Source organism: Cyprinus carpio, chromosome B14 (genome assembly GCF_018340385.1).
Source record: "Cyprinus carpio isolate SPL01 chromosome B14, ASM1834038v1, whole genome shotgun sequence".
NCBI lineage: Eukaryota > Metazoa > Chordata > Actinopteri > Cypriniformes > Cyprinidae > Cyprinus > Cyprinus carpio.
In genome coordinates this window covers 18,002,374-18,135,525 of record NC_056610.1, presented here as the reverse complement: position 1 = coordinate 18,135,525, position 133,152 = coordinate 18,002,374, and the positions used below count along the sequence as shown (strand labels likewise).

At 35.7% G+C, this 133,152-nt stretch overlaps 4 protein-coding genes and 1 pseudogene across 14 annotated transcripts; 1 reads left to right on the top strand and 4 right to left on the bottom strand.

The window, feature by feature from the left end:
* Positions 1-24,284: 24,284 nt before the first annotated feature.
* LOC109081164 (Golgi-associated kinase 1B-like) lies at positions 24,285-28,534 on the bottom strand. Its single transcript, XM_019096163.2, has 4 exons — positions 27,542-28,534; positions 26,507-26,715; positions 26,152-26,378; positions 24,285-25,335 (listed from the first exon to the last, which is right to left on the bottom strand). Exons 1-4 carry the CDS (start codon positions 28,341-28,343, stop codon positions 25,128-25,130), a joined length of 1,446 nt encoding a protein of 481 aa, XP_018951708.1. The 5' UTR covers positions 28,344-28,534; the 3' UTR covers positions 24,285-25,127.
* An 866-nt stretch (positions 28,535-29,400) lies between these two features.
* Positions 29,401-31,131, bottom strand: LOC122139633 (transmembrane protein 144-like). Its single transcript, XM_042738312.1, has 3 exons — positions 31,009-31,131; positions 30,862-30,915; positions 29,401-29,682 (listed from the first exon to the last, which is right to left on the bottom strand). The coding sequence occupies exons 1-3, from the start codon at positions 31,087-31,089 to the stop codon at positions 29,512-29,514; spliced, it is 306 nt and encodes a 101-aa protein (XP_042594246.1). The 5' UTR covers positions 31,090-31,131; the 3' UTR covers positions 29,401-29,511.
* A 1,943-nt stretch (positions 31,132-33,074) lies between these two features.
* Positions 33,075-37,386, bottom strand: LOC122139692 (annotated as a pseudogene).
* A 3,262-nt stretch (positions 37,387-40,648) lies between these two features.
* LOC109081162 (transmembrane protein 144-like) lies at positions 40,649-43,910 on the bottom strand. Of its 7 annotated transcripts, XM_042738307.1 has the most exons (6): positions 43,467-43,910; positions 43,138-43,260; positions 42,954-43,076; positions 42,779-42,878; positions 41,313-41,394; positions 40,649-41,175 (listed from the first exon to the last, which is right to left on the bottom strand). In XM_042738307.1, the coding sequence occupies exons 1-6, from the start codon at positions 43,591-43,593 to the stop codon at positions 41,098-41,100; spliced, it is 633 nt and encodes a 210-aa protein (XP_042594241.1). In that variant the 5' UTR covers positions 43,594-43,910; the 3' UTR covers positions 40,649-41,097. The 7 variants fall into 7 exon arrangements, 6 of the variants coding, with proteins under 6 accessions (XP_042594241.1, XP_042594244.1, XP_042594243.1 ...); XM_042738310.1 differs by lacking the exon at positions 42,779-42,878 and having other exon boundaries at positions 42,941-43,076; XM_042738309.1 differs by having other exon boundaries at positions 40,649-41,980.
* A 51-nt stretch (positions 43,911-43,961) lies between these two features.
* On the top strand, positions 43,962-53,403 carry zgc:77938 (Alcohol dehydrogenase class-3-like). 5 transcript variants are annotated; one of them, XM_042738301.1, is made up of 11 exons: positions 43,962-44,087; positions 44,292-44,378; positions 44,772-44,798; positions 49,673-49,747; positions 49,898-50,048; positions 50,227-50,314; positions 50,438-50,657; positions 50,747-51,007; positions 51,185-51,317; positions 51,502-51,640; positions 51,857-53,403. In XM_042738301.1, exons 2-11 carry the CDS (start codon positions 44,361-44,363, stop codon positions 51,879-51,881), a joined length of 1,137 nt encoding a protein of 378 aa, XP_042594235.1. In that variant the 5' UTR covers positions 43,962-44,087; positions 44,292-44,360; the 3' UTR covers positions 51,882-53,403. The 5 variants fall into 5 exon arrangements, with proteins under 5 accessions (XP_042594235.1, XP_042594237.1, XP_042594239.1 ...); XM_042738302.1 differs by having other exon boundaries at positions 44,059-44,199; XM_042738303.1 differs by lacking the exons at positions 49,673-49,747; positions 49,898-50,048; positions 50,227-50,314; ... (3 more) ...; positions 51,502-51,640; positions 51,857-53,403 and adding exons at positions 45,119-45,266; positions 45,448-45,536; positions 45,631-45,849; ... (2 more) ...; positions 46,616-46,754; positions 47,718-48,138 and having other exon boundaries at positions 44,772-44,873.
* The last annotated feature ends 79,749 nt before the right edge of the window (positions 53,404-133,152 follow it).

Sequence of the window (133,152 nt, the reverse complement as noted above, 5' to 3'; positions counted from 1 at the left end):
TTATAGCAAAATTGGTTACATCACCTTTAAACTACAAATTACCCTTTAGATAAAGTAGTTGGCTACAAGCTACTGACAAAAATACTCAACCACACTGAATCTACTTAAAGTTGCATTATGTAGTACTATTTTAGGCTCAGATAACAGACGGCATGCAGACAGAACACAACAAAATGTATCTGGTACAAACACAGTGTCACATGATGTGCAGTGAATTACAACCAATGAAGTTCAAACATTTAATGAAACATTTAAGCAGAAAATGTAATGTTGCACAAGGAATTTTTAAGTGATACTTTTGATATATACTGTATACACCAAAACAACAGAGTTCAATAGTTGATATTACAATCATTGCATGTTTCCTTACCAATTCCAAGTGAGATTATACTGAAAGAATTTCAACAACTGAATGGAAATGAGCTTGGCGAACCGACAAGAGCATCATGTCTGCAGGTGGGAATCCTCTTTCAATTTCTCCTCAAAGATTTTCCATGATCCTTAGCCCTCTGGGTCTCCTCACCACAGATGCAGCAGGAGACCATGGGAAGATGGGTTTCACATGTCCTCCGAGGCACATCCAGATTAATGCTCTGCTCTCTAATGGAAAAATCAGATTTGTGCTTCTAGGTGTCCCGATTATTCAAATGTTCACAGATTATCTGCATTGGGTTGCATACATCACCTGATCCAATAGGTTTTCTACTTTGATCATAATGTTTGTATTTAACAACATAAGCGCCATCCACCTGTGCCCCAGCCCAGAGATTATGTATATATTTTTTAAAAGTATCAAGGACAAAATCAAAAGAGCAAAGAGGTTATAATCGCTAGTCTATCTGAGTTTTCTGACAGCCTCTCTAGGATGCCACTGAAAAGCATCCCGGGGTAACACTTGACATATGGTGGACATGGTGAGAGAACTTGGTGCCAAAGAAGAACAGAAGGGCAGTCCCCTGGCAGGGAATTAGGCACAGTACCCAGACCAAGAGAGTGATATTACTGAATCTGAGGGTTTCGTACAGCTTGGCATTGCTAGCAGCTTGGCATTTACTCTGGCCAGTGTGAAGGAAGATTTCATCAGCATAACAAAATAAGCCCCTATCACGGGGAAGATCAGTGGTAGGACTAATTTATGCTTCGGCTGTCCCACCCCCAGACAACCATTACAAAAATTGTATGGACAGGGGATGCCTCATATTATTTTTCCAAATTGGCACCTTTGCGAAATGCTCCGTGAATGACTCATGAATTTCAGCCAGCATTAAAATTTTATGCAATTCCTTCACATGCAAACTTAAGATGAGGATGTTCAGCGGTCGCTGCTGCGAGTCATGTGAGCAGCTGCAGGGGTGGAAGCATGTGAGTGTTTTAAGGGGGAGGGCAAACAGTTCGTCGACTTCACTGCAGCCCCACTCATGCCACCACATGTGGCGACTTTCACAGTTGGCTACTCATTTGTTGACGGGCACATTATTAATCCTGATGTCGAATTGATAGCTACCGCTGAGCCTGTTAGCAACAACCATGTGTGTGCTGGTTGCAAAGCTTCCCAGAGAGCGGAAATAAAGAGGCACAATGACCCCTAGGGCCCAAAACAGAGCAGAATGTAATAATAATGAAGTGCAAAAAACTTGTTTGTGCAATCTTTTGTTTGCCAAAAACAAAACAGGCCATCAAAAGCTGAGGTTTGAATTGTTTTGGAGTCACCGCGCATCTTCAGTGTTACAGTGAGGCACAGAGAGATGTGTCTTTGTGCCATATGCAATTTGCATTTGTTTTGCTACAGCACAAAGACAGACAGAATATTAATTTTAAAACATACAATATCTTGGAAAACACCTGAGGAAAAATGAGCTTGAGGAAATCACACAAAAATCTTATAATTAACTAAATACATTTTTTAAAATACAATTATATTGTCAATATGTCCTGAGTGCTGCTGAACTGGTTACACTTGCACATTTGGGCTTTTGATTTATTCACATTTACATTTAAAGCATTTGCTGTTGTCAGTGAGTAACTTACAAAAGTGCTTTAGCATCACATATGTGACCCTGGACCACAAAACCAGTCATAAATAGTGTATTTGTAGCAATAGGCAAAAATGCATTAGATGGGTCAAATTTATTGATTTTTCTTTTATGCCAAAAATAATTAGGTTTTTAAGTATAGATAATGTTCCATGATGATATTTGGTAATTTTTGAACAAGTAATATGTATTGCTACGCACTTAATTTGGACAACTTTAAATGCAATTTTTATTTATTTATTTTTGCCCCCTCAGATTCCAGATATTCAAATAGTTAAAATCCTGGCTTATTTATTCAGCTTTCAGGTGATTTATGAATTTAAATTTCTCTTGTGAGTGTTTTTTATTTAGTCCAGGGTCACATATGAGACTATTTTCAACGGATGGCATGCATAAAATTTGGCCGTTAAGAATGATGTCTGAACAAGAGTCTCCTATACAAATATGAACACATGAAACTAGTATGGTAAAGTTAAAACAGATTTAATACCACCATGTAAAAATAAAAAGTCAATATAATTTTTAGGCGGTGAATGTTTGTCAAATTTGGCAAACTATCAAAGTGAGTCTACAAACTGAAGATTCTGTTGTTCTCACTTGAGTTCATTATTTGGATGTGATGAAGGAAGCAAGTATCACTGCTGGAGTGGTGAACATGTTTAATCTACATTCTGATCCCATATCAATCTGATATTTAGTGTTCAAATACTTTCTCCTGTCTCTGGCTCAATCCTTCACCTTTGACCCTCAACCCTCTGCTACTGTTGTTTGGGCCAGTTCAAAAACATCCTGCACTGTTGAGTTCCTGTACTGTTAAATCTCTAGAGTTCTGTTCCTGCTCTTCTCTTTTTACTCTCTGCACAACCCCACACACCACTCTGTCTGTCTGGGCCCTTGATCTTAGATGGTCTATACAATCATTGCAGCCATTACATGCTCAGCTGGGCAAGGATTGCCTGTGACGAACTGAGCAGGGAGCCAAACATGGAGACCCAGGAGCTCTCTGTTCACCTCCTCTGCTGTGCCTGTTTGTGTATGTGTTTTTATACACTTTATTGATAACTCATTTAATCTTTTCAAATTTTCAATATATATTCAAATCTTTAATCCTTAAAATTTAATATATAGAAACTGCAAGTGCACACTATATTGGGGGGAAAAACTAATATTTACTTGTGGAAATGAGAAAAGAAAATATTGTCTATGAGACTATGAAACATTATTTTACAGTTTTGCAGACAGTGACAAATTACAGCTCAAAGTTACTGATGTAAATGACAGCGTATAAAAATGTAAAAAAAACAAAAAAATCAAACAAAAAAAAAACATATACAGTATATATTTTGAAAATATTTACATGCATTTACAAATCCGATTCCAAAAAAGTTGGGACACTGTACAAATTGTGAGTAAAAAAGGAATGGAATAATTTACAAATCTCATAAACTTATATTTTATTCAAAATAGAATATAGGTAACATATCAAATGTTGAAAGTGAGACATTTTGAAATGTCATGCCAAATATTGGCTCATTTTGGATTTCATGAGAGCTACACATTCCAAAAAAGTTGGGTCAGGTAGCAATAAGAGCCTGGAAAAGTTAAATGTACCTATAAGGAACAGCTGGAGGACCAATTTGCAACTTATTAGGTCAGTTTGCAACATGATTGGGTATAAAAAGAGCCTCTCAGAGTGGCAGCGTCTCTCAGAAGTCAAGATGGCAAGAGGATCACCAACTCCCCCAATGCTGCGGCGAAAAATAGTGGAGCAATATCAGAAAGGAGTTTCTCAGAGAAAAATTGCAAAGAGTTTGAAGTTATCATCATCTACAGTGGATAATATCATCCAAAGATTCAGAGAATCTGGAACAAACAAAAATATAATCAAAACAATCAACCTTTATTTACTACTTTTTTAAATTAATTTTCAATGTAAAAAAGAGTGGCTATAACAGTAAAAAGTAAACACTTGGGAAAAAGCTTTCAACCGCAAATACTAAATGCTAAACTGAAAATATAATCAAATGAGGATGGATGGATACAATACTTAATACATTTAAGTATTTCTTGAGAAAAGAAAACCTTTAGGCTGCTCTCAACAGAAACATATTCACAATCATGCATAGCAGCTGCATGGGAAAGCACTGCTGTGAAGATCAAGTCCTCAGGCACTGTGCTCAAACTGTGTGTGCATTTGTGTATGAGCTGGAGATAGACAAAAAGGGACAGAACACTACAGATGTGTTTTATTTCACCTTGTCATGACCCTGATAAACAGAATGCTGTGAGTATGTATGGTTTCTCTTGTTCTAGGGTAATTTATATGCAACATGTGTCTGTCATAATTAGGAGCACAGAGAGTCCTGTATTCCCATCTGCTGTGGGGAGAGTTACTTTCAGCTGAACTTACTCCTCCCTCTCTCCTCCCTAAATATACAGTTCAGAAGTCAACCAATATGGGGTTTTCAATAGTTAATGTTAAGTAATTACATTTGATTGCCCTCAATCCTGAGTATGTGGTTAAGGCCTGTCTTTTTGCATGCTTCCAAAAGACGCTGGAAGGACATGAATAATGAACATAACATGGATACAGAGTCTTTAAATGACAAGAGAGAGTTGTAAAAGTGTCTGCTTTGGACCTTAGTTAGGGCGGATGCCATATCTAATTTCTCATGGATGAAAACAAGGTTGAGAGGGATAGATGTACACTTTGTTCCATTGGTTGTATGCAGAATCACATATCAACACACATACCTGCAGAGACACATACATTATGAATTACAAGCATATAATGGGAAAAGCTTGAAACAGAAGTTCTCCACGTGTCTAATGCTCAGGGGACGCACACTGAAATTCTCTCTCAGCAGCATGCAACTATGTTTTGCCTTCATTTACTTATAAATTATTAATTTACCTCATAATTCACCCCCCATTCTCTCAGTGCTGAAACATTTCTGAAATGTTCTCTGTGCATGTCATTAAAGCAGAAATTTTAAAAGTCTCTGGGTCTTTCTCATGAAACACAAACAGTGAGTTTTTGAATAAATCGTTCATAAATCCATTTTCATGTGAATTGTTGCACTGAATTGAACATGACAATATATGTAAGAATGGTTTTACAATTTACACATAAATCCAATATGCTTGTGTTTCATGAATAAGACGTGGTTTCTTATGAGGTGGTTTCTCATTTTCAGCTCCCAGAATGTATATGTGAGCACACTCTTTTTTTACTTGCCTGTCCCTATAGTCTCCCTTGAATGCAAAAGGCCATTTTTTTAATTATGAGATGCAAAATAGCTCAAGGCACATTATGGAACTCATATTAGTGTACTGGACCAAAAATAATTTGAATCTAGAGGTATTCAGCAGAACTTTGGCCTATCCTGAAAATGTAGAGACACAATGTGATTAAGGTATAAAGAGGAAAAAGTCCACAGGCAGTACAAAAATGTTATATGATTATATCTCTGCCAATAAGCCAACAATAATTGCTTTAAGAATGTTAGAATTAGAAAATTAGAATTAGAACAAAATAATTTCTTCTTTTTTTGACTTCATTTGTGGAGAGATAATGGCCCTTAGGGATACACACCATAAAACCACACCCTTAAAAAAAAATAATCTTAAAAAAAAAAAAAAAAATAATATTTTGTTAATTTCTTTTTTGTTTGTTAAATACATTCAGTCAGAATTATTTTTCTTTCTCCCATAGAGCATTGATAAACTGATAAGCTTCCATTATCTGTCCTCTTCATCTTTTCTTACTCTTTCCCCCTTCTCTCTTTATCTCTTGCCCCTCTTCCTCTATCCACTCCACATCTTATTTTTTTATTGCATTCCTTATTCTTTTTTATTTCTTTGCCCTGGCTTCTGACAGACGAACCCCTTTATGCACAGCAAAGATGTGATAGTTATAGCAGACACAGCAAACATCAATATGACTTGTTTAGAAAACTTTTGCTCCGAGAGTATCAACCTTACTTAAAATCATTTGAGAAAAACTTTAAAAGATGGCCATTACACCTTTTAGAATGACAATTTGACATTTCACTGTAACACTTATCTCAAGGCAGCATCACTGTGGACATGAGTTTGAGTAGAATTCCCACTGAGTGCGATGATAATCTCAATTTTATCTACAATTTTGCCAAAATTCTTTGTTATTTGGCACCCAATGAGTCAGACACTATATCGATTTGCCCACGCAAATATACATTTATACAGTATGTGGTTCAATGTCGACCGTCAGAGCTCCGCTGCCTCATATCCAGAGACCAGACTGAACTGTGGTTGGTGAGGTATAATGTCTCTGTGGAGGCTACTTTACATTCTGCTGCTCAGATAAATCTTGGCCACCATAGGGCAGGCTCTCTCAGCTGAAACACAAGCTTTTTTCCAATCAGGTCTCTGGGTCTAATTAAAGGATAAAAGCTTGGGAGGCTCAGACAAGTTGAGTGACTATACACTCTCAGAAATAAAGGTACAAAAGCTGTCACTGGGGTGTTACCTTCTCAAAAGGTACATTTTTGTACCTAAAGGGTCCATTTTGGTACCTTAAAGGTACATATTAGTACTTAAAGTGTACATAATAGAACCTAATAGGAACAAGAGTTTGCCTTTTGAAAAGGTACCACCCCAGTGACAGCTTTTGTACCTTTATTTCAAAGCGGTGTCTGTGGAAAATGTATTTTTAACTGTTAATAACAGAATGTACCCCACAGCAGGGGTGGTGAATCAATTTGAGTGTGAAAATAACCATTTTATAGACTGTCTAAGAGCAATATTTGGTCATTATTATTCAAATAAGCAAACTTTTAACTATTAAATTGAAGCCTTTGTTGCATGATTGCACTTTGTAAAAGTGAGAATCCATTTAGTATCAGGTTTATTTGCTAAGTGGGTTTATATGTGGGGAAGCATTCTATATTCCCTCTAACCTCTGCTCTTACCAACTGTACACATCCAATTCTATAATTGCCTTTAATTAACTAGACTCTCATTGCTTAATTGAGCATGGTTGGCAGTGTGGAGGTAATTTAAAAGTAATGGGAATGCATGGCATTTTCTGACATTTAAAACAAATTCTCATGTGCAGCCACTTACAAAACTTGCTTAAATAGCATTATTGCAATACAGTTACAGCAAGCATCATTCTTTTGCCAAAGAAGGTCTTAATTACCTCATTCACAGAGCAAGTCATAGATGGTTAAGCATAGTTAGCATTGTGTAAACATTACCTCTTAAACAAACTGGCTCCCACCGTTCCCATTGATATGACTGAACCCTGTGAGAGGTTATAGAGCACTGCATTTCTGGTCTGGTTACCTTGTGCTGCAGTGTGCATGGCAGGTGGTTTTAGTGAACATGTGACATACATCTCACACAGACGTTCATTATACTATGACCTATGACTATAAAACAAACATTTAATTATATTGCCACTTGCTGCAAAAGAATTGGTTTTTGTTACATATTCATGGTGTGCATGAACATTAGTGTGCAGTGTTACTAAAGGTAGAAACTGTGAGTCCAAAACAGTACCCAAAAACTGTACTCAACTGTACTCAAGTAAAAGTAAAAGCACTTATAGAAATATTTACTCAAGCAAAAGTAAAAGTAATAGTCTGAAAAGTTACTTGAGTAAGAGTAAAAAAGTATTGGATAAAAGAAACTACTCAAGTAGTTAGTTACTATTTACTTTGGATCATATACTGTATATCTATAGTATATTTTTATTTAGATATATATTTGATATTTATGTTTATTTTTTTTGTGTATTTGTGTGTGTGTGTGTGTATATATTATATGTGTATATATATATATATTATATAAATTAATTTTCATCAGCCTTTACTGCAGTCTTCAGTGTCACATAATCATTTAGAAATCATTCCAATATGTTGATTTACTATGAATGATGTTCTTTTTAGCTTTCTATTCATCAAAGAATCCTAAACAAACGGTCACAGGTTCCAAAAAATATTAAGCATTAAAACTGTTTCCAGTGCTGGTAATAATTCAATATATTAGAATTATTTTTTGAAGGATCATGACTCTGAAAACTGGAGTAACAGGTGAAGAAAATTCTGATTTGCACCACTGAATTAAATGATATTTTAAAGTATATTAATTATGTGTTATACATGTATAAATAACCTCTGACACGGAGAAGAGTGAAAACTCCTCACATGAACATAACGAACCAAATGCACATTGACCGATCTCCTTCCGTCTGTTCTGCAAAATGTATAAAAATGTATATTTCTGCAAGCGTAAATACTGTGGAAATATCAATATTAATTGTGTCTAGGCAAAGGCATTCCTCCTGGAACAGAGCTAACGCGGATTTGGAGGGTATTCATTTCATAGTCTGTGACAGCTTATTTAATGTAAAAATTATACATTGTATTTAATGTATAAGTTACACATACAACAAACTGGTAATGTCATAGTGGTATCATATACTGTAATCGAATGATGCCTTTCTAAGTTATACCTGTTGAACTGTAGACAGCACACGCTGTGTTCATTTAATAAAGATCTTCATCGCTAGCAAACAATAGCCTTTGCAGAATTGCTTTTAACTGACTGTAGATCCAAACCACATCTTCAATGCTCTTGATGTTCTTAAACTTTCTGTTACAACTCTGAGTGAACTGCTTCAGACGGCTCAGCACACGCGGAGGGAACTGAACGAATCATACAAACTGATTTGCGAAGCAATTAACTGGTTTGCCAACTGGTTTGATCAAGCTTTTGAACAGAACTGACTCAAAAGAATGAATCATTCGTGAATGGGCATCGCTCATTGCTCAGAGAAAAGTAGACGGCGTGTTTGGAATAAACTGAAGCATTTATATCTTGTATTGCATTAAGATAAAGTAACAAGAGGAGCGTGGCCTACAGTAATGAAGTAAAAGTACAGATTTTTTCACTAAAAATGTACTTAAGTAAGAGTAAAAGTACCCATCTTTAAATATACTCCAAAAGTATTAGTTACCCAAAAAATGTACTCAGGTAGCCTAAATGTAACGAAGTAAATGTAACTCGTTACTACCCACCTCTGGTGTTTACATGCACAACAATGCACAGATAATTACCAAATACATTTTTGTTCATTCTATACCCAACAAATATAAGCAATCCAGTATTGGCATCTATTGGGAATGCAAATGGCATTCCCTTAAGTAAATGGATTTAGTATCTTGTGTAAATCTGTGAAATTTTACCACTTGACAAAATAGTGTTTTGAATTTTTAATGTTCATTTTATGGGTGACTAATTAACGACTAAAACAGTTGGTTCCTGATAGACCACTTCAAAATTTGCACAGCTGCTTTGAGTGTCTGATGAGGTCACAGATGGGCTCCCTGACTTATCAGTGAGCTCATCACTGAACTAATGAGTTCAATATAATGAGCCCAACTAATGACTCAACAAATCTGAGATCCTGAAATATATGCAAATCAAAGTAGGCAAAATGATGTAATGAATTTAACAGATTTTCTCATTTGTTGTCATCATTAATAATTACTGTTGGTATGTAAATGTAAATTACTATCACTTGTACTTACATACCTGATAACACACACACACACACACACACACACACACACACACACACACACACACACACACACACACACACACACACACACTTAACTAATAATTATTAAAAAGTAAAAATGACTTTTTATTAAAAATAATTCAATACAGAATAGAATGTTGTATATTCACAAATTAAGATGCCTTATGTAACCTCCCAGGCCAAAATATATATGACATCAATTGCTTATTACACGCCATCATATTGCATTGGACTTATTATACTGAAAGTTTCAGTCAGGCTGTTTAACACTTATGTTAAGCAGTTTCCACCTTGTAAAATACATACGAATTGGTCATGAGATAGTGTTGGTTTCCACATATAGTTTAACAGTGATGTACAAAACAGAGGCAGGTGATGAAAATAAAGTTATAGTAACTGTCACTGCTGTTATTTTGGAGAAAATAAGGCCCAGCATCATTTGTTTGCACACATTGATATGATATTTTGTTGTCTAATGCAACATAACTCACGTACAGTATATGGAGAAAGTAAGTAAATTATGTCAGAGATTTACACATGCATACATTTAGGTATTTATTCATTATTTTTCTTTGATTAAATGCATCCAAAGGCCTCTTGTCTGCATTTTTTCTCAATGTATTTATAGTTTGCTAATACCGCCCAAACTCTTCCCTTAGAATATGATGTTCCTGTTTGACAAACACTATTGACACACACATTTATTGTAATACTGACAATGTATAAAAAATAATGCCACAAGCAATTATGTGCAATTTATATTTGATCTTATGTTTAACTGAATTAGCAATATCTCATATCGAAGTCATTAAAATGAATGAACGCTCACGCTGTCATACAAGATTTTACATTTCTCAGAATGCAAAGGACATTGCACAAGGCCAAAAAGAAAGCTGTTATCATGATGACATATACTGCTATGAACATCAAAGTTGAAATTCAATATGTGCTTTAAGAATGAGTCTGAACCAATTCTTAGTGACTGCAAATAATATCAACACTCCAAAGCTCTTAACTGAGATCTAGAATATTTATAGTGTCATACTTCAGGGATGACCAAATACTGATAGAAAACACCAACAGTATATCCTTCATTCTAGATTTAATATAACAAAAACATCAACTAGATTTAATACAACAAAGCCATGCAAGATTTACTGAGTTTTTCACAATCCACATTAGAAAGCTGTCTAGGGACTACTATTATTTTGTTGTACAGCAGTAATTTTGTCTTGCACCTTTGGCACTTTCTGTAAGATCAGTACTAACAGAAGCTCACTAATGAAAAACTGGCTTTAAATTATGGGTTGGAAAAATAAATTTGGATTATGGGCCTAAAGTACTAGATGGATTTGTGGATGTGTGAAGAACAAAGGCAATTTAAACACAAAGGGAAATAGACATTAATAATAAAAAAACAAAGTAGAAGAATTAATTTAAAAAATAATAATAATAATAATCTTTGTGCTAATGCTGCAGCTGTAATTGCCTAAAAATCCTTCTTTTTTATGATTCATGCTTTTGTGTAAAACAGAAATACAAAAAAGTCTATTTTTGCAAGACTAAATATTTTAAATTATGCTACATACAGTATGCAGCCTCAACCCTCAGTATTCTAGTTCAGAGTGTGGTATCCAGGGTGGCCTGGGATGTAATTTATTTCACAAGGCCAGTTCTAAATCACATTCAGAATATTGTAGGCATCTGGCAGGAGCTCCTCAGAGGGCCATTAAACAGGTTTAATTGAATTTCTGTCGCCAGTTTTGACTAGACCAAAGAGCAATGGGAATAGCATATTTATTTCACTCCTTGTTGACTGGAGTATCTTACAATCTTACGAATCACAAACAACCAGATCTCAGGTTTTGCCATTTAGAAATGTCTGTATCGACTTATTATGTATGAAATATGCTATATATAGCCATTCGGTGCATGTGACATGCCTGGCTTATTATGAAGTATATATTTTTGCAGGTTTAATTAAAAGAAACATATATTTATGAGTATTAAAATGAAATACTGAAACATGCACATACATTGACAACCCAAAAAACATTTTGACAGCCAAGCTTAAAATATATGAAAGTGGTTGCAAAACATCAATGATGTGCAAACACATCTTTCAAGAAATTTATTTGACAAAATGGAGTTTGTTAGGTTTAGTATGAAAGAATAAAAGATACTGTGTTCAAAATGAAGAAAAAAAAGTATTTTGAATAATTACTGGTTGTCAAATGTAAATGTAACATATCCATAGGTAATGTGATGAACTACACCTGTTAGAACACCTGTGGAAACTCATATACATCAACTAAAATTCACGTCACTGCAAAAACAGGGGATAAAACGCAGTTACTTCTGAGAAAAAAAACGTCTGCAGATGCCATATGATATTTTGACATTTCCATGTATTTATAGCTTGCTAATAGCTCCCAAAGTCTCCCCCTTAGAATATGAAGTCCCTGTATAACAAAAAGTAAAGTGAATGCTATCACATGTGCTATGATGATGCATGGTGATCCATCACAGGGATAATGAAGGAACCTGATAAAAAAGCACTTTGCTCTGCCTCATTTGTTTGATGAGAGAAAAAGAACATCTCCTGTGTCATATGCAGTTGTTTCAGTTGTGAAATTAGGCCACAGCGTTTATGCTGTTCATTGTCATTTCATCTGGTCAATTTTCATCAGTTTATTGTCATTTAGTCATGGCTGACCTAAACACACACACACATTTACTGTGTCACACACACTCACACACACACACGCACACGCACACACACACACACACACACACACACACACGCACACACACACACACACACACACACACACACACACACACACACACACACACACATCTCTGTCACATTCTGCTATATGAATGTGTATGTATAAGCTTTTGTGGAGGTGAATGTGTTATTTAGGCTTTGTGGAAATCAGATTGAACTGCCTGAACCCAAAGTAGCATAAACATCTAATATGATAGGCTATACATTTTATGATTTGGGCCATTCACATACATTTATTGATCTCCATGAATTAAGGGAATGGGGAGGTTATACCAGCATGGACTGAAGCCACTTCAAAGAGTAAAATTAATTGGGACAAATCTAAAAATTGTGTCCAAACATGAATCTGAAATCATGTATTCTCTGCTGCTCCCTTCTTCGATTTTTCCTTTTACAATTGCATGGCATCTGCATCAGCAACTTTCAGATCATTCACAAAACATTTCTCTGGCTAAACATTAAAAACATAACAGGCTTTAAACTACACTCACTTGGTTCACAACATGCAACAATGGCCAATCACATTACGCCACAGCTAGGCAATGAAAGTTTTATGTATCCCAGAGCTCTTAATGTTATGGCCAAGAAGCATGCACTGTTTCTGACAAAATAACTTTCTCTAATAAATGGAACAGTCACATATAAAATTAAACACACTCTATGCATTCTTGCAATTCTGTATTACAATTTTTAATGAGTTGTTTAACTGAAGAGAAGCACTGCCCCCCAATGGCCATCTAAAAGACTGTAATGTGACAGCACAAGGCCTTGATAACCAAGCTGGCTGTCGTTCCATACAAAGAAATATAATAATAAAGAAATTACAACAATTTGTTACTTTCTCACCGCCATGTCGTTCAAAAAAAAAATGGACAAAAAAATGTCCTCAGGCAGCTTTGTCCTGCATAGAGAATTATGAGGCAGTCACTTCTGTCAAATTTTATGATGCCTCTGGCTGTCAACAAAACTCAGATAGGCAGTCACTTGCAAGCGTCACTGAACAGCGTCTGTTAGGACTTGCGTTCATTTGTAGAAATATTGAAATCTTTATACATTTACTTAACATTTTCTAGTTTCTATTCATTTTTCAATTCATTATGTGATCTGATGAGCTTCCAGCTAGCTTTGTCTGCCCTCATGAAAATTAAACATGGTTTTACTACAAATTAAACCAAAAAACCCATGGTTACCATAGTTAAACCATGGTAACCACAAAAATAACTATGGTTTTGCTACACTAACCATAGTTTAACCTTGGTATTTAAACTTGTCTATAAAAATGGTAGCCTAATCAATATGTCAAAAAAGCATATACTACACTTTTACTACAATAAAACTTTCAGATAATAAGCATGTTATTTTGATAGTATAAGATTTGTATGCGATTTTCATGAGATTTTGGCCATTTTCATATCAATAAAGGGTGTTTACATGAGAAATGCTAAGTTGTTTTAGCGATTAGCCTGATATTATTTATAACAAAAAGTCGATGGTGGTTTAAATTGAGTTGTTAGTGCATTAGAAATATTATAGATTGTCTTATGTTAGCTGTAATGCATGCTACCCTGCAGTGATTATATTCATGGTGTATTCTGTCAAAGGAAATCTTGTAAGGTTGAAAATGTTTTGTTTTGCTTTCTAGAAAGACTGTTTATAATAAATGTAATTTGGTTCTGCAGTGAGCACTACCTGAAGCAATGTGGGCCAGGAAGCATTGGACTATAAGAAGTGGATGAAGAGATTTGTAAAAATGAAAAACGAAAATGTTGTGCCTCTGGTTGTAACCTGTGTAGTTGAAGAATCGCTTTAATGCAATGTTTAATGACATTTTGTTTATGTTGAAATACACTGTCATCATTCAGGCATTATGCTGTGTTTAATTAATTTAATGTTAACTTTTTGTAGAATATATTTTACCTTGACAATTATCATTTTCTTTAATTATCTAATTATTAGAACACCAAAATGCCATGGTGTGTGCATGTGATCAGGATGGTACCACCTCCCCCTCATTTTGAGACCAGAATAGAAAATCTATAACTGGTGAGCAATAATCCAAATTCAACTCCAAACACATAATAGTCTGTGTCAGAACAGAAATTTAAGTCGTTGTTCATTGAAGCTCTTCCCTTCGCTGTTGCCATTAGCATTCTATTAAAAAAATATTGCCGCTCAAGTTTGCCGGCAAACACCACCGGCCCCCTGCATGCCACGTGACCAGTCACGACATATTTAAAAATGTCAATGCAAATGTTATTTGATAACAACAGCAGAGAAGAACATTATCAGTCAATAAGAAATTCAGGTTCAGTCTGTTATTTATACATACCTATATACTGCAGAAGATATTGAAAGTATTCAAGGAAAAAAGGCATGGGAAGAGATGTTTCAAGAAAGACAGTCTTGCCATGGTTTTGAGAGAGAAGCAACTAAATATTCATCTCCAGTTGGCTCTTCACTGACTGTGATTGTAGAGGCTCATTCATGTGAAGAGTGATTCCAACCAAAAGTTGACTTTTATGTAGCACAGAATGTTATTGCATCTGTCGGCAGTGTGACTCATTTAGCACATCCACACTGGTTAAAAGGTCCTATTTCTCAGAAGAAGGAGCAAGGTACTATAATGAAGTGTTATCTCTGACTCATCTTAAATAAGAGTTTTTGCAAATTTCAAAGAACTTTAGACTAATTTGTCCTGTCTTGCAGCCTTGTTTGTCATAGGCCTACGTTATTAGTCATTATTGATGACGTTTTATAGTCTTTATTTTAAACACAGCTCTTGGGTCTGACACATCCTCAGCAATGTTTACATCCCCCTCTTAGAGAGATCCTAGGGTCTAAAAATAGACTGCCTACCCTCCATTTATACTATAAATACTGATAAATGTGTTTGACTTGTATTGTGCTTGCTACTCATGGCCAAGAGTACCTCGGGACATCTTATAGTAGCCTATATCATCAAAGCTTTTTTCCTCTGAAATGTTGTTCGTGTTCTCTTCCTTCCCTTGAGAAGTACAAAAAGTAACTTCCAGTTGTTTATGACAACAGGTATAAGCAACTGAAGACCGATAGCTAGTTGATTGTAAATTTAAAGGTGCAGTGTGTAATATTTAGGAGGATCTATTGACAGAAATGCAATATAACATACATAACTATGTTTTGAGAGGTGTATAAAGACCTTACTTAATGAACCGTTATGTTTTCATTACCTTAGATTGAGCAATTTATATCTACATACACCGCGGGTCCCTTTACATGGAAGTCGCCATCATGCTTGTACAGTAGCCCTAAACGGACAAACTGCTCTACAGAGTGCGTTTCGTCACTTTGTTGTTCTTGCGTAAAAACACTGACACGATGATGAACAAGTTCATAAATATTTGAAATAACGCCGATTTATTGAATAATTAAGTAAATATAATTCCTTAATTTACCTTTGTAAAGAAATCTCATTGCTCTCTGCTGTCTTTTTACCGACGACATCTTGGTCCTGAATCGGCTACCGTAGCATCTCTGAAGCGAGGGGTGAGCGGGGGACTAAGCCGTTGGTTGCAATTCGCAACCTCACCGCTAGATGCCGCTAAAATCTACACACTGCACCTTTAAGTAAAATTATTTGTACTGATTGAATAATTAAGTAAATATAATTATTTAATTTATCTTTGTAAAGAAATCTCATTGCTCTCTGCTGTCTTTTTACCGACGACATCTTGGTCCACCGACGACAGTCTTGGTCAGACTTGGTCCACCTTAGAGTTCCTTTTTTTTTTTTTTTTTTTTTTTTTTTTTTTTTTAATCAAATCGTCTGACTTTCATGCAATCAATCATCATAACGTTTTTAATCTGCTGTCTAGAATTTTACAGATAATGATAAAACCCTACATTTTTACAGCCAGTGCTTTAGCAGAGTTGTAGGGTGATGGTCCACAGAGACGCTCAGTCACAGCTCCTCTAAGCTGACATAAAAGTGTGATATTTCTTTATTTCCCCAGATAAAAACTCTCTCACAAGGACACATGGAGTTTGGCTCTAAAGGTCCACTGCTCTCAGCAAGCCTTTTTAGCAATTGTCACTTTGTCACTATCAGAGGAGAGTGCAGACCTCTGAGGTTCAAGCTCACAAATATGCTCTCCAAGTGGAGCGGCCCTCAAATCATATGTCAAACAATGAGATAAAAAAAAAAAAAAAAAAACTGAGTGAAACATGAATAGGAGCATTTATTTTCAGTTATGAGGCTCTGACAAGCAGTGTTTGCACACAGTCAGACACTATGTTTGAGCAGCTGGTAAGTGATTTCCAGTCTGTAGATTAGTTCAATTTTAATTTTCTGTCCTCAGGAAGTTGTTTCTTGTGCATGCTAGATATCTGCTTTGGTGGCCAGCTGATGCTGATGCACAGAGCTCTCAACATCCCATAGTAAGGCGGTGCAAATTCCTCCTCACTAAGATGATCCACACATCATGTGATGGCATCATTTCAAAAGCTCATTCGGTTCTGTTATTTTGTAGGAGAGAGTACAAAAGAGTGAGAGAAACATTGGTAAAAGACAGACAAACATGAGTCAGACAAGCCTACTTAATAATACCCAGATATGTATGTACAATAAAAACCATGCAAATAAAATATATACCTCTCTTGAACAGCAGATGGAAGTAGAGGTAAAATTTGGATAATTTTTGTCTCTCATCTAAAGTTGAATTTGGATTTTGAATTGCAGTACCACTCACATATATAATTTTTACTGAGAGTGTTCTAGCTTATATTTAACGTTTAAAATGAGTCAGTGTCTGCTACACTGTAATGCACATCCTGTTTCTCTTGCCTGACCGCATATTTTTAACCCCTTTGCTTCAAAGCCACTATAGGGTGTAGCCATTATTAGGGCAAACATTTATAGACACAGACAAAACAGACAGCCACTCAGAAATGTAAAATAAGATGGATGTATCAATGCTGCATATGAGAGAATTTTTTAAAAAAGTAAAACATTCATACTATTTTTAAGAGGACCCCATCCCCCAAAGTATTGTTTAATTAAGAATCTAGAAGTTTTTTTTTTTTTTTTAAATCTATGTCTACAGTTGCTAATGGAGATTTAGCTTTTCCTGGCATGCAAACTACAGCGGAAGAGAGTGAAAGGTTAAGCTAGAATAAATAAACTGAGGACTGCTGCTCCAGTTCCTCTTGCCCTCGGATGACGTTGAGCAGCAGGAATGAGGCTTTTGCCTCCCTGTCTCTTGTCCATCCTGCCACATTAGCTGGCCGTCTGCTCCGAGCTGCCCATTCCTGTTTGTCTTCCTGCTCAAGTCATTTCCCAGAAGGTTTTTCCATAATGTTGGAAAAGGGGGTGCTACTTAGTTTGTAATGTACTCTTCAGCACTTAACTATTCTCTTTAACTTTCATCAGCTATGTTCTCAATTTTAAGCATAGAAATTGTATTACATTTGAAACACTTAATAATAATCTGTTGCTCATCAGTTTCAAATTAATCTAGGTTACTTTTAGACTTCCAACAGCATTTTATATTTGTCATAATGTCCAGCAGCTGTCTTAAGTCTTGATTTACACGCCATTTCTGTCCCATTTGAGGTACTGTAGCATAGGTTACAGCTCCCAAATAGATATCCTACAAACATAACCCGCCCTCTCCTTTATGAGCTAGTACTTCAACTCATAAATTAACTGACTCAACAATAAATAAGGTGTTACGTGCATCTACACCACTCATTTCACAACTATCAAATGGTAGTTGTATCATCAAGTATGATAACCAGGAGCTTGAACATTCATGTTTGAATAAATATCTTCATCTTTGAATACAGACATGTGGTAAAACTCAACATAGTTATTATTATATGACAGCTACAGTAGCACTAGTCATTGTTTTAAGTCCAAGTATAGGAGCTGAAAATCTCCAATCACATATGTTTGTTGGCTAGAGTAGAACTTCAAGACCTGAAAACATTTGGAAAGGGCAAAAGTAAGTTTGGTGATGTTTTAAAAACCTCATTTCACCGCTGAAGACTTATTTTGAGCTGTAATGGCTTCTAAAGTTAACTTTTGTGTCACGCCTATATTTAGTGAAATGACATATGGGCTCCTCCTAACTGTGTATAAGTCTAACTGCAGCTCAGATGATTCAGATGCCGATGTGAGGCCGATTCTCTGGCCGGCTGGACATGTGAACAAGTGCCGTGTGCTGGGTCCCCTAATCTAGTTCTCATGTAGGGTTAACCCCTAGCACATGGGGACAGAGACAGCTTTAGTGAGACATGCCAGTGACTATTCGCTCTCTAACACACACACATACACAAACACACTCTCATGCACAAAAACATGCACACATCATAATCTCACAGGCATAGCTTATTTTACTCTTTGTTCTATGTGAATTCCTGTCAGGCAGACAATAGGAGCTATGGTAGTGTGGCTGAGAATTTAAGAGTGAGAGAGAAACCTTAAAGGGATAGTTCATAAGTTATAGTGTTTTTATTTTTTGTTTTGTTTTTTGTCTCTCTCTCTGTGGAACATTATATATATATAATATATATAGTTAGTTCAAAGTGGTTACAACTGTGAAGCTGAGGAAAAAAAAACAAAACACCATAAACATCATAAAAGTCCAAACAATCACATGCTACATATATTCCAAGTCTTAAGTGTGTGATTAAAAGTCAAAAATTTCAAATCAAACGCACTCTTATAAACAAGTGTTCCAAAAGGGTTTTTCATAGTGACGCCAGAGAAGAACCATTTTTGGTTTCCCAAAGAACCCTTCTGAGAAATGTTCTTAAAATAACCACTTTTCTTACTGTAAGGAACATTTCAATCATCTAAAGAACTTATTTCCAAATATATATATATATATATATATATATATATATTTTTTTTTTTTTTTTTTTTTTTGCAACGAAAAGGTTCCATGGATGTTAAAGGGATAGTTCGGCCAAAATGAAAATTCTGTCATTAATTACTCATCCTTCATGTCGTTCCAAACTCATAAGACCTTCTTTCATCTTTGGAACACAAATTAAGATACTGTATATTTTTGATGAAATCTGAGAGCTCTCTGACCCTCCATAGACAGCAAGGGTACTACCACAGTCAAGGCACAAAAATGTAAGGGCATTGTTAAAATTGTCCATGTGACATCAGTGATCCAACCATAATTTTATGATGCTTTGAGAATACTATGTGCTCAAAAAAAAAAAAAAAAAAAAAAAAAAAAAAAAAAAAAAAAAAAAAAACTCTACTCAATTCTTCTCCCAGGAGTTACCATCTTCCTTCATTATGGAGAGTACCACAACGCATGTGTATGCTTTCCTCTGCACGTAAACAAGGCACAGCGCATGCTCTGTCAGCAGCCCCACATGCATGCGTCATGGTAGTTTAATGTACATAATGGCGCAAATAAAAGCGCACAAAGGAAATATCAAAATAGTTCTTTTAATTATCCACAGAAGAGAAAGGGCACAACCAAACACAAATCCAAATCAAACATCAATAGCGGACAAAGGAATAAAGGAGAATACAGACTTTAAATAGTGAATGTAATCAGTGGGGAACAGGTGTGGGGCTAATTAATTAACCAAGCAAGAAAAGGAACATGACCAAATAAGGAAACTAAGTAAGAACAGAAGTCCATGATTGTGACAGGCGCTAGGGTGATGCAGATGGGAAGAATTGTTGAATAAAGTTGTTATTTTTGTTGTCTATGCTGGACATACTACGTTTCTGTGCCTTGACCATGGTAGTACCCTTGCTGTCTATGGAGGGTCAGAGAGCTCTCGGATTTCATCAAAAATATCTTAATTTGCGTTCCAAAGATGAACGAAGGTCTTACGCGTTTGGAACAGCATGAAGGATGAGTAATTAATGACCGAATTTTTATTTTTGGGTGAACTATCCCTTTAAAGCTTCTTCATAGGCCATACATGCCAATAAAGAATGCTTATTTTTAAGAATTTATGGTGCCAGGTGTGTCACATCAATAATATTTGTCTCAAGATGTGTGGTAACCATTTAAGTTTGACGTCATTAACATCCAAGCACTATATTTGATTTGATAGCTGTGACAAAATTTGCAGTAAATTATTATTTATGATTCATTTTCTGTCTGTTTGGAGCTTAGCATGCTGTACATGTTTACTATGAACTGTTGTTTCATGAAGAAGAACTGCATGAAGTTCCATGAAAAAAAAAAAAGAAAAGAAAATTGGGTTGGAACAACGTGAAGTTAAACAATTATGACCATATGTTAATTTGTGGTGAACTGTTCTTTTAAGATCAAGTCGATGTGTTTACTTACACCCAAATGAACTTTCATATGAGTTTCTGTGGTCAGGGAAGAGTTAAATGGCTTGCATCCTACTGTTAGATCTGACAGCTGCACACAGTCCCCAAAGAGAGATTATTTTTGACAAACTGAATGGAACAACTGAAGGAAACCTGGCTATCTGCCTCAGGCGTGTTGTGCTGTTTTAACACGCATGATAGCATCTTTCGAAACTAAAAACCCATGACCAACATGCATCTCAGCAAACATCAACAGTGGCACAACTGAAAACCTCCTTTATCTCATCACAAAGTGCATTTTCAGGCTATAACATGCTCTGATATTTGATTTAATCTCCTTTTTTTTTTAGCCCATCTGTTTTATTCATTTCATTTTTGGCTACACATAGACCATGTTAATGTTGAGCAAGACTCATATTCCAGATGGGAAACTGAGGGGGGATAATGTGCCCATGTTATGTCTAGAACTGCCTGTTTTTGTGCTGAGGTATGAGCTCTCATCGCTGCTTGTGTTCTATCTGATGCTTTCTACCCGTCAAACTCTTACTGTACATCTGTCTGCCAACCAGGTGAGATGTTGCTGGGGTGGTGTTGTCATAGCAACAATGAAAAGGAGGAAGAAAAAAGTTGAGCAGAAATGGAGCAGGTCATCTGGTGCAGACAAATGAAAGGAGGATTTTAGGACAAAAATGTGAGACGTCAGTATGGAAACAGTTGTGAGTTGATACGAATGACAAGCAATGTAATTAAAAACAAAATGTTTTGGGTATTAGAGTTACAAGAATTAAAGAAACAACATGGAAATGTCTTCTAAATTAATGTTTAGCTGTCTTTTATAAGTCTGGTTAAGGTCACAAGCTATGGGGGAAAATGGTGGTAATATCCTAGCAAAAGAAGTGATCAGAGAAACTGGTATAAAAGCTTCCTTGTTAGGATATGAAATGAGGGGAAGAAAAAATGGAAATGGTCCCTCAATGACATACACAGGGTGGCAAGCAACTTGGCATGTTCTTAAACTCGTCTGAGAAACAGACAGGAAGTGATTTGATTGGAATCATTGTGTCAACTGAAAGGAATTCCATTGCCCTTCAAACATTGAAATAAAATGAGGTCATATGTAAAATCAGTTCTCAAAAGATGCTTCTTTCCATTCCTATTATGGTATGCTGCATTTGATACGATGCAAACATCACTTCCCTGTGGATTTACAGTGAAAATTATTATTTTTTAATTCTGTACTACTATTTCTATCGAACATTCTATTGAGAAAACATCTGCAAGATGGAAAATTGCATTGTTTCAGTAGGGATGGCGAACATTGCCACTTGAGTGTTTCACAAGTGTTTGCATATCATCCAGATGAGCAGAGGTGATGACATTCCAAATGACCTGGCTTTGTCTGGCAAAGTGTGCGGCAAGACACAGCAAGTCTACTGTGCAGAGCAGAACATCTGAAATGCATTCTGGGTAGCACTGCCAAACTTTAATTATTTTCACACTTATGAAAGAACCCTTGAGCTTATGTCTGTGGGTAAGTATGTGTGTGTATTTTTTTAAAAGGGGTCACATTAGGCTCTGAGAATTAGGCAAATTAGAAAGGGAACAGCAAAGAAAGAAGACAGCTGAACTCAGCTGCACTCAAACTGAATGATTCTTAGCATGAAAATGAACGTAATAGCTGTTCAGGGGCTACAGTAAATACAGAACCAAATACTTTTAAAGTGATGAGTAAAATTTGATGACAAACTTTAAAGTTGGCTTGAAAAAAATGTGAAGATGTTTTAAAAGCTTGAAGTAGTTTTAAAGTTTAAAGTGTGAATGTTTGAAGACAATAAAGTCTATCAGAAAAACTGACAGACTGACAGATAGATAGAGATTAACACATTTATATCATGCTGTTAACGATTTTTACACAATAACTAGCATGTTGATAACGTTATTAACACACTGCTAGAATTATTTAACATCTTGCTAACACGATTTAACAAATTGTTAGCGTGATTTAACATGTTGCTAGCATGATTTAAAACTGTTAACATGCTGTTCTATCATGACAACTCTCGGAAGATATTACCATGGTAATAGAGAAGACATTGTCTTTGGTCTTGTATTTGGTCTTGGCAGAATGGATCTGCTATGCAGCTGCTGGAGGATTGCTGCTGCTGTTGGTTATTGCTGTTGTTGTAGATTATTGCTGCTGCTGGAAGCAAGTAGAGGAACTTGCTACTGCTGATGCATTCGGCAATACGGTGCTGTGAGTATTTAAGACATACTGCACAAAATAACCCATAGCAGATCTATACAGTTGGAGCACTGGGACAGTTGGTGGGTTTCAGAGGAACTCTGAATGCGCGCAGCAAAATGCTCAAGTGGATACTAACCAGCCATTTAAATGTAAAGCAGCAATTTCATTGGCTATGTTTGCAACATGAACCAATCAGCTTGTGCCAAGTCGTTTAATGCTGTGTATATCATCAGTTAGACTCATTAACCTGCGCCATCCAGAGTTTCGTGAAATAACTAGGTTTTTATCATGATTTGACGTTGTTAGTATGTTGCTAGCATGATTAGCATGTTCCTAACATGATTTAACATTGATATTGATAGCATCCTGTTAACATAATTTTGTTGTTAGCATGATTTAAACATGTTGTTAGCATGATTTAGTGCTTTGCTAGCACATTGCTAGCATGATTAGCATGTTTATAGCATGGTTATCATGTTGCTAGCATATTGTTAACATGTTTAACATGATTAACATGATTACATGTTATTAACATGTTAAGCAGGATTATCATGTTGCTAGAATGTTTCTAGCATGCTATTAGCATGATTTAAAACATTGTTAACATGCAGTTAACATGATTTAACATTTTAACATTAGCATTTTTCTAGCATGATTTGCATGTTGTTTGCATGTTTTCTAACATGTTAGCATGTCTTAGCATGATTAGCATGTTTTAGCATGATTAGTATGTTGCGAACAAGATAGATAGATAGATAGATAGATACTGTAGATAGAATGGAAGCTATATGCTTTATTATACAAAAGCCTCAGTAAAAGTCTATGAGTGACAAAAGGTTTGACCCTCTCAATGAAAGCCTATGGGATTTTTGTGGTTTTGATAGAAACCGGATCAATTAAAAAAAGATATAGCAACTAACTTCAGAACAGTCTTTAGGTCTGACCTGGCTTTGGTGGTTATAGCTCTAGGAGGAGATAATGACAAATATTAAGGCTCAGAATAATAAGAAGCAGCAGCAGCAGCTTAAATGGCACAGCTAACTGTAGATTAAATTGTTTTAATGCATGACGTGGAGGCCAAGTACCCCTGACGCCAAGCCGATTAATATACAATAGTTATAAAACTGACTTGGAACTACCTGTGCATTAAACAGTTTTAATGCATTCCTGCCAGCCAATCAGAATCGAGTGTTCAGACAGACCATGGTATAAAGTACTTTTCAAACCATTTCAAAGATTATAAGATTTTCTCAAAATTTACAAACAGTGGTGCTAAAAATTCATGTAATATTGAAATGATTTTGCGATGAACTGATATGTAACACTTATATTGGTATACGTTTATTTTTTACAAACGCAAACAACAGTAAAAAAATAAACACTTCAGAGAGCACAATGAATACTGCTATTCATATGAAAGAAGATTCATATCATCTTCACAGTGATCAATACAAGTGCAACATTAATAGATTTAACAATGATGCTGGAACATTCATCACAAACACCATCATCACAGAAGAAACGTGCAGATTATAGCAGAAATGTTCTTATAAAGCTGTATTGCAGATTGAAATTAATAACTTCATATTGAGCGGAACATGCATTGATAATAAAATTGGAATTAAAAGTGCTTCGGTATTGTTTGTGGAATAGCACTTACTCTATGACATAAAACTAAAATAGGTGTCGTGAGAAATTGCACTGCTCTCTGTGACAACCTTTCAGCTCTGTAAACACCAAAACAGACTAGCTGTGGGACATCGATGTGAAGCTAAACAAAAGATTCAGTTTGAGCATCAGATTGCTTACTGCAGGTTTGCTGACATGTCATTACTGGGCGGGATTTTGGACAGAAGAGGCAGTTGAATTCAGAAGCTAAGGCTGGTAGAAGTCCACGAAACATCATATCACTTACAGTGCCTTTAACTTGTGGAATGTTAGTGGTGCCAAAAATTAGCCCTGTAACTATCATTTCTTCTCCTCTTAAATGGGAGTAGCACTTACAACACCACAAAGTGCTGTTAATTTCTGTAGTGCATTGAATTTTGACTGAAAGAGCTTCAATTCAGCAGGTCTTCATTGGCACACTAATCTGTTGAAAACATCAACGTTCATTGGAAACCAAAAGGTTGGTGGCTTGTCTTACACATTGAAAGCTGAAGCTCCATCTGTCAAGAGTTCATAGGTACTACTTTAATCCCATGAGCATTAATGTACGTGAGCAAGACTTTGGCTCTTCTCTCAATTACGTCAATCAGTTTTTCAATGCCTTGACGGCCACCCTGACTGTCCCAGTACTGCTGGTCGAGAAACAGCGATTGCAGGAGCTTTTCCCTGAGACGCTGAGACCTCAACACTGACACAGGCTGATCTGGTAGTCTGAAAGGGAAAAAAAATATGAAAGAAATATGGTAATGCACTCCAAAATTATTAAAACAAACTAAGCTATCCACATCAAAATAATAATGATAATAAATAAATAAAAAAAAATTTTTTTTTCCATTTTCCATTTTCACAAACCCCTCAAACTAAATTGTTTTACTAACTTCCCTATTATGCAATACCCAGCTGTAATGCAGATAATGTGCAAGCAGTGATACTCAAACACAGCAATGGCCCATAATTTCTTTTGATTTATGTTACTGCACAAGTGAGCTTGCGTTCCCAGAGATATCACATTAGCAGCATTGCCAGCAGAATCCCTTAGCTCAGACAGCACGTGTCAGATTGTTGGCGTATGTATTTGCTTACGTCTTCAGTGCTGTTGTTGAGGTGTTGGCTTACTGAAAGCCCAAACTTGTGGCCTCACTGAAATGAATTCATTTGCAGTCTTAGTTACAGCAATTACAAACCACCTCAGATTGTCCAGTCCAGAAGACGCCCAAAATTATATTTTATTTAAAACCATTATAATGTCTATTTAAACCTGATAACCTGTGGTGACTTGTAAGTTAATCAAACAAACTGTAAGGATACATTTCTTTGAGGAAATAAGTTTGAAATTTCAATTAACTAAATCTTTAGCAATGCATTTTAATTGAAATTGAATACAGTTATGTGTGAACGATCTGTTTTTAAATAGAACATTTGCGCAGTATCTCTACAAAATCTTTGTGATTTTTGACACTTACAATATTATCATGATATCCAAATGAAAAATCAAGTTGTCATATTTGATCTCCAACTCTTACTCACTCTTTGATTCCCTCTAGTAGCCTGAAGTTCAGATTCCCCTCGTCTCGGTCAAAGTAGCCCTTATTGTTGAAGAAAACCAGGTGTTGTGGGTCATGTTTACGGTGGACTATGTGTCTCAGCTCTATGCCGTCCTTGTCTTTACATTCTTCATGGTGACCAAGCTCAACACAGGTGTCCTCTGGGCGAGGCTTGAATCCACAGCAGTTTTTATCTAGGCGTTCATAAATCTGAGAAGAAACAGTCTTTTTGCTTTAAAGATTTAAGGTAAAATAAAATGTTTCAGTTGTTTTTCTGAACAAATGTTGCTTAATCAACAAAGTTGCAATGCAGAAAGACACTGATAAAAGTGGAGTACCTGCAGGAGGAAATCAAAGACTACCAGCTTGCTCCATTCGTGGTGGTGGATGCTGGTGCAGCTCCACTCTGGTTTAGGTATGACACCCCGATGCCAGCACTTGTGTTTGAGGGAGGTTTGATATGAGCTCCAGTTCAACTTTTCAGAAGGTTGATCTACTACTGGGCTTAAAGAAGGGTCCCACAAAACCACTGGACAAGGCTGACCGTCTGAAACCAGATTAATACGTATACATTAAGTCAGCATCAGTCATACTTGCTTTGTCAATAGCTCATGGCAGCTTTTGGTTACACTGAAAAGGCTCCCAAATACAGAAACCCCAGTCTATAAAATCTGCACAGATTTAATTGCATTATATGGCAAATTAATAAAGCTTTCCTCAGACGTGGCTTCACTTTTTTAGCTATTTTGCAATGACTTTAAATCAAAATATGATTTAAAAAAAAAAGTAAATACCACTTGGTTTGATATTTTTAATCTAATGTACAGTAATTATACACCTTCCCTCGGTTTCACAGACAAGGCTTAATCCTATAGTCCCAGACTAAAATGCAATTCTGAGCTGTTTCAACTGAAAGAAAATTGAACTGACTGATCTTAAAATATATCAGTGCCTTTGTTTTGTCTCGATGCACATCAGATGCACATAGTGTGTTTTTTGTTGTTTGTTTGTTTGTTTTTCTAAGGCATGTTAATAAAAATTACTTAAACGTCCTAATTGAACTATGGCCTAATCCTGGTTTAGTCTAAGCCCTGTCTGTGAAACCGGGCCTTTAAATATGATGTAGGCTGTTTCTAAATACTTTTTTGGTATACTATATTCTTTACTAACTTAGTCCAAGAATAAATAAAATGCAGTGTCTGCTACTAAAATTATTAAATAAATACAATAAAACAAAATAAATATAAATAAAATACAATATAAATTATATAAACAGTGATAAATACATTTTAGTTAATTTTTTTTATTTTGTTTGTTTTATTTACAACTTTGGAAAAAAAAAAAAGGTTTTATACAGTGAACGCTACATGTACCTCCTAGAGAGTGGAATCGTCTGCTGACAGCTGGCAAAGTTCTGTTCAGTCCCAAGACCCTGTCCAGATGAAAGGCGAACACCTCACTCATGTCCAAGGGTCGCTTGACAATACCGCAACATTTACGACACTCATCAACATCGTTCGTGCCATTTGTCGCACTTTTAAATAAAATTAAAGAAGAGAAGCCCCGTGGTGCCACTTCATCGATTTGCGTAATTTTACAATCGGCTAGAAAGCGCATTGCAGTAATATCATCACTGCTGAACCATGGAGGAGCTTTTTCACTGTATATCCTTATAGTTGAATAACCAGTGCCACTGCCATCAAGCTCAGAATATCCCAGTCGTTTGTTAAGGGTGCTTGTATTGTGCCCCGCGTCCTTCGCCTTGCCCTGCGTGCCACTCTGCTGTCTCACTTTAACTTTCTTTCTCCGGAGTTTGGGTCGCACTGTGCCCCTGATGATGGCCGGTTTGTGCCGCTTAGATTTGAGTGTTATATATACCACATTAGACCTGGTCGGGCTCACAGACTCATTCACCTCCCCATCAGCGGGGTCCTGGTCATTTTTACTCTGAGAATAAACACTATTTCCAGTCCACAGATCAGGACGTTTGTCCTGGCGAGTAGACGTGCGGCTAACATGAACGGTGAAAAACAAATAAACAAAACACACTACAGCTATAATCAAATACTTCCGAAAGGCAGAATATTTCCAAAAGTTGCAGACTTTCAAAAACGATACTGACAAATAAATCAAAGAGAACCAGACATTTCCAGGGCGACTCGAATGCGTATCCATTGGTACGAGTGTCTGCGCATGATTAAGTCGATTTTCTTTTGGAATAGCGTTCGTTTCGTTCACATATTGAGCTCCAGATGGTCCACTCAGCGCAACCGCTCCAGCATGAGTGAGACAACTGCCCCGATGCCGGATCAGCTGAGATAACAGTCCCAAACTAACAATGTCGCCTGTCCTTACGCCACATCTGCATGCGCAAGAGACTAGAACGCTGTCATTACAAACCACAGTCACATTTTCCATACATATATATATATATATATATATACATATATATATATATATATATATATATATATATATATATATCTATATCTATATATATATATAAATAAGGCTGGTTTATGTTATGTATTTTTATTTTCTTAGTGAGGGTGAGCTTATCAAGTACCACTCTTGCTGGAAAACATAAGTTTCAGAAGGGTTTATGGCAGTTCTGACCAACAAAACCTTCGGCAACTAGCTTGGTCCAGCTGGGAGACCCTCTCCTTAATTCAGCAAACCATCTTGGGCTGATTTATTTTATTCTCCATTTTAACAACAACTGCTGATAAACTACAAAACAGGAAAGCTCATTAACCAGGTCTGTCAGGAAGACCTTAAAAATGAATTACAATAGCATATTCCGCCAGGAAGAAGTTGCTTGTGCACACCTGCCTGTAAACAATGTTGTTTTGACATGTTCTGTACTTGAATTTACTGGTGTCAATCAGTAAAGCAATAAGATGTAATAATAATGGGCTCCAGTAAAGACAACAGGATACAGGAACAACAGTGTAAACTATGTAGTCATTTATGTACACATCAGGAATGCATTGTTTTGAACTGTAGCACTTCAGACTGGACTCTAAATTATATAGACCTATCTTTATAAGTGCTTGTCCAACCTTTGTCAGTCTGTCTTCTGAGGGTGTTATTGGAGAGATAATAAACTCATGAAAATTCATCAGTCAAAAAAATAAATAAATAATAATTCTTGGACACAAATGAAAATCTTCAGATTCAGTTGAGAAAATACAACTAATATAAACACAAAGCTATATACACAGCCTATAGCCAGAAAGGGGAAACCATTTAATTCAAATATGTGTGAACTTACACAACACCTAGAATTAATTCTGATAGCAATTAAAATGCTAGAGCAGAAACGTGGAAATCACATCAAGGGCTACAAAGCAACTGCAGAGGCCTTATGCAAGTTTGGCTTAAAACCTGATCCACCATTGCCATCTTGTGGTAACATAACATAAAGACTCAAATCTTTGAATAGGGGGTTAACAGGGAGCCAGCCAGAACAACACAAGTAGCCAAAGCAAAGAGCAGCAAGTTCCCAATTTCCCTGAGGAAATATATCAGTTTGTTAGAACAGCCTAAGGAGAAATCGACTCTAATTAATTTCTTTATTATTACGAGTAATGAATCAAAAAAAAAAAAAGTTTCGTTATTGTGTCATTCACTTTCACGGACTTTTAAATGAAATGTTCCCACCTGGTGGAATGACCTGCCCAACTCAATCCGAGCAGCTGAGTCCTTAGCCATCTTCAAAAATCGGCATAAAACACATATCTTCCATCTTTATTTGACCCTCTAACTCTAGCACTCAATATTCGAATTCTATTCTTAAACAAACAAACAAAAAAAAAAAAAACTTGTCCCTTTTTTGACTTTGCACTCTATTAATTTACTAACTGTTTCGTTTCTTAAAAAAAAAAAAACCTAACACTAGCTTTTCTAATCTTTTGGTTTTCTTTTTATTATATAATAATAATAATAATAATAATAATAATAATAATAATAATAATAATAATAATAAAACTTGCTACCAGTGGCGGCTCCTGGGTTTTAAAATAGAGGAGGCACACTAATTGTATTGGTCTGGGATCCCTGGTTTCTTTTCTCAACACTTCTCAGCGCTGAAAGGGAACACTCGATGCTTATTGGCTATTTTTTTCCCCCAACTGAGGCACGAGAGCTCAACTCTCCCCTCCCCTTCTCTGTCACCTAGCGGTTGTAATTAGGCTACATCAGCAGATTCGGCACATTCGCGATAGAAAAGTGGCGCTTTCCAACTTCAGTAACATGTCATGGTATTACAGCTGTGAAATTACAAACACGAAAATAAATACACATTATGAGACATCAACTGAAATGAATTTTAATTTTATTAACTTTAAATAATCCTCCTTTCATTTTCACCTCAAAATTTTGGTGAGCCGCCACTGCTTGCTACGTGTACTGCGTTAAGATAACTGAGACTTGATATAGCACTTGCATATAATTGCTGTTTTGTTGATTGCTTCCATTGTCCTCATTTGTAAGCCGCTTTGGATAAAAGCGTCTGCTAAATGACTAAATGTAAATGTAAAAACAATATCCGTTTCAATACATTGTGTTCTCTGAGGTTAAATAAACAAACAAACTGTACACACTCAAGTTCAGTTGAAAAAGTGTCAAGCTAGGTCGTATCAAAATGCCATCTGAAACACTGAATGAATACAAATAGCTGTATGTTACCTACTTTGACCTCTTTAAATACCACACTTCCCCACAGAGCAGCTACTAAGCCATAACCCTAAAAGCAAAGTAGAACACACTATCATTACATACGATTTGCAATGCAAGGTGAATGAGGGCATGAAAGATTTTTTTTTTTCATGATACTTACAGCATTAATTATAGGGAATGTGATCACTGCACTAAGGTAGTAATTTGCCATAAGCCAGGCATATGTGGCTGATCCCCACATCAGACCACTCAAAAAACCTGCACGGAAGATCTTACTTAAACACAGGAACTCAATGTCTGAATGTACACTGTACATACATACACACACATACATACATATACACATACATTGATCCCCACATCAGACCACTCATATATATATATATATGATATATATATATATATATATATTATTATATATATATGTGTGTGTGTAGATGTGGTGTCTATAGTCACAACTGTGAGATGTTACTACAAGCAACATGGGTCCTTTCATCCAGTTAAAATAAAGACGATGCAATAGAAAGCACATTAATTTATCAGGTAAGATGCTCTCGGGGATGCATCCGATGCCTGTTCTTCATGGACTGCACAGTAAGCAAAAGAAAATACACTGTGGGCTTGTGAGGGAAAATTGCCACTGTCCTGGGCAAAGCCAGTCAGTCAGTTTCTGTAAATGGGACCTCGTGCGAAAAAAAAGAAAAATGTATATATATGTATCCATATGTATTAATATATATATAAAGGTATAGATATAATATAGATATAGAGAATAGAATATTATATATATTCTATGTAGTAGGTATGTATGTGGTTGTTAATAATATATATGTCTAATATATATATTTATTATTAATTATACTGTATAGTATATGTATGATATATTAATCTGTATCTTCTTTATATATATATATTATGTATATATATATATATAATGGTATATATCTATATATAATATTATGTTATATATCTGTTATTAATCATCTAGGTGTACTTATATAGAATATGTGATGTATATTATATACTATATCATATATACATATAATATATTATATATTGTATAGATCTATATATGGTGTGTATTATATATATATATATCTACTATATCTATATAATAATGTGTATATATATCATGTAATACGTACTATACTCTAATTATATATGTGTGTATATAGGTATATATATCTCTATCTATACATATATATATATATAGATAATCTATATATACTGATACACATACATGTAATAGTATATATATACGTTGTAATAATATAGATATATATTATATATTTACTATATATATATATATAGTATACATATATACCACTAGATATATCATGTATGTATTATAAGTATGTATGATAATAGCTATATATATATATAATATATATATACTAGGCCCATAAGTGTTTTTATTTTAACATATCTCATTAAGCGGTAGTACACCGGCATGTCCACTTTTAATCTAACAATATACACATACCATTCTGACTGGAAACCAGTGAACATACCTGGATTGGTTGGGGCATGGACTTTAATAAAAGAAAAACAGGCAACAAAAGCAGAACAGAACCCGTAGGACACTGAAAATACAGAGCCAAAACTGCAGGCCACTGTAAAAACAAGAGGATCATTATGGCCAATTCCAATGCAGATTGATCGTTATCATCACCATATTTTACAATACACGACTCTACAAAAACTAGGATCAACACTGACATACCATAGATGTACATTCAAAACGGTAATATAAACAAAATGCCATTGATTACCAACCCCACACCCAAACAAAGCAAGTGCAGATATTTTAGAACAGAAGCCATCAAACCTCAGACTTTCCAGTACAGTGTTTGATGGAAAGAAATATGAGAGAAAACTGCAAAAAGAATGGAACTTAGGGCCTACAAAACCTTCCAATACTCTCTTGCTCTTTGGTAAAATTGGTCCACCATGAATCACTGGGGTTTGTGCTCGGTTGGATTCAACTCTCTGAAGACAGTCCGTTGTGAATGCCATGCATGCACAAAATCTCAGCAAAGATTTGTGTATCCAAGACATAATACACAAAACATTTTTTTTTTTTTTTTTTTTTTTTTTTTTTTGATTTTTCTGCCATAAAACAATCATAATAGCTCTTAATGAGGAAAAAGCCCTAACAAACTCTTACCCTATCATCAATCAACAAAGGCCATGGATAGGCAGAATGTGGCGTTTATGAAAATCACTTTAGCACAAGAAGAATATGATGGCAACTGAAAACAAGAGAATGATTGTGTTGCACACAAAAAACTGTACCACAAGGGTTCTCTCTCACAATAAATAAAAGGTAAGGATGTTTTTATTCCATATCCCCATAAAAATCAGATGGAAACTGTGCATCCAATACCAAAATGACTTCATGTCTAGGAGGCGATTTATCATGCCTTAAACATAGTATATTCCATTTTCAATTTCAGAGAAACTTTTTAGGCGAGTTAAAGACTATGACTCTAGCATGGTCACTCCGTGTATCGCTCAGTCCTCAAAAATGATCTTTGTGAGGGGGGGTAACTCCTAAGTGAACTAGAAAACATTTTAAGGATGGAAACTCTTGTCACCCATAATTAAATCAGTGTGCCTGCAGCATTTTTCTTTCCATGGCCGGTGGGTTTTGGCGATCCTTTGGAGGACGACAAATAGTTATTAAATAAAAATAAAATTTCAGCCTTCATTAACCAAAGCAAATATCCTTTTAATGGTCTGCCTTCAAATACTATTTGCAACACACTACTGGCTTAAGGATATCACATGCCTACTATATAATGACGTTAGCAGACAACAGGCCAGCTCTCAAAATAACTTGTGTATTGGTTTGTGGTACATTCCTCTGGCTTCAAGACCAAAACCAGCCAAACCTTGAAAGGAATTAATTAGAGGTAACTTCCACCGCTTGCTTTAATTAAAAACATTAATAACGACTTTAAACAATAAGGTCCCATTATCTTACACCAACAATGAGAAGTTACATTATTAATCTTTGGTTAAAGTTAATGACAATACAACTGTTTATTGTTAGTTTATTCGTTTAGCTCAGGTCAATAATAATACAAATATTAGCATGTACACCTTTTATTTTTTTAATCATGCCTGTTTACTCATGTTGGAATTTACATGAGATTTAATAAATACTTAAGAAAGCACTTTTTTGAGTCAAGAACCATGTTAACAAAGTAGTTAAACTAAATAGTTAACAAATGGAACCTTCAAATATAAGTATTACGGTCTTAAAACCCTATTTTTAAAACGTCTTTCTGCGTCTAAATTTCAGAAAAGGGCATGCAAAATCAAACATTCAGATCACAGAACTTGTTTTACTGATATTAAAGATGAGCTCACGTTAAAAGAAGCACAAACAATGTTTAAAAATATGTCAAAGATCCCCCCGGTCATCTTAAGCTGCTTAACATTGCATTTTTAGCAATTGATGTAAGCTGCATTAAAGGAAAAAAAAAAAATTGGTGCGGGTTCTCAGATTTTCTCAGCAAAAGTTCTCAGTTTGGCTCGTGGTCACCATGTGGACGGCTTACCCACTCAAATGGCAATAAACTAGCCTGGGGCCAGCATGGAAATCCATGTTCCAAAGTTTTACATCAGGAAATTCAGTTCGTACACGAGGTGTTAAGCCCGCTTCTGGGCAAACATCCGAAGGCTTAACCATGAGCTTGTCCATACAATTGCAATCCATTGGAATCCCAAAGCAAAATATCCACAATTCCACAGAGCCAATAATACTAGTCACAACTGGGACTGCTGTTATAGTTACTGAGAGGTTAAATCTGTTTACAACATAAAAAAGGTATATATAAAACACAGGTTTCTCACTAACAAATAGGATTTACCAGTCGGCCCAAAGTGCTCCTCCAAGCATAGCAGCAGGATCGGGCTATGGGGGTGCGAACAATGGTCCGTAACCAGTCCAACAAACCAGATAATATAGCTGAACAGGAAATCCACCGAAAAAAAAATTCCTGTAAACGACAACAGATTTTCGTCAAAAGGTCATTCAAATGTAGGCTTGAAGCATAAAAGTTAAACTCACCATCTCCAGTATTAACTGTTTTAACAGGAACAAAATAACTTCCGTACAAAAGCACTGCAATCACCAGCCAAAAGCATAAGTTGTGTCTGTACTACTTTGTTGGCTTTTTTTTTCATAGAGGACAAGGCGCTAGGTATAAAACACTTAAGGTTGACACACACTGTTCTGTATGTTTCAAAAAGCTAAAAACCTTCAGCAATAGAGCGACTGTTATTTTTCTAAGCACACTGCAATTGCCAAGCCCAAACACCCAGAGGTGACGCAGTTCAACAATAATCAATCAACATATTTCACTTTGTTGTTAATATTTAAGATTTAAATATATGTACCGTCACTGACATGTGCTACGCCTCTTACAACAAAAAGCACAATTACAGCTAGTAAAGCCATCAGTCGGCCTATTTATTTGGGGCCTTATTTAGAAATAGCACTACATTTTGTTATTGTGGCAAATGCATGACGCATTGAGGCGGTTGTGTGAAACCAGGGTCTTAATTGGCCCCACTACTTCCACTACTAACCATCAGGGTGTTGTAGGGTAGGCCTACTACTTTTATTTAGGAGCTCATTCCACCATTTACTGTCATTAGAGTTTATTACCTACATAAATTGAATGGTGACTTAAGCTAATCTGGCAAGCTCTCCTTTTGTGTTCCAGAGAAGAAATCTACGGGTTTGTAAAAGGGTATAAAAATATACATACTAATATTTTGGGGTGAGTATTGCTTGAAATTGAACGCAGTTTCCAACAGCTCCACTAGATGGAGATTGCGTTCCGCTGTTTTGATTCCGCCGCCTTTGCGCAATAAGGAGGCGTAGCCAATCACATGATGTTGGCCACATCCCAAATTCTGAATATGCAAAGCAGAAAAGAAGTCCAACAACACTGCTCTTTAGCACAACCCCGATTAGCTTAACCACTGACGTGAGTTAAGATATATATTATGTATTTCCTGTATTGAAACCGTTCCTTTTGAATGGAAATGTTGAAATGTGATGTAAAGGTAATAGAAGCCTACACCTAGACTGACTGAGTAATTACTGGAAGTAGTAGACCGTGAAAATTTCTTGACATTAATTACCCTTTTTTTGTAAAGTCATCAGACTATTTCTGCTTTTGTTTCAGCATTTTAACTGTCATAAATGTTCTATCTCTGCAAGACCACAGTCCACTGTCTCAAAAAGTGTGTCGTTGCCAGGAAACTGGGGGAAGTAAGGACATAACAGGAAATGTATTGTTGTAGCATAAAAAAAGTCCCTAATGCTCACCATCGATGCATTTATTTGACAACAACACAGTAAAAACGTATTGGGAAATAATATTACCATTTGTAAACACAGCATGATACTTAAGAAATCCTGCTATATGTGGATTTGGTGCTCAAGAAAATACATTTTTATTTTCAGTGTTCAAAACTGCACTGTTGTGTTGCATAATATATCAAGGAAACCGTGATGCATTTAGGATTCTTTTGATCAATAGAAATACAGCATTTATTTAAAATTAGGGAAATCTTTCATAAAATTATATAAACAGTGATAAATACATTTTAGGTACATTGTTTGTTTTATTTACAACTTTGGAAAAAAAAAAAGGTTTTATACAGTGAACGCTACATGTACCTCCTAGAGAGTGGAATCGTCTGCTGGACAGCTGGCAAAGTATCTGTTCAGTCCCAAGACCCTGTCCAGATGAAAGGCGAACACCTCACTCTGTCCAAGGGGTCGCTTGACAATACCGCAACATTTACGACACTCATCAACATCGTTCGTGCCATTTGTCGCACTTTTAAATAAAATTAAAGAAGAGAAGCCCCGAGGTGCCACTTCATACGATTTGCGTAATTTTTACAATCGGCTAGAAAAGCGCATTGCAGTAATATCATCACTGCTGAACCATGGAGGAGCTTTTTTTTTTTTTTTTCAATGTAATATCCTTATAGTTGAATAACCAGTGTCACTGCCATCAAGCTCATGAATATCCCAGTCGTTTTGTTAAGGGTGCTTGTAGTTGTGCCCCGCGTTCCTTCGCCTTGCCCTGCGTGCCACTCTGCTCGTCTCAACTTTAACTTTCTTTCTCCGGAGTTTGGGGTCGCACGTGCCCCTGATGATGGCCAGGTTTGTGCCGCTTAGATTTGAGTGTTATATTACCACATTAGACCTGGTCGGGCTCACAGACTCATTCACCTCCCCATCAGCGGGGTCCTGGTCATTTTACTCCTGAGAATAAACACTATTTCCAGTCGGGGGACCACAGATCAGGACGTTTGTCATGGCGAGTGGACGTGCGACTAACATGAAACGGTGAAAAACAAATAAAAACAAACACACTACAGCTATCAAATCAAATACTTCCGAAAGGCAGAATATTTCCAAAAGTTGCAGACTTTCAAAAACGATACCTGACAAATAAATCAAAGAGAACCAGACATTTCCAGGGCGACTCGAATGCGTATCCATTGGTAACGAGTGTCCTGCGCATGATTAAGTCGATTTTCTTTTGGAATAGCGTTCGTTTCGTTCACATATTGAGCTCCAGATGGTCCGCTCAGCGCAACCGCTCAGCATCACAATGAGTGAGCCCCAACTGCCCGATGCCGGATCCAGCTGAGATAAAGATCCCAAACTAACAATGTCGCCTGTCCTTACGCCACATCTGCATGCGCAAGAGACTAGAACGCTGTCATTACAAACCACAGTCCCACATTTTCCATACATATACATATATATATATATACATATTAGCTATACATATATATATATATATATATATTATATATACTATATAGATATAGATACATAGGCATGGTTTATGGTTATGTATTTTTATTTCTTAGTGAGGTGTGAGCTTATCAAGTACCACTCTTGCTGGAAAACATAAGTTTCAGAAGGGTTTATGGCAGTTCTGACCAACAAAACCTTCGGCAACTAGCTTGGTCCAGCTGGGAGACCCTCTCCTTAATTCAGCAAACCATCTTGGGCTGATTTATTTTATTCTCCATTTTAACAACAACTGCTGATAAACTACAAAACAGGAAAGCTCATTAACCAGGTCTGTCAGGAAGACCTTAAAAATGAATTACAAATAGACATATTCCACCAGGAAGAAGTTGCTTGTGCACACCTGCCTGTAAACAATGTTGTTTTGACATGTTCTGTACTTGAATTTACTGGTGTCAATCAGTAAAGCAATCAAGATGTAATAAATAATGGGCTCCAGTAAAGACAACAGGATACAGGAACAACAGTGTACAACACTATGTAGTCATTTATGTACACATCAGGAATGCATTGTTTTTGAACTGTAGCACTTCAGACTGGACTCTAAATTATATAGACCTATCTTTATAAGTGCTTGTCCAACCTTTGTCAGTCTGTCTTCTGAGGGTCTTATTGGAGAGATAATAAACTCATGAAAATTCATCAGTCAAAAAAATAAATAAATAATAATTCTTGGACACAAATGAAAATCTTCAGATTCAGTTGAGAAAATACAACAAATATAAACACAAAGCTATATACATAGCCTATAGCCAGAAAGGGGAAACCATTTAATTCAAATATGTGTGAACTTACACAACACCTAGAATTAATCTTATGATAGCAATTCAAATGCTAGAGCAGAAACGTGGAAAATCACATCAAGGGCTACAAAGCAACTGCAGAGGCCTTATGCAAGTTTGGCTTACAAACCTGATCCACCATTGCCATCTTGTGGTAACATAACATAAAGACTCAAATCTTTGAATAGGGGGTTAACAGGGAGCCAGCCAGAACAACACAAGAAGCCAAAGCAAAGAGCAGCAAGTTCCCAATTCCCTGAGGAAATAAAATCAGTTTGTTAGAACAGCCTAAGGAGAAATCGACTCTAATTAATTTCTTTATTATTACGAGTAATGAATCAAAAAAAAAAAAAAGTTTCGTTATTGTGTCATTCACTTTCACGGACTTTTAAATTGAATGTTCCCACCTGGTGGAATGACCTGCCCAACTCAATCCGAGCAGCTGAGTCCTTAGCCATCTTCAAAAATCGGCATAAAAACACATATCTTCCATCTTTATTTGACCCTCTAACTCTAGCACTCAATATTCGAATTCTATTCTTAAACAAACAAACAAAAAAAAAAACTTGTCCCTTTTTTGACTTGCACTCTATTAATTTACTAACTGTTTCGTTTCTTAAAAAAAAAACTAACACTAGCTTTTCTAATCTTTTGGTTTTCTTTTTATTATATAATAATAATAATAATAATAATAATAATAATAATAATAATAATAATAATAATAATAATAAAACTTGCAACCAGTGGTGGCTCCTGGGTTTTAAAATAGAGGAGGCACACTAATTGTATTGGTCTGGGATCCCTGGTTTCTTTTCTCAACACTTCTCAGCGCTGAAAGGGAACACTCGATGCTTATTGGCTATTTTTTTCCCCCAACTGAGGCACGAGAGCTCAACTCTCCCCTCCCCTTCTCTGTCACCTAGCGGTTGTAATTACATCAGCAGATTCGGCACATTCGCGATAGAAAAGCGGCGCTTTCCAACTTCAGTAACATGTCATGGTATTACAGCTGTGAAATTACAAACAAAAATAAATACACATTATGAGACATCAACTGAAATGAATTTTGAATTTTATTAACCTTAAATAATCCTCCTTTCATTTTCACCTCAAAATTTTGGTGAGCCGCCACTGCTTGCTACGTGTACTGCGTTAAGATAACTGAGACTTGATATAGCACTTGCATATAATTGCTGTTTTGTTGATTGCTTCCATTGTCCTCATTTGTAAGCCGCTTTGGATAAAAGCGTCTGCTAAATGTCTTTTGTTGATTGCTTCCATTGTCCTCATTTGTAAGCCGCTTTGGATAAAAGCGTCTGCTAAATGCAAATGTATAGGGTATACACATTTAAGTTCAGTTGAAAAAGTGTCAAGCTAGGTCGTATCAAAATGCCATCTGAAACACTGAATGAATACAAATAGCTGTATGTTACCTACTTTGACCTCTTTAAATACCACACTTCCCACAGAGCAGCAGGCTACTAAGCCATAACCCTAAAAGCAAAGTAGAACACACTATCATTACATACGATTTGCAATGCAAAGGTGAATGAGGGCATGAAAGATTTTTTTTTGATGATACTTACAGCATTAATTATAGGGAATGTGATCACTGCACTAAGGTAGTAATTTGCCATAAGGCGGCATATGTGGCTGATCCCCACATCAGACCACTCAAAAAACCTGCACGGAAGATCTTACTTAAACACAGGAACTCAATGTCTGAATGTACACTGTACAATACATACACACACATACATACATATACACATACATACATAAATATATATATATATATATATATATATATATATATATATATATATATATAATATATATATAGTCACAACTGTGATGATGTTACAAGGCAACATTGTCCTTTCATCCAAGTTAAAATAAAGACGATGCAATAGAAAGCACATTAATTATCAGGTAAGATGGCTCTGGGATGAATCCGAGGCCTGTTCTTCATGACTGCACATTAAGCAAGAAAATACACTGTGCTGCTGAGGAAAATTCCACTGTAATGGGCAAAGCAGTAGTCAATTTCTGTAATGGACAGCAAAAAAAAAAAAAAAAAAAAAAAAAAAATTATATATATATATATATATATATATATATATATATATATATATATATAGCCCAATAAGTGTTTTTTTTAACATATCTCATTAAGCTGTAGTACAACGGCATGTCACTTTTAATTTAACAAATACACATACCATTCTGACTGGAACCAGTGAACATACTTGAATTGGTTGTGGCATGGACTTTAATAAAGAAAACAGGTAAAAAAGCAGAACCATAAAGGCCACCTGAAATTACAGCCAAAATGCAGCCACTGTAACAAGAGGATATTATGCAATTCCATAGATTTGATCTTTATCATCCAGATATTTTACAATACTAGAATCTAAAACTGAACATACCATAGATGTAAATTCAAAACGGTAATATAAAAAAAATGCATTGATTAAAAAACAAACAAACAAACAAGTGCAATATTTTAGCACAGAAGCCATCAAACTCAGACTTTCCAGTACAGTGTTGATGGAATAGAAATATGAGGAAAACTGCAAAAAGAATGGAACTTAGGGCCTACAAATACTTACAATACTCTCTTGCTCTTTGGTAAAATTGTGTCCACCAATGAATCACTGGGGTTTGTGCTGTCTGGATTCAACCTCTGAAGACAGACGTGTGAATGCATGCATGCACAAAATCTCAGCAAAGATTTGTGTATCCAAGACATAATACACAAAACATTATTCTGCATAAACAATCATAATAGCTCTTAATGAGGAAAAGCCCTAACAAACCTACCCTATCATCAATCAACAAAGGCATGGATTCGGCAGATGTGCGTTTCTGAACATCACTTCTCACAAAGAAGAATATGATGGCACTGAAACAAAGACATGATTGTGTTGCACAAAAACTGTACCACAGGGTTCTCTCTCACAATAAATAAAAGGTAAGGATGTTTTTATTCCATATCCCATAAAATCAGATGGAACTGTGGATCCAATACAAAATGACTTCAGGTCTTAGGAGGAGATTTATCCTGCCTTACATAGTATATTACATTTTCAATTTCAGAGAAACTTTTAGGCGAGTAAAGACAGTGGCTCTTTGATCTCAAAATGATCTTTGTGAGGTGTAACTCCTAAGTGAACTAGAAACATTTTCAGGATGGAACTATTGTCTAACCATATTAAATCAGTGTGCCTGCAGCATTTTCTTTCCATGGCCGTGGGTTTTGGCCATCCTTTTGAGGACACAATATTTATTAAATAAAAATAAAATCTCAGCCTTCATTAACCAAAGAAATATCCCTTTAATGGTCTGCCTTCAAATACTATGCACACAACTAATGCTTAAGGATATCACATTGCCTACTCTCTCATTAGCTTAGCAGACAAAGGCCAGCTCCAAAATAATTGTGTATTGGTTTGGATACTTCCTCTGGATTCAGACCAAACCAGCCAAACCTTGAAAGGAATTAATTAAGAGGTAAATTCACCTCTGCCTTTAATTAAAAACATGAATAACACTTTACAATAAGGTCCCATTATATTAACCAACAATGAGAAGTTACATTATTAATCTTTGTTAAAGTTAATGAAAATACAACTGTTTATTGTTAGTTTATGTTAGCTCAGGTCCAATAATAATAAATATTAGCATGTACAACTTTTATTTTTTTAATCATGCTGTTTAATCATGTTGGAATTTACATTAAGATTAATAAATACTTAAGAAGCACTTTTTTGTTGTCAGACCATGTTAATAAAAGTAGTTAAACTAATGTTAACAAATGGAACCTCAATCTAAAGTATTACGTCTTAAAATAATATTTTTAAAACGTGCACTAAAGCAGTGCAACATAACACTTCTGAGAAAAAAGTGAGTCTAAATATTTATGAGTCTAAATTTAAAAAAGGCATGCAAATAAACATTCAGATCACAGAACTTGTTACTTGATATTACAGATGAGCTCACGTTAAAAGAAGCACAAATAATGTTAAAAAATCTGTCAATGATCTGTCATCTTAGCTGATTAACATTGCATTTTTAGCAATGATTTAAGCTGCATCAAGAAAATGTTCTCAGTATTTTCTCAGCAAATGTTCTCAGTTTGCTCGTGTCACCAGTGGACGGCTTAACCAACTCAAATGGCATAAACTAGCCTGGGCCAGCATGGAAATCCATGTTCCAAAGTTTTATATCAGGAAATTCAATTCGTCCCCTAGTTTAAGCCCCTTCTGTCAAACATCAGTCCGGCTTACCTTGAGCTTGTCCATCCAATTAGCAATCCACTGGATCCCCAAAGCAAAATTCCAAGTCCAAGGCCAATAAACTTCACAACTGGGACTGCTGTTATATTTCCTGAGAGGTAAATCTGTTACAAATAACACTGGTATATATCAAACACAGGTTTATTCACTCACACATATGATTTACCAGTGGCCCAAAGTGCTCCTCCAAGCATAGCAGCAGGATGGGCTCTGGAGGGGCGAAACAATGTGTCCGTAACCAGTCCAACAAACCATATAGCTGAACAGCAAATCCACTGAAAAAACATTCCTGTAAAGACAGGAAAGAGGTCGTTAAAGTTTATTCTTGTGTAGTCTTGGTTCATAATCACCATCTCCAGTATTAACTGTTTTAACAGGAACAAAATAACTTCCGTACAAAAGCACTGCAATCACACAGGCCACAAAGCCATAAGTGGCGTCTGTACTACTGGCTTCATTAGAGGACAAGGGCTCTAGGTATAAAACAAAACTTAAGGTTGACCACACACTTGTTGCATGTATGTTTCAAAAAAGCATAATAACTGTCAGCGATAGAACGACTGTTTATTTTCTAAGCACAGCAATTGCCAAGCCCAAACACCCAGAGGTGACATGGACAACAATAGATCAATCAACATATTTAACTTTGTTGTTAATATTTAACATTTAATATATGTACCTTCAGCTGACAATGTGCTACAGCATCTTACAACAAAAAGCACAATTACAGCTAGTAAAGCCATCAGTGTCCTATTTTGGCCCTTATTTAGGGGATAAGCACTACATTTGTTATTGTGGCAATGCATGAACGCATTGAAGCGGTTTGTTGTAAACCAGGGGTCATTAATTGGCCCCACTATCCTGCCCTACTAACCAATCAGGGTGTTGTGAGGAGCTAGGCCTACTACTTTTTATTTAAAGGAGCCTCAGTCACCATTTACTGTCATTAGAGTTAGTTACCTACATAAAATTAAATGGTGACTTAAGCTAATTCTGGCAAGCTCTCCTTTTGTGTTCCAGAGAAGAAAGTCATACGGGTTTGTAAAAGGGTATAAAAAAGTATAAATAATAATATTTTGGGGTGAGTATTTGCTTGAAATTGAACGCAGTTTCCAAACAGCTCCACTAGATGGAGATTGCGTTCCAGCTTGTTTTGATTCCGCCAGCCTTTGCGCAGAAGGAGGCGGTTAGCCAATCACATGAGGTTTGGCCAGCATCCCAAATTCTGAATATGCAAAGCAGAAAAGAAGTACCAACAACACTGCTCTTTAGCACAACCCCGATTAACCTTAATCACTGAGTGAGTTAAGAGTAATAATATTATGTATTTCCTGTATTGAACGTCCTTTTGAATGGTAAAATGTTGAAATGTGATGTAAGAGGTAATAGTAGCCTACACTAGACTGACTTGAGTAAGTTACTGGAAGTAGTAGACAGTGAAAAATTCTTGACATTAATAACCTTTTTTTGTAAAGTCATCAGACTATTTCTGCTTTTGTTTCAGCATTTTAACTGTCATAAATGTTCTATCTCTGCAAGACCACAGTCACTGTCTCAAAAGTGTGTCGTTGCCATGGAAACTGAGGGGAAGGTAAGGACATAACAGGTAATGTATTGTTGTAGCAGATTAAAAAAGTCCCTAATGCTCACCATCGATGCATTTATTTGACAAAAACACAGTAAAAACAGTATTGTGAAATAATATTACCATTTTAAACAACAGCATGATACTTAAGAAATCCTGCTAATATGTGGATTTGGTGCTCAAGAAAATACATTTTTATTTTCAGTGTTCAAAACTGCACTGTTGTGTTGCATAATATATATATTAAGGAAACCGTGATGCATTTTAGGATTCTTTGATAAATAGAAATAACAGCATTTATTTAAAATAGAAATCTTTCATAACATTATAAAAGTCTTATCTGTCATTTTTTACGAAGGTCTGAATGGAAGTGCATAGGCCTAATAATTTTATTCCTAAGTGATCAAGTGCAAGGCAGCAGTGGCCTGGGAACCAGCGAAAGCACTCTCCATTGAGGAGGTTGAGGTTGCCCCTCCCAAAGCACATGAAGTACGAATTAAGGTAGATCCATAACACTACATTTATCGTATTAGGCTAGATGTAGTATAAATGTAAACCTAAACTTAAAACACCACTTAAAAATAGGCCTGAGAATAACCTTATTTCTTGATATGAACTGTATGCTTTAAAATTGACCATTATTTAAAAAAATATGCTAATTTTATTTCAGTTTTTATTTTTTATTGTGCTTTCAAAGAGTATTATTTTATTTCACTAAGAAGTGTCTTTTCATCGACTCTTTTTAGATAGTAGCATCTGGAGTATGCCACTCAGATTGGGCTTACCTGTACGATGTTGCTAAAATGAAGCCACGGCCTTTTCCTTTGATTCTGGGACATGAAGGGGCTGGGATTGTGGAGAGTGTTGGTCCAGGTGTCACAAAAGTATCTAAAGGTAAACCAAAAATCCATCATAAACACTTCAAGTATTCTTACTTCTAACAAGATATGAAATGTTTCTAAATGATTTCTCAGTTGCTTCATCTTAATCACTTCGTCCTAGATACATGAATTTATAAGTGTGTAGGCATGTCACATGCATTATTTCAGAACACTTTATTTTTCTATATCTGCAGGAGATAAAGTCATTCCTCTGTTCCTGCCACAATGTGGACAGTGTGAACGCTGCCTGAGTCCAAAGACAAACCTCTGCACCAAAAACTGGTTATAATAATAATACAATATTCATTTATAGTAAATACTATGCATTTTTCATCTGCTTTGAATATATGTTAACTAGTTTTCTCTGCCTCCCAGAGGACAAAACTCAACGGGGTGTTATTGCAGATGGCACCAGCAGGATCACCTGCAAGAATCAGCAGATTTATCAGTTTATTGGTATCAGCACCTTCTCTGAATACACTGTTGTGCCAGAGGACAATGTCACCAAGATTCACCCTGATGCTCCACTGGACAAAGTCTGTCTGCTGGGCTGTGGAGTGTCTACAGGATATGGAGCAGCAGTGAACACGGGCAAAGTGTGTGTGATTTCCACTTCCACAAGATAAAAATAACATCCCACTAACTTGTAGCACGTGTTATATTTTTTTGTCATTGTCTCCCCCAGGTAGAATCTGGCTCTACATGTGCGGTGTTTGGTTTGGGAGCTGTTGGACTGGCAGCTGTCATGGGATGCAAGGCTGCTGGTGCTTCCAGGATCATCGCTGTAGACATCAATCCAGACAAGTCTGAGATCGCCAAGACTTTTGGATCAACTGAGTTTGTGAACCCTAAAGACCACAGTAAACCCATTCAGGAGGTGCTGAGGAAACTGACTAATGGTGGTGTTGACTTCTCTCTTGAGTGTGTGGGGAATGTAGGAGTAATGGTAAGTTCCTATAACCAGTGCGTATTGTTATTTAATTAATTGTAAGTTTATTAGTAGAGCTGTAATTTTCAAAGTTGTTCTTACTTAAGTGTCGTTTATATAAGCAAGTCAAGTTGCCACGAAGAACAAAGTAATTTACTGTATATGCTCTGAGGTTAATTGATCTAATTAAGTCTCCTCTGACCAGAGGGCTGCTGTGGAAGCGTGCAGTCCTGCAGGGGGAATCTGTGTGATTGTAGGTTGGATTGAGGTGGAGGAACTTTCTCTGGCACCTCTGGATATCCTACTAGGAAGAACTCTGAAAGGCACTTATTTTGGAGGTAAATGCTTTCCCTGTATTTAGTGTAGTGTGAGCTGTTATGATAGCAAATGTGCAAAATTAATAATTTTTCAGTAATTAACCTGGTGAATGACAGGTTGGAAGAGCGTTGATGCGGTGCCCAGACTTGTTCAAGACTATATGAGCGGGAAGCTTCTGCTGGATGAATTTGTGACACACAGACTGACTCTAGATCAGGTTAACCAGGCCTTTGATCACATGATCAATGGGAGAAGGTCAGTTTTTTGCATCTGTTAATGAACACAGTTATGGAATTGTTATATGATGAAAAACACAAGTAAATGTTGCCTTTCTTAAATGCTTAATAATCTTGTAATAGTCTGTAATGTTCAGCATTATCAAATGTTAATATATAATATAAAAATTAATTCATCTTAAGAATAACTCTAACAGTTCATATGCATGGCTGTAGCCAGGGTTTAAAAATTATTCAGGTCTATTATTGCATCAAAATGTATTAATACTTTACTATAGCTAACAATAGCTACATATTACTATTATAGTTTTCATTAATAACCATTGCTATATAGATGATAAATTTGTTTAAGATAACTCTGTTTTTGATAACGTTGGTAATGTTTCTGAGAGATAATATCATGATATTTTTTTGTATTTGCCTTACCAAATGTGGAAACTTGTTAGAAAAACCTATCCGTGGGCTTTTTTGATTACTGTCAGTTTAAGGGCAGACTATGCAGTGTTGTCAGATATTGCTATTAAAACAAATACAAACCAAGAAATAAATAAAAAATAAACTGAAATTATACATGCAGACACTCATATGTGGAGTGTTAAACAGACAAGTTAGTCATTCAGGGAACAAATTTTATTTTTGAACATGAACAATGTTTATTTGTTGTGTTAAAAAGACAAGTTAGTCATTCAGGTAGCCAGCTACAGGCATGTTCATATGGTATTGCAATATTATATTAAAAATTGTGATGAACCTGAAGTAGTGACAGATCTTTTCTTCTGTATTGTGTGTAACAGATTATTGAAAATATTTTGATTGTTGAGGGGCGGGGTTTAAGAGAACTAAATGATCATACATGAATGAATACATTTATAAAATACATAGGGTGAACTCTCTTTTTATAGTTCCAAATCCCATAGTAAAAAGTCTAGGCACGAACAATTGGCAAAAATGTAATTTGTTCATTTGTTTCTCTATTTCTTAGTATCCGGACAGTGATTGAGATGTGAAATGGAGATGATTCTCAATAACCTTCAAACAACTTAAGTATTTTGGTGGGTTCCTCTACCTCTCTAAAGCCTCACAATGTCAGAAGTTAAATGTCATAATGTACTTTGCAGACTATTGTAAAAGACTGTTTTGCAATATTTACAAAGAAAAGGATTACAAAGAAAAAGACAATGATTATCTGTCTGCTAATCCAAAGGTCCCTTTTCACTGCCTGTATGTATTGGCTAAAGTAAACAGGCACAGTAAATTAAAGGTGCCGATGGAAAGGAGAAGTCACATTCACTGAATAAAGCATTGCTTGTTTTTTTGTCTATTGTCTCAAGGAGAATACAAAGACCATGTCTGTTATGATCTGAAACTGTTCCACACAATAAAGCCAAGTTTGCTGTATTTGATTTGGTTGTATCTCTTCTCTATTAGCAGCAGATGGTAAAGCTTGCACTGAAGGATATCCTTATTTAATCCATTTCTTTTCTCTCAATGTACACTGTACAGCAAATGTATCGCTCCTTTCTGTGTGCCTTGAGACCAACAGTGTTAAATTTCGCCGGCCTATCTTTCATTATTTATTTTAGGCTTACTGTCATTGAATTACCTTCAGTTAAGTGTTGCAAATTTCCATGGGGCTTCAATACATGCTGATCATGATCAAACTTGTTTTGCTTTTGCTGCTGTTGGGAAGAGGAAGGTTGGCCCATAGTTATCTGGGGGTCATCCAATCACATGCAAGCAGGACTTTGTTCAGCTGCTGTATTGGTCAATCAGCCAGTAAAACGTTTAGAATTATCATATAGCAGCTGTGCACTAGTACAAAGTACACTATACCAGCAGATCCTCTCCTGAGCCCTGACAAAACCAGCTCTGCATGTAAGTTATTAATAGCATACAAACATTTGCAAACTGTGAATCTGTGCATGCAGTCATCTGTTTTACTGAATGCGTTCTAAATACTGTGAACTAGTCAAAACTACATTTTAGCTTTGAGGGATGTCACAATCGCCTAAATGTAAATGAATTTGAAAATTCATTAGTCTAGTGTCAGTAAAAATATTAGGAAATGATTTGTACTTGTAGATTTAATGTTTAAGAAATGTGTACTGTTTACAAAAAACTGCATTTGAAACATTAGCATTCTACTATGAAATGTGTTGCATGTGTCGTAATGTAAACTTGAATGAATGTAACATGATATAGTCCACTTGCATACTTCCTTATTGCTACACCACACAGGGGTGAGTAACACATGTGATACCATATATGCAGTGTCATGCCTATGTGCACAAATACAAGTATTAGTGGAACCAAGGCTTTAACTAATGTCTGATATGTTTCATAACAGTTTATTAATTATGATAATCCATCAGAATAGCTTTAAAGTTACACACTTTTCATGAAACCTACTGCTCCCTTTCATTTAACGTCAAGCTAAAGTGGGATGATACTTACAGTAAATTATGCCCTCACAAATATTTTAAATATTGCAATAATGCATGCATATTTATAATTAGCCATGAAATTATCATATTTTAAAACCACAATAAGATATTTGTATGTGACAATAAAAAAACAGCGTTACATACATCATGTGTTAATGCAATGTCAGAAGAGCAAATATTTTTTTGAAACATTTTGAAACAAACTATTCTCCAACCTGTTTTTGGAGACCAATTTATGGAGGAGAAAAAACCTTTTAACACAAGTTTTATCATTTTTATTTTTATTTGTATAATTGTTGTTCATGTCATTTTAGGAGGCAGTTTATAGACAACACTGGAAAGGATTCATTGTAGTGTATGGTTAGCATGGAAACTGAGGGCAAGGTAAGGGGAAAAAGATAGCTAAAATCCTCAAATGTTTTTTTTTATGAAAATAATATTATTATTATTTTTTTTTTTTTTTTATGTGGTGATGTGGTGGGAGGCAGTGGTGTGGGAACCAGGAAAACCATTCTCCATTGAGGAGGTGGAGGTTGCCCCTCCCAAAGCACATGAAGTACGAATTAAGGTACAGTAGGTCCATTACACTTCACTGGCCATGTCTGCATATAATCCATTTACACATAACACGTATATGTAGACTTGCAATATGATGTTGCTTGAATGACTAAGCAGTATTTATATATCAGACTAATGACTATCAGTTGACCTTTGTCAGATAGTAGCATCTGGAGTATGCCACACAGACTGGACTTTCCTCCATGAGGTTGGTAAAACTATGAATCCCCAGCCCTTTCCTGTGATCCTGGGACATGAAGGGGCAGGAGTGGTGGAAAGTGTTGGTCCAGGTGTCACAAAGATGTCCAAAGGTAAACAATAATCCACCATGGAAACTATATATATATATATATATATATATATATGTTCTGAAATCTAAATTTTTTACCTCAATTTACCTTTGCATAAGTATAAAAACATGTACAGTATGACAAGCAAAAAAAAAAAAAAAAAAAATTTCTTGTTTTCCATTCAGCCATTTATCTACAGGAGATAAAGTTATTCCTCTAGTCGTGCCACAGTGTGGACAATGCGAACGCTGTCTGAGTCCAAAGACAAACCTCTGTACAAAAAACTGGTGAGTTAATGTTACTGTGCAATGTTTGTGTGATGTTTTTTTGTTTTTCTGAACTCATAGATTATATTCATGAGGCAGGTGATAAAACCATTTAATTCCATTTAGACCCTCTTTATTTCCTAGGGAGACAAATCAGCAATGTCTTCTTGCAGATGGCACCAGCAGGATCACCTGCAAGAATCAGCAGATTTATCAGTTTATTGGTGTCAGCACCTTCTCTGAATACACTGTTGTGCCAGAGGACAATGTCACCAAGATTCACCCTGATGCTCCACTGGACAAAGTCTGTCTGCTGGGCTGTGGAGTGTCTACAGGATATGGAGCAGCAGTGAACACAGGCAAAGTGTGTGTGATTTCCACTTCCACAAGATAAAAATAACATCCCACTAGCTTGTAGCACGTGTTATATTTTTTTGTCATTGTCTCCCCCAGGTAGAATCTGGCTCTACATGTGCGGTGTTTGGTTTGGGAGCTGTTGGACTGGCAGCTGTCATGGGATGCAAGGCTGCTGGTGCTTCCAGGATCATCGCTGTAGACATCAATCCAGACAAGTCTGAGATCGCCAAGACTTTTGGAGCAACTGAGTTTGTGAACCCTAAAGACCACAGTAAACCCATTCAGGAGGTGCTGAAGAAACTGACTAATGGTGGTGTTGACTTCTCTCTTGAGTGTGTGGGGAATGTAGGAGTAATGGTAAGTTCACAAGTTCACACTTACATATAATTAGATTGAGTATAGTAATGCATATTTGGCGTGCTGTCCAGGGAAGGGTTCCAAGCTCGGGAATGGCCGGAACCCAGAGTACTCCCCCGTAAGTGAGGAGATGGGGCGGTGGAGGGATGCTGATAAACTGTCATATCTTACAAACAGAGAGCCGCTGTGGAAGCATGTACTCCTGCAGGGGGAGTCTGTGTGATGGTGGGCTGGACAAGGATTGGAGAACTTACTCTGGTTTCTGAGGATATTCTACTAGGAAAAACTCTAAAAGGCTCCTATTTTGGCGGTAAAGTATGCCTGATGAATTTAAATATATCTTATGATGATCTACTGTAGCCTATATGTTGCAACACCAGGTTGATGAGATATGGAGAATTATGTCTAATCATTTACAGTCCTCTCTAATTTCACTGTGTATTAGTGGAATACACCTGCAATTTAAAGTAACTTCTCTGTTCTTCCTTTGACAGGTTGGAAGAGTGCTGAGGCAGTGCCCAAGTTGGTACAGGATTATATGAGTGGGAAGCTTCTGCTGGATGAATTTGTGACACACAGACTGACTCTAGATCAGGTTAACCAGGCCTTCGAGCTTATGATCACTGGGAAGAGGTAAATTCTGTGAATCTACTAATGATCTTGTATTGTGCTAAGCATTGCTACAACTGTATGCCTGACATATTTCAGTATTCTGGAATGTCCATATACCACACACATTAGTCAAGAGAAGAAATTCTTTGTTATGGTGTCTAATTATTTCTATATTCATACAGTACATACATATATGCACTTAACCTGTTTCTTTCTTTCTTTCTTTCTCTTTTTCAGTATCCGTACAGTGATCAAGATGTGAGATGAAATAACTGTCTTTATTCAGAAGTGTTTATATTCTGTTCTGACATTACATCAATCAGAGAAGAATCGGTGTTGTCATAAGGCAATGCAATAATGCAATAAAGCTGCATAGGTCTCAGTTCAGATCTCATAGGTCCCAAATCCTATTCAACATAATTGAACATTAATAAACTTGTCATTCATATTCACTATAGCTTAATACGTACTGTACAGACAGAGAAGTTTTATTTTTTAATATGCTTCTTTAAAATGCTTATATTCTCAAGGAACATGTATTGAGGCACAATGTACCCGTTTCATACAATAAGCTTATTCTGATGCATTTGATTTGGTTGTATCTTTTCTTTTTCACCAGTAGATGGCAAGCTTGTACTACAAACTTCCTTGTTCACTTCTTTTGTCTTCTGTATGCCGTCTGCACTGAGACTCCTGAGTTTCTTCACTCTAACCTTTATTATTTCATATCACTGAGGCTCTGCTCAATATCTGCTAAGTGTTCATGTGTTTATGTTCCACATCATTACAGAGCAAACCATGAGCACTCCTGTCTCTTAAATACCATATACCATTATTGCCCTTTGAAACCACTATCCACCGGTTTCCATCTACAATAATATTGTCATCTCAGCCTTCATTGTCTTGTAGTGGGACGTGAGAAGTCTTTAGAAAAATAGAAAGAATTTTGTCATAGGGAGATGGATGGGTGCATGTCACTAGGGGTTGCATGTTGACCTTGGTAATATTATATATTGATTTAATATAGCATGCTCTTGAGGGTTAGAATAGCAGTTGTGGCCTGTCAGAGCCAGAGACAAAAGGCTGGCTGGGGAATGCCTCTCCATGATAAACTGGGATGGCTGTCCAGGAATTTGCTTTATTGTAGTTCCATTCAGATCAAATGAATACTCTTGGCAGATCCCCCTCCCCCGTTCCCATCTTTACGTAAAATGGAAAATGAAGCAAAGTCTCCTGCACGTTTACCCCACCCCTGCCATATTGTGCAATTGACCAGAGATTCAATTTTTTTGTTGCTCTTTCCATTGAAACTGAGAAAGATTGCTGAAAAATGGAGACATCAAAAGATAAAAGACAAGTAGCAACAGGTGCTGTTCACTGAGCTAATTTACAGGACAAATTTATAAAGATCCACATAAATATGCATTTAGAGAGATCCTGCATTTTTTTCTCATTCATTCAAGCTTTTCTCAAAATAAAATAAATACACAAAGATTTATGATTAGTTAATTGGGCCATTCGGGCTGTTTATTTTCAATTAGTTGGCAGATGTGGAGATAAAAAAATAAAATAAAAAAAACTACACATTTCTGTTACTAGTGGAGGATATCATTGTGAAATTTTAAAACCTTATATTTATTGTGATAATTATTTTAGCAGTAATGATGTTGGTTGATTGGTTGGTTGGAATTAGAACAAGCTATGTCTAATTCTTCAATGAATGGTCCTTTTGAATCAGTTTGTTCAAATGAATCTGTCAAAATTAAAACCTTGAATCAGTTGAACCAATTGCTTTCCAAAATGGCTCTTTTTTTCAAACACTTGAATCTCCGCACGCTGAGGACATCTGCTGGTTAATGCAAAAGTATGTTCAATGAAATGTTCAACAAAACATTGCAGGTCTTGTCATATTGTAACAATATGGCAACAAAACATTGCAGGTATAGATTTCAGGGTAGTGTTATACACTGTTACTGTACTGCTGTTTAACATACCGATTTTTCACCTGAGGAAACTTCTGTATGGGGGGAGTTTTTAAAAATTACATGATTTAGAACCTTTATACATTGCACGCCATTATAAAGACTGTACGTTTATCCCTCACATCCTTTCATCTGCATTATATTCAGGTGCCTATGTCTTTATGTCTAACCTGATTAAGGTCTATTGTAGTCTAAAAAAAAGTATATATCTATAATAATATTATTTGATAATATTGTTTACTATAGTAAACACCCTTTACTGGGAACAAGACAATGGTAAGAACTTAACAGAAAAAAATCTATTTAGGCTAACCTAAATCAGTTTTGTGAAGCAGTGTTTCGAATGCACACTTAATTGTCTGAAGCGATGATATGTTTTATCAAAGCAAATAAATGTTTCTTGTTTGTATTTTATGTGAATTAAATGTTTATATTTTATATTTTCAAAAATTCCATGCCAATTTATATGAGTCACATGTCTGTGGTAATGGTGTGACCTTTGAGTAGGCTGCCCTGTGTGTTTTTCAATAACGTGATTGACGTATAAATAGAAGGTAGATTCAACTAAAGCAATGGAGTATCAGATTCTAATGAAGAATAACGATTTGTCCTGTGTGCTTACCATGACAGATATGAGATATATTCCTCTCACATGAGCTTGGTCCAGGCAAATATCAGGCATTTACCCTGCCAAATGTGTAGTCAGCGCCGTGCATCATTCCGACAGACATGACAGCCTCATAAGGAAAATTGACAAACAACAGAAATGCCAGCATAGGCAAATATTGCTGAGCAAATATAGCCTGGAAGAGAAAAAAATGTCAAAGGGGCTGAGTTGCCTTCCTCGATATTTAGATGGGGATCAAAAGATTTCTCCCTTAATTATTATATTTAATGTGTGTGAAGGTGTTCAAATGTGTGTGGGGGTGCACCTGTGTGTCTGAATGTGTGACACTGCTAGTTGGTGGTGCATTAAATCCTAGAGCTAAATAACTCTGGCCACAATGCAGATCTTCCAGTGATCATAAGAACCAATTTTTAAAATTCTTGTGCATGCTTTAACCAATATATTATCTCTATAATTTCAACTGATAGCCTCAAGGATGAAGAACATTTTTGTACAAGAAATTCTGTATAAGATATTCTACCAAATTATGTCAGAAATACACCAGACTCTTTTATTTTAACCAAACTAACATGGATAGTTAGACACATTTCTACCCAGGTGGCTTAGGTGCTGAAAAATATATGACAAACTGGTCAGACCATGTAGGATCTGGGCCATAATCTATAGAGCGTCACTGTGAATGACATTATGCAAACTGAGAGACAAATCCCATGATTAATTTGATCTGAATGTAGAAAAATGCATTTGTAATGCCTTTGAAATGTAAATGTATTTATGTCAGTTTACTTCGTAATTGCAGTGATTTATGTGCACAGATAAATCAAGAATTGTCAAGATGAAGACTTTGCCAGTTGGTATTTCTCTCATGTGGAAATTGAACAAATAAAACGTCATTGTGTCCTGTGCAAGTATGAACAACTGAGTCAAGATTCATTATATATATGACTGTTGTTTCTGTGATGCTGAGGCATACAATTCAGTTCTGGTTGTTTGTAGTATTTGGCATTTCTTTGCTTTGAAAGAGGTCTCCTTTCGTGTGCTACTCAGAGCTCAAAGGGTTTGGTGGAGAACATGAACAAACACAACCTCTGGATTGTCTTAATTAATGGTACACTCAAGCTTCAGTGGCAATGATAATGTTAAAGCAAGTACCTGAGACAGAGAGACAGACAGCACACACACACACACACACACACACACACACACACACACACACACACACACACACACACAGAGAGAGAGAGAGAGAGAGAGAGAGTTCAGAGAAAAAGACAGTGGCCTAGTTCAGACGAACACAAAGCCCAAACTGCCATGGAAGAATGCGTCCCTAAGTCTGGGAAAGACCACCCTGGTAGAGACCCTGCTTTAGCAGTAAATCGGGCCATTAGTGTTAATGCCAGCCAATGCCTCAGACATCCCCAGACTAAAGCTCAACACAGCAAACCCAGATCCAGTGACACAGTCCTGGCTGCTCTAGCAAGGGAAACCCTTTATCAAACGTGCCTGGAAGGGTTAGGAGAGGTCAGCAATACTGAAGTTGCACACCTGCACTGCAGCTGATCTCCTCGTCTGAAGTTGGTTGACATTGGATTAGCATAGCCTGTTGGGAATTTTAAAGGAAGTAAATTATAATTATTTGACTGGTGAAATGAATGTGTACATATCTACTTTATTAAATACAACGATCCTTTTATCCTTTCAGCAACGTATATGACAAAAGCAGTGCTGAGGAAGTTATTTAGACACTATAATGGTAACGTTTTACAATAAGCTTAAATTTGTTAAAAATTATTAATGCATTAGGTGCTGTATCATGCGCTAAAATGAACATTAATGCTATTTATACATACACTACCATTCAAAAGTTTTAAGTCAATATGATTTTTTTAAAAAAGAAATAATACTATTATTCAACAAGGATGCATTAAGTTAAAAATGTATCACTGTTTCCAAAAAAAAAATAAATAAATAAATAAATAAGTAGCACAACTGTTGATGCTAATAAGACTGATAAAAATAAATGTGGAATGATTTCTGAAGGATCATGTGACACTGAAGACTGGAGTAATAGCTGCTGAAAATTCAGCATTTTATTTTATTTTATTTTATTTTATTTTATTTTATTTTATTTTATTTTATTTTATTTTATTTTATAGCCTTAAAAACATTTTACAAAAACATTACCAAACATTTGAAAAGTAGGCCTAGTGTAAATACATTTATACATTTCAAATTGTATAAATGAACATTTAATGTATCATGAACAAACACTATTTCACTATTTAGAAACATAGTAATGAACTTAAGCTAATGAACTAATACCTATAAAGACTTAAAATGCAGCACAAAGAATCAAATAAATAAGTTAACCACCTTATTTCCATAAATTGTCTGAACAACCAATCAGAAATTAGCTTGAAAAACGAACCTATTGCGAAAACAGCTGTCAGCCTTCTAAAAAACTGTAATGAATCTCTTAAGTTACTCCCCAACACTGGTGAAAAAAAAAGGTTTGAGACAATGCTAAGGTTTGTTGTTATGACGGTTTGCTAATACTCACATACAAGATTTGAGGTCATGTTGTGTAATAGCTGTGAAGGGACAAACAACACCCACATACACCACCAAAATGGATGGTTAGCATGTGTGTCTGAGGAGCAATTATGCAATTGCAGTGTTAAGAAACACCGTCAGCCTTGTAAATGGGAGGAAGGGCTTCAACAACCTTGATTCTTTACATGACACAGAGCCTTGCCTAACAAAATTGACATACTCAGATAAATATGTTTGTTGCATCGTACCCAGACACAAATGTTGCACAAAAAGACATGGGTGTGGTGGAGGGATAAATAAAACAGAAATTAACAACACCACTCTCTGTCTGCCTCCCACCCAACAGAGATACAGACAGCACAAGAGACATTTAGAATATATGCTGTCTGTTACCTTCAGCTAAGCCTGGCCTTAGGTTCAGTCTCACTGGCTTAAATCTTACACCATATGCAGCTTGAAGATTTCAAATGGATTTGTCATCTTATCTGATGATCTACACATCCACGGCATGAAGATCTACACTGTTTTATTTTAGTATAGAGCAGCAGACCTGACATAAGATAATGGTTTTTAATGGAAGGTCAACTCATGTTTGAATGAATGGTGCTCAGTGTTACTTTGGCTAAACCTGAAGAAGAGCATTTATTGAATATGATCGTTTGCTTATGGGGGAGGAATATGTGTGTTTAAACGTCATACTGGGAGTGCCTTTGGAGGCTCTATCTATTTAGCAAATATCGAACGTTTCCCCCCTCAGGTGGTCGGAAACCTTTCCCGCTTGTGCTTGCTTACACTTTAAAATCCCTAAGAGCAAATATAAGCAGCAGCAGATTTGCTTAATATCAACTCTGCCACAAAACACACACCCGTGAAATGTCACCACGGTCCCCAGGTACAAAGTCAAAATCTAAAAACGTCAAACAAGCAGGGTGCGAGGCATGTTTAAGTTGGGAAAGCGGGCCTACACGTCCCCTCGGCGCGCACGGAGCTTATCTCATGAGGAGACTAATAACTACGAAAGAACAACATAAAAGAAGAAACAAACAACCTCCTGTTTTAATTGACAATATTTGAGGTTAAGGTAATTGAGGTGGCCCTAGTGTGCACAGCATCAGGAATGAGACACTAAAGGGAGACCTCCTCGGATGGCTGCTAATAAAGAAGCCATAGCTAATCTTTTAAACAAACATTCATACTCAACTAACAAGTCTACTTGCTGTCACATCATACATTATGTATATTTTTCCACCTCACTTTTGACTTTCAGTGCGCTCTTGAGTTGAGTTCAAATCCAAACACATCTCCTTCTCTTCCCTTCTTGAGTAACTTTAATTAGCAGGGGTCTCAGATAGCGCCTCTCACAAGGGGAGATGGGCTAAATTCTCAAAACAAACAGAGCCACACTGGCTTCCCGTTCTGTGTCTTTTCATCTCCTCCTGGCTGGCCCGGGCAGCCAGTGGCACAGAGCAGCAGAAGGGGGCCACACATGGTGTAAGTAAACACTCATAATTGCATTAGATCCCCCCCTGTGAATATGTAATGCCTTCTCAATACCAGAGTGCTAGGGGACAGATCCTTCACTTTTTTCTCAGTACAAAGACCTTCTCCTCGCATGAGAACTTGCCACGCAAATTTGCAAAGAAAATCAGAGATTTAAATGGTCAATTCAGATGGGGTGTGGATTATTTCAGCTTTTTAAAAGAGTGCTGAAAGGAATAGTTCACCTGGGGGTGAACTATCCCTTTAAGTCATTTTAGTAGCTTCGCTAATTAGATGCAAGATCATTAGATGCTAATTAATAGGCCAGAAAGATTCTGAAAATGTTTTAGAAAGAAGATACTTATGCCCAACAAAGCTGCATTTATCTGATCAAAAATACTGTAATATGGTGAAAACTCATTACAACTTAAAAGTAACTGTTTTCTATTTTAATATATTTTAATGTCACATGATCCTTCAGACATCATACTAATATGCTGATTTGATGATCAAGAATCATGTCTTATTTTCAAACTTTTTTTGCTGCTTTATATTTTTGTGGAACTTGTTATGCATATAAATGTAAAAATAACAGCATTTAATTGAAATAGAAATCTTTTGTAATAGAATGTCTCTTCTGATCAATTTAATGCATCATGGCTGAATAAAAGTACTAAATAAAATGTAAATATATATATATATATATATATAAATATATATATATATATATATGAATACAATTTCTTTCATATTTAAAAAAATAATTACATTTTCTTTAATTAAATAAAATGTACTGACTCCAAACTTTTGAACGGTAGACAGGCAGCATTTTTACTTATTTATACTTTTTTAGAAAACTCTTCTTCATAATTCAAACTTACAACAAATCAGCCCTAAAACAAACATAATGTAGGCTTTATGCAAAGGCATAGATGCAGTTTTGTGAGTAAGATCAGAGAAAAACTAAGTAAACACCAATCCAACGCTGAGAGGCCTCATCACAACACAAAGCTGATGAGGGCATGAAAAGCATGGGCTGTATTGTTTGTGCGAGAGTGGTTTAATCTGTGAGACGCTGAGGTTTGTGTCAGAAAAGATAAACATGCCCCATATCCTCTCTGTGATAGGAGCTTTATTGGGTACTCTGGAGCTCAGAGTGGAAAGCCGAGCTTATGTATGTGCCTTTAGGAAAAGCTCAAAACCAGCTTGCATGGCACTAAAAACATGAATTTCCCTTGATTTGGAGACCTCTATGTCTTTTAGCCTCTTTGTTCAAACTGATAAGAAGGGTTATCAACATAAGCTAGCAGATTCAGGTATTTTCAAAAGAGCTGAAGCTACTTTTTTCAATGAATTGGTGTGTAGTGTGACAAAAATTGTTGTTGTTTATGCACGAAAGGGACAATGTTTGGCTGGTTAGCATGACCGTGTCAGGTCTTACCGGTAAAAGTCTTCACATTATGTGGGCTAAAACAACCTTTTTCCATTGACGCCCATTCACACTGTATATTCTGACTAAAAAAATATAAAAAAATCAAGCAGCATACAGCATTGCTCTCATAAATAAATCAATGCAATTAATTATTTGTAGTTAATTTCAAACCAGTAGTTAGACTGTAATTTAACCAATTTAAAATATGTGAAGCTTGACAAAAGTTTCAAATTACACAACTGTTCAAACATCAGTTTTTTTTTTTTTTTTTTTAAGGAAGTTTTGGTGCTCAAGGAACATTATTATTATTATTATTATTATTATTATTATTATTAATGTTGAAAATTGTCATGCTGCTTAATATTTGAATATTAAACTGTGACAGTCTATTTTATGATTCTTTGATGAATAGATTTCAGCATATTATGTGATGTTTTTAGATGCATTACTTTTCAAAAGTGTGGGGTCAGTAAGAGTTTTATTTAAAAAAAAGAAAAAAAAGAAAAAAAGCAACAACTCTAAGAGTTATTTTATTTGTCTTTTTTAAGCAATCTTTAAAAAAAATCATTAACAATAAATCAATCTACAAAAAATAAATCATTTAAAATGACAATGAACATGCATTACACTGACATATCGTTCCATATTACCATGAAATTTAAAATTCATGTGATCACAATCAATGAATCCTGTGCTTTGAGGTGCCTTTCTCTTGTTGGAGCCATATGACTGAGTGCCCCACCCATCCTGTTTGGAGCTCAGGAGGATTTGAGTTTTAATCCAGCCATGCTGGCCCTAAGGGTAACTCCCACCCAGCAGTGCCCCCATATCTGCCCCAACAGGCTCAGAGCTCACCTGGCGAGACCCGGCCTCAAAAACACGCAAGAGGCCTTATGTCAATCAAAAGGATCTGGGACGAGGTCAGAGTTGCATGTCTGGGAAGCTGGTTTTCACAAGATGATGTGTGGTTATGATTGCTGTGAATGTTTACCTTGAGGCCTGTTAAGTTGGCAGAGGCTGAAACCTGTACAAAACTGTTCTTCTGGTTAGACACTGTACATCCGTTACTGTGGCAACACTGAAGAGCTACAGCCTCGTTGGAACGTAGCATTAAGTCGACTGTGTGTGGGCGGCCGGTGGTGAGCATGTCTTATGGAAGGCTTACATAATGGAAGCTCCTCAAGCACCACAGCCTTGGCCCTCAGCCCTAAAGCCACCCACAGAGAGGTGTGCTTAATTGCTGTTGCACTGGGCGTTAATTACCTGAGTCACTGTTTTTTTTTTTCTTTTTTTTTTAAAGAACTCTAACAGAGATGTTTAAAAAATATCACAACTAATTACTGAAATGGCCTTGGACTATACTCCTTCGAATAAGAACAAGGGTAGATAATGACTGATCCCTTATAAAAATAAAAAATAAAAAAATAAAAAAACAGAACAGAAATGGAAGAGATACCTTTCTGATAATACACTGTATTGTGCTATACGGGTTTTCTCTTCCTTTTTTTCTTTCTCTCTTTCTTTCTTTCTTTCTTTCTTTCTTTCTTTCTTTCTTAAAGCATACAGTAAATATACACTACTGATTTTTTTTTTTTTCAAGAAATAAATACTATTATTCAGCAAGGACACATTAATCTGATCAAAGTAAAAACATTTATAATGTTAGAAAATATTTCTTTTTTATATAAATTCTGTTCTTTTGAACTTTCTATCACTCAAAGAATTCTGGAAAAAGGTATTATGCCTTCCACAAAATTTATAAACTACACAACTATCTTCAACTCTGATCATAATAATAAATGTTACTTGAGCAGCAAACCAGCATAATATAATAATTTCTTCAGGACAATATGAAGACTGACAATGAAGACTGGAGTAATGATGCTGAAAATTCAGCTTTGCCATCACAGGAATAAATTATATAGTTAAAAAAAAAAAAATTAAAACAGGAAAATTACATATTTTTTATTTTTATTTAACACAAATATTACTGTTTTTAATACTTTGTATCTGTTCCTTTCAATTATTATTAATATTATTAATTGTTTTTGAATAAATATCGTTTTTTTATGTTTTTGAAAGAAGAGGCTTTACCAATCCCCAAACATTTTGAACAGTAATGTATATAAAAACATATTACAATATGCACATAATAATAACATGCAATATTTTTAAGTTTAAATCTTAGATGCCTAACCATATAGCTTTGCATAATTACAATTTAATAAATAGTCCAATTAGCTCCATATTTTTTGAAAGCATTTCTGTTCTGTTTCTTTGAACTTCTGAAATTCTCTCTAACATTTAAAAGTACTATCTGCACTTAAAATGCAGATAGACTTAAACCTTCACACTCAATTGTTTTCACTTTTCCAAAAGTGTGTGTGTGTGTTACCTAGTTATGTGATCGGTGTTTTTCATTTCTTTACACCACACGGGGGAGCTAATGTGCAGAAAATCAAACAAGCAACCTTTAGAAAGGCCATTCTCATGGAGTAATGATGAAAATGTTGCCTGTGGGATTGAAAGAAAGAGAAATAAAAGAAAAACAATAAGAGGATGCTGCACTTGAAAATATATGTCACACTATATGGTAGACATATACAAGAAGCGAGTGCGTTTGAGCACTGTGAAGGATTCATTCAATTTTCCAAAGCTTAGGACCTCGGAAATCACAGATGGAAAAAAAAAGATTTTTTTTTTGTTGTCCTTATGGGCATATGTGTGCGTGTGTGTGTGAAAACTGAAATATGGTGTGTCATTATTTTACCCTGTTTCAGTTCCAACTTTTGACAGGATAATAATGTCAGCCAAACTACACAGATGGAGTGTAGCACACAAACAATGGGGAAAGTAAATGTCAAACTCCAAAGTGTGAGCAATCAGACTGCTTGACTTTTACAGTAATCTCGAAATGGCCTGTTCTCCCCGTCTGCATGTATAACCTGAGTGCAGCGTTCGGTGGAGGAGTGTCAAAGAGGTCATTTATCATGTTCCAGCAGTCCAGTATTAATGCTTTGAAATTCTGCCACAGCACAGTGAGTTACAGGCTCTGTGAATTATATCTTCATGCTAGAAGTAAAGATATGCTTAAAAATCTTCATCCTGGAAAAAATATTATAAACTTTTATGACACCGAGGCGTGGGTTCAATGAAACCACTATAAATCTCCCATCATTCTGAACCAAAAAACAGCACCATGCCTTCACCAGATGACTCCATCAGGGCTGTGTGTTCATACAGACGAATCCCTGGGTAATTCACACAAGGCCTAAAAGCCGGAAATCTGAGGTTATTTTTTCTTTCATTTTCTGTTTTAGATTTTGTCTTTCCTTTTTTCGCCTGTAGAGGAAGTAAAGGACCAAAGATTCACTTTCAGGCCAATAAAAGTCCTTTGTTGCTGGAATCAATAAGCACACCATGAGTAAAATATAGTTTCAAAGGCTGTAAATAATCACATAGAATTTACTGACGGGTTTCTAATAAAATCTCTGGATGATTAAAATGGTGATTTAAAGCATGTCAGACTGATGACTTAATCAAAACCTAGTAAAGGTTTCTAGCCATTCAAAATGAGTGTAGATAACATTAGACACTTGACAGACTACAAGTGTCCTTTTATTTGTGCTACACCTGCTAGCTTCTCTCAGTCGCTAATGGCAGGCTGACAGATTGACTTCAGCATGAAAAATGCTAAGCAAAGAGACAAGTCTCAGGTTTATGCACTGAGCCAATTCATTAGGAAGGGGAGATGTACAAATCAAAGAAGGTAGGGGTCTTGTATCTTTCTTGACTATTTTAGGTTTACGATGAGAGGTTATTTTAAAGAGCATGAAGTCAGATTGCCACAGTGGAGGAACATGACCTTTCTGTGCACACACTCACGGCCTCCACCTCCCCATGCTTCAGTCTGCCACAAACGCTAACAAATCTTCCTTTGATGCTGGGTGAGTAAAGACACATACCACAGATGTTTGAACACAGGGAATGTTGATGCATATTATAACTGACATGTGATATGAAACATGGATACTGATCATATACAACAATGCAAGGCGATTTGGGACTCCTCATGTTGTCAGTTTATTAATGTGATGGCCCTATAGATGTGCACTCAAAACATCGCCTCATTGAAGAAAAACCCAGGGCTTTAGCTCCGGTAACAGTTCCCCTCTGTCAGATTACAATGCTCTGATTCCAGATCCAAGGTTTATCTTTTGCAAATAACTGTGAAATTGCTTGGCACAAAGTCCTTTCACTCAATAAGCTTTAAATAAGATGTCAAGTGTGGCTTCAGTTGGTGGCTATAGCTAGCTGGTTGGCAGGGCCGGCTGAATTTGAACAGGGATTCCACCGAGGTCTGCTGGCTGGAGACTCTAAACACTCTAAAAATGGATTAGCCCGGACCCTCGGACCCACTAATGCATTCTGGCCACGAACCTTTTCGACATCTCTGCCTCACAACGGCTAGAAGATGGTGGAGCAGTTATAATGTTTTGGTGGAATCTGCACATTATTTGTATTAGTACTTTAAAAAAAATTTCCCAGAGGAATCTCAACAGGCTGTTATCCAGGAAAAAGTTTTGAACCAAAGGTCCAAATAACAGTTACATAACCACATGAGCTGTTACATTTCATTCTGTTCTTTATAGGATTTGTCTGATCAACAAACACAGAAGTAGAAAACCACCTCAATGCAGTGCGGTGCCCTACATCCTATATAATAATCTTGAATTAAAAAAAAAAAAAAAAAAAAAAAAAAAACGACCGGAGAAATAAATTTAAAGTACAAGCTGCTTTAGATAAAGATAACTCACAGCTATGATGATTTTGCAGAATTTCTAAAAAATAAATGTATAGTAAAGCAATAAACAAATTGCAGGCTTATAAATCTGATCAATACTAAAAAAAAACTAAAAAAAAATGTTTTTAATATTTATATTTGCTATTTTACAGTGTCCATTTAAAAATACATGCATAATTTATATTTCTATGAAAATATAGAAATATTAACATTTATTAAAAATAGAAAAAATATAAAATATCAATTTATGTTATTTATAACGTTTCAAGTAGAAGGATTTTGAGAATAGAATGAGATCAAAGGGGAGCAAAGAAAACTATTTTCTAACTGTAGAAGCACCTAAATTTCAGATTTATTATTATTATTATTATTATTATTATTTATTTATTTATTTGTGGCAAAAATTTTAATATTTTACATATTTTGAAAAGCCTATCACGGAATTCCAATGAAACAGCCGCATTCACTCATTCATATTCAGTTTCTCTTTCACACACAAGCTAACCTAAACAAAATAGCACAGAGGATGATCAGTGATCCCTGGTAAGCCACATTCAATCGCTCTTAAATGGGTCTCGCTTCCTAGCAAAGGAATCAGAGAAAACCTTTAAGTCACCAACTAATTCTTGTTTCAGTTGTCTGGCAAAAAAAAAAAAAAAAAAAAAAAAAAAAACTCTTCTGTGCTACAACTTAATACCAGACAGGATCATGCTGAGAGGCAAGAGTGGAATCAGTCTTCAGCACAGAAACCAGACCTGAGCTTTTGCTCTCCATTTTGTTCCGCCCATTCTCTGTTTCTTTCACTCTTTTGTGCTTTGCCAAGTCCTGCAGCAACCAGAACCAAACCTTTTGCAAGCGCACACCCACCCACCTCCTAAAGTCAGGTTACCACACGCATTTGAAGAAAGGAGATGTGGAAAATGACATTTCCTTGAACCACCCAACCCCCTCCCGGCCCGCATATATATACACACACAAACACAAGAACTGCCACACATGACCCCCTCCCCAAATCTCTAATCCAATCAATGAGGCCTTAGCAGTCTAATAAAGTGCTGCTCTCATGGTGGAACTTTATCCCTGCAGCTGTGCCGACCCGTTCTCCGGCCAGACCAGGCTCTCCCTCTTTCCTCTGATCACACATTTCAATATGAATGGAGCCAATAAGGAGGTGGATTAGGGGCTGGTTACTCTGTAAATCCCGGGCCGGCTTTGATGCCCCTGCCGGGTTTGGCCGCCCAGGCCCCCAGTCAAACGGGCAGCCGGCTCTGCCACCTGGCTCAGCCTGCTCGTTCTGTTTGCTCATATGCACTGATTAAACATGGCATGGCTTGCGTGGCTGCACCGGGCACCAGATGGCGCCGTGGTAGCTTTGCCCGAATGAGCAGGTGGAGGCGGGGCAGGCGGTGCTGGCTGACACTGGCACACATGGTGCGGGCACAGACCTCTGCCAACCTAAGGATGGCAGGGAGAACGGCAAACATTCCTGTCCCATAGTAAACTACTGTTCCTGCACATACACGCACACACAAACAGGGGTGTCGTTACTTCCCCGTTCCCACAACATCTGATTCCTAACTCCTTCCATCCTCTTATGGCTCTGTGAGCTTTGTGTGTAACAGAGCTATTGCTGATTAATATTTGTTTTTCCTCTTTTGGGACGGAGCGGGACCCAGCTGATCCTGGGAGACGTCCTAATCCCCACAAGATCCGTGCCAACAAGGGGCATCATTTCGTTCCCAACAGGGGGTCAAGATGTCTGTAATGAGGCAGGCAGGGCAAACCGTCAAGTTTTAGAGCTTAAAAGTGTCGAGGAAAAGAGAAAGTAAAGTTAGGCTAACTTGCAGAGAATTTTTCCACAAATGTTTGGGATTTGAATATGAAACTTGGAGTTCTTGGAGTCTAGTCTTTCAGTCTGATTTTATTTTCATGCTCACCGAGACTAGTGAAAAATGGAACAAAGGAATTACTGTAGGTTGGGATATTGAATTTGACAGCTCTTTCACCCTCTCTCTCTTACACACACATTGTGGCATTATAAACGGAGATGGATATGACCGGTGTAGTTTGTGTATATATGAGAAAAAAAAAGGTTGTGCTGTTTAACGTTTCAGAGGTTGTAAAAACACAGCTGTTTAAAACCACACAAACTCCTTGGTTGTGGTCTATGGTTTATCCACCAAGGAAAAGTGACGTGACATACGTGACATACAGCCAAGTATAGTGATCCATACTCAGAATTCGTTCTCTGCATTTAACCCATCCAAAGTGCACACACACAGCAGTGAACACACATCCGGAGCAGTGGTCAGCCATTTATGCTGCAGTGCCCGGGGAGCAGTTGGGGGATTGGTGCCTTGCTCAAGGGCACCTCAGTCGTGGTATTGCCGGCACGAGACTCGAACCCACAACCTTAGGGTTAGGAGTCAAACTCTCTAACCACTAGGCCAAAACTTTTTGCATATAAAAAGTGTTTTTTCTATGATTTTACAATAAAGTTTAGATGTACATTATAAAATTATTTATATACTATAAACATTATGTAACAAAAATATAATTATATAATATTTTTCATATAAAAAAGATTCACTTAAGAAGGTATTTGTGAGCAAATGGACACCGTGTTGGTAAATAAAACAGACAGCAATGCAATTAATTATGGATGCAGTCTGGTGCAACTTGGTTTGGGTCCAAAAGGCATTGTACAGGTGTTGATTTTAGCAGTACACGGCAGTAAGTATATATTCACGGAAGACTAAACAAATCTGCTTGTTGTTATGATTCTGAAAAAAAAAAAAAGTGGTTTGCAGATGATTTACATCATCCGTCTTTTATATTTTAATAAAAGTATATGTATATTTATATCTAATTATGTTTTTCACAAATTTATTTTTTCCAAACGTGAAAATCTGGATTGTTTCATGGACAGAATTATTGTGCTAATCCTTTGTGAACAGCAAACGCAATACATGACCTTAATATAATTTATGCACTTTAAGAGTACGAGTAGCCAAGCCATTTATAATAATAATGACACTGTTTGGATCATATCATGAAAACACTGCTATTTCACACACACACACACACACACACACACACACACACACACACACACACACACACACACACACACACACACACACACACACACACACACACACACACACACACCCACACACACACACACACCTGTAAATCCAGAATCATATCTTCACTGTGGTGCGCTGCTGATATCGTTGGCTTTTAATGTGCTTATTTATATTTATGGCCGACTTCTCTTGACCCAGTGAAACAAACGTGATGGCAAGGATGACCTGGCTTATTGAATGTGTTACTACAAGTCTAATGTGTGTTTGTGTGTGCGGTGCCTGACACGGAAGGCAGTCTGTGTGGGAGAGGGCCAAATGTTGGAAGCAGCTTTTAGCTCTCCATAAAGTTGTCTAATGAACGGCGCCAAACATCAGGACGGCCACACAAATTACTCTTCTTCCTGCCAAATCCCTCTTTCACAGTTCAGCTTATTTTGTGCTTGTGCTGTTCAGAGATTTCCTTCATGTTTTTTTTTGTTTGTTTTTCCACTGTTGCCTCAAAATGTCATTCATGTAATTTAAGATATTTCATATAAATTATAAGTATAAAGAAAACACATTTGTATCAAATATATTCTTTTTGTTTAATAATTTGCTTGAAAATAAATAAATTAATAAATAAACAATCCCCCACTTCCTCCAAATAAATTTGTTTCCAAAATGTGGTCCAAATATATTTTGGGGCACTGTATTACTCAATACATTATCTGACACCAAAAACAAAATGCTTTTAGTTACTTTTAGTATATTAAGCTATAAAAAGGCAATATAATCATCAACAGCAATAAAAACAAACAAATATTATCAGTTGGCCCCCAAAAAAACCATACCTGAAGCATATCTTTGTACCATAATCACATATGACAGGTTCTTTCACTCCCAGATTTCTTTACTTGATCTGCCATATCTCATGCATTCATAGAGGGTTTTACATACTGTGTAGGCCTATTCCCTTCTTCACTCCATTTGTGTTGTGATAAGAGCAACTTCCTGGATTAGAGAGGTAGCTGTGATGTCTCTCCAGAGAGCCTGTTTGTTTGGGTAAGACAGCTCGTTCATTACAACTCAGGATGGGGGAGGATGGGAAAGCAACCTGTCTCCCAGATACTGCAGGACCCAAGCCAACACTTGCATCAGATATCTGGCTCTTTATAGGATCGTTAGGATGCTGCAATGTGTTACCTTAACTATGACATTATTTCAGCTGTTTTGGCATTTGTTAAGCTGATCTTAAATTTATTGAGCATGAGGGAGAAAATGTGTGAAAACAGAAGATAACATTAAATATTATAGAAAATAAATGTTATTTCCATGTTATTTTAAACAATTGTACTGTACCACATACACGTATTTGTACCACATACTGTATGTTCCATTTCATTTTCTCTTTCACATAATTTGTTAAAACCACTGTCCCAAGGTGATGGCTCAAACTTTTATATAAATTAATATACTAGAAAGAGAGAATTGATATAAATAAATAAATAAAAGTCCTTAAATAAGGAATTTAATTTTATTTGAAGTTGAATGACATAACGATACTACTACTACTATTACTACTAATGTTTAGCTGTTAAGCTTTGCCGTATACTCAAGAATTAGTGTGGTTTGATAAAATTGCAACAAAAGTCAGAAATAAAGAGTGACACATAATGAAACTTTATTTTAATTTAGTCTTTTTTTAAAATTTACATTATGTTTTGCATATTAAATTTTTTAAAACAATTTTTACAATACATTTTAAATGTATAAAATTATTTTCATATACATATGTTTTTCATAGAAAGTAATAATAATTATTATTCTTTTAATAATGTTTCATTTTTTAAGTAATTTTTTGCTTTCCTCAAGAATTAGTGTGGTTTGCTAAATTTTTTTATTTTTTTTAAGTGTGAAAACATATTACAGATTAGAGTTTTAAAAACAAAACATTATTATTATTACAGGTAAATGCTTTAACTTAATTATTTGGAAACATGCAGGGAATTAATTAATGTCTAAAGTATTCCACTTAATGTGAAACGTCTTTACCACATCACTTCCAATCATGTAGGATTACTTTTAGGCCAAAATCATGCAGCCACATAATGAACTGCATTTTAACATTCTACAGGTGCTTCTCAATAAATTAGAATGTCAAGGTAAAGTTAATTTATTTCAGTAATTCAACTCAAATTGTGAAACTCATGTATTAAATAAATTCAATGCACACAGACTGAAGTAGTTTAAGTCTTCGGTTCTTTTAATTGTGATGATTTTGGCTAACATTTAACAAAAACCCACCAATTCACTATCTCAACAAATTATAATATGGTGACATGCCAATCAGCTAATCAACTCAAAAACCTGCAAAGGTTTCCTAAGCCTTCAAAATGGTCTCAGATAATCATTGACACCCTTCACAAGGAGGCTAAGCCACAAAAATCAATTGCCAAAGAAGCTGGCTGTTCACAGAGTGCTGTATCCAAGCATGTTAACAGAAAGTTGAATGGAACGAAAAAGTGTGGAAGAAAAAGATGCACAACCAAGCGAGAAGGAACCGCAGCCTTATGAGGATTGTCCAACAAACTTGATTCAAGAATTTGAGTGAACTTCACAAGGAATGGACTGAGGCTGGGGTCAAGGCATCAAGAGCCACCACACACACAGGAATTTGGCTACAGTTGTCGTATTCCTCTTGTTAAGCCACTCCTGAACCACAGACAACGTCAGAGGCGTCTTACCTGGTCTAAGGAGAAGAAGAACTGGACTGTTGCCCAGTGGTCCAAAGTCCTCTTTTCAGATGAGAGCAAGTTTTTTATTTCATTTGGAAACCAAGGTCCTAGAGTCAGGAGGAAGGGTGGAGAAGCTCATAGCCCAAGTTACTTGAAGTCCAGTGTTAAGTTTCCACAGTCTGTGATGATTTGGGGTGCAATGTCATCTGCTGGTATTGGTCCATTGTGTTTTTTGAAAACCAAAGTCACTGCACCCGTTTACCAAGAAATTTTGGAGCACTTCATGCTTCCTTCTGCTGACGAGCTTTTTGAAGAAGCTGATTTCATTTTCCAGCAGAATTTGGCACCTGTCCATACTGCCAAAAGCACCAAAAGTTGGTTAAATGACCATGGTGTTGGTGTGCTTGACTGGCCAGCAAACTCACCAGACCTGAACCCCATACAGAATCTATGGGGTATTGTCAAGAGAAAAATGAGAAACGAGACCAAAAAATGCAGATGAGCCGAAGGCCACTGTCAAAGAAACCTGGGCTTCCATACCACCTCAGCAGTGCCACAAACTGATTACCTCCACGCCACGCCGAATTGAGGCAGTAATTAAAGCAAAAGGAGCTCCTACCAAGTATTGAGTACATGTACAGTAAATGAACATACTTTCCAAAAGACCAACAATTCACTAAAACATTTTTTTTTTATTGGTCTTATGAAATATTCTAATTTGTTGAGACAAAATCATCACAATTAAAAGAACCAAAGACTTAAACTACTTCAGTCTGTGTGCATTGTATTTATTTAATACATGAGTTTCACAATCTGAGTTGAATTACTGAAATAAATTAACTTTTCGTTGACATTCTAATTTATTGAGAAGCACCTGTACATACACAAACAGAGACCGGGAAAGAAAGAAAAAGGAAGAAATTGAGTAAGGGTGAGGGTTTCATCTTTGCTCTGAATGCCACTTAATCCTTTAAATGCTTGTTATCAGCAAAGAAATTAGAAATCATCCTCTGACAACTCTACAGATGCTTGTGCTCATGTTTGACAGAGTATGACTCAAGCTTGTCTTTTACAAGTAGTTTTTCAATGAAATGTGTAAAATATGTAAAGGTTATCAGCAAAAAGATACTTAGATGGAAGCAAGAACCACAGATAAAACCCAGGGTGGTGAGATGAGGAGGTGTTAAAAAATAACTGACTAACTGTATACACTACAGTCTGCTATTACATACTGTACTTTTGTCACTTTAGCATTTGAAGGGAATCAAAATAGTGCCCCCTTAATCAACTGCACATAGAAAGAGAGAGAAACATGCTTTGCCCTTTGACTTATAAATTACACTAGGCAAAAAAAAAGAAAGCACCTTGCACAATAAGCACTTCTACAGTCCACACAGCCCTTCACAGCACGTATGTCAAACCACAGCCCTTCCTCCAATGTGGCCAATCAGAGACGGGCCCCAGAGGTCACCTGGCTCAACAGGCTAATCCTAAATTTGGTGTGTAGATTAGTGTTCTCAGCCTTGCCGCCACTCACACCCAAGCCTGTTAAATCCCGAGGTAAACTCAGGAGCTGCCATAAGTGGGTAGTGTAGCCATGCAGAGTGGATTTAGCAAAATTGGATAATATTTGTTAGCGTCTTGCCAAAGGTGATTAAGGGAGCGGATAAACAGTAATGGGAGTGATTAGCATTTTTCAGCCACTTTTGTGAAGAGCTTGAGGATCTGCAGACGAGTTTGTAAAGCCTCGATCATTAATTGGATGGAATAGATCCACTGTGACATACCTTGTGGTGCCAGTTTACATAAGTTGCCACATAAACACTGAGAGACAAGTAGAAGTGCATTTTTAACAGGATATATTGCTCCTTAACAGTCCATTTAAATTGTACATCACTTTTGAAAATAAATGCATGACTGGGATAATTCTGATTAGACAAGTTAAAACAGTTCATTCAGATCCTTTAATTTTGATTGGATGTCCCATACTGGGTCTTTTCACTGTTACCACTCCGCTTGCTTGTGCGTTCATGACAGATTGTCAGTCAATGCATTACTTGTGGGATTTTTTATTTATTTATTTTATTTATTTATTTTTAATTACTTTTTAAAGCAGTACATAAGACAAAACATACTTAGACAATACCATAAATACAAAACATGTAGAACACAAAATAAGATGTGCTCATGTCGGTATGTGAGGTGTGTGTGTGTGACAATTGTGTTGAGTATGTGTACAATATATCTCTATTATGTATTTCCTAATACATATAGAACAGACTCTTTGTAGAAGGTCAGAGCAGAATGTTTAAAGAGGAGAAGGAAGGAAAAGGGGGAAAAAATAATAATAATAAAATAAAGAAATAAAAAGAAAGAAAGAAAGAAAGAAAGAAAGAAGGGAAAAAATGTAGTGTAACTATCACTTGTTCACTAACTTACACATTAGAAAGAAAGAAAGAAAGAAAGAAAGAAAGAAAGGGGAATACATATTTAAGTGGATTCAAAATATGTGTGGGATTTTTAGTGACTCTTTCTGTTACTTTGCTATACTTGTAGATGACATCAATGATGTTTATATGTGAGTCAATGAATCATTTATTCAAATTGATCTGTTTAAAAACACTGATTTATTCAAAAATAAAACAAGTGAACGTCTTATTGAGTGAGCCATTGACTCATTCAATCAACCGATTCATTCAAAACACTGATTTAATCTGGAATTAAACATGGTTGAGTCACTGAATCATTTATTCAAACAATACGTTCTATAAATATATATATATATATATATATATATATATATATATATATATATATATATATATATATATATATATATATATATATATATATATATATATATATATATATATATATATAATTAGTCCAACAGCTCAAAAATTATTTTATAATGATAATAAATAATTTGACAAATAAATGTGGGCTAAGACATTACACATAAGCATTTCGGATCTAAAACATTAGTATTACTACAGGCAAATGCTTCAACATATTCCTCACTTTCAATTATATAGGCCTTTTGGTGACCCGAGACAGTATTTATGAGAAAGTCATTGAATCATTAATTTGATTTGTTCAAAAACACGATCCATTCAGGATTAAATCATGTTTGCTTACTGAATCATTCATTCAACTGTTCAAATCATTCAAAAAACATTAGTGCTTTGCATAGAGATGCAACCATTCTGCTGTGGCTGCCTTTGGAAGAGTTAGTGGGACAAAAATAAACAATGTTACTCAGCATTAATGTCTTGTTTATTAAACTGTCTCATTGCTTAATTTTAATGAAGGATCATATTCAGTATAGTGGTTGTTTAGTAGCAATAGATCAAGTGGTCACTGCAGGTGGCAGTGTTAATCTTTTATGGTGCAGGCCGGCAAGAGAGAGACCGAGGAATGAGAGAGAGACAAAGTAAGCTTTAGTTCTGTCTGGATCTCATTACTAGCCTTAGCCCCGCAGGGGAAAATGAATTAAAGTAATGAAAACTAACAATAATAATAACAAAGATTATCTGCGTCATCTTGCTTATCAAAACAGAAGTAATGGAGATTTGCCGGGTTTGAGGGCAGAAACAAACAAGCATCAGCTTCAGTCTGTAAGAACACTATAGATAGAAGAACAGAGGGGCTTGCTTTTCCTTCTCTTGTGGTGATCTGTGGAGGAGGGGACAGGGATCTTTGTTATTCCAGCAAAGTTCATGCCCGAGTCAAACTTGGGCCAGTGGGCCAGTCGCACGCTACAGTCATGAGTGGGGGATATCTGAGGGAAAGGGGCAGGTTACAGAAAGGTGAGGAGCATTGAAGAAGATAAGAAAGCATGTTGGGGAGATATGAAGAAGGGAAGGGGAGGAAAGATCTGTGGTGTTTGGTCATCACTGAACCCTGCAGACTCAAAAGCAGCTTGAGGGTCATGACTTAAGGAATGCTGGGAGGGGAAAATGATCTGACAGGATAGCGACCTTATGCTACCCCAACACGTGTCAACTGTCCCGGAGTGAAAAAAACATATGATCAAAATATCTTTCTATGTGTATAAATTCCCGAGGGTCATGTCCAAAAAATATGGTTTATTTATGTTTATATTGTGTGATTGTATTATTGATTTTTTAATTCATATTTACACTACAATTTAAAAGTTTGGTGACTTTTCCAGTTTTTTTTAGAGACGTCTCTTATGCTGACCAAGGCTGCATTTATCTGATTTAAAATAAAGTAAAACAGCTAAATTGTGAAATATTATTACAATTTAAAATAACTGATTTTTTAAATAACGTATTTCAAAATGTAATTTATTCCTGTGATGGCAAAGCTGAATTTTCAGCAGCCATTACTCTAGTCTTCAGTGTTACAGAAATCAGTCAAATAAGTTTAGTTGATACATTATAAATATTTACTGTAACTTTTTTAGTGACAGTTTAAATAACCCTTCTGAATAAAATTATAAATTAATAAAAGAAAAAAAAAACTATCTTCAAAGACAGCATTCCATAAAATATTACCATATTATATATTTTTTTCCTCTTATGCTGATCAGTCCAATTGATCAACCTGAAACATCCTATATTTGATTAAAACCTTGATTAAAATCTGTCATCTCCCCAAACATATTAAGTCCAGTATAAGAACACTGGAAAGGTGCATGATGAGAATTCATATATGAGATAAAGAGGGAGTCTGTCATACCCCTCTCTGAAATTGTTCCTACCACTTTATCAAATTTCCTCTCTGACTGGACAACATTACACATTACTGTCTATGTCTCACTGGGAAGTTATGAGAGTAACTTGAGTAACCGTTATATGTACTGTATGTGTGTGTGTGTGTGTGTGTGTGTGTGTGTGTGTGTGTGTGTGTGTGATTTGTAGAGAGAAATGTGAAAGCGCAGAAGCAGACGGCACATAGCAGGAAGCAGCAGGGTCAGCTTCAGTGTTTTCACAGACACAGAGACAGCAATGTGTGTGTGGACAGAGAAACAGGAGAGGTTTGGAGAAATTGCTAAAACGCTGATATTAGGTTATGTCCCTGGAGGACAAGACATTCTTTTAAAACATCCTCAGCCAGAGAGGATTACATATACAGAAATATTACTCACACTGTCATCATGCATGCAATGTAAACAATGTATGGCAAAAATTAAAATGAAATGTCCCATTGCTCTAAAATAAACTCACTTCATCTACCCCTCTACCATTTTTCATGCTCTGTAAAAAAGAGGTAAATAATAAAAGTAAATGAATTACAACATATATTCAAAACTGCTTTCAAAGGAAAAATGTGAAATGGAAACACTTTTTTGTCTATAAAAATAAAATTTAACTGAATAATTTTAAATAAATAAAAAATGACGGTTTGCCTATTAATATAATATAATATAATATAATATAATATAATATAATATAATACTATTAATATAATATAATATAATATAATATAATATAATATAAACTCTATCATTATGCATTAACATACCTTGCTATAGATTATCTGTTTGTGGTGATATAAACCCCATTTATCATTCCAAATTAATTATGCCTGGTTTAATTCTGAAAATGAACTAGCAGTAAACTGACATACAATTCAATCTTTTTAAGTCTTATTATTCAGAGCACAGCACTGGCTCATTGCAAATTCTGAGAGCAGATATGCTACTCCAATGCATATTCATATGTTTAACGTACAGACATGCATCCTTAATGCTCCAGCCTCCTGCAGAATGAAGTCAACTCATTAATATTGTGTGCCGTGCATTTCAAAATAACTCAACGATTCTAATTAAGATCTGTGCCCTGAGGAGAATGATGATGTGAAATTTGTTGTTGTTATTATTTATATTATTTTAGCATGAAAACATACAGACATAAACCTATTTGCTAGATTCAGGTTTAAACAACAGTTAAAAGGAGAGGATTTAAAAGATTTGAAAGATTTACTTTAAGAGAAAATCTAATTTTGTAAAGAAAACAAAGTTAAAAAAAAAGTTTTCATAAATTTAAGCTATATAAATCACAAAATAAAATAGGCTGACACTGTAAATATTTACAGTCAAGTATAACCTCTTTGAGATCCATTGGTCTAAATTCAAATAGGCATAAAAATCATGTCAATTGGGTATGTATTATAAATAGTCACAGACATAGTTTACTTCATTTGACCTTTGAAGTCAATATTACAGACAGCTCTTGATTAGTCTCTATGTGAGGACTAAACTGAAGCAGACAAGCAAACAGAAGCCCAACTCATTATAAGATTTAGAATGGTGTAAATTATTGCCAATTATAGGGAAGCACATCATAAACATAAGTCTGCATTCACACTCTAAAATAGTAACCTAAACCCTTTTAGCACACCACTAAAATCCAAACCATCACATGCATCAAAAATCCGCCAACAAAAAACCTGCATCAGCACACAAACAGACAACACAACACCCTGGCAGACTGTTTGCACTAATATACTACGGGACAGAAGTTATTGTGAGAAGGAGTGAGGGCATGGGAAAATGAGATCCATCAGGCCCAGCCTTACCTTCATCTTTATCTCAATGACGTTAAATAAATAACATTAACGGGGCCGGAACCGCAAACGAGAGACAACTAGTATAAATACGGACACATGGCTAGGCAAAGATGCATAGGTAACGTGCCAGGCTTGTTTATTAATTATTAATGATTTTCCCCTTGTCATTTCGAATGGGATGGGAGAGGGAGCAAGAAAGGAGGGGCAGTACACTCCTCAAACAGATTTCCAATTTATTCCTCTGTAGTTTGTCCATCAACCCTCCCTCTGACAACATAATCCCAGCTAATCCGCCGTGTTCACTTTCCGTTGTTGGCTCTCATGCAAAAGTGCGCAGGCAAATCTCGCTACCTGTCAGTCAAAAGCTTGCAAAGAGACAAACACAGTTAGGGAGGCTGCCAGTCGCTGTCCATCGAAACACACACGTGCATCTGACCAACGCTCTCATACACATATTAAAATATCTCATCCGTTCTTAGCCTGCTGTAGGCTTAACCCCTCCATTCCTCTTTGTAATCCACTATAAACAAGCCAACGCTGGAGGACTGAACCAAGTCTAACTGTACGTACTCATATACAGTAACCTTATGAACCAGCGCTGTGGGCGAGAGGGAGGGACCACGGGGCACTGACAGCTCCTAATCCTCACTGAGAAGAGGGGAGGCTGGTGAGGACTGACCCCTCTGTCCCTCCACCTGCCAACTTCAGTTAAGACTTCTCCTGAATTGCTCCCAGCTGGAAATGTTACTCATTTTAGGCTGTCAGGATTTATTTTTGGCATTTAAGTTATCAAATGGCTGTGTAAAATAAACTATATAAAATATAAATCAAAATAAGTAAAATAATAATAATGAATTAATATATACATTTAAAAAATAATTTAAATGAAAACTACTCACATTAAATCCAGTCATGAATTTCAGTACAGCACCTATCAGGTATTTTGATTGTCAAAATCATGAGAGTAGAAATTCCTTCCAAAATCAGCAGACGAAAAGGTTGCTTTCCAAATAGCATATGGAAAGATAAAATCTGGGATAATGGACTTCTTGGAACTGTTCAGGCAATGCAACAATGTGACGTTTTCTTGTTCTTTTCTTGTGGAGGTGTTTTTTTCTGTCTTTTTTAGGGGGATTGTATGTGTGTGCTTTTAGGGGGGTGATGGAGGTTGGGGGGAGAATAGAAGAGGGAGGGAGTAGAAAAGTGTGTTCAAACGCCTTCTCTCATGATAGTATTGTTTCATCACATTAGCGGGATGATGCTGTACTGTAGCTGTGCCGAACATGATTGACTGACTGAAGACAACATGTCTTTGTCAGCAAAATGGAATTTTGGTATCTAAAATAAATATACAAAAAAATAAATAAACATAATAAACATAATAAATATACATAAAATTAGAATAGAGAGTACTAGAGTTAGAGGGTCAAATAAAGATGGAAGAGTTGTGTTTTAAGCCAATTCTTGAAGATGGTCATTCCACCAGGAGGGAACAATTGATGTAAAAGTCAGTGAAAGTGATTTTGTGCCTCTTGTGATGGCACAATAATGCATCATTCACTTGCAGAACACAAGCTTCTAGATGGCACATAAGTCTGAAGTAATGTATTTAGGTAAAGAGGTGCATAGCCAGTGGTGGTTTTGTAGGCAAACATTAATGCTTTGATTTTTATGCAAGCAGTTATTGGTAGCCAATGCAGATTGATAAACAGAGGTGTGACGTGTGTTCTTTTCGGCTCATTAAAAAATTAATCTTGCAGCCGCATAGTTGATGGGCATTCTGGATTAATTTGTGAAAAAGGTTTTGAGTTCTGTCTTGGCAAGGTTAGAACTGGCTGGAAGACCTGCCAAGAGAGCATTCCAATAGTCCATGCCTGGACAGAATGCCATGTAGACAGAGAAGACAAAAGCTTGAACAAGGAGTTGTAAAGACTGTTTCTAAAGACTCAAACCCACTGGAACTGTAAAGACTGTTTCTAAAGAAGGGACCTGATCTTCTGGATGTTGAATAAAGCAAATCTGCAGGACTGGGTAGTTTTAGCAATGTGGTCTAAGAAATTCAGCTGATCATCAATAAGAACTCCATTATTCAGGTCTATTCAGGTGGGGACTTTTTGTTTTTATGAGGAAGTATGTCTGGTTTCTATGAACCTTTAGCTCCTTCTAACTCTCATGTCTTTCCTCTCCTGCCTGCTGTGGGAAAACTCAGAACAAATATGTCCTCCACTTCAGAGCTTGAGATAAAGCTGATCACTAGAGGCGGACGACGAGCGAGTGTTGATCTGTCCTGGGAGGATTGTGGGCAGTGGGACGGTGTGTGAATGGAGAACTGGATCCAGAAGCTTGGGTGAACATTACATATGGCAGATAAAGCCTCTCTAGTGTGTTAACACCCACGCTTGTACCACGGATTGCCCCGTGAAGCCCTCTTTAAGGCCCTGGCATCTATCCCGATAGCATGACCCAAAGCTCTTCATGTTTTTGTACTAGAAAGAAGCAGTTCAGAGGGGAGGGGCTTTCAAAGGAGACATGCTCTTGTCTAAAAATTACTCCTAAGGGTAGAAGGTGTTAGGAAAACCTTCTGGGATTAACAGCCCTGATGTGGGATCCACAGGGATATGCACAATATCAAAAAGGGCAGTCCAAACAGTAGTCACATATTATATTTGAAATGACAGGGATGTACCTGCTGACAGTAGATTAAGAGCCAAATACTCCACTCAGACAGCTGGCAGACATTCAGCTGGGCAAAAGTCAGTTTTGTGCAGAGGAATTCAGTCAAACTCTATACAGGAGAATTCAACATAATGTAGTTCAGCTGGACAAATCATATCTCAGCAAGACTTGTTTGCAACATTTGAGGATTTGGATTTTTCAAAAGATTTATCAGAGTTAAGTTTACTGTATGTGTATTTGAATACACATATAAATAAAAATAAATGAATTAAACATAACATTTTTATAAAAATGATAAACAAACAAATAAATAACATAAAAGCTAAAATAAATAAATAAATAAATAAAAAACTAAACAGAAATAAATACAATTTAAAAATAACAAAACAAACATTCAATCAATAAATAAATATAATTTGAAAATAAAATATGAAATAAAAAAATGAAATGAAAATACAAACAAACAAATAAATAAATACACACACTCATTTGATACAGACCATTCTGGTTCATTCTATCAGTTTAAATGGAAATGTACTTACAGAGATAGTATTTAGGCCAGAATATAATCTTCAACTGCAACATGAGGTTTTCTACAACATCATAAATTATGTGAATAGCTGTTATGAAGCTCAAAAAAAAAGGAAGCCATGAGATCTTAAAACAAAAGAGGGAAGGAGAAAAGAAAAGGTGATAAAAGAGTGAGTGATTGTGATGGTATTTCAGGCAGCAGAAGGCTGCTGTCAACACATGTTTGCCTAGCTTTACATAAATAGGGTAATAAATAGATCGATCACTCGCATCCTAACAGATTCATGTCACTTTAAAGCAATCGGACTTAGAGCAGCAGCACACATTACCTCATTCCTCCAGACTGACCCTCACAAGGGAGTGTTTATCTCTGTGCGAGTGGCCCAATTTCCCATACTATTGTGATTTGGGAAACACAACACAGAAAATATAAAACATTAGCAGTCAACACAATGAAAATAGGCCATGCAATTCACAGAAAAAAAAAATGTTTTCTTAATATCCGAATATATGATTTTAAAATATATTCCAGTCACAGAAGAGCATAACAGTACAAAATTAAGTTTTAAGCAAATACTACCCAGACCAAAGCAATGTATTTACAATAATCACACACACTGAACAAAATAAAACATGGTCAAGTGGCCCTACAAAGGGAAGAAGCCACATCCATATTTAGACCCCAAGTGTCTCCTAACACAGCTGTTATAAAACACAAATTTGTTGGATAATCCTGCAAAGCCTAGGATGGACAGACCAGAGCATTGCTGGTCCCGCCAGTGCTCATAAAATAAATACCAGCAGGAGTGTGAAGGCAGCCCATAGTGGACCGCAGTTATATTTAGGTAAGGACATGAAAGAGGCTGATCCCTTAACAAAATAACAGGCAGAGGCGCTAATCTTCAACCAGGGAGTCAATATTGTTGATGCCAGGTGATGTACGATGCAATGAAGACAAGTTCCTGCCACGCTTTACTTTTTAAATGGAGACTGTTGACTGTTGTCAGAAGGATCTGTCACTCACTTTGAGCCTTTGATAGGGTGTCAATCTGTTTCATATAGAGTGTGTACTATGAAGCCCCTCTGTGCACTTGATCTTCTAAAGCTGTTCCACTATTTTATTTTACAAAATTTGTTCTGCTTCAGGCACAGCTTTAGATGATGGAGCACGTGACAGACAGACAGACAGACAGACAGATAGATAGAGATAACACTTTCAGAATAAATACTTTATTTAATTATTTATTTAAAAAGCATTGATGCCACTTCATAAGCGATTATATAACTTAGGAGCTAGTCATTGTGATATAAAAAAAATAATATATTTTCTTGTCTATCATATTCTTAAAAAAAAAAAAAAAAAAAAAAAAAAAAAAAAAACCCTGGCTACGTGTTCTCTACTAGACTAACTGAGACTTGTCATAGCACTTGTATACCGTTGTTCTCTTGTTGATCTGATTGTTTCTATTGTTCTCATTTGTAAGTCGCTTTGGATAAAAGCGTCTGCTAAATGATTAAATAAATAAAAAAAAATACATATATATAATTTTAGTAATAATTTTAATAATAGCCTAACTTGATGTACTAATATAGACAAGAAATAAACATGAATAAAAAACATGAATACAGTCTTATACATATCATAATAATGGCAAAACACACAAAATTACTAAAACCCTTACCAATTAAAATTAAAATGAAAAAAGTACAGAAATAAAGACATCATTAAAAAAATATAAAAAAAATATTTTTAAGAAAAATAAATAAATAAATAATACATACATACATCCTTTTACTGTTTAATTTGTTTTCTAAATAAATAGAGATACTATAATAGTGTCTCAACCATATTCTAAATGCTGAAAGGGCTAATGGGATGGAAGATAATATTAAGGGCTTAATTTACCAATACATTGACAGGTTTCCATTTTAGAAATAACTGAAATTTCACTATGTTTGCTTTGTTGTGATATTGTGACAAATTCCATATTTACACAGTATTTTACGTAATATATTAAGACACATGATATGGAAAGCAGAAATTATCATGGGGTGAAAAGTTAGGTGTGTGTGGAAAAGAATGTTCAGAAAGACAGAATGAGATGTGTGTTGATAAATAACATGAGTGAGCAGTCATATGTAGGTTCTTTGTGTTGATAAAAGATACACACTGGGCCATGTAATGGTCTAGAAATGTTCACAGTAATGAATGGTGCTTGGGAGAGTGTGGAACCGGAATAGACTTCCTCCTGTAGATGATCAGACACCTCATCCTCACAGCCATGGTCTGCACACACATTTATTTATTTATTTTTTCCATTGTTTAACCTTACAGTCAAATATTCAGAGTGGCGTGTAACTCTAGAGACAGACAGTAGCAAACTATTCCTCCTGAAGTTCCTCATTACAGCTTCTCTGTAAACTTTTACCTCTGTAAACTCAAACCATGAAACCTGTACTTTTATTGTTACAGAACCGGCAAGGTTAAATAGTGCAGTGATTACACTTCTTGTAATAGTCATGTCTATTTGTATAAAGTCTGTGAGGATCCAAAGAGCGGGCCTAGTGTTATTGAGACATAGGGAATAAGGGTGAGAGCGGTAAGACTTCATGAGGACAGCTCAAATTGAAACCAGATGCAGGCAGAACCTAATGCAATGTACTGGATTGAGAAGGAAGGCTGGAAAAGAAGAACCAAGAAAGAAAGAAACACATATTTTAAAAAGAGAACAGCTACTGAGAGAGAGAAAAACAGAAAAAGCCGAAGGAAAAAAATATCTCTTGGCTCAGAAATTAGAGGAATAGTTCACCCAAAAATTCAGACATTATAAACATATCCCAACCTGAATGCTGCTCTTTTTTTCTGTGGAATACAAACAAAGATATTTTGAAGAATCAATAGCCAAAAAAAAAAAAAAAATGTTTTAGAGTGAGAAGAAGCAATGATTTCACTTCCGAGATTATGATATCATAGTAAATGGCTTTTGTCACTTAAAGTTAAGTTGTAAAGGACCAGGATTATTATAGAAGACTAAAACCATTATTTTAAAAAGGGACTTAAAATAAATAAATAAATAAATAAATAAATAAATAAAGTCCTTTTCATTTAGTTTAATTATAAATTAACACTGCAAAAGACTAAACTGGATGGAAAGTAATATTAAGGACCTAACTTACCAAACGAAACATTTTGATAATAGAAAAGAAAAAATATATATATATGAAATATTTCTTAATACATTAACAGTTTATGTTTCATTTTCAGTTAACATGAAAACGACAAATACATTTAATTCTTGCTCATGTCGGTTGGATGTTTATGGCTGATTCATATACATTTGAAAATATTAGCAGGCCATTTGCACGTAGTGTGAATAGACACTCTAATAATAATTTTTTTTTGTATAAACATCTGTTTAATATTTTACATGATAAATTATCACATAAATCATGTTTCTGAAGGTGGCTAATTATTAATATTAATGTAAACTACAATGATGCTGAGGAGTGCTTATGCTCCTTGGTTAGTGAAGTGAGAACAGAAAAGATTATCATGTCCAAACGTTGTGTATGCACATGTGTGGGGGAGAGACGTGTAAGAGGTAAAGGGAATGTACCAGCTCTGTTCATACACTAACAAAAGAGACGTCTGTGTCCATGAATCTAGCTGGGGATGACGCGACAAAAGTGAATGCTATTTTAAAAGTGGCATTGATAATATGTGGAGTTCTGCCACTCTACCTGATAGTGAAGAATAATGATCACTTTTTTCCCTCCTCCTTTCATTAGGCGACTGGTTATTCTCACAGTGGTGCAAGCAAGAAAATATATCAAACATAGCTCCCCTGAGTTTACATGATTATATCATTAGTTATATATGAGAGAATACAAAAGAGTTTTAGGAGTATAGACGTTCAGTAAAGTGAATTTAAGTGTATAATCAGACATTTACATGAGGCCGTGCACTATATATAAACCTAGCACACTGTATAGTGTCGGTTTTAAAATCCACTTATGAAAAAGTCACTTTCCTTCCCACAGCGAGGCATAAAATACATTTGCTGTAATAAACATGTCAGCAACTGCACTAAAATTGAAATGTGTGCTCATTTGTTTCACATGTTCAAAACAATATACTAATTAAAAACATACATTTCATTTTGGCTTACTGTAAAAGGTGTATGGATGGAACATTCTATCTATCTATCTATCTATCTATCTATCTTTCTTTTTATTTATTTTTATAGTTATATGTGTATGTATTTATCTTTCTTAAAAATGTCAAAAACATACAAATATACTAAAACTTTTTACTGGGCGATATATCTAACGATATGATCATGCGCATCTAGTCAGTAAATCTGGTTCCGTGATTAGCGCTAATCGCCATCACCTGCTTTCAAATGGAGCGGCATTTAACAGACAGAGCCGTAGTTCACTGACAAGCTACGCAATATCGCGTTTGATTATCGAAGGCGATTCATCTGGGATAATGAACGCGATATTGCGTAGCTTGTCAGTGATCTACGGCTCTGTCTATTAAATGCCGCTCCATTTGAAAGCAGGTGATGGCGATTTAGCGGGTAATCAAGGAACCAGATTTACTGACTAGATCATGATGAAATATCGTTAGATATATCGCCCAGCCCTATGTCAAAAACATACAAAATTACTAAAACTTTTTATTATGTTTACTGTATTTTAGATCACATAAATGCAGCCTTGCTAAGGATAAGACACTTCTTTAAAAACATTACAAATCTTACCAACCCCAACATTTTTAATAGTAACATACATCTATTTTATAGTTCTTATTTATAATTTGTTTTATATTTAATAAACTTATAAAAGTTAATCTAAAAATTTTCTCAAGTCATACAATGTTTTTAACAACTTGTTGCTATACACACAACAAGCTTTCCATGACTATAAATAAGAGTAACCAAAATCTATAGCCTAAGATTTACACAAGGTCATGACACTTTCCATTACCCTCTTTGTGAACAATAACACACATCATGCGTGAGGTTTAACCCCGACTCATTGGTAGTGGCTGAAATGGCAGCACTAAGCCCACCAAGTACACAGCGACACAAAGAAAAATGTTGCCTGCAAATTCCCTGCCTTGATTCCATCAAGCTTTAGCGTGACCCATCTCACCACCTGGGGTCTTTATTACAGCCACTCACTCAAAGTGCCTGTAGCCTTACAGTCGCCAGCACAAGTGAGTGTGTGTGTGTTTCCATGCATAATCCTGACTAATACACTGCATGCATGGGTGAGGCTCAATGATCAGAGTATTTTACTGGAGTGTGTGTGTGTGCTCTACACCTCTACAGCTCATCAGTCACAGATGCAGACAGCAATGCCGGCTGCCAAGCTCATCACTGGCGCAAACTTGGCACAAAAACACATGGCAATATTATCCACTCATCAGCTTTCCCAATGCCCAAGTTACATACCACTCTCCACATACCATCCTATGCCAATTAGAACAGCTATGCTGGATAAGGAAAAATGAATCCCTGGAGTGTAAGTATAGATTCTGGAGTTCAGAAGTTTAAATGTATACAGGAAAGCACAATAGATAGCCTTTTTCTACAGCACTCCCACAAACACACTGCAATGACTGATCAAGTGTCAGTCAGAAAGTTAAACAGAGGGGATGTGTGTATGTTGGCGTGTACTTAAAATGGGGCCCAAAAGTCTGAGACCAATAGTGAAAACCCTTCTATTTATTATTATTATTATTTAAATACAAATTATAGTATTGGCATAAAGTTTTAAGTGAAAAGATGAAACTGAAAAAAAGGAGTATTTTGTCCCTCTGATCTGTACAAAGGAGTTCATATAATCACTGTCACATTTGTGCTTATTTAATCAGTGACCTAGACATTTCTTATTCATGACAAAACATACTAAATTCATTAATAAATTACAAATATACCTACACCATTACAAGAAATTAACAAATATGCTAATATAATCAATAGCTTTACAGCACAAGGTTTATAGGAACTTCTGTTACTGTCTCTGTGAACACTAACACCTTGTGTTAGTAAGATTTTTTTATTATTATTATTTGAAAGAAATTCAGAGATTAATCATTTTATTCAGAGAAAATGCATTAAAATAAATAAATAAATGTTCATGTGAACTTTCTATTCATCAAAGAATATCCTGGTTTTCATAAAAATATTACTCAGCACAACTGCTTTCAACACTGATAATAAGAAATGTTGCATGAGCAGCAAATCAGCATATCAGTACAATTTCTGAATTATATTTTTAATTTATTAGAATATTTATTAATAATGATTAATTAAATTGTAATATTATTTCACAATATCACTGTTTTCACTGCATTTCGATCAAATGAATAAAATGTGGTAAGCATAAGAGACTTCTTTTAAAACTTCATTTTTTTGGAGGGGGTTTCAGATTTTGAAGCCCAATGTATGTCTGAGAGTGACTGAGCATCTTGGATGGCACACCAAGATTAAATGAACACAGGCAGTGTGCAAATGCTCCATTGTAAGCGTGTGATGTAATGACAGATATCTCTGGAGGCTTGGACACTGTGGGAAGACAAAGATCCATGAGATCGACATCTAACCACATGTTTTCATACCCTCACTTTTTCGGTCATGTAACATAATGGATTTTTCCCTTCATGTCACACCTTTCCTAAAGAAATATGTGATTTCAAATGTTCATTAATGTGGGTTTTTAAACAGTGGGTGTTGACTGACATGTTTTTGCTTTGAAAAACCTATAAATATGGCCATGAATGGATTTACGTTGGCTCTTCTCCATCAGTAATTCCGTAATTCTGTCCAGACACTAACTCCGGCGCTTGTATATGTCTGAGAGGAGCTTACCTTCCTCCCCTTTCTCAGGAAATTGCCACAGAGTTTCTAAAAGCAGTCTTTCTGTCTAGTAGCTTTGAGTTTTAATCCTCTCTAACACACAAACACAGATTTTTGTATTGCCCGCAACACCCGCTGTGGCCTCACAAAGCCGAGCATGTGTGCGACCTGTCCAGTGCTGTCCAACTAGATGGGGTTTTTATTAATTTCACTCAGTTGGTGTGCTGCCTTTGTGCACAGGGGTCACCTGACTGACCACAGGAGATGCAGATGCCTGCTAATGTCGGCCGGAGTCAAGGGTGCAGTCTTAGCATGCCGGTTCTAATTGGCTTCCTTAAGGCCACCGATGGAGACCATCATTGGCTAGCAAATGGCATGGGGCAGGAGGAGCTTGGGAATTTGTGGGTGAAACACAGGATTATGGGATGAAAAATGGCCCGAGAGCTGAAGACTAGAAGAACAGGGATGAGCTTCGCAGCTGATTGAGTATACACAGAGATTCTGAGCATCGAGCTCAGAGAATTAGTTTTGGTCTGTAGCCTTTTGGGTTTTAGGTTTTATTGACGTCATTGGAATCTTTTTTTTTTTTTTTTTTTTGATGCAATGTCTTGTCTTTTAGCTGTTTCTGATATACACATGCACAGTACTAATTGGAATACCAATTCCATATTTAAATTCATGAGTTTTCCATGGAATTGGGATGGGAGAGCTCAACATTACCACTCCACTTACTATAAAGCTTCTATATGCAAGAAACTGGTACCATTAAATGATTCCAGACTTTTTAGTAAACAGTTTATGTTGTTTACCAGTATTCATTTCTCAATATGTATAAATAATGAATGGAGGTCAGAGTTTATGTCAGGGAGTATTACATGAGGGCTACCGGTAATGCCAACCTAATGACTTCACTTATGTGAGTTTAAAATTTGAAAGACTTTGTGGGCAGACTATACAGAACATTTTGGAAGTGGCTTTAAAGTTGTAAGGATGAAGGATAGGGGAATGTCTGTGCTGCTGCTCTTTTTCTTTCTCTCTCTCTCGTACTGATAAGAGGGGCCACATTCCAAGCTTTGACCCCATCTAAGACTGTCCAGCACTGGAATATCAATGGAATACACACACACAGCCTATTTTGGCACCCACACCAACTCACTAATCACTAAGATATAGATAAGAGCAGTTTTCTCTTTCTGTGGTTCACTCTTCTACTCAGTTCTTCTCTGAGAAACACTCAAACATCAATAAATTCATTTTGTATTTACTTAATTTTACAATTTAAACTGCTTGTTCATAAAAATGCACCGCATACCGTTCAAAGGTTTTCTAGTGAACTTCTTATGCTCACCAAGGGTGCATTTATTGATTAAAAATACAGTAAAACAGGAATATTGTGAAATATAATTACAATTTAAAATAACTGTTTTCTATTTTAATATATTTTAAAATGTAAGTAATTCCTGTGATGGCAAAGCTGAATATCATCAGCCATTATTCCAGTTGTGAAAACACATCTTTATTGTAAAGTCTGACAAATATATTCATCATATATATGATATAGTGTATCTCAAAAAAAAAATTTCAGACTGAACTGAGATAGCACATTAACACTGCATTAATAATGACCGCATAATAGTCAAGCTCAAAATACATGTTTGCATTTTTCTGGAAATAAAAATGGATTAAAAAAAAAAAAAATCCATTTATAAAGAGGTTTTAAAAAGTAATTCAATGATTTTACGTTGCATGAATTGAAAATACTGGTGACCACCTCAGGTTTGCCTGAGGTATTTGCTGGGTGTGAGAGGTGTTGTGTTCGGCTTCAACGTGTGGACAGTCTTTGATAAGACTACAGATGTACTGTCTCACCCCTGCTAACTGGACAGGGTCTAAACTGTTAGGAGGCTGACCGATGACATCGTTATCACCACACGACAAGCTTTCTGTCAGGTCTTAGTGTGACTGAATGAAACAGACAGATTCCAGGTTTGTTTTCCAAATATGTCAACCTGACAGCTAACACACACAACACATCCATTTATCACATCCTTACAAAATGTTCAACTTTTTGCACTCTACAAAAGAGCTACATACAAATAAAAAAATATATAATTTACATTTACTAATACAATCAACACTAAACCAACCGCTGAGAGCTTAGATCACTATCATTGTCTCACTACTAGGTTGCATGCCTTTTCAGAAAACTGTATAAATCAAAGCAGCGATCTGGTTCTGGCTGGTAACATACCACATGGAGCCCTGTGAGCCATTTATCTGTCTGTTTCTATGACTCTTACTATGATTCAAGTGCTCCAATACAATCCATTCTACCTAGTTTGCTCATGTCCTATTGGTCAGTTTAGATAAACACTTGCTCTCTTCACTTTTAAATCCCACCCACTGAAACTTGCAGACCACAAAACATAAATGGATATAGTTAAATCTAGATCTAAGCTCTAAAATGTTGAACTTATCTTAGGTTTATGTATCTATCATTTAAAACTTTGGTGTCAGTATAATTTGGGGTATACTCACCTAAGGCTGCATTTAATTGTTAAAAATAGAATAAAATGTAATAATATTGTGAAATGTTATTGCGATGTAAAATACATCTTTTCTATTTAAATATAATTTATTCCTGATGATAGAGCTGGATTTTCCGCAGCTGTCACTCCAGTCTTGAGCGATACAAGATCCTTCAGAAATCATTTTAATATGCTGATTCGCTGCTCATGAAACTTTTTTTTATTATTATTAATTTATTTATTTATTTATTTAGTTTCAGGAAAAAAAGAAAAAAAAAATTAACATTATGAATGCCTCTACTGTCATTTATTTTAATGACCCCAATCTTTTGCGCTGTAGTGTATGAGCAGTGTGTCAAGCATTGGATGAAGCAAAGTGATCCACAGTAGTGCAGTGTGTCAAACAAGCTGCCATTGACCTTGAAGGGGCCTGACTCAGAGCAGTGGGGGGAAAGATAAGATTAGGGAGAGTAATTCCAAAGTTCACACCAGACAAAGTGTGTCTTAGGCTGTAAGTGCAGTAGGTGCCTAATAGGATTTTGAACATAATACTGTATCACCAGCCGCTGAGTATCAGCTTCATTTGATAGCCGTGCTTTAGATTAGCAGTATAACGTGTAGATGAGTGGAACACAAAGTAACTACCAACAATAACAACAACAAAATGACAACAATCATTTTATATATCTTGATCTGGAGAGGGTCATGTACCCATGGTTGGGAATCACTGGCTTAATGAGGAGAAATATGGGATACTAAAATATAATTCAGTTAAATGCATCTGCTAGTTGTTTTGAGACTGGACAGATGCGCATCCACTGCTGTTCTTATCATGTGCAGTTCTCAACAAACACCACTTTTCAGAGTGTTTTGACAACAGGAATTTAAAATGGTCTACTATTTCTATACAACTAGTGGGAAATAATGTTCTTAGGTCAGTCTCTAGTGGTCAGGTGTGCTCTTTACAGCTGACCACTAACAGGACTGAGACACATTCATAACATACCAGCAACCAAATGCCAAAATATTATAGAATTATTTAATAAATAAGACTTGTATATGATCAGTGTACCTTTAAAAATAATAATAAAAAAGAAAATTAAAAATTAAAAGAAAAAATATATAAAAATAAAATTGAATAACATCACTTACATTTTAATGTTTGACAATAGTGTACTTCTCAATATTTTTATTCTAATTATTTATTTATTTTTTATATGAAAAGTACTTTAAACAATTTTAGTCAATAAGGCAGAATAATATAAAAAGCAGTGTTACCAATGTGATGAATGATTTAATTAAAATATATTTTCAGTTACTAGGAGAAGTTTATTTGTCACTTAAAATGTTTATTAGTACTATTAGTACTTGAAATGGGAAATAATTATCCAAATGTATTGCATTTTTCAGGTTAATAAATAATAACATTTAACACTCCACATAAGAAAAAGAAAGAGAGGGGGTCTCATAATAAATGACTTTGAATCTCAGAAACCATATGAGAGTTTCTTCACTTTAGGGCCCCCTCTTGTGGTCATTGTTTGCAAGAACATGGAAAGGAAAATAACCTGTATAGTTTATCATATATGAAATTCTAGACACCTTAAGTCATTAAAATATGATTACATCTACAGGATATAAACAAGATGAACACATGAAGGCAAGAAGAGCAAGTTTTTCATTTATTATCTCTCAGAATCCTGAGAATAAATCAACATTATCTCAAATCCTTATTCACTTTCTGTAAAGAGCCATCCGAGTGACAATCCTGTTACGACATACCTCTTTCTGGACAGCCCATCAAACTGAGATGGAAATAAACACTTTGCTCATGTTTATTTAAACACTTGGTGGTGTTTGCTAAAGGCAAAATAGTGAAAGGAAAAAAGGCAAATATCCTTTTCTCCCAGTTTTTGTTTCTTTCATTCTCCCTTGCTCCTCCCAGTAGTAATGTGTGCCAGACTCTTGGTAAACATCCCATCTAAGCATTCTGGTACCAATAGCCTGTGTCTCTGTTCTTTTCTTTCTCCCTGTGGCTTTTCAGTATGTGGTCCCCTTGCAGTTTATTTGATGCTGACTTTCTTTTGCAAGTGACAGACTCAAACCCATAGAGACCATATAAGCCATTCACAAACTCTCAACAGTCCATTTCAGTAAGCAAAGATACCAACAACTTACTGAAGGAAATGTACCAGTCATCATTCACAAGGGTGTGGCACACCAACCAAAACTGTTCCGACCAGCAACTGGGATGGTGGGCAAAAAGTGCCAAAAAACCATTTTGGTATACTGTGATTTAGAACACAGGTGTTTCCGAGCCATATATTAAATGCAGAGGCCACTGTGTCTACAGAGTGAATTTTGCATAATGAAAAATTCATTGATTTCAGACCAGCCAATGAACTTCATAAAAATCTTCATAAAATCAAGACTGAGCTAAGTAAACAAAACACACTCTCAGCATTAAATAAGAACTCTCCACAATACTCAAAACAACAGAGTTGGAGATAACAACCATCATATTTTAAAGGCAAAATCCAGGCGTATTTTAGAGGAGCACTTATTTATTTATTTGTTGAGTTACGACACATCTTGGGGCCATCAATCACAATGTGCTGTGCACTCACTAACAGAACACAGAGATTTCTGCAGACTTGGTATGTAGACTTGGGCCTGCTGTTCCTAGTCACAACCTGTGATGTAAATCTGTTTAATAAAGAAAGAAAGTAAAGGGAAAAAGACAGAGAAAGAGCAAAACCTCAGGTGATGTTCCTTATAGAAGCCAAAAGTTCAGGGACGCAATATTTCAAATTGTAACAACATGTAAAAGAATATTTCTTTTTTTTTACTAAACATTTCACAGAGGTGCTTAGAAAAATAGAAGAATAAGGCTCATGAGCATTTACACTGAACACAAGGTATATATATATATATTACGTTGCATTCATAAATCATAATAATCATGAAATATTATGATTAACATATTAATATACTATAATAACTGGGTATAATTAACACATACTACATTAAAAAGTTACAAATTAATTTTACAAATATGTGTCACCAGGTAATTTAATTATTTATTTATTTTGCTAAACATGTATCATCATTCTACTGTAGGCTATGTCTCAATTACCATTTAATCAGTTTATAATAAACATATTCCCACTTAGAATACATAATTTATTACATCTTATATATACAAGTAAATTAACGAACTTTTTTCATGATTCTTTTTTAATGAATCCATCACGTCCGTTATAGGCCTACATATTTTGTCTTAATTTTAAGTTAAACAAGTGGAACAGTTTCCTTAATAAAAGCACCCAATTGTTAATTGAAAGGTGTGAATTACACATACTTTCGATCATTTGATTCTTTTTTTTCTTGGAGGCCAGATGATGTGCTTCTCTTACTCATCTCCTCATGTGCAAGTATCTGCTGTGGATGGCAAAGCCCTCCTGCTTGTTTTTCAACGATTAGCTGTTCATCAGAATTACCAGCTCAAATCCAGCAGTTTCACTTCCCGCATTAAAGGGGATGAATATTGATCTGCTAAAGAGGATTTATTTATTTTCATGCTCTATCCAAAGATCAACTGCTACCAGCTTTCGGGGGATCTGCGCGGCTCTTGCGCGGTAAAGCTACTGCACACATGACTTTGGACTTGACATTTGGGTGCTGGAAGGAAACCAAACAGTAAATTCACTGCAATAATCCCAGATAAATGGACTGATCACTGCAGAAGCTTAGATAGTTAAGTGGCCTACACTTAAGTCCAGATACGATGAGAAAAGACTTGACGCAGAGCGATGGAGAGGAAATTCGTGTGACACTGCGCAACGGATGCTCTGCTTTAATGAAATATAACTTCAAATCAGCCGGTGCTTTACTGACACCTGTCCGTTAAGCTGGAACAATATCCCCTGTGACTATTAAGAATTATTTCACAGAGAAATGTGTGATTAAATACAGCAGAGATCCGTTATAAGCCTTCATGACAATACAGACAATTTCCAAGCTTTTGAAAACGGATAGTTTTTCTAAATGCATGCAATCTAAGGGACTAAAATATCTATCAACACACACACATACATACTCTATCTATCTATCTATCTATCTATCTATCTATCTATCTATCTATCTATCTATCTATCTATCTATCTATCTATCTATCTATCTATCTATCTATCTATCTATCTATCTATCTATCTATCCTAGTCAATGTTTTATTTTAAATACCAAAATATGGAACATCATACTTGTTGGTCTTGTGGCAAATTTAATGTGGCAATTACGCGGCACTTGCTGCGCCACATGTGTTGTGTTTATTTAATTACTTATGATGTTCTGGAGAGCACTTCTGTCCGATGTTTCCCCAAGCAATTAAAGCTGGGAGGTTATAGTGTGTGACCATTTGTCCAGCAGAGGGCACATCGCGCCTTCTGAAGGGGTCTCGCACAGCTATCCTGCGTATTTTCATCTCAGTTTTGAGTTAATCAAAAAACAGCCTATTTGACTGTCTGTATAACGAGACAGTACGGTACTAAGTGATCAGGAACTTTGACAACTGTAATTATTATTATGAGTAATCCAAGAGTTAATTTACCGTTATGGATTGGATGATAACATGAGGTCTAAGATTTTCGATTTAAATTTACCATAACCGTATTTGTGTTAATTTGGTATGCATGCAATTTTTTGCACTTTTCATGATTTATAAAAACCTTCACAATAATAATAATAATAAATTATTATTATTATTATTATTATTATTATTATTATTATTATTATTATTATTATTATTATTTTATACATATAATTTAGTTGCACCAAAATTAGTTACATTATTTAAAAAAAGAAAATTTAATGTTTGGGCTGACACAACCATCTGACAATTTCTGACAACATTTAAAACTCCTAAATATTATGATATTCTTGGTTTTAAGAATAAGAAAACTTAATCAATTATTTAACATTTTAATTTACATTTTACATGTATTGCATATATTTATTCAAATACAATTAGAAAATCAATTCTTAAACTAAAGGTTTTTCATTTGTTATTGTTCACCACATTGTAAATCATAGTTCTCATTCCTATGAAGAAGGAAAAAAGGCTATATATTAAAAAAAAAAAAATGTTTTTTTTTTTTTTTTTTTTTTTTTTTTTTTTTTGTTTTTTAAGATGGTATACTCTAGAAATTTGTGACAAAATATCTCAATTCACAGAACCATAATTTGATTTCTGGGAATGGATATTTTGAGAACCGAATTATTTTCATCCTAAAACATCTTGGCTCACTATCCTACAATAAATCTTAATATTGTGCGGCACTGCATTCTGTCTGAAAGTCAGAAATGTGTCAGTGGCTGTTTTAGAGTATAAACTGACCTAGAAAAGACTTTGGCTATTCCCTATTTGTGTTTCCCTATGCCAGAGCTACCAATTTGAAATAAATATATAAATAATTAAAATCAGACAAAAGCCACCAAGCCCGCTTGTGGATAACTATAATCACTGCAAATTATAGCAAAAAGGCATATTACATTTTAAGGATCACTTAATAAAAGCATCTAAAGAAGAGTCAAGTCTAATGTTTACAAATGGCTACGAAGAAGGTGGTGGTCTTGCCGTCTAGGCAAACAAAAGCCACAAATGAAGCAACATTCCAACTCTTGAAACAATGAACAGCTCAAATCTCACCCACACCCTAAAGCTGGGCTTGCCAAGTGTCTGCGAGTCCATTAGAGGCAATTATGGACAATAAGACAGGTAAGCTGTAGACAATATCAGATTAAGAGGACCTAAAGGGCTCTGAATATTTGTGTCTACTCAAGCTCATTTGCTCCTTTTTTCAGACAGTTGACTATATGTTCATTAAACCTTCTGATCATTTCAGACTGAATCAGTTTATCCCTTTGTGGATTTTTAAATTTTTTTTATTGTGTAAAATAAAATCCACTGATCCACTGAGCGAGTGAGCTCCCCGTGCATATTAACGACCACAGCTCCTGTATTTTGCAGACCCACATACTATGTGCCAGGGATTCACCAAAACAACTAAAGCGTGTGCTTCTGAATCCTTTGGCAGGCAGGCACTTAATAGAAGGAAGTAATATTTTTCACTAAAAGCCAAGCAGAACGCCAGCTTGCCACACCACATGTTAGGTGAAATAAATTACCCCTCAGACTACGTGAAACCACTCACTCATGACTGACATTTGCCCCTGGCCAATACTGGCTACAGAAATAGAGCTATAGAGTATTTGAGTGTGACAGTGGAACAGAGCAATTCACAGGTATATGAGATGAGGACGTTATAATGCGGCTTAAACTGACCTAGACTAATCCGCTCCAATCCACCTCAATATGTATGGCTCAGTTTCCTTTGCTCGCACCATTCATTTGATTTCAGAGCGAGCAGCAAGGGAGACATATTACAGTGAAATTGGTTTGACATGACACAGAATGTTAAAATGCTTTTGAAATATTTGGTATTTGAAATATCAGGAGGAATTAGAAGAGTATGAAAAATAATAAAATAAAAATATTATATGTGTGCGTATACACACACACACACACACACACACACACATAAATAGACACATGAACACTATATATGAAGAGTTTATTTACAAAAACAGATAACCCAGTTTTTGACATTTTCAAAAATAATATTTTTTTTGTTATGGTTTTATTGAAAAGAAGAATTCTAAAACTATATTATATAAAACTATAAGAGTATGATTTCTTTTAACTAGATTTCTTAACCATCAGTTCATAAAGTTAAATGAAGGCCGCATTTTCCTCAAGTAAAGAACAGATATGCAACCATGCATGTTATGTCAGCTTCCCACACCAGGAAAATACAACCTTTACTAGGAGACAGTTTAAATAACGGCTGATGAAAGATTAATGAAAAGGTTTTGGTTTTGACGTGAAGGGTAGATCTGCCCACACAGCAAAAAAAAAAAAAAAAAAAAAAAAAAAGCATGATGTCAAGGCTGCAAAGTTTCTTAAGTGTGGAATATATATATATATATATATATAATATATATATATATATATATATATATACACACACAAACAAATTCCAAAATCTAAATTAGTAGATGTAGCTCATAATGAATTTAAAAAAAATTGTAATAAAAGATGCTAGGATTCCTTATTTAACACTGCGCTTAATTCCAATCAAATGAAAAATATACATATACATTTCTCCTAATCTTCTGAAGCCTAATTAGCAAACTAAAGATTCGTCCAAAGGCTTGGTTCTCATTCTCCAGTAATCTTTCAGTTCCTACAAGTAATTGTCTGAGAAAATAATTACTGTGAGGGCTAGTGCATATAGAGACAAGGTGACGCCCAAACCTGCCTCGTACACGCCTCAGTCGTGTAATGAGAGAGAAGAAGAAGAATGAGTCTGTATTAGTATGTGTACGTATGTGGAGTTTGGCAAGCTGATTGGGAAGGCATTTGAAACAATAGGTCTCCCTGGTGGTTTAAGAGTATATCCGTGGATTTGAAGGCTCAGGAGTCTTTAAAGTTGTACGCCAAAGCCATAAAGCTCACCACACCCAAGAGAGAAGAACTACCCTGCCGTCTTTTCTCTTTTCATGCATACACACACGCTCGAACACACTCGTATGTATGTAACCTAAATCACACCTTCTCAGCTAGTTATATTTTGACATATCCAAATCCAGACAATTTTTTTATTATTTTATTTATAATCATATTTACTTGTTCCTTTATGCCATGGGCTATATTGAAATCTGTTGACCTTTTTGTCATGTTTTATTTTTGGATCTTTTGATGTATTATAAAAGAGGATTCGCATGCGTTTGGTAATTTAGGTGTGTGAGTGTATGCATAAGACTGCACGGGATATCTGCAATCGATTAAAGCAGTGCCAAATGTGTATACTGGAGCTGATTTTCGAACCCAAGCCTGCCATTTGTGAGTCGGCCACAGCAAATAGACATCAGGAACGGCGAATTATCCTATCTCTCTGCACTGCCGAGGTGCTGGAACGCATCTGAATAAGCAGCACTGACACCGCAGTCTAAGAAAACATCTGCTGGCACATGTAACACTGGACACACCACTGAGTGTTTTCTATTATCACGTCACATAATCTGACATATCCAGAGACCGTCTCTTTCTGCATCTCACTCCCTTTCTCCCACTCTCATCTGTAGTCTTCCTTTGTCAACATGCTTTCAATTTCATTTCAGTTCCATCTTTTGAAATATGCACTCAGCCACAGGGATTTTAGGTTTCGTGCTAAATCTGACAAATAATGTCTCCGTAGTGCAATATTCCACAGACGATATGCAGAGACGGACCTGACGTACACTGTGATAACTCAGGAGAGTTTGCACAAGCGTAATGAATTTACGAGAGGAGCTTGTTTTATGTGCAGTTTCACTTAGCCGGCCGCTATCAGAGTTTGAAAGAGTTCGGTGTGTAGGAGAACCAAATTTGTTATGGTGGAGCAGATAACTTAGAATGATGTGCCTTTGTGTCTAGGAGATTCTAGACTATGGTAGTACAATATTTGTTGAGGAGGAAACAACATAAACGTCTAATTTTACAAGGCTCTTTCCCTTTCGAGCTAGCCTGGAAGCTGAGGTCTTTAACATGAGCAGAGAGGCAGATGGAAGGAGGCAGGAAAACACACTGCCACAGGTCGACAGGGACGGATAGGACTCCATGGTAACACAGTTGTCACAGGGCTCTTCCGAGGGTCACGCACTTCATCATGGCTACAGATGTGCATACACGCACGTTATAAGTCCCATCTCCCTCCTGTCGACCTCCTCAATCCACTACGAGCTTAGTTTCATTTGCATCCAGGCTGGTCAGGGTAGAGAGAGTTGGTTTAAAGGAGGCTATTTGTTGTGCTCTCGGTTAATACCACGCAGAGCTTTAAATACCCATATCAAATCTTTGCGGCTCAACAGATTCAGTTTTGCAAACCTGTATCGAACAGAGGTTCAATCCGGCAGCTTAGAAGAGTACACTCCTTTAAGTTCTGTGATAAGGTAAAACCAATCGCTGGATTAGAGACTGTCTCAGAATGAGTGAGTGTGTGTGCCTCTGTGTATAAGGCATTATTCCTTTTGTGGTGCTTGTAACGGATCATTTTGCAAATTGATTTAATTCTAAATCGTCTAGCTTTGTATCTTATGTACTTTAAGAAATCTGAATGCGTTGAATTCTTCTCAATGTGACGCATATGAATGGCTGACATGAGAATCAATATTGGGGAGCAAGAAAAAAGGAAAAAGGCAGAGTGCCTTAAAAAGTGGGTATTGGTTTGCCAGTCCTTGAGACGTAGGAATTAATTTCAGTGTGTTTTTGAAGTTGGAGATGGTCAAAATGTTTATTCTGATGGAAGCATTAGACAACAGACCACAACACGAGTCCCACAAGGGTAGCTTTACATGCCATATGGCTGGCTAAAAACCGCAGAAAAGGAGGATTTCATTCATCCGAGGCAAGAATGCCTTGTGGTCCTCGAGCAGCGTTCCAGAGCCAAGCTTTCCTCTGAGCAGTGGGAGGTTTTGACAAAGGAGGAGTGGATATCAAAAGTCCTGACAGGTCCATAAATAAACGTTCAGCTTGAATCAGCTTTGAAATATCGCAGTATGCCGATTATGTTATTGCAGAATTAAACCTATTCAGCCGCAGCACAGTGTGGGACTGCGGTAGTCTGACTGAGCCGCTCCGTCCTCGTCTGTCACAATGTGTCTTCCTGTCCGCTCTCGGGCCAGTTTGTTGGCAACGATAAGACTACTGTGGGGGAAAAGATTCAAGGAGGAACCGTGTGGTTTAAGACTCGCACACCATCACGTGGTAACCATGTTGGTTTTGTCTCACAGAAATAATCATGTGACCGAGAAAAACATGATGCAAAAGAGCAGCAATTTATGCTTCACCTTTCAAGTCAGAGTTTGATCCTGTTCTCAGCGTCATAAGGTTCTCATTACTGCAGAGGTAACCAGTCATTGAAGCAGGTGATGGTTCAGCATCCTTTAATAAGGTCTTGTGACTAGTTCAGGCATCAATATTGCTTTGAACTACGATGCTGCAGCAATGCGGTGGTGGAGATCAGAGGAGAGGCCAGTGGCAGCTCCAGCAGCACGAAGGAGACCTGACGTCAGCTCCTGCATCGACACGGAACTCGGCTTTGATATGCTTATCCGGTGCAATTCCCGATAGCGCGGCCGCATCCCAAGGTGACCCTCCCTGGCTAGGATTCCTCCCATGCCTGCTGCAGTCTGTAGTCACATTCATACCCTTCAATCCTCTCTGCTTCCAAGAGCTTTTATTCTGGCTTATTGATCTCTAAAAGACCCTTAATGTAAGCCTCCATTTTCCACAAAGGCCCTCATCATAATCCCCGTTTGGAAAATGAACAGTGCAATTATTCATGTGATTCGGGACAGAAGCTGAACTAAGGCTTCTTGTGTTTGAGACATCATGTGAGATGCTTTCACACTAAATATTTGGGTGCTCAGCAAAGGCTGAGATTGAACCGAACACAACCGATATATTTAGCATTGTATGAAGTTATCTTCCAAATGTAATTGCCAAAACTTCCACTATGATGCATTGACGCTTGAAACATTGCACTGAAGAAAATAACTGAACCACATTTTAATTTCTGCTTTGAACCATCCAAGTATACATGACACAATTCATAACCAAATACTCAAAGGATTAAAGGAGGAGTTTATAAAAATAAATAACATTCTGGCATAATTTACTCACCCTAATGCTATGTTAAACCTGAGTTTCTTTCTTCTGTGGAAAATAATAGAAGATATTTTGCTTTTTGTCCATAAAATGAAGCCGATGTCTAAACAGTCTTCAAAATACCTTCTTTTGTGTTTTACAGAAACAAAAAAAGCTATACAGGTTTGGAACAACATGAATTTGAATTTTGGGGTGAACTACTCCTTTAAAAACGAGTGCAGAGGTCAACTTTATTCTGATTAAAATATATTCATGCTCACCAAAGCCACATCTTCACATTATCTACAGTAGGTCTGTTAGTACAAATTTGCAACAAAACAGACCAGTACACACTAAAACATTTACACTGCATAAAAAAAGAGAGAAATTATTGCTTCCGAGTGAATCAAACTTTTAAAGTGCATGCACTTATTGTAAATGACTCAGGAGTCCCAAACTATGAAGCCACTCAACCTCAAACTGTCTCTCTCCCAACTGCTGCAGGGATTGAGACAGGTGAAACGCACAGAATTTTCATCTGTCATTTTTGATTGCATCTTCGAGTGGGAGTTGAACAGTATATACCTCAGAGCTTTATATCTCCCAGTGAAAACGATCAAGGCAAGGTCATGTGACTCCAGTCAAGCAAAACAAGTTTATTTAAGAGAAGAATTTTTTAATGTAAAAAGATTGGCACTAACTTGGCTCCTTCATAGCAAGTGGCAATGACTGATTACAGGCCAAATAAATATCAATTAAAGCGCAGTCATGGAGTCTCGCCACCAGACGCCATAATAAATTATAATACAGTTTAATATAGTAAGCCTCTTTTTTTCTGGTTATCTTAAGTTCATGCATCAGTAACTTCATTTTACAAATACTGGACAACTGGAGTTCATCTGACCATCTCTTTGTGCAGTTAAATAGACCTTCTTTATTCCATCACCACTGTTTTGCAAAGTACAGTACACGAAGAAATCTGAGTTTGTGATCACAAATGTTGCAAGTCTAAGAAAAATCAAAGGAGACTTGAGGGAAGAGGGACAGACTTAATAATTTAAAAAGCTGCCATGACAAGATTTGTCGAGACAAATCCAGGCTTGTTTTGTACTTTTAGTGCCATGGCAAAGAACAATAGGTTTTAAAACAACAGTGGTTCAGCACAGGGGGAAAACAGACCTCCCTCAAACTAAATGCATATGGCCTATTGACCAAGCGGCTTTTGGACTTTCTCTAAAAAGCTGTCTTACTCACTGGGTGCCATTAGATGGGTGAGTACTTAATCCATGGATTACCTAAGATAGCATCTCCAGCACTCTGCTCCTGGACTGAAAGCCAAGATTACTGACCACACGTTAGGTCAGTCTTGTGAGTATACTTTAATCTTTCATGCCGCACACACCCTTTAACATACACAATGGCTACAGGAAGCATATGTATCAAACTAATTTGGGATGTTCACTGATGTTTCCTCCTCCTATGCCTGTTCAAGATCATCCACTTATACCCTACACACAGGTGTCTGAAAATAGAATTGCTGGTATTGGTCATTCACGCAGAGTTCACTGATTTCTCATCTAAAGAACTGAAAAGAAATTTCACATTACAATTTTAATAAAATGTTTATTTTAATAAAATGTCATTTGGTATTCTAGACAGACAGACAGACAGATAAAAAAAAACTGTGAAAAAAGAACTATTTCTATAAACATTTATATATATATATATATATATATATATATATATATATATATAATATATATATATATATATATATTATTATTTTTTTTTTTAATAATAATAATAATTGTTTTTCAAATGCTTAATAGTTTAAAAGTCACTACATCTGTGGAGTTGTATCAATGAAAAACATTCCAAACATCAAAGAAGTGGTGACTGTTGACTATCCAGTTCAGGGATAATATTTACGAAATACACATATTGATTTCTGAGGCAGGCCGGTCCGGAGTGTGCCGCTGATGTTGACATGCGGCAGGATGAAGGCGAAACAGTGAAGGCTGTCTGGCTGAATGTTGAGGGACAGACACCTGCACAGGAGCACAGAGCTAAACATTTACAATTTACTTCTGACAAACACAGTGGCCCATCTGCCACACAGCTGCCCAAAGAGGACAGGCAAAAGAAGCCATCAACACGACCAAAGCTTCTGTCTCTGGTCAGATATCCAATCCAGCTATTTAAATAACATTCACACTCTTAATTCATAATCTTAAAAAAATATATAAAAACTAAACTACAGTATATACATATATAACAAAATGATCTATGCGCTTTCCAAAGAAATATCATGAAATTCTGTTTTCATTACTTCTATAACTAAACTGTTACTAAATCCTGCAATATGGGCTGTTTTCAAATTGATACTGTGTTTCAAAGTTAAAGAAAATTTCTTATGTAATTTTGACATCTAGAAATATCTGGGCTTTAAATGAAAGAAATTCATGCAATAACACAGCACAGCTTATGAAAACTAGAGAAATGCTGTATGCATGTGTACTGTATATGTATGTATGGGGTCATCTTCTCATAATATGAATACAATAAATGTCAACATTAACGTGTGACAGATAATATCAACAGTTCCTCGTGGAGAAGAGATAATGGGGTTGAGGCAGTCCCGCAGTAAGGCGGGTGGGGAGGTGCTCACATCCTGCGCAGAACCACGACACGAATCAATCACTGAGGCTCAATTTTACAGTCATCGTCCATCTAATGCCTAAACATAAGCTCGCTGATAGTGACAGTGGGAAGGGAGGAGTGCATCTCGATTATGAGCATACATGCTCTTCTGTAGGAAGACAATAATATTGGCATTAAACACCTTTGATGCCGGCGGCGTTTTTTTAATATATCTTAAATTATGTCAGGAAAAACACTGGGACATCGCACAAAAGCCACACTCAGTGTATAATGCTCTCTCATAAAGCTGCCGAGCTCTCCAACAATATTGACACAAGGTGCAGGGAAGCAAATGTCAGCCGCTATAACATATGAAATACTTAACGTAACCAATTTTCAGCTGTCAATCAAGCCAGGGGAATAATGACGGACGGGGAAGGAATCGATACAGCACAATTGAATTGCAGCACACAGACATGTTTCGTTCTGCGCTATAAAAGACTGTCAAATGTCACAGACCCCAGTTCGGCGGCAGGATGAGACTGATTTATCTGTCTCAGCTGCGCAGGCTAGCACCACGACCAGAAGAGGAGGCACTTCTGATGAGAACGACATGCAGGGGCCAATGAGATGGCATGGACATTGAGGTCTGATGAGGGGTAAGAATCAGATTTACTGCCAGTTCTGCTCCCCTGATGAGGGCCTGATTTGTGTTTGTGAATAATAGCCTCCTCATGCATACTTTTTCTTTTCAAACCATCTGGGCTTAAAAAAACCTCCCTATTTGCCCTGTGTGAGACTTCCACTAACGACGCTTCGGCAAGCTACTGTAACTCCTGCATGCGTCTTTGAGTCTTTGACTGTCACCTCATTTACAATACCAAGCCCTCATCCACACTTAATCAATTAGGCTCCTGCAGTTCAGACAGATCCTAGTAAGGAAACAATCCTAGAAGTTCACTTCAAAAGAAGGAGGCTCTTTTGAAGAAAACTGGCTCATTTTTGAACCAGGGACTGCGCTGACATCTTCAGACACTGATAGAAGTGGTTTTTGGATGAGGTCCAAAGTCGAGCATCTCACCAATATCAGATAACAAGGAGAGTTTTTGCTCTGTAAATGTGATAATTACCAGTACAGAAAAGCTAAACATGAGAGAAGAGGGTGAAGGGTCAAAGTAAAAGTTGTGAATTTCATGAGTTTAATATTCAGATTAATATAATAAAAGCTTTAATAATTTGAGAGTGTCTCTTTGAGCACTTTCCCAGGGGTTGATTTTTATTTTTAATTTTTGCTATATGAAGGTCACATTAAAACCTGGAAGCCTTGGGGTTTTTTTTTCTTTTTTTTTATAATTTATTTTTGCTACTTTTCATATATATATATATATATATATATTTAAAATAATTAAAACTGAACTGTGTGTATTTAGGATTGATGAAATGCTAGTTATGCTATTAACACATTATGATATACCTGTAAGCCTTAGCAAGACAAAAGAGTTTGTAAATGTTTTTCCTAAAATCAAGATGTAATCAAAATGTAGCTCTTTTCCATCACTATTAAAAATAATAAATCACTTGAGATGTGGTGTAAATGTTAATGGATTTTTTTTTTGTCTGGGTCTATAGAAAATATGAATATTAAAATTTAAATTAAACTCATTATATTAATTTATAATGAGTAACTTTAATATAAGAGCACCACTTGCATACAAACTTTACAGTTTATTAATTTCTATATTCTAAAAGTATTTTCCTAAAACCATTTAGGAATAAAAACTATTATTTTCAAAAAAGAACTTTTTGATTTATTTACTGATATTCAAAATCCTCTCTGTAAAAAAAACTTTAAAGGGGTCATATGATGCGATTTCAAATTTTCCTTTCTCTTTGGAGTGTTACAAGCTCTTGGTGAATAAAGAAGATCTGTAAAGTTGCAAAGACTAAAGTCTCAAATCCAAAGAGATATTTTTTATAAAAGTTAAGACTCATCCACGCCCCCCTGAGATGGCTCGTTCTAACACGTCCCCACATCTCTACATCACTATGTGGGAAGATTTGCATAACGCCGCCCAGATGTTCATGCAAAGAATGAAGGAGTACCTTTTATTCTAGTTGTAGTACTGTTGTTGCCGCCGCCATGTCGTATAGATGCTGTGTGTTTCACTGTGAAAGCGAAACTACTTTTGTTCAGCCTTCCAAAAGAGGACAATATCTGCTTCGTCATGCCTGGAGCTGATCCATGCTGGTCGCTGAGGAAATACATCGACTTTGCACTGTGGATCACCGGATCGGCCTTCACCGTGGATGAAGCGGCATCCAGCCCGGGGTCGCCACATGTGGTTGCCGCAAGCACAAGGTACGCTCCTTTGTAGAATCCGCCTCAAGCCGCCCGCCTCTGCTCACTCAAGGCTACGGTGTGTGAGGCTGTTTCGTTGAGAAAGCGAAACTACTTTGTTTTTGCCTTCCAAAAGAAGACAAGACTAGAGATCATGCTTATATCACGTTTATAATGGGTTTTATGTTTATGTCTCGTCACTCCGGACAGACAGGGCATCACAATATATTAAGATGCATAACATTTCCATCACACGCTTGAGGCATTCGGCCAATCACAACGTGCTGGATAGCTGGCCAATCACAGCACACCTCGCTTGTCAGAACGATGATCTTTGTAAAAATCGACGCGTTTCAGAAGGCGGGGCTTAGAGGACAAAAAATAATGTACAGTATGTGGAAAATAATGTGTTTTTTTAACCTTAAACCGCATAAACACATTTCATTACACCAAATACACAAAATAATGTTCTTTTTATCATATGACCCCTTTAATACATCACCAAAATAAAACAAGACTTATGAACCTGGCTTTTACCAATGTTCAGAATTTCTGTTCTGAAAATGCATGCAAATTAGAGCAGATTTAATTAGATATTAGTTCTTTTAGACATAACATTTCATAAAACATTTAATACAAAACAAATGTCTTAATATTCTATTAGTCAGTCTTCTTTACCCTATTCACCAGTGTCGACTTGTCTTAAATAAACTGTGAAAAGTGTTTCTTAAAAGTTCAGTGGGCCAAAAGTGCTTATGATTGAAGAAACACCCTTAAGTGAAAAATGAAATAAACATCCACTGACTGCTGTGGAAAAACTAAGTTCTGTTACATGAGTCCAGCTCAGTTCTTCTGCAACTGATGTATGATGATGTCTATCACAGAGCATGGGATCCTGGGAACTGTAGTTACACAATGCCTGCCAAAAGTAACGTCCTGTCCATTCTTTATGGCTCCACAGCTGTGCTGTAGGTATTGATTACCAGAAGAACACAATGAGCCTTGGATGCATTTTTTACGAAGTGCGGAATTCTGAACTTGAGCGGCTGGCGCCGTGGGGGATGCGACCGCAGGATGGTTCTGCAGCGACATGAAGGTACAATCATAGCTGAACTCATTTCATCCAAACAATGCACATGGTGACTTCTCACACTGTTCTCAAAACTGTAACTGGATATATTTTAACTGGCTTTCTGAGTAGGTGATGTACCCAGGTTGGAAAAAGCTGCCAAAAGCGACTCCCATGGAATAACTGATAACTCTCAGAGAACATTGTTTGGATTCTGATATTGTTAACGTCAGACGGCACTGCAGCTGTGCATGGCAAACTCTATGTTCATAATTTACAAGTGCCCTGGCAAAGATGTGCGGATTGTTACCATGGACACATCAAACCCATAAAAACAGGTGGCCAGAGGTTGATGTTGGATAGAAGACAACAGAGGACAGGCTGCGGAACAAGAGAGCTTGGACGCGACTTAATCCAGCCTAATCTGGGTGGATAATGAAAGTTTTAAAGAGTAACTTTACTTTGTCAAGTTGTTGAACATAGAATTAAGCAATGAAAACCTTGAAACATTACTGATGGAAACATTGTTGCATTGTGTAAGTGCAGAAAAATCAAACGGATCCAAAACAAACATTGGCTGTGTTTGGAATTGCACACTACTATACAATTCTTAGTATTTCTGTATTGTCTGCTGTGCATATATGCAAATTTAATGCACACACCTGAGAACATTGTACAATATTTTATCCCACAATGCAATGCGCTCAACATGACCTTCCATTTCCAGATACAAATAAACTGAAAATATTATCAGCCTTGTTTTTTGATTCAAATCACTCATTATTTAACATTATAACTGCCAAAAGTGAATAAATTCTTACATAAACTACAATTTAAAATTTGTAAAATAAGTGCTTTTTAATAAATTCTAATTGAATTATTTTTAATTATAATTGAATGCTATTTTTAAATGCCCTTTATTTATAGAGACACAGATTTTAATCCTAAAATATGAAAAGCCATAATAAAAATAATAATAATTATGAAGTTTAAAACTATTAATCTAAACAAAAAGTTAAATAATCATAAACTGTTTAAATATTTAAGTTGTAAAATGAAGTAAATACTGTTTGATTTTATATATATATATATATATATATATATATATATATATATATATATATATATATATATATATATATATATATATTTACACACATACATTCATACATACTGTACATACATACATACATACAGTATAGCAGAAACAACCAAAAAAGCAGTTCTAATTTGAAGTATGTCAGAGATCTGGGAAAGCTGTGCACAGCTCAATACGTACAGTAAGTACTTGATCTCCAACTGTGATCTCTGGTTCAAAGGAACTAAATTTACATGTTATGGCTTACATTCCGAAAGCTATAAAATATAATGTCATAAAACTCATAACAGAACTTAAGGCACGTATTGAATAAAAACTTCACTTTCTATTACTAACAATGTTCAGTCAACTGTAGCTATTATGAAGCAAACAGTTATTGTGCAGTTTCCTTGTTTTACAGTTTTTAACAAAGAAGGACGGTGCAAGTGTCAATAAAACATTTAAAAGTAGCATGAGTCTCTAAACTTACGCAATATGACTTCAGTGTTATTCTCTAGCTCTACTCCATTACTATAAATGTATGTCGAGGAAGAATTAGCAGTGAGAAATGAAAATAAATGATCATCAAATGAGCACATTGTCATAGTAACTTCAATGCAAACTGTAATATATATTGCTTACAATATAATTTCAAAAAAATGTCAGGCAATTTTTCATCAAGAATGTGGTTGTTTTGGGTTGTCTGGCATACATAAAAATTATTAGCCACACAGATGGGAAAAATCTGTTAATCTGTCTGGTCACTGTTCTGTGATCAGGTGTGTTGCCAGTATTGCGCCAACCATTTGCTTTAACTTAAATACATCTGGTTTTAATGAGCCTCCACAAGCTGCAGTCTAAAAAGAGAGGTACTGGCAACAAATTTGGGACTTGAATTATTTGTTTTTATTTACCCCATATGGAATAAGTTATTGTAAAGTTTTTTTCTGTTTTGGCTGCCTGGGAAAAGTAAATCTAAAAACACAGATATATAGGGCACAAAGTTTTCAGATGCTTACTCATGCATATTCACTCACGTGCACACACACACTGTGAGTCTGAGCCAAATGGCAGCAAAGCAAGGCTGTTGGATGAGTAATGGGAAAGAACTACAAGGCAAAAGCCTTGATCCCCCCCGCACCCCCTTCACAGGGCCCGAACGCAGACATTCTTAAAAATACATACAGTAGATGTTGACAGATTCAGATAGAGATAAACACATGTAGTGAAGCTGGGGATCTGACAGCCGTAACTGTCACAGTTGCTTCAGTGTTTCTTGTCGCGCACAGGAACTCAAAATCCACACTAAACTTCTCATTGGTTCGCAGCCTGGCTTTCCTTTTCTACTCTAAGCCCCAAACACACTTTGAAAATACTTTCCACGACTCAATTCATGTCAGTTAGCCTGTGCTGCCAGCACCATGCCAAAGTAATTTGTCTGTCTTGGACAGCGATCTGTTTTAATTAAAGAAATACGTCCACACAAACAACACCATCAATAATCCCCCGTTCCCTACCATGACAATGGAATTTCTTCAGATCTTATTTGGTGTCATTGCGGTGGGCATACAACATTAATTAAATCACTTAACTGCCTTTAACTGAGGATGGGTGACACTGTAATTCTTTTCAGCACTGATTCACTTTTTCACTGATGTGAAAGTAGAGGAAGTTATTGTTGATACTAAATCAGTTTTTTTATGCGTGTAAATAATCTGTGTTGACAGGAGAGATTATATCTATATATTAAATGCAGCTGGGAAAAATCTATCTGATAGGTTTCTTACAATATTAAATAAAAAACATAGTATTTTGTAGTAACTATTGCATTGGGTGTAAATAGCACTGGCCACAGAGAAGTCTAGATGTCATCCCAGTCCAGTCTACTGCAGTGCTTTTCAAACAGGTGGTGGATGACTTTATTACTAAACAAAAAAATTTTAAATTATTAGTATTTATAGTAATAATAATATTAATAAATAAATAAATAAATATAATAATAATAATAGTAATAAATTAGTAAATAAATAAAATACCTAAGAATGTAAATTAAATTGAGAATTAAAGATGGAAATATAAAATAAAATAAATAAAATGCACAAAAAATAAATAATAAATAAATTAAAAAAAAGAAAAGAAATAGCCTAAATATGGGGAAATCTGGACTGTCATTAGCTAAGTATGACATTGAATATAGTTAAATTTAAATGTGAAGAACTAAAGAGAGCATTTAGAAACACAGTGAATTTTAACTATCATAACTATATAATTATATTATATAGTTTATAGTTTATAACTATATTATAACTATGTAACTATAGATGATTCACTGTCATAAACTGAATAATTTGTGAAGGTGCTTTAAGTTTGTCTGATTCTTTGTTAGTTTTCAACTTCAAACTAAAAGGGCCTAACATAAAAGTATAATATAATATAATATAATATAATATATATATAATATAATATAATATAATATAATATAATATAATATAATATAATATAATATAATATAATGCAACTTTTTGGACATTTAAATCAAATTTCTTGTATTAAAGTACCGATAATAAATGAATCAACCTATAACAATAATAAAATAAGAGGAAATGTGGAATTTGTGTTATACCATTTGGGTCAGTGCAATTTTTATTTAAAGAAATAACTATTTTTATTCAGCAAATAGGTCTACTGATTAAACTGATGAAAAGTGTAACAAAAATGTGTAACAAAAATGTAACAAAGATTTCAACATATTCAAATGATTTCTGAAGGACACTGAAGAATGGAGTAATGGCTCCTGAAAATTCAGCTTTGCCATCACAGAAATAAATTCAATTTTTACAATATATTCAAATACAAAACAGTTTTTTTTTTTTAAATAGCAATAATTTTAACTTCATAATATTACTGTTTTTACTAGATATTTGATCAAATAAATGCAGCCTTTGCAAGCATATGAGACTTTCAAAAATTGTAGTAAATGTTTTATGTACTTATATATATATTTTATAAATTAATTGTTTTTACTAGATATTTGATCAAATTATTATATATATATATATATATATATAAGTAAATGTTTTATGTACTTATATATATATAAGTAATACTCATCATTTTTTAAAACTTTACAGTTTTAACTTTTTAAGTCTAATCACAGTACATTGAGGTACAGTTATTAAGAATAATGTGGGGTCCACAGCAGGTAATGTAAGTAAAATAAAGAGTGAGAGAGATGGATAGGGAGCAGAGACTGTTGGCAAGCAACTAGACAGAGGACAAAATGAAGATGCAGAATGACTATATAGAAAGCATATACAGAAATAAGCAGACAGAGAGAAAGAAGACAGGGGCTAGGGGTGGGGGGTTGAAGAGATCTTCCTCTCTTCCGTCTATATTTCTTCTCATCCCTCCTTCCAGCCCCCACCCATCCAAACCCAGCCTTGGACAAAGAACACTACTTTCTGCCAAGTCATTTTTCATAAGCTCATGAAATTGTGCCAATCCTCCACCCCCTCCCCTCTTCGCTCTTTCTCGCAGTAGGACTTCTGTGGAACCTATGGGGAATGAACGCACACACACACACACACACACACACACACACACACACACACACACACCACCTGCCCCTCTCCAAAACCACACACTCCTCAAGGGAGTCCTCCCGTACACGCATAGGCTTTTCATCTGAAGCACTGAGACGGGTGGACATATGAATCCATCTTACTCTACAGAATAATCACCCTCTGTGTAAAACTAATGGAGAAAGATGTAATCAGAACCATATTGTTATTTCCTCCGCACAGGGAAAGCGATCACGTGGAACACAATAAGCCACTTTAAAAACCATTTCAAATCGATTAGGTATGACTGAGATTGAATGTGTTAGGTTTTCAGAGTGTGAACTATTTACAAATATTCATTTTTTATATATCCATATTTAGGTTTTCAGAGTGTTATTAGTTTTTTACATATCCATATATATATATATTTTTATTGCTAGTAAATTTCACAAATAATTACAAATAAACTGCAAGTAGGACATTGAGTTAAACTTGAAATGTTGAAGTATAAAGACTGAAATCATATTTTCTTGTAAAACACTCCAGTAATCTTTGGAAAATATTTTTTACAGTGGAGCTCAACAAAGCTCACATTTAAAATCTAGGATTCAAAATCTCATTTAAACTTGGGAACTGGTTCTAATCTTTAGCATTAAGTACTGTATTATTTACCAATAATTTCTGCACTATTTCTGGGACAAATAAGCAAATTCATGACATTCATCTGGTGAAATCATGCTGTTTAAATCACTCTAAAGTCATGCTCGAGAACACGATAATCATGTTTTACACAAACTTAATGCAGCTCAAGTACTGTTGCCATTGAACAAAAGAGAGAGAAAAAAAAAGAAATTCAAAGTTTTCTCTCACATTACGTGTGTGTGTGTGTGTGTGTGTGTGTGTGTGTGTGTGTGTGTGTGTGTGTGTGTGTGTGTGTCTAACATCTAGTCCTAATTTTATAAACAAATATTATAAATGTAAACTGAAATAATATATTAGACTGAAGCATGCAAATAAAAAGTATTTTCACTTGTGGCCTCACACTTTCGGATCAAACTGTAAAAACAAAAGAGGACCAGGAAGAGAATATAATATAATAACATATTTAGTATAGTTTTCTGAATCTATTTATGTTTATAGTCCTATTGCAGTCCTTGTTGTAATACCTGTTGTAATAAAACTTTCCACCGCACATTCGTTCCTACATTCCCTCCTTCGTATGATGTACGAAGCCATTTTGTTTTTAAAAAGTAAAAATGTAAAAAAAAAAAAGAAAAAAAAAAAGTTTTTTGTCCAAATGTGTGTGTGTCAAAATGAATGTTTGTTAGCATTTATATTCCTGTCAGGTGTGTGTCAGAGAGGCTGAGAGGTCAGCGGTGACTAATTCTCTTGCCACTCCCTGATTACGTATGTAATGGAGCACTTATTGGCATGACTCCCTCATCACAGAAAACAAGCCTCCTGAAGAGAAAAATCTATACACATTCCCTCAGAACGGCCTGCACTGAGCCAATAGCGACTGGCCTTGTAAGAAAAAAAAAAAAAAAACGCTACCAGCCTGAAGAGTGAGTCTAATGTGCAATTTAAAATCAATATCTAAAAAAAATAAAAAAAATAAAAACAATGTGATGATATTATCTAAATATCAATAGGAACTCTTGTTTGCTTGTACTTATACATCTGTGTTTGTGTGTGCCTATACGCTCAGGTAAACCTAGATTGTGCGAGCTGAGGGGTAACTCTCGGTGCTTTGACCAGCCGGGATTTGGTCTCAGTCTCTGGACTCAAATAACTCTCCCCTGCTTCTATTTCAATTTTAATACAGCACCAGTCTGTGCAGTACTAGCTTTAATAAAGTAGCGCCGTCTCTGTCAAGCCAGGTGTAGCGCCAATCCCCTCATATTCTACATAAATCCTTCAGAAAGGTGTTGGGGGATAGAGAGAGCGAGGAAGGCCGTGCCTTTTTTGGAGCCGCTGCTGGAATTCGTCTTTTTTCTCCATCCGTTCCTTCTTTTTTGTCTTTTTGCTTACATCCATATATATTTATATTCATTCTTTACATAAATTTAAGGATGTTGTTTTGATCTTTTTTTCTGCTAGTAAGTGCATTGCAGTTTAGTCAAAGTTATGCAATAATAATATACACATTATTATTATTAGTAGTAGTAGTAGTAGTAGTAGTAGTAGTAGTATTAATTGACTTGAATTTTTATTTTGAACCTGCCACTAGGTGTATTATTATAATAATATTTTATTTAACAATAATAATTTTAGGTTACAGTGTAATTATACATTTAAGTACAGAGTAATATTAATTAACTACATGAACTTACTATATGGTTAGGGTTAGGATTAGGGTTTGGCTTAGGGTTACTTGCATGTAATTATGCATTATTAATTGTTATTATAATAGTAAGTACATGTAACATAACAAGGATACCTTAAAATAAAGTGTTGCTTAATTTTATTATATGATATGAAATTAAATACCATTTAACATATATACTGCACATATACATGCACATTACATATGCTGTGTTTTTTATGATATTATGAACTATTATTGTATAGGATCACGTCAGTGTCATTACATAAGAGAATTTGTGTGAGTGAAACAAAAATGAATGACTTGTGTATCGGATTGAAGGTCAAATCAAGTATAATCAGTTTAGAAAATGGTGTGAAAATCCATTTATGAATTATTTACTCAGCATAGATAAATTGTAGTCTAATTCCATTTCGCATACTGCTATTCACAATTCAATTTCTGTATCTAATCTTTAAGTAAAGGCTGGACTGTGTTCAACATTCATTCAACATTCACAATGTTTGGTGTTAATTTAAATGTGAGCTTGCGTTACAATTTACTCTCCCAAGAAGTATATATATATATATATATATATATATATATATATATATATATATATATATATATATATATATATATATATATATATATATATATAGCATTCCACTTTTTCTGATCCTCTCATACTTTTCAAACATTATCAATCAGTTACACACGGCGGATAAAATAAATACGTAAGCATATATCTTGCAGCTAATGATGAGTCTATACATCAAACATGCTCATTCTAGATCAGGGCCAATAGTTATGGAACATATTATCATAAGACATTTGTTCATAGCGTGACAATGCTTGGCCCCAGGCCACTGACATGTTTTATTTAATAACACGGGAATTTTGCAATGTTTGCCTTTCATTACACTGAAAGTTGAAAACAGAGACCAAAAGCCACTTGCTTTAAAGCACGAACTTTGCCGCCCAATGACTGTCAAAAGAGATATGAGCATCTGGATTGGAGAAAAGGATTTTGTAGGATGTCCATCCACTGCAACAGTGTTTGGTTTTCCAACTTTTTTTACGGAGGTGTTGGGGGACTGACTGGATGACCACCCGTTGGAGCGGGCCTGTTCTACAGCTGGAGGCGGAGGGTTAAATTGGCACAGCAGATTAAGCCCTCCACTGCAGCGAGACTTACACAGGGACTGGGATGAGAGCCCCCTCCGCTTGGGAGCCATGAGAAATTCTGAGGAAAGAGCAAAGAATACGTGTGTGAGGAGAGTAAACTTGTTTTTTGTACTCCGCTGACCAATGCTGGCGCTGGCATATCAAAGGTTTACCATGCCCGTGATGTTATAAGCAATAACTGACAATATTTACACACATCATAAATGTTAATCTTTTAATGATTTGACAAAAGCGCAGAAAAAAATGTGACGAAGCACATATGTGGGATTAAAAGATCTAAGTTACGAAGTTGATGCCGGTGCATTTAATGCTAGCTCAGCATTTGGTGATTTGGTGATTAGATTATAGTGTTCACGTTACAGTGTAAATAATAACTACTATTATAAATTATAATATTATATGTTTTTTAATTTATTTTAAAACCACGTTTTTATTTATATTTTTTTTTATCTTATTCATGATTAGAATATAGTGTTTCTGTTACAGTGTAAATAACTAACAAAATAAATAATAACAACATTGTTTTAATAATTTTTTTTTTTGTTTTTTTTATGTTACTGGTGACTTGACTACAGGGTTCATGTTACAGTGTAAATAATAACTAATGAAATAAATAATATTATGTTCATGTTTTATTTTTAAAAACATTTTTATTTATTTATTTATTTTTATCTAATTTGTTATTGTTTGTTAGGGAGTGTAAATTACCTGACTATATATTGTTTGCACATTCAAGGGATTTAAACAAAACACTATTATCAAATAAAAAAATATTTCGGCATTGCTTCAAATAAAGTGACTAATTGTGTTACATAATTGCTAGTTCTAAATACTTTAAATAATAACCACTGTACAGACATTGTGTAACTTTCAGATTGAATCGCTTAGTTGACAATACATTAAATAAATAGAAAAGTAATGTGTGTTACATATTTGAACAATTGGTAGTAAATATCTTAATTTTTAAGTAAAAAGGTAAATAAATAAATAGCACATGCATACTGTAGATAAGTTACATGCAGCTAGCCAACACTGACAAAAACATTTCCAATTTCCATTTATAATCTGCTCTAGAAAATAAAAACATTAAGTGCAATGTTGTTTATGTGTAGTACTGGCACTTTAGTATTCATTTCATTGTAATACAAATACTGCAATATAAGGTAATGTGAACCTTTCGGTACATGCTGTCCAAGTTACTTGACCACAAGTAACATAAGAAGCAATACATTTAATTATAACTTAAGTGCAATACCTACGACGCATTAGATTCATGTTCTCTGGATGGCAAAACCTAGAACATTAATTGGTTATGTAGCGCACACTGCATCGTGCTAGACACGAATTAACAACAAAGACGTCATGTCTACCATAAAAGCCGTGCAAAGCGAAAGGTACTTTGAGATTTTAAAGAGACACACTCTGATGTGTAAGATACTGAAATAAAACAGATTATCTGGATTAAATGATAGAGCTGTCAGCCTGAAGTTCCTCCTCTATATCCGTATTTGCGTATCTTAACAGCTTACAAGTGTGTGTGTAGGATGTGGAACAACATGAAAAAGAGGGATAAACAGAGTTGAGATACATAGGGGAGTTCAGATCTGTGTGGAGAGCAGTGCGCCTGGTTAAAGGTGAAAGTCAGGGTTCCTGTGAGTGTTAAGGTTAAGTTTAGGGTCAAAGGTCAAATGAACGCTGAGGTTGTGGTAAGGTTAGGGTCAGTTTGGGGTCAGGATGTCCACTTTCCTCAGCGCAGAGCAAATGGTCAAGCAAAGATCTATTCCTGCCAATTAGTTCTATACTATAAAAACACCACATTGAATTGTATTCATATAAATCATAAACGTTAAAATAGCAGTTGCCACTAATATTTAAAATACCATTCAAAATCAGTTCGATTTTTAAAGAGTTTTTGAATTTTTTACATTTATTACATTACATTGTTAATAAAATATATTATTATTATTATTATTATTATTATTATTATTATTATTATTATTATTATATTTTCAAATGTAATTTATTCCTGTGATGGTAAAGCTGTGTTTGCTGCATCATTACTCCAGTCTTCAGTGTCGCATGATCCTTCAGAAATCATATGCTGATTTGGTGCTCAAGAAACTGTTATCAGTTATTTTTTGTCAAAGTAAAAACTTTTAGGACACACTTTATTTTAAGTTGCCCTTGTTACATGAACTTACTATTACAATAACAATAAATTATGCATTATTACAAGCCAAACCCAATATAGTAAGTTCATGTAGTTAATTAATATTACTCAGTACTTTAATGTATAATTATACTGTAACAATTTCACCTTAAAATAAAGTGTAACCGACTTTTATAATGTTACAAAAGATTTTTATCATGAAAGTTGTAAGCAGTTGTGCTGCTTGATATTTTTGTGGAAACCATGATACTTTTTTTCTGCATAATTCTTTGCTGAATATAAAAATCATAAGAACCACATTTATTTGAAACTCAAATATTTTGTAACATTATAAAAGTCTTTACTTTCACAAAAAAAAATAAAAAAATAAAATAATAATAATAATAATAATTGATGCAAAAATGAACTCATGAACCTTTGAATGAATGTACTGATTATGATATTTATGAGGAAATGAATTGTAGTGTTTTTGCTGTATATCTTTGCTGTCAGTCTGTGTTGACTCATGGGTGCCAGTTGTCGTGTCAGGTTTGTCGAGGGTCAGTGGGAGGACCGGATCGTCTGAGACTGTGATGATATCTCAGCTTAGCTGTGAGTTACAGGCCTTCTGATCTGATTTATTTCAAACGTCAACAAAAATATTATTTATGTTACGATGGTATCTCATTGCAGTTGTTGGTGATGTCATCCCAGCCTGTCACCACCAGACCTGGGAGGTAGTGCTCCCTTTCTTAGACCATTGCATTCTGGGAAATTTTACACCACCGCCACAGCTTAATGGTCGTGTCTCCCACTGTGAGCCGCACTGAGGAAAACACAGGCAATATGTCATGTCAAAAAAGCTTACCACTGTCTCCCACCACACAGACAGCGAAGACTCCAGTGACATATTATCATGTACTGAAGACAAATATTAGTGTTGCTTTAAAAACAGAGTCTAACAATCCAACGGATATGCTTTGGTCGCATTACGAAATTATAGAGTGTTCGATTAATATTCATGAATTTCTGTGAGGAAATAGAATTTGTTCTCTGAGCCTATGCATGAATAACACCCTAGTGTAATATCTCATTATGTCGTACAATTGGGTATTATGGTGTTCTCACAGTTGTACCAAATATTGTATTGCCTGCGTTAGCTAATTTATCTTTACCATTAAGCTTTCTATCACATTGTGCAAACAATTTTTTTAATATTTTACCTTAGTTTCACTCGCCATGCACCCAAAAGAAAAAAAAAAGAAAAGAAAAGAAAAGAAAAGAAAAGAAAAGAAAAGAAAGGAAAAGAACTTTATGTATTTGAATTGCATGTACAATTCCCACTAATAAACTTAATATGATACATAGTAGTCAGTCGTACATTAACAAAACAGGAAAGAAACATATGATTTTTGTAATAGTACTAACAAACTGATTGTGTTTTAAATACACAATAAGCAGGTTTATATATTTATTACCAATAAATCCAATGTTTCAAACTTTTTAACTAACTGAAATTTTAACTAACTGAATATTGCTTGTTCCACAGCTAGCCATATTTTAAAAATTTTCATACTTTTAAACTGAATAAATGAACAGATTATCATTGATTCTTTTCAGTATGACGAAATAATACATTTTGAAAACATGGCTATTCAAATAAAATCAAATAGATGCAAATAGTTAACAATAACAGTTAATAACTAATTATTATTATTATTTTTTAATTTGAGTGCAGAAATATGCATCACATTAAAATTATTAGTTTGTTAAGACTGTGTACAAATGGATTTAAATTTTATATGTAATTCAAAATGCATAAATCTAAATTTAGGCCTTTTTTATTGCATGGATAAGGTTAGTTTCTTAGCTGTTGGTGTCCAAATGGCTCTTGCTGCATAACAAAAAAAAAGATAAAATATTCACAAACAATCCACAATGAAAAACGCTAATATCTCAGCAGATGGCTCAGAACTTTCTGAACTTTTTTGCATCATCTGGAGCTTTTAGAAGTTGGACAAACTGGTGAGATTGGGTGGAGGAATTAATGATCTTTGCTCTTTTTACCCTTCCTTCAGTTTCCCGTTTCGTTTTCTCAATATGCTGATTTATTCCCCAAGGTCTGCAGTTCGTTATGAGGCTTCAAAATTCCTCTTGCGCCGTGACAAACCAGAGAATGACATAGAGCGTGCGGAGGGGAGCGAGACATGTGTTGTCGTTTAAAATGATATTGTCTGAAGTTAATGACTTACACAGGCTTATAGGTATAAATATCATATCCTTCGTGCTAATTTCATTGGCTGAGAGGGCCCCATAAAAAGGTCATTATGCCTGGTTTGTGTTTAACTCACATTTAATTCTGAAGAGCAAGAGGTGCGGGAAACTGTATTGATTAAATGACAGCTTAACAACCAGCTGTTTAATAAATCGGCCCACTGCATTGGACCGGAGGGCAGAGAGAAAGAACGAGAAAAACTGAAAGAGGAAAAGGGAGGGGAAAGCAAAGACGGAAGGGAGTCACAGATAGACACAGAGCGAGAGATGGGGGAGAAGGGAGGGGGAAGGGAGAGCTAGGGGGTCGTTGAAGCTTCATTGCAGGCAGTTGTGATGGAAACCCTTTCCCCTCGCTGCTGACAAATTTATGTTAACAAGCAAATTAGCCACACCGTGGCGAGGCAGCACCAGATCAATAGTGACAATAAAAGTAGGAAAGTTGTTGCTGACCACATACCGTCTGCGAATGTAAACGGCCACGGCCTGTCCCCAAGGTCCGTCAACAATAACCCACCGCTGAGAGACACAAAAGGTATCGACACGCTGCTCGCTTCAATTTCCCTAGACGGCGGCTGCTGTCACATCAAAACGCCCATTAGTCACAAATTCAGCAGGCCATGGATTTTGCCCTGCTCTCTTGGGGCACGCTGTCATCTTGAAAGTTGTGCCACTGGCGAAAAAAGGACATCTGGTTTGAGTGTAGTGTTTGGAATACCAGAGGACCAGGAGGCTTGTTTTTGATAAAAGGGTAAAAACGCAGGCACTTGAGAGCTGTCAGGGTTTGTTAAAAAGAGCAAGCTGAGGAAAGAGAAAGTCGAGGTGAAACTAAACCTAAGGGAATATCACAAGACATTAAATAGATGCTTGATTTTTTCTAGAAAACTGCATTTAAATGCTATCAGTATTAAACACCATGAAATTTTTTTTTTATTGGTTTAAAAATTAATACTTCAATTCCTTTTGACCTCTTTTAAAATTATGTTGCTTATATTATTCAGGAAAAAAGTGAGAACATTATTATTAGTGTTTCAGACATGGTGTGAATAACACTAAAAATAATTGCTGATAATTATTGTAATTGAAGTCATTAGAATGCTGTGCACACACATATACATATAAATACCTTAGATCTATTGATACTGTTTGCTTATAATAATTATTAAACAGTAAGTCATACTATAATATATATATACTGTATGTATATAGTATTAATTTATAAATTAAACATATCAAAACAGATATATATTTTTAATTTTGTAAGCTTAATTTTGTAATATTTAATTTCAAATATGTATACATAGTTAGTTTATTTTTAATAAATTTTTTATATGATCAAAGTATGTTTTTTATGGAAAAAAGTTTTATAAGAACATAAGGAGAGACACAAAATCACAATTAATGGATGCATTCATGCAAGATCCATCTGAATACGGCACATATCATTTATTTAAACTTAATTCAAAACACTAACCGTCAACTGTAGACACAAAGACACATGAAGAAATCTATTTCTTTGTCAGGGAAAATAGCTAGTTTGCTTGCTTAATATCTAGCTTAAGTTAGACAAGTTAATGGAGTATTTGATCGTTAGCAACAGAAAATAAAGGGAAAACAAAAACGAGAACCACCATAAGAAAGAGTAATGTCAGCACACAAGTGTAGGTACTTCCCTAAAGTGGGAACACACACAGTGTTGTGCGTGTGTTCAGACATGCCCTCCAGTACACAAAAGCATGCCTTTAAAAAAAGCATAATATATATATAAAAATTGAATTGCGTGTATAGGTTCATAAGACATCTATATTTATGTGAAAACAATTTATGTTTTCATGGCTCTATAGATTATGAGAATATGTAGCTCTGAGTGGTTGGCTGATTGGATGAATGAGCAGTCAGTTTACCTGTAATATCTATTTCACGGCCCGTGTATTTACACAGTCTCTGTGGGAGCCGAGTATGTTATTGGCTGTCGGAGCAAGAGCACATATTCTAGTATAGATCACTCAGTGCCTCTCAGCAGGGTGCCAGCGTCCCTCTGTATCCTTCAGTATCTAAACAGGTGCTCTCTCTCTCTGTCTACGGCCATCAATCAGTACATTCTAAGGGTTCTGTCTTCCTTCATTACAGCTCTATTAATCGGCTGACTGTGTGAGAACAGCCCAGCGCCAGCCTGTTAATGTTTAATGGCTCATCTCACGAGATCAATGAGCCAGTTAGTGAAGACAACATTACACTTATGGCTGAACAGCCCCTAGTTATTGGATGCACTAGTTAGGAAGTGACCCATCACTCTTGAAGAAGACTGGCTGAAATAATGGAGACTGACAAACACTTGTCATTCTGTTAATGAAGTGAGCAATACCAGTGTTATGCGTTGTCTACACACTAATTAAACTAATGACTGCTTGTGCAACAGAAAACAAGGGTCAACTGTGGTGTAAGGAAATAAAAGTAGGTCTATTAAGATGCACGACATGGAAAGATTAATATCCTGACATGATTAATTGTGTTCATGAACACACACACACACACACACACACAAATGTTTAACTGGATTTGTGATTATAACAGCAAATTATTTAATTCAAAGGCTAGGTTAGTTTTTGTTTTGTCACATGAGAATTTGTGTGAACAAGCCTTAATTCTTACATATGATCTTAAATATCAATTTGTTTTTTTTCATTTATTACAAATTAAAAATAAAAATGCATATTGTATGTAAGGCTACATATAAAATACTGATACATATTAATAAGTTTAGACTTCCACAATACTTATAATATAATATAATATAATATAATATAATATAATATAATATAATATAATATAATATCATATAATATAATGTTATGTAATGTAATGTAATGTAATGTAATGTAATGTTACATAAACGAACTGATTTTAAGTATATATAAAAAAAAAGATTTAACATGACTGAGCCAAATTGCATACAGTACATTACAATCACAGATCTATTTAAGATAAAATCAGGCAAACACATTTCCTTAAAAAAAAAATACCTGCATGTTTTACAAATAAATAAATACATATAGAAATTAATATTTACTAACACTTAAAATAACACTTAAATTGCCAAGAAAATATACATTCTATCTTTATTTTATCTTTTTTATGCATATTATTACAAGCAACAATTTCTAATAATAAAGAGTAAAAACTAGTGTGAACATAATACATGTAAATAAAGGAAAGGTCACAATGGCAGCAGAAATACTTCTAACAAGAATAAGAGATGACTATCTAAGAAGGTAAGCAGATGTACAGTTGACTGTGTGGATAGCAATCAATACGGCAGAATCTCAAGGACAGTCCAATTAGTGGGTTACTCTGTACATAAAGGAGCTTAATTTTGGCCTAGGATGCCAGCGCAGTGCATCAGGGTGAATATGTATGCCGACAGTGGGCACATCTTTGAAATCTAGGCTCTTTTGGACATGCCTGCATATCAAAGGCTGAAGAAATAAAGCTGGTGCGGTGCAGCAGAGACTTATTAATCAGCCACTGAATCATCTGGGGCCAAACAAGGAATTTAAATGAGTCAATGAGCAACGGGATAAAAAGAGGGTGAAAAGTCACAATCAATTTCAGGGGCCAGTCACTTGCACAACTAAAGAGTGTAAATTCATGTATGTCTCATGTTTCCCCTCACCGTCTCTTTTACTGACTTTCACTGTCCCCCCTTATCCTCACCCTCTCCGAGGAAAAGAGAGATGAAAAGACAACTCTTGAACAAGTGACCATCAGGGAGAAACTGTGCAGGCAATCAATGGGCCATCAGTCATTGAGAATGCTTGTTGTGCTCTTGTGGAATGGTCTTTATTAGTTTCTGATACACACCACAGCAGAAAAACTATTGACACTCTTCGTGTGATCTTTTTCTGATTATTGGAAGGGTCAGAATTGATTTCCATTCTATTAACATCATAATACATATAGAATGTATATACTTAAAAAATAAATAGTACTGTAGGTTTAAAATGTTTCCTGCATTGCACTTTTACATCACATTGTTGCATTATTATATCATGCATTAAAAGAAGCATATAGTGCCAAATATAAATAATGTTTCTAAAGATTTTTTTAGATAGATAGATAGATAGATAGATAGATAGATAGATAGATAGATAGATAGATAGATATATTGATTGATGTTTATATAGATTTTTTGTTGGTTGGTTGGTTAGATAGATAGATAGATATTAGTTTTTTATAATTTACTATCATATAATTATTAAAATTATTCAATTTCAATTATTTTTTATTATTATATATATTATATAAATATTATTTCAAGACATTTGCAGTACATTGTGTAATTTATTTTTCTCTTGAAGTACAAAGTTATAAATATAAATTACACAAATAATATAATAAACTACTATTAGATAGCATTTAAACATTCAAAATGTGTGGAACAACTCACAGTTCATTTCAGAACAAGACACACACACACACACACACACACACACAAACACACACAACGGCAGAAAATCTCTGTGAACTTTAGAGGCTTAAGTTAATCTTGTAGGTTCATATTAGGCTCTTTGCTGAAATCAAAGAACATTTTTAAATTCAGTATTACAAAGTCTATCAGTGTAAAAAACAGCATAAAAATAATTACAAAAATAAACACGAAACACTCTGCAGCAAGTGCATTAAACAACATAATTTAAAAATTATTTCCTGTCCTGTAGGTGATATCAACAGCTTTCCCTCCATCTAATCTAAGAAGACAAGCATCTATAATCTAGGTAATCACAAAACTTAAAATACTCTATATCTGTCCTCTTACACACAAGAAAAAAGCAACAAAAAAGGAAAAAGTAGCCATACATGAGATATCCTGCAATTGATGAGCTGCGTTTGTGGAATACCCTATTAGGAATGAGGCAGACCGGCCAGGCAAGAGAGGGCTTTACTTTAAATTGAGTAGTGCCAACGCACATTTATTGGCTCTAATGTGCTACAGCTTGGTCCTGAGCTCGCCTGCTTCGAGGCCAGGAACGGGCCGCCACTGCCACAAACAGAGAACATAATAAGCTTTTTAAGGGGGCCGCCTGTGCAGCTTGATGTCAAAATAAAGACCTCCCTTCAGCTACTGCTCCACGACCTGCAGCATACCAGCCAAATCTTTTCTTATTACACTGTTAATATGATTTTTCTTCCCCTTTGCACTTTGATCTTTTGCAAAAAATAAAATAAAAAAGTTTTTTTTTTTTTTTTTTTGTGCAAGATTACATTCAGCAGTGTGGTCAATGAACAGCACCTGTTGTGGCTCTTTCAGGTTTTGTATTTCTTAAAAAAAAAAAAAAAAAAAAAAACTAATTCCTCATCTCTTGTTACTATCCTCAAATAAATGTTATTTTAGTTATTTTGTAAAAATAAAAATAAAACAATAAACAAAAATTTAAAAAACAATATTAATACATAATGTTTTTAAATAACAAGCATTTAAAAATTAAACATTGTAAAAACCGGCATGAGGACTTGCTACTTCAGCTGCCATCTGATCCAGAGAGCCAGCATAGCCCCGTAATCCCACTGGGGCACCATGCTGACTGTTGGGGGACCCTGTCTGTCTCCTCTCACCCTACCATCTATCGATCAGCTCATTGATTAACAGATTGGAAATATTAACTGGAGGATGATCCGTCTCAGGTGGGCCGTGTCATTCTCATTAAGCCACGGAGCGAAGACAAGGCTGGACAGGACAGACCAGTCTCTCATTAGCATCCTAATGACAAGGCCATCAGATAATGCTTAATCATTATCTCGTCAGCAATTACACATTCTGACTTATGCCAGCTTAATATGTGTTAAATAAATCCAAAATTGAAATACTGATGTTTGACTGGGCTTCCATCTTGGAAAATCTATACAGAACATTTCTCATTAAAAATCCTTTTTGCAGTCTTAGAGTATAGAACTGCAGTGAATATTTATACATAATGTGAGTAAAAATGCATATATAATAGCTTCAATGAAAATTTAAAATAATTAATTGTGGTGAATATTTTGAGATGAGTAGCAAGCCAAAATTCTAAATCTTACTGTCAGTCTTAGCCTGTACACATAAACCTACATATAAAATGCATACGCATCGCACTTTTATGGGCAGAAAAACATGGTAATATTTCACATTTCAGTGCCAGTGTTACACATAAATATAATTAAATTCAATAGCACATTTTAATATTAATACTGTAATATAACGTGCGACAAAACTCGCAGCTCCAAACCGACCCTGTGTCAACGGACTTATTTTATGAGCCCGTTTTAAACAGCAATTCACATTAGCTCAATAACGCCCAGGCCAGCGCTCAGACAGCCCGCATCAGATCCGCGCCAGCATGCAATTATGCAGAATCCTCCTGCCTGTGATTTAAGAACTCACACAGGCAGCACAACATCCGCAGGGGCAGACACAAAGAGCACCTCATTGATTGAATTTTATATTGTTGTTGTATGAGATCTTAACATGCCTGGAATTTACAACCCTGAGAATAATAATGTCATATAAAACTGACAGGACAAAAGACATGTGACACCCTCCATTCAACTCGCTCTCAGAGGAGGGAGACTTATTCGTTTTCAATTTTCTACCAGAACTGCTGTAGCGACATTTTATGGAGAATTATGCTTGTTGATTTGTGACATATATGGGGATCAGTGGAAATATACGTTATGCGAGGCAAGAATGATGCAACAAATTAATGTTTTTCAGTCAAAAAAAACATTTCAGGATTTAATACAGTAAAAGAGTATGAAATTGCCACATTTTAAAATAAACAGACAAATTCCCTCGCTAGAAACTGTGCATTTAGATTGTATGGGTTTTGTTGAACGAAACTTGGAGAACTTGTGAAGGTTACGGTTATTATCAAAGTTCAGGTGCACCTCCTCCTCAATCCAATTACCCTTCACCCCCCTCTCCATGTTAGTGCAGCATAATTACTCACCCCCATCCCCAAAAAATGACAGGACTCTGACCCCGGCCGAATTATTGAATTTTTATCGCCCGCCTTGGGCCATGTCGGGGCTATTCAATTTTAGCCGGAGGAGGACAACCTATTAAGGAGGATGAGTCCAAAATGTCGTCGCTCAAATTGCCACCCAGAAACCATTACAGACATATAGGTTTCGATACAGGCAGAGCGTCCGCAGTTTGGCTGGACAGAGAAAACCCCTCCTGCACACACAAACACTCAGACCCCCCCACCCCTCTTTTCCCGTACCAGTGCTAGAGTAGCAGCCACAATTTACATGAGCTGAAGAGAAGGTGACAGGCGGCAATCAGGCAGTGGAATAGGGTCAGAGCCAGAGACGAGTAGACCACATTACAGTCTACCAGCGAATCACTTATGCCGGCCACGACCTCCGACCTGCACTCATATCAACCAATTGCCCTTTAGTATAATTATATGGGGTAATCTTTGGCCATTTGATTGGACAGAGATGGGCTGCAAGCCGGCGTTAATTTATTTTTCTGGTAATTTATTTTTTTTTTTCTCCTGCCCTCCCTTTGCTTGTTAATAAACAGTTTAGGCAGAGCCATTTCAGTGTGTAAGTGAAATTCACAAGGAGCCCCAGAGGTCAAAGTTATCTATTTATCAATCTATCTGTCTATCTATCTGTCAAACTCTCTGGCTGTCACTCTTCCAGATGAGACGTAATTAACCCGCGAAAGCCGGCGTGTCCCTGTTTTATACCCACATTAGAATATTACACCTTAGGCGAAGAGTTGATTAAGGCTGACATCTCGAGTTAATCCATTGGGCAGGTCTATAACAAAATGTAAGCAGACCGATAGAATGAGACATAGTGTACTGATTAATGATGAGCTTGGACCTTCATGTCTCCATAAGTAATACAAATTGCATATGACTAAAATGGTCAAACAAACACTTTCCAAACATTAAGGAACAACATAAGTGAATAAGAAACAAGAGGATGGCTATACATGCAGAGAGGAATTGTGGTAGGGCTTTTTGCTCTGTTACTCAGAGAAAGTCTCAAAACTTTGCTTCAATCAATATTCCACAAGGTTCCTGTACTCTAGAAAATTCTGAAGATATTTATGATTGTTCAATGTGAAGAGGAAGTGAAAAATAAGCAACACAGACAAGGATTCACCAGATTCAGAATAGAATAGAATGGAATAGAATAGAATAGAATAGAATAGAATAGAATAGAATAGAATAGAATAGAAATAGAATAGAGTAGAATAGAATAGACACTTTATGTTTTTTAGTGTTTTTTAGTGTCATTTTATATAATATCTGTTATTTTTGTTATTTTATATTTTGTTGTTATTTTTTTGTTTTTTTTTTTTTTTTGTTGTATTGTTTGTTTTTTTGGGTTTTTTGGAGCGTGCAGCCTGTAAGGTGCTATATAAATAAATAAATGAAATGAAATGAAACGATATGTCACAAAATGAAACGAAATGAAACGAAACGAATAGAATAGAATAATAAAATGTAAAAAAATTGTATTATGATTCAAATATAATAACTAAACAAAATATTACAAATAAAATTCTTAAAGGGGTCCTATTATGGTTTTTCACCTTTTCAACCTTAGTTAATCTGTAATGTTGCTGTTTGAGCATAAAAAAAGATCTGCAAAGTTACAAAGCTCAAAGTCCACTTCAAAAGGAGATATTTTATTTAACAGAAAAAAACTACAACGAACGACTCAATTGGACTACAACACATATTTTCTGGGATTTGTGATATCACAAATACCGACGAATGCGACGAGACCTGGTTGAGCTGCACTTGAGACGGCAGCAAGTGTTATCACTATGTCAGAGACACGCTAGCTTTCCCAAGGCAGACAAACTTAGAGTGGTTATGATCATCCAGGTTTAAATCGTGATCAAATTGATTTGATATTGACGCAATATTTACACTGAAGCTGGGGCATGACATTTCCTGACCAGACGCCGAGTGCTGTCAATCACAACACACACTGGCCCAGCTAACCAATCACAGCACACACTGTCCCAGCTAACCATTCACAGCACATTTCGTATTTCAGAAGGCGGGCCTTCATTTGATACAGGAACTATTCGAGCTGTTCATGCCAGACTGGCAGAGAGGTGTTGTAATAATGTAAAATATGTAAAAAATATGGTGTTTTTCGAAACAACCTAGTATGAGAGCCTGTTCTAGTACTCCCCCAAAACAAAATCAGGAATTTGTAAAAGAGCATAATAGGACCCCTTAAAATATTTTATGAATAAAATATTTTATATTATTTATATAATTAGATATTAATTTCATAGTTCTGTACTGGTACCAAGATATTTATGTTTCTTCCATGTCAGAAATAAGTAACACAGATAAGGATCCACCACATTTATAGAATAGAATAGAATAGAATAGAATAGAATAGAATAGAATAGAATAGAATAGAATAGAATAGAAACTTAATGTTTTTATGTGTCGTCTAAAACCATATTTGCACTCTCTGGCATTTTAGTACATTGGTATTTTGATGTCTTTTTTCGTTTTGTTGTTCTCTTTATTGTAATGCCTGTAAGGTGCTATATAAATAAATAAATGAAATGAAACGAAATGATATGTCACAAATGAAACAAATAAAATACAATCGAACAGAATAATAAAATATAAAAATTATGTATTATTATTTAAATATAATAACTAAACAACATATTACAAATACAATTCTTAAATATTTTATTGAATAATAAAATATAAAAATTATGTATTATTATTTAAATATAATAACTAAACAACATATTATGTTCTGGCACCAAGATATTTATGCTTCTTCCATGTCAAAAATAAGCAACACAGACAAGGATTCACATTTATATAACAGAACAGAACAGAACAGAACAGAACAGAACAGAACAGAATAGAATAGAATAGAATAGAATAGAATAGAATAGAATAGAATAGAATAGAATATCAATAGAATAGAATAGAATAGAATTGAATTTATTAGATTTTTTATTTTTATTTATATTATTTTACAATAATTTAAAAAATGCAATAATTTCCACATACCCGTACTTGAACTGTAACTATAACCTTGGGGCTCAAAAGCACACAACCATATGTTTAACCCCAACCCTACAATAAATTTGCCCAGTGCCTCTGATGATATGCCCACCCTGACCCTAATCACAATCGTCTACTGACCGATCCTTTCCCCAGAGAGTCAAGCTCATTGAAAAACCCATTCTCACCCCCTTCACTTCCTATCTCCCTCTTCCTTCCTATTTAGTACTGTAATTTAGGGAGTTGCCACCAATATATCCACTTCACTCACCCATCTCATTGTCATGGAGGCTGCAATCTACCTGATGCCTGTCAGTCAAAACTCTTAGATATAAATTTCTGTTATTCAATCATTACATATTGCAATGTAAATCAACAGCCAAAGTTCAGATACAGACCTGTGTTTTAGTGAAACCTATAGCAGATAGAACGAAATCAAAAACCTATCCTGTCAAATCTAAATAAGATGATCCGTTCTTCCATTGACCCGTTGCTAAAGTGATGTTCCACTCACTTGGCTGCCCTTTAAAATATTACCACATCAATCCAGCATACTGTGCCCTGAAGTAAAGGCTCCTGAGCTTGCCTCAAATCATATGCATAAATATATCAGCGAGTGTGTGTGTGTGTGTGTGTGTGTGTGTGTGTGTGTGTGTGTGTGTGTGTGTGTGTGTGTGTGTGTGTGTGTGTGTGTGTGTATGTGCGCATTTATACCAGTGTCTGCTGATTATAGGTCTCTTGAAATTAGATGCACTTGGATTTGCGTATATGTGTGGATGTGCATTTGAAATTATGTGCATGTGAATGATCTTTTGCACCTGCTTGTCGATAACACTACTTACCACATACTGAAATGAGCTGTTTACATGTCTGTGCATGTGTGTATATATATATGCATGTTTTAAGTGTGTGTGGAGGGTTCCATTTGTGTCCCGCTACCCCGCGTCTATCGACTGTTCAGGATTAAGCTGGCCGGTGGAGGCAGTCTCCCAGTGGGCCAGTGGCTGACCCTCTCAGGGCTAAAGTTCAACCCAGGGCGAGGGCTCACGGGGCCAGATTAGGGGCCCAGCTAGTCCCTGCGGACGGATGAAAGAGTGAAATTACATCTCGCCCAATATGCTGCCTCCACACACTTACAAACACACACTTTAATTAGAACTATTGCAATAATGCATGACAGGTGAATAAATAAACAAACCTGATGCTATTTGATGCCAGCGAACGGCTCGCTCAATGTCCAATTTTATCATTGTTATTGACCACAGCTGTGTTATTATTTTAAACGAAATACCAAATTCTAGTGTAATGAACACCACACCTGCGGATCTAAGATACTTTGATTTCTCTGCCTTTGAAGCTGTAATGTGGGAGCTGCCGACCCTGAACTAAGGCTTTTAATTGCAGTGCTGGAATACGGGTTTATGCTCCGACACAATCTCACCAATTAACGTTTCCGTAAATAAAACCGTGAAGTTATAATTAAGGTTTACAGACTCTAAATTAGCCCTTTGTCTAACTGTAATGCCCTCTTTCTTTGAAGTCGCAGAAAAAAAACAAGGATGTTTGACTTGTTATCATGGGTTATTATAGTATGAGAGAATAGGAGATTAGGGCAAATTAATATAATTTTTTCAGAGGGAAAAAATTTATGAATAAATACAATTTATTTATTAATTTTTGGGGACTATTGCATAAATGTATTCTCCAAAATCCAAACAAATAAAATAATAATAATAATAATTGCATGACTTGCAAATGAGGAAAATAATTCAATTTAATGAATGGTCCATGCAGATGAACAATAAGGACCCTAAGAGAAGTGAAGTGGCCATCTCATCTCCAAGTGACATCCTGACTCTCTCTTTCTCTCTCTCTCTCTGGGCAGAAAGGAGAAATAATTGGATTTTTTCCCACAAATAATGCTTCACCCTTGAGTTTAATTAACTAGCCCGGTGCAGGCCATTCTCTGGCCGTTTGAGAAAGAAAAAAGAGAAACCTTCAGTGTTTGTAATGGCAGAATCATTACACGCACAAGATGGACTCGCTGCTCATTTCTGTTAGTGCAGCACAGCGAGACATCGTGGCGTGTTATTTTCACAGGCCTATTTTGTATTGATGAAGTCAGGGATGGCCTTTCTGGAGGGGATTACACCATAATGAGATATAGTTCAAACTGTCAGTCACCAAGTAGAAGACTGTAAGCATCTAAACCTTACCAGCACGTTGTAGGCTCAGAGCAAACACCAAAATACAGAGAAATTGAATAAAAATGAATTACACGTGGTAGGAAGGTTAGCTTGAATACATACCAGAACAATAAGACAACTACTAGTGTAAAGTGTATGTGATGCAATAAAAGTCAAATCAACATTTTAAACCAACCACCAGAGTTTTTCAACTCGGGTTTGAATGGCAGAGGTCAATACAGTAACAAATACACACTTTAAAAGCAGCAAACAATGGCTCATCCATCACCATGGCAAGCTTTGAAGGCTTTTGTCTTGCACATTAACAAGGTAAAAAACCTGCGTGACCACCAGCGTCCCATATCCCCCCAGTCACTCAAGCTGGATTTAAGGCTCTCCTTTTATTACAGTGCGTGGTATTTTATGACTATATGCCACAAAAACCAAACGCTGCAACATTAAAAAATAAAAAATCCCCGCAACAATGGCTTGCGACCACATTATAACTCTTCCCAGGGTCCAAAGGGCCACTCTGGATGAAGGGTTGCCATTTTTGCTGTCACTGTCTTTCTCTTGGGTGCTCTCTTTCTGTTTTTCCACACACACACACACACACACACACATACACAGGCAGGCCTCTAAAGCTGGGTGTTTGCTGTTCCATTCCCCTCAATGTCTCCCTCAGGAGAAGCCCCTCATTTTAATATAAATAGAACGCTTCATCATGCAGTGGCACAAACTTCCCCACGATGCATTGCTCTGACAGCATTACCCATGCTGCATTAGACCGGCAGAAGGGAGAGTGGACATGCCAATGCTTTTAGCCTTGCCAGAGCAAACAAGAATTTTCTAGATTTTGGGATGATCTGACATGTTTGGTCTTGTGAGTCTGGGAGTGTAAGGCCGCTGTTGAGCTCAGCTGCAGTGCTGAATTTCAATTGGTCTTAAAATGGAAAAAGACTTCATAAGCTGACCATTTAAAACTGGTTTATAATCATCATTTTAAATGCTGACCTTATTGTAATATTTCATTTTGAATTTGTCTTTAAAAGAACTGATAATCACTACAGATATTAATGCTATATGAAGATTTGCGTTTAAATCTGCACCGTTTCAAATTCATTGCTTTGAAGTAAACTATATGCATTTTACACTGTAAAAGTGATCTGAAATTTTTACAAGAAAATACAATTTCAGTTTTTCTGCTTCAAAATTTCATGTTTAATTCAATGTTACTTACATTGTGTTTTTATAAATGTTTGTGAAATTTACTAGCAATTTCTGAGTAGAAATAGTTTCTTAACCAAACCTTTTACGTAACCTATTTAATATCTAATGTACAACTTTATTGCCATGATGACAAAATGCCTAAAACTTGAAATGATGAGTATAAAAAGCTCAAACAATACACAAAAATGTTATACAGTGACAATAAAAATAGGTCTAGAATCCATTTTCACACAGAAATTCCACAGTTAATTATATAAAGAAATTAAATAAAATGTGAAAATTTGAAGTGGAATGACTGAAATAGTGTTTTCCTGTAAAACATACCCTTTGTTGAACTTTGATTTTTGTCTTAGAACTTTAAATTGCCTTTATAAAGTTAAAAGTCCTCCAAAAACTGGCCCCATTCACTTAAATTGTAACTTTTCTTCACTTAAAATTACAATTGTTTTTTAACCAATTACCAATTTTTTTGGTAAACAACATTATGCCACAAATACTGTCAATTGAGCTTAACTTGTATTGAAGCTGCAATATTCCTTTAAAGCTCAATATAATCAGATGTGCCCAGCAGTGCCAGAAATACAAAGGGGATCACTTATGTTCAACTTCTCATCGTGCTCCTCTTTCCTTCACCCTTTTTTTTTTTCACACTTTCCCTGTCTTGCATTTTCTCTGTCCAGGATTTCAAGTGAGCTTCTTTGTGGGAGTACAAAGCTCTCACACTTGGGAGAAAGACAGACAGCAAAGAGATGCTGATAGGGCCAGCATCGCTCTCTGCCCTCAGGCGCTAGACCCCGATACCCCACAGCATCCCGAGACCACTGATTTGTGGCTTCATACTGTGAGCACACAGAGATCTCGCTTCATTAATTGTGCTTCAACTAACTGTGCTTTATTT

Bases quoted from the DNA above. Each gene is read 5' to 3' on its own strand.
- LOC109081164 (XM_019096163.2), bottom strand. From the start codon at position 28,343: ATGGATACGCATTCGAGTCGCCCTGGAAATGTCTGGTTCTCTTTGATT. The intron at 26,716-27,541 runs GTACATGTAGCG...ATCTGGTTTCAG, and splicing joins ACGATTCCACTCTCTAGGAG to ACGGTCAGCCTTGTCCAGTG. The intron at 26,379-26,506 runs GTACTCCACTTT...GTTTCTTCTCAG, and splicing joins TCTTTGATTTCCTCCTGCAG to ATTTATGAACGCCTAGATAA.
- LOC122139633 (XM_042738312.1), bottom strand. From the start codon at position 31,089: ATGTGGGGATCAGCCACATATGCCTGGCTTATGGCAAATTACTACCTT. The intron at 30,916-31,008 runs GTAAGTATCATG...CTTTGCTTTTAG, and splicing joins CATTCCCTATAATTAATGCT to GGTTATGGCTTAGTAGCTGC. The intron at 29,683-30,861 runs GTAGGTAACATA...ATATTTCCTCAG, and splicing joins TGGTATTTAAAGAGGTCAAA to GGAAATTGGGAACTTGCTGC.
- LOC109081162 (XM_042738306.1), bottom strand. From the start codon at position 43,593: ATGCATTGCCACAATAACAAATGTAGTGCTTATCCCCTAAATAAGGGC. The intron at 43,077-43,137 runs GTGATTATGAAC...CTGTCTTTACAG, and splicing joins AACAGTTAATACTGGAGATG to GAATGTTTTTTCAGTGGATT. The intron at 42,879-42,953 runs GTAAATCATATG...TTTACCTCTCAG, and splicing joins AGGAGCACTTTGGGCCACTG to GAAATATAACAGCAGTCCCA.
- zgc:77938 (XM_042738301.1), top strand. The intron at 49,748-49,897 runs GTACAGTAGGTC...GACCTTTGTCAG, and splicing joins CACATGAAGTACGAATTAAG to ATAGTAGCATCTGGAGTATG. The intron at 51,008-51,184 runs GTAAGTTCACAA...TCTTACAAACAG, and splicing joins TGGGGAATGTAGGAGTAATG to AGAGCCGCTGTGGAAGCATG.